The sequence below is a fragment of the Marmota flaviventris genome, chromosome 18 (assembly GCF_047511675.1).
Source record: "Marmota flaviventris isolate mMarFla1 chromosome 18, mMarFla1.hap1, whole genome shotgun sequence".
In the NCBI taxonomy this organism is placed as follows: Eukaryota; Metazoa; Chordata; class Mammalia; order Rodentia; family Sciuridae; genus Marmota; species Marmota flaviventris.
The window spans coordinates 37744546-37883466 of record NC_092515.1 but is presented as its reverse complement, the minus strand read 5'-3'; the positions used below and the strand labels follow the sequence as shown (position 1 = coordinate 37883466).

At 52.6% G+C, this 138921-nt stretch overlaps 5 protein-coding genes across 10 annotated transcripts in view; 2 read left to right on the top strand and 3 right to left on the bottom strand.

Moving 5' to 3' along the window:
• The window catches only part of Mmp15 (matrix metallopeptidase 15), a 19696-nt gene extending 7355 nt beyond the window's left edge, over positions 1 to 12341 (bottom strand). Inside the window, exons 1-3 of the mRNA XM_027939127.2 lie at positions 11639 to 12341; positions 1213 to 1361; positions 454 to 579 (exon numbers count right to left, since the gene is read on the bottom strand). Of these exons, the coding sequence (XP_027794928.2) occupies positions 454 to 579; positions 1213 to 1361; positions 11639 to 11800 (437 nt within the window). The 5' untranslated portion in view covers positions 11801 to 12341. The remainder of the gene's footprint in view (positions 1 to 453; positions 580 to 1212; positions 1362 to 11638) is intronic.
• Positions 12342 to 16500: 4159 nt separating this feature from the next.
• On the bottom strand, positions 16501 to 31084 carry Usb1 (U6 snRNA biogenesis phosphodiesterase 1). 3 transcript variants are annotated; one of them, XM_027939146.2, is made up of 7 exons: positions 30887 to 31084; positions 29625 to 29791; positions 25658 to 25841; positions 21225 to 21323; positions 19864 to 19969; positions 18573 to 18656; positions 16501 to 17539 (listed from the first exon to the last, which is right to left on the bottom strand). In XM_027939146.2, exons 1-7 carry the CDS (start codon positions 31006 to 31008, stop codon positions 17435 to 17437), a joined length of 867 nt encoding a protein of 288 aa, XP_027794947.2. In that variant the 5' UTR covers positions 31009 to 31084; the 3' UTR covers positions 16501 to 17434. The 3 variants fall into 3 exon arrangements, 2 of the variants coding, with proteins under 2 accessions (XP_027794947.2, XP_027794948.2); XM_027939147.2 differs by having other exon boundaries at positions 21270 to 21323; XR_003583305.2 differs by lacking the exon at positions 16501 to 17539 and having other exon boundaries at positions 18571 to 18656; positions 19663 to 19969.
• A 662-nt stretch (positions 31085 to 31746) lies between these two features.
• Positions 31747 to 39925, top strand: Znf319 (zinc finger protein 319). Of its 3 annotated transcripts, none has more exons than XM_027939132.2 (2): positions 31747 to 32022; positions 34145 to 39925. In XM_027939132.2, the coding sequence occupies exon 2, from the start codon at positions 34146 to 34148 to the stop codon at positions 35892 to 35894; it is 1749 nt and encodes a 582-aa protein (XP_027794933.2). In that variant the 5' UTR covers positions 31747 to 32022; position 34145; the 3' UTR covers positions 35895 to 39925. The 3 variants fall into 3 exon arrangements, with proteins under 3 accessions (XP_027794933.2, XP_027794931.2, XP_027794932.2); XM_027939130.2 differs by having other exon boundaries at positions 33893 to 39925; XM_027939131.3 differs by lacking the exon at positions 31747 to 32022 and adding an exon at positions 32327 to 32932 and having other exon boundaries at positions 33893 to 39925.
• A 4327-nt stretch (positions 39926 to 44252) lies between these two features.
• Positions 44253 to 50701, bottom strand: Spmip8 (sperm microtubule inner protein 8). 2 transcript variants are annotated; one of them, XM_027938979.2, is made up of 7 exons: positions 50479 to 50701; positions 47023 to 47084; positions 46571 to 46745; positions 46078 to 46154; positions 45805 to 45947; positions 45442 to 45474; positions 44253 to 44368 (listed from the first exon to the last, which is right to left on the bottom strand). In XM_027938979.2, the coding sequence occupies exons 1-7, from the start codon at positions 50699 to 50701 to the stop codon at positions 44338 to 44340; spliced, it is 744 nt and encodes a 247-aa protein (XP_027794780.2). In that variant the 3' UTR covers positions 44253 to 44337. The 2 variants fall into 2 exon arrangements, with proteins under 2 accessions (XP_027794780.2, XP_027794781.1); XM_027938980.2 differs by having other exon boundaries at positions 45805 to 45869; positions 46093 to 46154.
• Positions 50702 to 56838: 6137 nt separating this feature from the next.
• On the top strand, positions 56839 to 122934 carry Cngb1 (cyclic nucleotide gated channel subunit beta 1). Its single transcript, XM_071604196.1, has 33 exons — positions 56839 to 56904; positions 59209 to 59339; positions 61858 to 61915; positions 62191 to 62230; positions 63125 to 63239; positions 63328 to 63370; positions 64147 to 64192; positions 65546 to 65621; positions 65904 to 65943; positions 66327 to 66471; positions 67363 to 67438; positions 68939 to 69025; positions 70293 to 70421; positions 70716 to 70872; positions 73942 to 74101; positions 82311 to 82537; positions 86045 to 86201; positions 88807 to 88917; positions 91160 to 91317; positions 92344 to 92499; positions 93433 to 93641; positions 95820 to 95870; positions 96244 to 96330; positions 98669 to 98733; positions 99750 to 99872; positions 106028 to 106169; positions 106746 to 106905; positions 107843 to 107940; positions 108034 to 108117; positions 110694 to 110812; positions 111172 to 111318; positions 117032 to 117242; positions 120188 to 122934. The coding sequence occupies exons 2-33, from the start codon at positions 59217 to 59219 to the stop codon at positions 120479 to 120481; spliced, it is 3894 nt and encodes a 1297-aa protein (XP_071460297.1). The 5' UTR covers positions 56839 to 56904; positions 59209 to 59216; the 3' UTR covers positions 120482 to 122934.
• Positions 122935 to 138921: the final 15987 nt, after the last annotated feature.

The window sequence follows — 138921 nt, the reverse complement described above, 5'->3', positions numbered from 1 at the left end:
GGGAGGGGGAGGGGATCTGGCCACCTGATCGTGAACTCACTCTGGGGCTGGAGGTCTTGGGAGCTGTTCTTTCTTGGATGGAGCTGGGCAGGGGGCGTGGCTGAGCTACAACAGGAGTCCTTTGGGACTCTGCTCAGGAGTTCTGCAGGTGACTTGCTCTGCTCAAGACAGGTGCCTGGATTCCCACCCCCACCCCCACCCCGACTCCACTGGAGCCCCTTGTGGCCGCCTAAGACCAAGACTGCTAACAGTGGGAGGCAGGGAAGGGCAGAGAGGAAGTAGCTCCAGGGGTCCTGACCTTCTCTGGAGAGAGATCCTAGAATGCATGGCTGCTCTCCCCAGCGTGGGAGCCGCAGACCGTCTAGACGGCCCCCAGGGTGAGCTGCTGGGAAAGGAAGCCTGGGGCTCAGCGGGCGAGAGGGCTGGACGCTGCCCTGGGCAGCAGGACCTTACCTGAAGGTCAGGTGGTGGTTGTTCCATTTCCTCCCAGTGAGAGCGTAGCGCTTCCGCCGCCGCAGGTTGGCTTTCACTCGCACCCCAAACTGGTCTGGCACCCCACAACGGGGCCGCTTCATCCACCTGGGCCACAGGCGGGCAGGGTGAGCTCAGAACGTGCCTGTGTCGGCTCCGCCTCCTCCAGGCAGCCCACCCCCTTCCAGGCCCCTCCAGCCTCCCAACTGCTCCTAGGATGGAGGGGACAGGGGTGGGGACCCTCAGCTTTTATTTCCAGTGAAGTTGGGCAAAATGATCTTCTATTGGAAGGCGGAGTGTCCAGCAGTGACTCAATGAGGGCAAGTCCCTTTTTACCAGTGCACTCAGAACAGCTCTTAAGGCCACCTGTCCTCGGTATGTTATGTCCAGTGCTTCTCAAGGATGTGGCTTTGGGTCACCTGACCTCTTAGATTCAGAATAAGGCCCCACTAGGGCATTCTATCCAGGCCAGGGCTGTGTACTGCGCCTCCCCCTTCCCATGCCTGTGGCAGACATCACTAGTCAATCCCGAGACCCCCTCTGCCAAGTCTGGATTCCGCCTCGGAAGCTTTCTCAACACAGCTTCAGGCAGCCACTACAACCCGTCAGAATCGGCAGGGAAGACGGAATCGTTGGCAATTTTTTTCATCTAGACCACTCTTTTCTGGAATCTCCACATGCCAAGCCCTACGGAGAATAGGCCAGAGGCACCCGTGGGGTCTGGGAGGGCCAGAGACTCACGCCTTGGTCTCTTCATCCAGCACACCCGTCACAGGGATCCCGTAGAAGCGCTGCATCTCCGCAAGGGCGGAGGCCAGGATCTGGGCGGAGCGCATGGTGGACATGTGACGGCTAGGCTGGGGCAGGTAGCCATAGAGCCGCAGCCAGTTCTGCAAAGAAGTCACAATCCTGTCAGCCAGAGCTGGCCTGCGCCCTCCAAACACGCACAGTCTTCACCAGGCAGCTCTAACCCGTGCCCCCAGCCTCAGGCCCGCCATCCCTGCCCCCCCCCCCCCCCCCCCCCCCCCCCCCCCCGCCGCCTTCCTTGTCTATTCTCATTTAAGGAGAATGAAAGGCCTTTACAAGTCCTCTGCCTGGAACCCTAAATGACTTCTGAGCTCAGAGGAAAAGCCCATTCTTCAGGAGCTACAGGCCCTCACTACCTGACCCCACCCCCACCATTGACCCCAGGCTCCGCTGCAGGGCCTTTGCACTTGCTGTTCTTACTGCCTGGAATACCCCGCCATCTTGGTATGGCTTACATCCTCATTTCCTTCAGTTCTGTTCAACATGACCTGGTGGGAAAGGTGTTCTCTGGCAACGGTATGTAGAAAAGACCCGCTGACTGTCCCTGGCGCCCCACCTCCCTCTTACTGCCATCTGACAGGCCGTATACTTCACTTAGGGGATTACTGTCTGTCTGCCCTGGAGGACAAAGCATGTCTGTGAGGACAGCCTAGAGTAGCTGTCATTATTATTACACTGGTCCCTCCAGAGTGGACCCCTATCAATCCAGGTGACTGCTGGGGACCTCAGGGTTCAGAATCTGTTGAGGCCTCAACCTGTAGGAAAACCAGCTCCTCGGGATTGCCCGGAGCAACCCTGATCTCTTGGGAAGAGGACAGACAGCCTCAAGCAGCCTACCTGGGTCTAAGAATTGGGGACGAAGGCCTAAAGTCAGGATGTCCTCTGCCACAAACTTTTTCTTTTTTGGTAGTACTGGGGATTGAACCCAGGGACTATGTCCCCAGCCCTTTTTATTTTTTAATTTTGAGATGGTCCTGCTAAATTGCTGAGGCTGGTCTTGAACTTGAAAATCCTCCTTCCTAAACTTCCTAACCTGGGATTAGAGGCACACACCACTATGCTCTGCCTGCCATAAAGTACTTTCTCTGAGCCTCAGTTTCCTCATCTGCAAAATGAGGAAGAATGGGGTTATTGGGGTGAGATTTGAGGGAGGCGGCCTGGGAAAAGTGTCTGATACACAATGGGTGTGCTCAAGCCCTTTCGGAACTTGCTGGACAAATCTCATCCATCTGTCCATCCATCCATCCATCCACCTGGCCAAATGTTTGGAGCACCATCCCTAAGCCGGGAACCGTGCAGCAGGAGGCCCTAGGGGACAGGGCTGAAGTGTCCTACCCTCCAGGACTTATGGTCTCTGGGGAGATCCAGAGAACCCACAACGGAGGATTTTACACCCTGTGACATTTGCAGTCACAGCTGGAGGGCGGAAGCATAGGTAAGCCAGGCTGAGCCCTGAGGAAGGCGACCTCCCTGCCCCTCAGCAGAAGCCAGGGACTAAGGGGCCTCAGTCACATGCAAGGGCGTCCTGCTGGCCTTTCCTCACCCATGCTGAGGGCCACTCCTTGAGCAACTTGGAAGGCGAGGACTGTACACGTGAGGTGTCCAAGGCAGGCCAGGAGCTGGACGTGGTGGCTGCTGGGGACTGACACCTGTGCTGACTGGCTAGGGCCACACCCACACACCCGCCTGCAGTGCCTCCAGCTCCTTGGTGCTTGTGCCCTCAGTGCCCTGTGCCGTCGCCAGCCCAGCAGCACCTAGGCTGTGATGGGGGACGGCAGAGTGGCAGGCTGGCGTGCAGCTGGCACAGGTGGCCTCTCAGGACCCAGGGAGCAGGCACAGAGCAGGGACATGGAGGTATGGAGCAGAGAAACCATAGCAGGACAAAGCCCGGCCTGGCTGCTCCCGAGATGTGACTCTGCGTCTCCGTGATAAAAGGGGGTTGCTTTAGGGCCCCTATCATGGTTTCTACAGGGATGAAATAGAAAGTGCCCAATAAATAGACGTGATAGAAACTAGGGGGCCCGCCCGCTCCTCCCTGGGGCTGGCAGCCTTTTGCTCCTCCCAATAAAGCTAGAAGGGTGGGCTTCACAACACTGCCACCAGCCAGGCCTGACAGGCCCTGCCCAGGTGGCTCCGGCCCCTCCCCCTGTCACACACTGCCAGTGTCATGGCACTGCTGTGGCTTTTCCCAAGCATCGACTCTCCTCAAAACTCCCGTGGTGGTGGCGGCAGGGGACAGTGGGTCCACCCCCATTAGTGGATAGTTTTCCTGAAGATGCCAGGAGAGGCCCAGAAGGCGAGGCCACCGAGCTTGGCCAGCTCTGAGGGCACAAGGCACGAGCGGGAGGAGGGGGAGGGGGCTGGCTTCGGGTGAGGGCACCTCTACATTTCCTATTTGCATAAGGTAAAAATATCTCCAGGAGCGCAATCACAGGCCACCGAGGGGCTGATTAGCGGTGTCTGCAGAGCGACAGGAGTGGGGGGAGAGGGGAGGGCAGAGGAGCTGGCCTGTCTGCAGCAGAGAGTTCCAGAAACCAGCAGAGGGGTGGGGCAGAGGGGCCTCTGGTCCCAGGGCCAGCTCAGGGGTGTCAGGAAAGTTCCAAGGGTGGCTGTGGGCCCTCCCCCTCACAGACAGGCACCTTCGAGTACCCAGGGAATGGAGAACTGTCGTCTCCTTCAGTCAACCCTGAACCCTCAGCCTCCTGGTGACAAATGCCTCACAGCCACTGCTGTACTGACAAGCTAGAGGCCAAGAGCTGGTGGCACCCCTTGGGCAACAGGGACATAGGCAAAACTGTGGCCTTGGCACAGAGCAGCCAGGCGAGCCTCTGGGTGAGGAGGTGAAGCTGACGCTTGCCCGACTCTGGCCAACGTCCTCAGGCGGCCGAGTGCCGAGAGCCAGCAAACCAGCCAGGGGTCAGCAGACACCTCCTGCAAGGCTGTGGGTTTCTTTCCTGTCCCCAGTGCCCACGAGGGAGTTTCCTGCCACCCTACCCCCGCATCAAGTGTGACAAGCTCAGAAGGCGAGGACACAGTGGTGAGCAAACGGCTTGAGGAGAACCCAGGTTCGTGGCAGGTGCTGCTGCCTCCAGGTGAGGGAGCCCCGGCCTGGAGCCCCTGCAGCTCCTAGTGGTAACTAAAACTGTCCCCTCACAAGGTGACTCCTCTTCTTCGGCCTGGAGTCTCAGAGCAGGGGTGAGCAAGCACGTGAAGCTCTGTTCCTCATAGGCGTGTGGTACACACATGTAATCCCAGAGGCTCGGGAGGCAGAGACAGGAGGATCAGGGTCAAAACCAGCCTCAGCAACTTGGTGAAGGCCTTAAGCAACTCAGTGAGACCCTATTTCAAAATAAAAAGGAATGGGGATGTGGCTCAGTGGGTAAGTGCCTCTGGGTTCAACCCCTGGTACAAAAAAAGAAAAAAAAAGTGTTTCTCAGGTGGGAGAAACTGAGGCTCAGGGAGGTCAGTAAGAGGCAGAATGGGGGAAGGGTGTGATCGAGGGCTTGCTTCCCCCTCCATGAGGCTCCGAGGGAGGAGAGGGGGTTTCCGGGGCCTTGAGGGCCCCTCCCTTCTGCAGAACAGGGCGGGGCTGCTGCAGGAGACCCCAGGACCGTGGTTCCCTCCGCCATTTCTTTCTTGAGCTCCAGGTCCCATCCTATCAGTATTTATTGATGCTGCAGGTGAGTGGCTGGCTCCGGGCAAGATGACTAGGGGCCCAAGGAGTACGTGCCCAAGAGAAGCCATCATACAGCACCTGAGAGTCCAGCCTAGGCCAGGCAGCACAGTCTCATCACCCCACTGAATGCTCACAACCACCCCTGAAAAGTAAATGAACATGGAACCATTCCCATTATACACCCAGAAGGTCCAGAGAGGGCGGGTTGCCCGCACAGGGTCCTTCAGCAGATCTGGGCTAGGAGTGGGCCTGTGGGCAGAGCTATCAGAACAGGCTGTTTCTAAGTACCACCAGCAATCCCGACCTGTGCGGGGACACTGGGATCCGGGCCCTCTCAGCAGCAGTGCCCAGCACAGCATTGGGTAAGGGCCTCTAATCCTCCCCACACCCAACGTCCCTGGCTGGGTCTGGGCACCGAGCCACACGGCCCTCCCCCAGGACTGCTGAGACAATACAGGCAGGCCTGCAGGGAGGTTTGGCTGAGAAGGCACCAGATCAATATTGTGCAGTAAGTGGCCAGGGGATGGGGGCGGGGGCCAGAGCCTGTTTCTGCTGCCACAGAAGCTCCTCAGAGGCCCAGATCAGTGGAGCCAGCCAGCAGCCCCTCCCACAGGGCCCTTATCAGACCCCCGTGATAAAGACCATCCATCCTGGGCTCTGCTTCACCTCTCGCCCAAGTTCTCTCTGCAGTCAGACCTGGGCAGGCTCACCCAGCCAGGCACAAACGGAGTCTTGTCAGGGCCACCAGTGATGGATCCAGCCCCCAGACCTTCTGTGGCTTTGTGAGGTCCTAATCATGCCCATCTCCGCTACCCCATACTCCTGCCCCCGAGGGCTCTTGGGAGCAGGCCAAGGCTCTGTACTCCCAGCTGTGCCAGGGACTAAACTGGGCATCCAGAGCCCCTGCAAGGGCATGCACTCCAGGCCCACAGGCCTGCCCCATCCAGAGTCCACGCACCAGCTGGGTGACCCTGAGCAGGACCCAGATGTATCCAGTCTAATGCCAGAAAGGGCTTCAATGTCACCAAGCCCAGCCACTCCCTGAGGCCACAGTTGGGCCAAGGACTCATCCCGCCGCTCCCCTGCAGAGATGGGTAGCCCAGTCCATCTCAGGGCAGCAACAAGTGTTAGAGAGCTCTTCCATGGGCTGAGCAGAAATCAGCCCCCACCATGTCACCTCTGCCCCCTGGTCTTGACTGTTGTCCACAAAGTAGGCCTTGGAGTAACGGAACATGATCAAGGCAACTTCTCTGACCCTCAGTTCCCTACCCTGCAAGATGGGGTCATGCAGAACAAGCTTAAGAAAACAAATGACAACTAGCTCCAAAGTCATTAACGAAAGGGGGCTGGCTGGGTCATCCAGTCTTTGGTGTCTTGCTAGGTAACTTTAGGGGCAGCACTGTCCATATCTAAGAAATTCTGGGACACAGGTGCTTCTCTGGGCTTAAATCTGCCTCCTGCTATGGCTCTTTAAAGAGTTGCACATGGGGGGCTGGGACTCTGGGTGGCAGGGGACATCCAGCCTGGGAAGCAGGAAGGAGGCAGACTTCCGAGTTCCTGCCACTTCTTTACCCTCCAGCCCTCCAGCCCGCCCCCACACTCTTTAACCTGGAGGAAAAAACAAACCAGTCCTTTGGCCAGTGGGCGGGCAGGGGCAGGGTGAAAAGAGACCTCTGTTCCCTAGGAGTTTCAGGGTCGGCTGGGGGCCAGGCCTTGGGGCCTCACCTGGAACTCCCCCTGCAGGTGGTTACTAGATGGGGCTGCCGCAGGGCAGGGGCAGAAGGCTGATGGGTGGGGACTTGAGGCTCACACTGCTGGGGCAGTTCTGGCCCCACCCCTGAAACCTCCTTCCCACCTGGCTCAGGCCCAGCAGGCTCCTGCCAGGCGGAAGTTCCCCAGGATGGCACCTTGCGGGCTGATCTGCAGCCTTTAACCCAGCCGAGGCTGGGGTTTCAAGCCACACTGATCTGAGTTCAAATCTCAGCTTCTCAGTCTCTGGGTATAGAATTTGGGATACTCTCCCTCACACAGTGGGGAAATGGAGCACCAACTAAGAGTTGAAAAGACAGTGAAATGTACAAATGCTTACAGAGCACCCCTAGCCATGCCCAGGATACAGTATGTTGAAGGTGCTCAGAAATAGTACCTGAAGCCGGGCGCCGTGTCGCGCACCTTTAATCCCAAGGGTTTGGGAGGCTGAGGCAGGAGGATCTCAAATTCAAAGCCAGCCTCAGCAAAAGCAAGGTGCTAAGCAACTCAGCAAGACCCTGTCTCTAAATAAAATATTAAAAACGGCTGGGGATGGGACTCCGTGCTCCTGGATTCACTCCCCAGCATCAATCAATCAATCAATCAATCAAAATAACACCTTAGCCTCTCTGAGCCTCACATGTGGCCACTGCACACAGCATTCGGTGTTTGCACATAAATGCATTAAGGCTCTCCAGCAACTCCTTCAAGTAGGTACTACTGCTATTCCCATTTTATAGATGGTAACTGAGGCTCAAGACAGGTTCAATGGAGTTGCCCAATAGTAAATGCCACTTGCTTCTCACAGTCACTAGTTTTGCTACTATTTTTCAAGCACTTCCTATGTACCAGGTACTATGCTTGTAAGCACTTAGCTCGGAGCTGGGGCACCTTCACCCCTCCAGGATGGCTGTCACTCCTGGGGAAAAGGACAAGGTGGTACCCAGAACTGCAGGTGGGGCCTGGAGAGCTAAACCAGACCTGGCCTCCAGGTTTCACAGCTCCAGGGCTTGGCCATCATATGGCAGGAGGGTGTGGAGCTTCTCTCAGGACTGGCCAAGGGCAGGTCCTCATCCATCTATCCTGATGCCAGAGGTTGGGTTGGGTCTTCCTGCTCATTTTCTCCATGGGAATGGGATTTGGTAGGATTTTCCCTCTTTGTTTCTCTGATCCAAACCCTGCTCACACACCTCTGCCATTCATGCCTAGGTCTGCCGCCTCTCCAAAAGGGCCCAGCCCCATGGCTCCTGGTCTCCAGGAACGTTTTATCCTTCTGGGGACCCCTACAGGAGCCCTAGTTCTCAAGCCCTCAGTGGGGCTTATTCAGCCACAAGGCACCTCTGTCTGTCACAGGCCTGGAGTGTTCAGCTACCTTCAGGATCCCAGGTCCTCATGTTTATCTGTGGCTTCTCCCAGGACCCTTTTGTAATGAAGAAGGATCCAGGAGGAGCGTCCCCAAACTCTCCCTGTTTTTGCTGACTCAGGGAACACATCTCCATGCCCAAAGCAAAACTGGTCATGGGGCTTTGCTCCTGCTGAGTGCCCTAGAGTGTGAGCCACATGTATCAGGATGATATAGAAGGTGCCAACTTTGATCTGACCCAGGAAGCAGGGACATCCCACAGCGACCACCATAGCTAGACTGAGAAGCCAAACTGGGCAGAGGTGACAATGGCAGGGAACTGCTAGATCAAGCAACAACAGGGGTGTGGAGGGACAGCCAGAATCAAGTGGTAGGCAGGGAGCAATTCTTCTAGGCCTGTGGCATTGCCATTCTGAGCTGGCATCAATGATGGGGGCAGTGGGTGCTGGGCTTCTAGCGGAAGTCATCTTGGAGGGGGACCAGGTGTATTTCCCATCCACATCCAGGGATGTCTTGAAAGAGTCTGCAACCCTTTGTGATGTTGGTGTCCAGGAGTGGACAGGTCAAACACATTTATTGCTTAGAGGAGGGGACACACTAGCTGTTCTCTGCAAGGAGGCAGCTGATGGGCTATGCCCAAGGGCAGCCAAGCACAGGGACATGGCAAAGACTGGTTTGAAAGGCACAGCCCCAATCAGAGTCCCATCCATCACATCAATCAGAGTCCCATCCATCACATCAATCAGACCAGGGCTCTCTGGGACTGGAAAGAGCACACGGAGGGGGCCAGGTGCCAGCAGCTACTGTGGATTCCCAGAGACACGGCCCTGACTCGGACCCCTTTTTCCTGAGAGTAGACAGAGGGTCTCTATGGTTTCTGCTTCATTTAAAGAATATGGATATAAGGAGACTGGGGGGTGGGAGGCAATGAAATGTGAGTAGAGGTAGAAACCCAGGGCTGCGGCTGGCAGGTCCAAAGGAGAACTGGAGTTGACTCCATCCCTTTGCTCATCCCGCTTGGTGGCCAGGAAGGGACAGGAAAACACTCCTGGGTCTGTTCTGGGAAGATGGGTGTGTCCATGTTTATGTGGTGGCATCATACCTGTGAACTCTGGCAGCTGAGTCACCTGAAGTTGTGCCTGCGGGCTGGGACAGGCTGAGGGTGGGTCCAGGTGGGAGCTTCTCTGGCGACAACCAAAGGCAGGTAACTGCAGCCACGAAGAGCAGCATAGAGACCTGACAAGGGCCTGGAGTCTCTGTGCACTTGGCCCAAAGCTACAGCTAGCACCTCAGCCAGGTGGGGCTTCAGTGCACAATGGCTGGAGGCTGGGACCTGATGTCCAAGGGAGGGAGTTGGATAGGAGAGCTGCAGTGCTAGCTTCTCCAAGATAGCCTTTCTGGGTGGGCCCAGGCTGGCTGCAGGTGTCTGCTGGCTCCTCGCACAGGCCAGACTCCCTGAGTCAACTGGGGGAAACTTTTGAGACTTCCATCCTGGTTGGCTGAAAGGGAGGGGAGGGGTTGGCTTCGGCTCAGCTGCCACCGTCCTTGGAGATGGTCCTAGGGTCTGGAGCTGTGGACATTCTGGGGCAAGAACCAGAGCCCTTCTTCAAGGTAGGGAGGCTCTGGCCAGGGTGTAAGCCAGGCCCAGGAGTCTGAATAGACACGCTGGCTGCTAAGGCCACTGCCTCTTTGGGTCTGGATACCAGCTTACACCCCAAAGCCAGTTCTAGGAACTAGGACTATCCATTTTGTTATTGTTGTTGCTGGGGATCAAACTCAGGGCCCAGCCAAGTGCTCTACCCCTGAGCATCATCTCTATTCCCTTCATCTCTCTCTAGCCTTCTATTCACTGGCTTCCAACATTCAAGTCTTCCTAAACCTTCTAGGGTCCCTTCCAGACACAGCCCAGGAGTAGGGCCAATCAGAATTCCTAGCCAGTGACACCACAGGTTCAGGGTCATGGTCTGTGGCTTCAGTAATACCAGGGGTCTCTTCCCTGGAGATACTGAGCTGTGGATATATGGAACTGTGGGTATTCCTGCAGCAGAAAGGAAGTGGGGGTGATGGACTCACAGAAGCAAAGGAAAGAGTGTGAAGCCTCAGAAACCACAGGTCTCAGCTCCTGGCCGTCCAGGATGCTCATTCATAGTGCACAGCCTCCAAAATTCTAGCTTGGTCTCTTATCATCCTGTATGAGGATGCCATCCCTATGTGTATTATAAAGTCCTTAAGGGTGAATCTGACTTGAAATTCCTTGGTACTCTACTTTAATGGCAGGTGACACCCCCTCCCCACAACACAGTACCCAGATCACTGGCAATCCCCACTAGCAATAAGCCCTATAAGTTTCTGCCTGTGAGAATTGGTTTGTGGAAAGTAGGACTGGGCCAGGGCTTGGCTCCCTGAAGCATCCCCTGGCCTTGCCGGGAGGGAGGGCAGAGCAGGTGGGGAACTGGTTGGGAGGTGTAACTCGAGCCTGGGAGGAATTCCCTGCCCTTCCTCCAAGCTTTTATTAAAGTAGGGCGGGGAAGGGACAGGCTTCCATCGGAAAAATCTCCCGAGCAGGCTGGGGAGGTGGGGAAGCCGCTGAAGGCTGGGCGGGGGGAGCACGGTCCCGCTGCAAATAGAAACAGCGCACAGACGTTCTCTGGGCCGGCAGCCCGGGCAGCCCAAGGGCACCGAGGCCCGAGCCTACCCTGTCTGGCGACAGTTCCAGGGCAGTCCTCTCCCCACTCCTCTCATCATCTGTCCAGGATCTTAGAAGTCAGGAAAGAATCGACCCTTTTTGTTCTAAGACGACGGAGCTGTTGTTGGGGGACCCCTTGGAGCTGGAGTTGCTGACTGGACCCGGCTCTGCGCCGGGAGGCCGCGCCTGGTTACCCGCGGGACCAATCCAGAGAGTGGCCCTCGTGGGGACGTCAGACGGGCTTCCAGAAAAAAGAGGCGCGGAGTCTACCCTTTCCTACCAAGCCTCGGCGGCGTAAGGGTGCGGGTGGGAAGAAGGGCTGTGGAAACAGGGTCTCTGCCTGGGACTCCACCCGGGTGCGGAGAGGCTTCAGCGCAAGAGCGCTAGAAAGTCGCCAAAGCGCCTCTGCAACCTAAGTCTGCTGCCCGCGGTTCGCACCCCTCCCCCCTCCCCATCCTGGCCAGCTGGGCAACGCAAGGTGCCTGCCAGACCCGAGGCTACCTAAGCAGGAGCTCTGTCCAGCTCCGGCTCCGCCCCAGACACCCCCAGCAGCCCCCTCCCCACTTGTAAAGGGCGCGCCAGTCCGGCTCTCGAGGAATCGGCAGCCGGGGAGGGAAGGAAAAGGATGGGGGCGGCGGAAGCGGCTCCGGGACACAGGCTGGAGCGGAGCAGTGCCCTGGGAAGGCACAAGCTCTATGTCCTCCAGGGTTTGGGATGAGGGCGAGCTCGGGAGGAGCAGCCGGGCAGCTCCTCTTTCTTCCCGGACCCTTCTCCCCGTCAATCCCCAGCCGGATTGACGTCTCCGCTCTCCCACCTCCGGGTCCCCGGCTGCGGGCGTGGCTCCCCTCCCCATCCTCCAGCAATGGAGCAGGGCGGGGGTCCTTACCTCTGCGTGGATTTCTGCGTCCTCGGCGGCTGCGCCGCGGCCCAGGCAGCCCAGAAGCACCAGTAGCAGCAGCAGCAGCCGGGGCCGTGCAGCTGCCTCCCGACCGCCGAGGAGGCTGCCCGCGCCGCTCGGCCGTCCGGACGCGCTCTGGTCGCTGCCCATGCTCTCGGCTCCTAGTCTGGTCTGGAGCGCTGCACGCCGGGCTCCTTTGCTGGCGGGTGCCGGGTCCCCGTGCGCGGCTTGAAAACTTGCGACGCTCCCTGGCTCCGGCCCGGCGGGCGCGCGGCGGACTTCTGGCTCTAGGTCCTTGCTGGAGCCGCTCAGGTCCCCTCGGCAAATTCCCAAGCGCGAGGAGAAGCGGGCAGGGGCAGGTCCGGGCGCGCGGAGCCGGCCCGCGGGAGGGGGCCGGGCCGGAGCCGCGGGCCGCAGGGTCCCGCAGCGTCGGCGCCCAGCGCCCGGCTCCCGAGAGCAAGCGCAACTCCTGAGCCTTTGTCTGGCTCAGCGCTCCGGCCGCCCGGACCCGCCGCGCCCCCTGCGCTCCGAGCTCCCTCTGTCCATGCCCAAGGCCCGGCGCTGCCCAGAGCGCGCGCCTCCTGCCCGCGGCTCTGCTCACCGCTGCGCCCAACAGGGCCCGGGTCCCCAGGCAGTCCCGGGAGGAGCGCAGGGAACTGGCGCCCGACGTACCCGGCGAGTTCCGCGCGGCTCCCGGCGCTCCCAACCCTCCTCCCCGCGCGCTGCGGCCGCCGCCGCTCTTAAAGGGCCAGTACGCTCCCTGCGTGCGGTCCCTGGCGGGGGGCTGGGGCCAATACCCTAACCCTGGGCTTCCGAGTAGCAGGTGCCGGTAGTCAAGCCCCGGCAGGTGGGGCTATTCTTCCCAGATGGCGACAAACACCCCTAAGCTCGCCCTGCGTCACTCCATCCCAGGTTCTGAACGTGGGGGTGACCCCAGTTGGATCCTTTTAGAGGGCGCAAGGAAGGCGTGGTTTCCCTGAAAGGAGGAATGAAGATTCCTCCTCTCCTCGCCCTGGGTGGTTGAGAATGGGGAATACTGAGGCAGAGGTGGACGGGAAGGAGGGCTAGGAAGGGACCCAAGTGTCGTGTTTTGACTAAAATAAACGAATGCACAAAAACATTGAAACAACACAAAACTCTGGAAGTTTGTTGGCCAAGGCCCCTTTTCAAAGCGTCTTTTGGGCCCTTTAGTAACTTTCCTCAATCACAAAGTGAGGGGGGAGTTGGGCGCCTCCGGTGGGAGGGGTGGCACAGGGTTAGGAGCCCCGTGTCCCCATTTGCCCGCTGTTTGGATGTGGACAAATTATTTAGTCTTTCTGGGCCTTCATGTTTTTATCTGGAATGTGGGGCAAGGAGTTGGGGTGAAGATTAGGTGAGGGTTCTGGCTCCTGCTCATCACACATTAATTTCCAAACTGAAGCCAGGCACTTCTTGGCCACTATTATGTGCAAGTGAAATGCCCACTGAGGCTCTGGACCCGGGGTTGGGGGGGGCAACCTTCCCTCGGATCTTAATGTGCTAGATTTAAATGTATTCCAGGAGTGGTCTGAGATCAGTCCATGTGGGTGCTGGAGGCCAGAGCTAGGGACCCGGGATCGAAGGTCCCCTGAAGACTCTGCATAGGGACCTAGGACTGCCCTGACACAGGGCCCTGGCCAGGCAGGGCAGCGAGGTCAAGGAGGTCAGGAGGTGAGTGGGGCGGAGATCTCACCTCTCTGCAGACCAGGAAATAAGAGCTTCCCTTACCTGAGGGCGGTTTTCCTTAAAGTGGGCCCTTGGGGCTCCTTAGCCAGCTTGCCTCCCTGAAATTGGAGGCAGGGCGAGAGCCTTGGAAATGGCCTGTTAGAACCGACCTGCCAGTGAAGAAAAAGCAATGGTGGATGTTACCTGGCAGAGCTTCCTCCGAGGAAGGAAGTTCGAGTTTGGCAAATTCATTGATTGTCTTTAACTTCTCTGTAGGGATCCCTCATATGGGAAATGGGTTTCTAAATCTCCACTTTGAAATTTGCTTTGGGGAAATGTACAGTGGTTTTCAGAAATGGACATCAGGGTTGCCCCTGTTTAAATGAATGCATTGCAATCTTTCCCTGTGTTTATTCGCATTCAGCCAGTTTTTCTTTTTTAATAAAAGTGGGTTTATGGGACCACTGAATAAGAAAGGAGCCCAGAAGGTGAGCAGCATCTGTAGAGGCCTGCAGCTGGACAAGTCTAGAGGTTGTTTTCTCTTATGGGGATCCCTCTTGAAAGCGGCTTCCCCTGTGACCAGGGGTTCCCAATGATTAGTTCTGGCTCCTACAGGTACCGTGGGCAAGGCGACTAAGTTTCTGTCCTTTCTGGCCAGAACCTAAGATCATAAAGAGGACACAAGGAACTGAGAAGCATGAACAGCAGCCCTTGGTCAGCCAGCTTTAAATACCACAGCTTGCCAACATTGTTTCATCTCTATCCTGACCCCCCACCCCCAACTTTTTTTTTCTTCTTGGTCTTTTGAATCAAAGCCTGTTTACTGTGTTTCATAGCATAGTTTCATTTTGAGACCCTGATGTGGTGTCAGGGGTTGTATAGAAAGCTCTGGACTGAAAGCCAGGTCATGAGGTTCCTATCCCAGCCCAAATTTGCTGGATGATCTGGAACATGTTATTCCCCCCTGAGGATTTGTCTCCTCATGGTAAAGCTGGCCCAGCTCGTAGGAGAGGTCTGGTTCAGTGAAAGAAAGTTGCTCAGGCCCAGGACCCTTTCCCCACACAGCTCCCCAGCTGCAAGGGCCCCCTCAAGGTAGCGCACCAGGCCCACCTCAAAGGTGAGGCTGCCACTGAGGGAAAACCTGAATAAACCCTCTTGCATTTATCACCCATTTTAGCTGTCCTGTAGCTCAGCAGTACACTCACATTCACTTTGAGATAGGTAGATAACACTTCTGATATATGAGTCATGTGGTAAAGTTGGTTTTCAGCAATTTTGAGGTAGTTCAAATCAGCTAAAATCACTAACCCTTCACTTGGGCCTGGTCAGGTGTCCGATGGGTGCCCTTTTGACATCAGAGAGCTAAAAATACCATCTGCAGAGCATGCTAATGCTGCCATTTTCTGAAGAGTCATAGGACTCTTGGACTATGCCTGAGCAGAACTCAGATGACTTCACTTTTTCCTACTCTGATCACCCTTCCCCATGCCTCAGACCACCCTGCCTCTTTACCCCATGCATCCCTAAACCCTGTCCTGGGGAGGCAGATTTGAGACTTGGGACTCCTGCCTCTTCTCATTTGGCTGCCTGATGAATAAACTCTTTCTCTTTTGCAAAATTCACCGTTTTAGTGCTTGGCACAATTGAGGCAGGCAAAACAGGTCCGGTTGGGTTGCAAGGCAGTTCCTGGGACTCCTGGTGCCAAGACAAGGAATAAACAAGCAAGCCGAGGTAATTGCTCTTTCCCTTGGAAACAAAGCTGGGGTGGTCTGGAGAGGCGATGGAGAGGGCTGGGAGTGCCAGGTGGAAACCGGCCAATCAGGCCATGAGATGACCATTTCCCTGCCCTGTGGGAAACATCTGAGGACGCTGGGGCCAGATGTGTTGATTCAGTTCTCTCACTGGTGTGATAAAATCCTCATCAAGAGCATTTCTTCCTTGCAAGCCAGCAGCTTAGGACCTCAGCCTGTTCCAATCTTTCCTTCTTTCTCAAGAGTTCTCTCCCTGGTTTCTGGAGTACATCTCCTCTTATGGAAGAGCGTCAGCTGCTTCTGCACTGTCAGCGGGAGTAGAGCACTTTGCTCTGCTCTGGAGGCACATCTGATGTCTGGGTATCCGCCAAGCCCCTGCTGCCTGGCCTCCTCACGCCCAGCCTGGCCTGCCCACCCCTCCCCCCCAGCGCAACTTCTGCTTCCTTCCTCAATCGCCACCATCCATTCTCCATTGAAGAGCTGCTTATTGATCTTGGCCCATTCCTCAAAGTGGCTGCTCTCTAATTCCATCCTCTGCCGGACACTACAGGAGTTACATCCTCCCCAGGGAAGCAGCCAGTTTTGGGAAGTATGAAGTTGGGGCTAGGGATTCCTCTCCACGCACCTTGCCTGCTTTTTTCCCATTCTAAGCACCGGGGTCAGACTTTGACTGATTTGACACGTTGTTTGCAAGACAGAAAACATGACTGGCCCCCTCTCTCACCAGTGTGATCTCAAATGCAAGAAGAGGAAAGCGACTGACCAGTCAGGCAGGAGTCAGACCAGTGTGGTGGTTTCAGGGGAATAGGTACGCACGTGGCCTCCTGAGTGAGGATAGAGCGGTTTTGCCAGGGCACAGTGGCAGCCAGAGCAATGGGCCCCTCCCCCTGCACCTTTCCCTCAGGGCTGAGCAGGAGGCTTGTGGTGTGCAGTGCTACACCTGGGCCCTGCCAGAACAGGAGTTGACGTTAGGGCTGGGTCAGGCCATGATTTTTCATGCCCCCAAGCAAGTCACTTAACAAGTTCTTCCATAAAGCAACAATCATTCCTACCCTGGTTACTGTTCAGGGGATTATGGGAAAGAGTACATGAGAAGGTCCTAGGACACAATGAGTGTTACAGCAGTGTAAAGTCTAAACATCTGTGCTTCGACCCTTGAGGAACGGGAAAGGCGATCCCTTGCCACATGCCCAGCCCTGGCTACATGTGCTCCGGCAGCCTCCCGTGTGCGGGCCTGGCAAGGCTGGGCGACCCCACCCTCATTTTACTGAAACCTCGTTAGTGCCCCTTTAGCCCACCTTAGAAGTCATAAGAGACTCACAAGAGAGCCTCTAAATTGTGAAGCACACCTGGGGAGGCAGGGACAGAGAGTCACCTCTCACTCACCTTCTTGCAGTCCAAAACAAGACTGAAAAATTTTTAAAAATGCAATTTTTATTTGTTGAACATAATTTGAAACTATAACAAAAACATTTCTTCATCTATTACCAGAAACCCAGATAATAACTGGAGAGGGCTGGCCCTTCACCTTGGTGAGGGATTGAAAAAATAAAGGTCCTGTGCATCCCTGGTCCTCCCTCCGGGTTCCCTACAGAATGCCCAGGCACTGACAGGGGAAGTTGGGAAAGTTGGTGGGGAAGCCAGAGGTCACAGAGTGCTGGAGGCCGGGCTTTCAGCCATGGCTAGGCCAAAATGAAACATCTGCTCAAGTCTCCCCAGGCACCTGGCTGGGGGCGAGTGGGAGGAAAGAATGGAGAAAACTGATGCTGAACCACAAATTACCACCCTGTACCTTGGCCCCGAAATGGTCTCTGTTGGCACAGGAGGGGCTGGGATTAACAGAAAATAAATAAAAGTGACATACTTCAAGGAAGGAGGGTGACAGACTCTCGGAAGAATCCTATGTCCTTGCTTGACAGGGATAAGGCAGGGCATGATGATTTAAAAAAACCTGGTATGAGGCCAAGGGCATCAAAATACTAAACACAGAAGGGGGAGTGTCAGGGAGGGGGCTGTTCATTAGGGGGACTATGGGGGGGATTCCGGCTGAGTGTGGGTGGGCTCTCCTGGCAGCCCTCATTTTTCTTTTCTGCATAGCCACAGTGCAAGAATTAGGAAACCCAGGCTGCCCTCTACTGGTGACTCCTGGGAATGACCACAATACAGCTGCATCCAACCTGAAACCCCAAAGGACCAGGAGAAGCAGCCCCCAGGACAATCCAGGATGGCAACACCACTCAGTCCAGAGGCATGACTGGGCCTCTTAGAGGGAGGCTGGGAGTGTTCCCATGGACTATTCCTCTTCACGGCCTGGCCTGCAGAGGGGCCTGGACAAGTAAGGCTTCTGTGCTCACTTCAAAGGCAGGGAGAAGAACTTGTTCCCAGACTTGCAGCGCACCTGCTCGGTGAGCACGCGGAGCAGCATCTCAGAATCCTCAAACTCATCCAAGATTTCCTGCAGCCAGCAGCGGGACAGCACGGTCACATTAAGGGAAATCCCGGACCCAGAGGACATGGCAAACAAAAGCAGCCTTGTGAATTCCTTCAGAGGGTAGACAATGCTGAGGGGGAGGCAGCCGCACAGTCCCCGGCTCTGCAGGAGCTGTCTGGTCTAATCACCTCTGCAATTTTGTGCCATCCATCTACCACCCCAACTTATAGATGAGGACACAAAGCTCAAAGCTCTGGGTTTCAGAAACCAGGGGGACCAGGACTGGGACCCAGGTCTGCTAGAGTCAGAAGTCCGTGCTCTCTGTTTCTCCCAGCATGACCGAGGCAGAGCAGGGAGGCTACTCCATGATGGTCTGTGGGCTGCACAGAATCTGTTTGCCTTACAAAGTGTTTTTAAAAATCGACATCATTTTCCAATATTTGAAAACTGGGAGATACACATAAAAATCTGCATTTCTGGCTTCTCTTGAAAAACAGAAGTGCCAGCTAAGCAGCATAAGCCACATTCCCACATGGCCTGCCTCCCCACCGGGGGCAGAGCATCAGCTGCCGGTCACTGCTGCCCATGTACTGTTGGTTCTTCCCCAGGGGCACTAATGGGAGGGTAAAACATCTCACCTACTATCAAATTGTGCTAGGTTCTGGGGGCTGGGTGTTCCTTACACCTGGCACCCTCCACTCACTCCCAGTACAGGCCAAGCCCAAGCCTTGCAGGGAAAACCAGCAGCCTCCTCACAGCCTCCTGCAACACACATCCCTAGGGATCTTATTAAAATGCATTTCTGCTTTCCTAGGCAAGGGGTGGGATCAAAGCAATAGTATTTCTAATAAGCTTCCAGGTACTGCTGGTGCTGCTGGTCCACGGACCACACTTTGAGTTGCAAGGTAACGTTTGAGGGGTTTTTTTGTGTTTTTTTTTTTTGCCATTTCACTGGCTTCCCAGGCATACAGGTTTGGATGCTTAGTCCTTCCCCTCCCCAGTGTCCACCTTGTCCTTCCAGAGTTCAGCACTCTCTGCTCCTGCCCTGGGAATTTACCTGTAGTTCCTGCAGGCACTGTCCTTCTAGCTGGGGACGAGCATCGCCCACACACCAGGCCAGACTGATGTGGAATGAAGGGTCCTGTAGAGGAAAAGAGGGATGCAGGCTATCACCTGGATGCCACAGCAGGTCTGGGACAGAGCTGTCAGGATATTCTTGCTGGATCCCTGGCCTGTCTGAGAGATCTGACCCTTAGCGTTGATCCCAAGGACAGCAGAAAGATAAAATAGCCTGCAGTTGGTCTTATCCCCTTCCCCAAATTCACATATTGAAGACCTAACCCCACCATTTTGATGGCATTTGGAGAGGGGCCTATGGGAGTAATTAGGGCTAGATATGATCACGAGGAAGGGACTCTCATGATGGGGTGAGTGCCCTTGGCAGGAGAGACTCTGGGGATCTTGTGCACTCCCACTTCTCTCCTCCAGGAGGGGAGGGCACAGTGGAAGGAACTGGTCTATAAGCCAGAGTCCTTACCACAAACCAACCCGGCCAGCACCTGGATGTTGGATAACTAGCCTCTAGAAAGTGAGGAAACAAATTTCTGTTGTTTTAGACACCCAGTTTATGGTATTTTATTATGGCAGCTTGAGCTAAGACAATCCGTTCTGAGAGGCTTTCCTTTAAATATCATACAGAGAGTCATTAAATCTGGGGATATGGAAGAGAACCCAGGATCTGACTCTGTTTTCCGATCTAGAACATCCTAACAGATGCCATACTTTTCAGATGAGATGAACAAAATTCAAAACATCTAAAATTTTAAAGAAATAATACTTATTTCCATTCAAGTTCATTGTTAAATATTTCAGAATCAATGGGCCCTTTAAAGCCTTGACATTCCACCTGGACTCTTCAGTACCCCCAGAGAGCACGTGGCAGGTGCAGTAAAGTATGCAAAGCTACAACTATTCCCAGAGGGTCAATTTTGCTAAAAATTGTGGGAGATACTACTTCTTAAGAAATATAAAACAAACATGGAGACATTATGCAGTAGGAGACATACTGGACCATATTTAAAATATGGAGTTTTAAAAAACGTTAGACTTTGGATGGGCCGCATCTAGCTGCACCTCAGACCCCTCACCTCCCAGTGGCATGTGTCCTCTGTGGGCTGGCATCTGGGACACTCCATACAGCAAAGTCTGGAGGGCTCTTTAATTTGCCTCTGATGAAGGCTTCTTTAAGGATGGCTTTATTCCAGTTAGAGACGGGCCAGTGGAGAAGCAGCAGCCCGTTGAAGAGATAATAAGTATCTCCATTCTTTATCTCCAACCCTGTTCATTACCGGATAGAAAGTGGTGAGGTCGAATTCCTCCATGACTCTGTCAACCTCTGAAACCAGGTCCAGGCACTCGGCATGCCCTGAAGTGACCTCAAGCCCAACAAAGGTCCTAGGGAGAGGCAGATGCAAAGGAAACATGGGCATGAGATGCAGCCTCTGAGGGCACAGACCACCCAAGGAGGAGCGGGATGCACCAGGCAGGAAGCCTGGCCATAGGCTCACTCCACCTCCCTCCTGAGCTTCCAGGGCTGCTCCATAAGCCTCTCCTTCCTCCTCCTCCGTCTCTAAACCTTCTTTCCCCAGGTTCAACCCACATGGCTCCTGTTGCTACTGCTCTGCACTCTGCCCCCTGGGTCCACCTCTTCCCACAGTGCTCAGGCCGCTCTCCTGTGCAGAACCATGTAGTATGGTTAAAACCCTTCCTGACCCACACCTTCAGCCAGCCCCCATCCTGTTCTCAGGAAAACTTCTTAAAAAGGTGTTTGGTCTAGCTTCCCTGTCCCCTACTTCCTTGCCTCCTGTCTCCAAACCTTTGGCAGGAGTGCCTGCCAGTTGCTGATTGCTGATGACCTCCGTGTCACTAAAGCCAAGGATACTCCTCTGTTCTCACTTGTTCAGCGGTATGTGACGCTGCCAATTCCTCCCTCCTGGAAACCCAGTAGCTTAATAAATTTGTAGAGCACAGAATGAAGGAAGGAGTGAGCCCTTTCAGAGGTGCTGAGAGAGGGTGGCTCAGTGAGTGGAGGGGACATGGAGGCTCGCTCTGAAACCTTGGTAATGATAATTTCTTCTTATATTCATTTAATGCTTTTAAAATCCACTGGGCTCTTTTGAGCCTCACAACTGCCCAGCAATGGATGAATCAAGGGGAGGTGTGTGATGGTGTCACTGTGGGGATGCTGGTGTAGCACACAAAGGTCAGAGAGCAGAATGTGTGAGATAAAGGTTAAAACTAGGGATGCAGACGGGCAGGAGCAGGTTTTCTACCTTCACAGCTTTCTTCCCTATACGAGAAGGGCCCCATCTGCTCCACCTCTGGGACCCCTCCCGATGTTCCCCCAGTTATTTTTGTTTCATTTTTGTATCACTGAGGATTGAACCTGGGGCCTCATAGTTCAGGCAAGCGATCTATCACAGAGCTACATCCCAGCCCTTTTTACTTTTTGAGACAGGGTCTCGCTAAATTGCCCAGGCTGGCTTTGAACTTTGATCCTCCTGCCTCAGCCTCCTGAATGTCTGGCATTATAGGCATATGCCACCATGCCTGGCCTCCCAGTTCTTTTTCTTAATGAAAATTCAGATTTGGGAACAGCTTCCCTATAATCTGGCAGACTTGGTTAAAAATTTAACAAAAAGCACTCCACCAAAGATTCTTCTTCTGGTAGTGACTTGGGATCAGGGGGACACACCTGGTCTTCTCTTGATTGGTATAAATCTTTACACGGTTGGCAGTAAAGAAGAATCTGAAATTTAGAAGAAAAAAGATCATATTTCAGGAAGAATAAGAAAAAACAAACAGAAAAATAGTTTGATAAATAGCACTTGAGAAATAGAACTTTATACTTAATATTGTCACCTCATTATATAAATGGTAAACTGAACCCTAATTAGAGCTAGCAAGACCTTAACATCACCCTGTACAAGTATATGTAGTATCATTTAGATGCTAGCAAAAAATTTTTATTTTGATAAGAGCAGTTCATTCCAAACAATTTGAGACTATCTCAACTTTACTGATGGGAACTGAGAAAGTCTTAATCACCAGTGGGTGATAACAAATCATATGAGGGCCAAATTGTGCCTTGCAGGTTAAAACAAGGACAACACTGATTTAGTCTAAGCAATAACAAGAACACTTCCCATGTGCAAGGGCTGAGCTACGGGTTTGGGGCTTATCAGCTCACGGGATCCTCACATGAGCCTTTGAGGCAGGCACTATAATTATGCCCATTTTATAGACAGGGAAACTGAAGCTTTCGAGGCAGGATTTGAACCTCCGTCTGCCTGACAAAGCCCGTGCTCTCTCCTATGAGGCTCTAGGAAGAGTGGATGGGTCTCCAATGGTGTGAAAGGAGGCAGAAACAGGCCCCCACTGACCCCTCAGATGAGTGACATGGGGACCAGTCAGGTTCAGTCAGTTAGGTGCTGGCTGTGTCCTAAAGACACTGGTGATCGCAAAGGGACAGACTGGCTTCTTGCCCCTCGTGGACCAACTTGGCAAGTCCCATCATAGGAAAAGATAATTTCACAGCCTCCAGGCCAAAGGATTCATCCCAGTGAAAGGAATGAACATATCTGTGGCTGGACAGAGCCTCACAAACCTGTCCATGTGCATGAAATCAGCCAGCCAGCGCCCTGCCTCCCCGCTCAGTATCCCTTTTGGGGAAAATGTAAGGGATGACAGAACCACTAGTTCCTGGGAAAGCACAGATTTTGGAAAGAGTTCTGGAAGGTGTCGGATAAGTGTTCTGCCGTCGACACTGGATGTTGTGTCCAGCCACCGCCCCTTCAGCTGCAGGCACTGACCTAGGCCTGGCCTGTCAAAGCAGAGAGTGCCCTCAGTGGCAGCAACAGAATCCGGGGTGCACTGCTTGTTCTCAGTCATCTTGGACTCAACCTGACAATCAAGCTCAAAGAGGCCATGGCTGGCTGGGCCCCACTCAGGACACAGAGCAAGAAACACTGAGCCACGGGGCACATCAGATGCATTTCCTCAGAGGGAACCAATCCAGCAATCCAGGGGCAGTTATCTGGAGCTGTTTCCCAAGTAAACAAGGGAAAAACCCACCTATGTACTCCTTGGGTACCCCTCGGGTACTCTAGAAATAACTCTTGGGTGAAGTTTCCAGAGTCTTAGTGGGCACCTGCCTATCAAAGAACAAGTGGGTTCAAGGAGGCCCAGAACTGTGACTTCCCACCAGGGGCCTCGTTTTCTTTGTCTTGCACCCTGGGCAACTCTGCTGTTCCCGGACCTAGAACTTATTGACAAGCTGCCCTTGGTCAGGGAACAGTGTTCTAGCAGAGAAAGCTTCTTAAGTAGAAGGAGAAAGGGTTTTTTAACTCTTCACTCACAAAAGGGAGAGCATGAACACCAAGCCAAACCAGTCCAAGTCTTTTGTGACTTTTGCTGAAGTTATTTGAAAAGTGGGCTGTTGGGGGCAGGGGGGTGGCTCAGTGGCAAAGGGCTTGTCTAGCATGCCTGAAGCCCTCAGTTCTGTTCCTGACAAAAATAAAAACAAAAACAAAAACAAAAAAGTAAAGAAGAGCACTATGGGTTGGGTTTGTGGCTCAGAGGTAGAGCGCTTGCCTAGCATGTGTGAGGCACTGGGTTCGATCCTCAGCACCACATAAAATAAATAAAGATATTGTGTCCACTTATAACTAAAATATTAAAAAAAAAAAAAAAGAAGAAGAGGGCTATCTTACTAGGCAGGTCAGCCTGGAGATGCTAGTGTCCCCTCAGGTGCACAGAGCTGAGACAGTAAGAGCCAGGTGCCATCTAACATCTTCCGGTGACCTCCACTCCCTCATCATGAAGCTAGCGCTTCCTCTGAACTTTGTAGCTATACCAGCCTATAAATCCCCCTTTGTGTTAAGCCACTTTGGGTTGAGTTTCTGGTATCTGTGACCAAAACAGTCCTGATAGTATACATAAAGTTCAGTAAATTTGATATGGCAATAAAAAAGGAGGTGGGCTAGGCTTGGAGAACAGATGAGCTTCAGTCCTGATCTTCTAGATGACTGACTGGCTTGGAGTAAATCTTCCCCTCTAGCCCTCAGAAAGGGTTCAACTAGTTAGGTCGAACCTATTAGTTGGGCAAAGCCCTTCACTAGAATTTCTGGGCCTAGGGCTTCTTGAGCTGTGGGTATGGGCCTTGGCTAGGAGACTTCTATTTCTTTTTCACTCAGGGCCTTGTGCAAGCTACGCAAGCACTGTACCACTGGGCTACACCCCCAGCCCAGAGACTTCTATTTCTACCTGTCTCACACATCTACACAGTGGGTGTCTGTGGAACACCTCATTTGGAAAAAGCTCTGCAGATAAAAGCAGAGTCCCAGCCTTCAGTGGACCCACCGAACTCTAAGAGAGGTGTCCTCCAGGCTCCGCTCCCTCCTGAATGTCCAAGCACTCAGCAAGCATCTATTTAATGGCATGATTAACCAGAGCACCTGGAGAAGGCTGTGGGTTATTCAGAGAGAAGCTATAGTCCTGCTGGGGGGAACCTGGGCTCCAGAAGGGAAGAGGGACATGGGAATGAGTGGAGGTGAGGAGTAATGAGCTCTAGGCTGTAAACAATGCCAATTCCCAGATACTGACGATCTTGAGGACTGAGGAGTTCTGGGGCACATGCCATCTGGTAGAGAGAGCAGGAGGGTCCTTTTTTTTTGTACTGGGAATTGAACCCAGGGGCACTTTACCACTGACTATATCCCCACCCTGTTTTATTTCTTGAGGTCTGGCTAAGCTGCTTAGGGCCCTGCTAAATTGCCAAGACTGGCCTTGAACTTGTGATCCTCCTGGCTCTGCCTCCCAAATCATTGGTATCATAGGCATGTGCCACCTGCAAGAGCAGGGTTCTGATCTGCTCAAGTCTAGCAGGAAAGGCATTTCTGTAGGAGAATGGCATGAACTAGTTAAGGGGGGAAATGCCATAAGCCCATAGACAAAACCAGAAGTAGGGTTCAGTTCTGGCCCTTTACCAAGTGCCATGCTGAGGGGCAGGCAGGATTTCAGTCACCATAAGCTGCCTCTGAGGCAGACATCTTCCCATGACCTGTATGCAGATATGAGAAATTAAGAAATCTATATTGGTCACTGCTTCAGTTCTTGACACAGAGCTCCTAAACCCATATAAGTTCCTAAACAGTAAGGGTGCTGAGACCATCTTTCCTTCTATTATTTAGTGTTTGACAGGTTCCTTACACAGCGTTCCTAAATCCTTTGGAACTTTCTGCAACTCTTGCTGGACTCCTATAAGAGTGACAGTCACCTGGAAAGAGCAAGCCATGATTAGAAGCCCGGACTTTCAGCCCTACACCCCCATCCTTTGCGGAGGGGAGAGGAGCTAGAGTTAATAATGCCTTCATACTGAAACCTCCAGAAGAATCCCTAACGCCCAGGTTTGAAGAGTTCCTTCTGGTGAAGAATGCATGGTGCGCTGGAGACAAGCTCCTGAGCCTGGCACCATTTCAGACCTCACCCTATGTGTGTCTTCATCTGCCTGTTCATTTGGACCCCCTAAAATATCCTTTAAAGGATCCAAATTGATAATCTATTAAATGAACTGTTTTGAGTTCTGTGAGCTGTTTTAGCTAATGATCAAGCCTGAGGAGGGAGTCACAGAAACCTCTGAATTATAGCAAAATTGAAAAAGAGTTGTGGGTAACATGGGATCCAACATGAGAAGCTAGCATCTGAAGTGGAGGGCAGTCTCGTGGGACTGAGCCCCTAACCTGTGATGTGTGCACTAACTTTGGGTCATTACCATCAGAACTGAACTAAAATTTCACGATATCATGTGGCTACAGTTGTGTTAGAAATGTTGAGTGAGAGTGTAGAGAAAGAGAGCAAAGATTTCCTATATGGCATGTAAGAAACTAGAAGTATAAAGAATTTATAATGTGCCCAAGGTCACATGGGATGAGATGTACCTCAGGTGGCCCCAGGAGATGTTTCAATGTTCCTGTGTTCTATTCCTTTTGCTGGGATAATGAAACTCATACCTCCAACCTGCATAGCTCAGGAAAGGGGGAGAAGCCTTGGAGGGAACAGCCAGAGGCCCAGGGAAGCGCTCACCTCTGGAAGGAGGCCATGCGGTCTTTCAGAGCCTGCACGAAGGGGAGGATCCAGTGGTGACGCAGAACCACACTCTGAGACAGGCTGAGGTGGAAGGCCTCCATCCTCACCAGCCGGGGCACATAGGTCTGTGCGTGGGGTAGCAACAGATCAAGCAGCTCCAGAAACTCCTCCCTGGCTTCATCTGGAAGGAAGAGTGGAGCAGGTGGGCTGTTGTCTTAGCCAAGGTGTCAAGGCTGAGTGAAAAAGCCCAGAAGGCAGAGAGAAGCCCATATTACTCTGGGTTTGAGTCTGTATCTATAAAGCTTAATAAAATTTAACATGCATTTCTGGTTAAAGAAGTAATATGTGCTCACTGAAAAGAATTCAGGTAAACAAGATACACACAGGGAGGAGACTTCAGGTTTATAGTCCAGCATTAAAAAGCATGGAAGTTGCCGGGTGCAGTGCTGTACTCCTGTAATCTCAGCGGCTAGGGAGTCTGAGGCAGGAGGATTGTGAGTTCAAAGCCAGCCTCTACAACTTAGTGATGAACTAAGAAACTCAACAAGACCCTGTGTCTAAATAAAATACAAAAAAGGGCTCAGGATGTGCCTCAGTGGTTAAGTGTCCCTGAGTTCAATCCTCAGTACCAAAAAAAAAAAAAAAAAAGTTTGGAAGTTGTCACTTCATGCTAACAACAAGTAAAATGTTCAGCAAACTAAGAAAACAACAGCTCTTCTTAGATCTATAAGAAAAGTGAGTGACACACAGCTGAATACAGAGGCTCACAAATTATTGGACCAGACATACATGAGCTGAAACCTGTGTGAGAACAAGGGCTAGCGCAGGGAGGCCTAAATCGTAATAGAAAAATTGCTGGAGACTCAGGGTATACAAATCTGAAAGTTAAAAACTCTAAGAGGATGTGGGTTGTGGGACATACACATATGCACACTGCTTTCTGAGGGTTAGGATCTGGAACTCTACCAGGTTCTCCCAGAATTTTGGAGAAAAGTCATCTTGTGCTTCTGGCCCTTCTGGCACAAGGGGATAGAAAGAAACCATTTAGAAATTCTGTTTTTCTTAAAAGGTCTGCCCTTAGGTTTAACCAGAGCCTGACCTGCAGGTGTTTTAATAGAAGCCCTACTGACCTGGGGGAAGGGAAATAACTTCAAACTGGCTCTCGCCTTGCTGTCCACAGTCCAGAGGCACAGGCTCACTTAAATGACTGGGACCTGATCACAGGGCTGTAGAATGCTTCCCCTTCATGCCTCACCATGTTACTGAAGGCCTGTTTACCATGTCCCTGTTATGCAATACATCATATCCAGCTATGAAGAAAATATGATAAAACATAATAAAAGGCAAAAAATACAGTTTAAAGAGGTATCAGAACATACAGTTTTAAGTAGGTATCAGAACCCCTTAACAAATTAAAAAGACTAGAAATCATACATTGTCTGACTTTGGGCCACAATGGAATTAAACTAGAAACTGATAACAGAAAGACAACTGGAAAATTCCCAGATACTTAGAGACTAAACAACACACTTTTAAATAACACCTGTGTCAAAGAAGAAATCTCAGGAGAAATTTGCAGATTTTGTTTTTTTGAGACAGAGTCTCCTTAAGTTGCTGAGGCTGGCCTTGAACATGCAATCCTCTTGCCTAGGTCTACCACCAGTTGCTGGGATTATAGGCAGGTACCACCTACAAGTATTTTTAAGTAAATGAAAATGAAAACAACTCATCAGAACTTGTAGGATGCAGCAAAAGAGGTGCTTGGAAGAATACTTATATCACTAAAGGCACATATTAGAAGATCTAAAATCGATCCTCTAAACTTCCTCTTTAAGAATCTAGAAAAAGGTTGGCTGGGGATGTGGCTCAAGCAGTAGCGCGCTCGCCTGGTATGCGTGTGGCCCGGGTTCAATCCTCAGAACCACATACAAACAAAGATGTTGTGTCTGCTGAAAACTAAAAAATAAATATTAAAAAATTAAAAAAAAAAAGAATCTAGAAAAAGGGGCTGGGGATGTGGCTCAGTGAGAGGCACTGGGTTCGATTCTCAGCACCACATAAAAATTAAAAAAATAAAGAAATATTGTGTCCACCTAAAAATAAAAAATAAATCTAGAAAAGAACAAATTCTATTCCAAGTAAGCAGAAGAAAAGAAATAATACAAATCAGCAGAAATTGATGAAATTAAAAACAGGAAATTGAGGGCTGGGGATGTAGCTCAAGCGGTAGCGCGCTCGCCTGGCACGCGTGCGGCCCGGGTTCGATCCTCAGCACCACATACAAACAAAGATGTTGTGTCCGCTGAAAAAACTAAAAAATAAATATTAAAAATTCTCTCTCTCTCTCTCTCTTAAAACAAACAAACAAAAAAAAAACCCTGGAAATTGACAGAACTGGCAGGTATAGTTTGAATATGGGTCTTCCAAAGGTTTATATTGCTATATTGTTTATTAGTTATTAGAATTGATAAGATAAACTTCATTATGAGCTAGGGTTGAGGCTCAGTGGTACAGTGCTTGTCTTGCATGTTTGAGGCACTTGGTTCAATTCTCAGCACCATTTAAAAATATAATAAGCAAAATAAAGATATTTTTAAAAAGGTAGACTTCATTAAACTTAAGAACTTCTGCTTTGAAAAAGATATTAAGAGAATGAAAAGCTACAGACTAGGAAAAAATACATTTGCAAAAGATATGTCTGATTAAAAATACAGAAAAATATAGAAGAAACTCTTAAAATGAAACGTAAGAAGATAAACAATTTGATTATAAGGTAGGACAGAAATCTGATTCGCACCTCACCAAAGAAGCTATACAGATAGCAAAAAGCACCTGAAAAGATGTCCCACATCATATGTCACCAAGGAAATGCAACAATACAGCTGTTAAAATGGCTAAACTCCCGAATACTGACAATACCAAATGCTAACAAGGACACAGAGTACCAGGAACTCTGATTCATTACTGTTGGGAATGTAAAATGGCACAACCACTGCCAAGGACAGTTTGGTGGTTTCTTACACAACTAAACATAACCGCTACCACACAATCCAGCAACTGCCCTCCTTGGTGTTTACCCAAAGAAGTTGAAAACTTACGTCTACATGAAAGCCTATACACAGATGTCTATATTTTATTCATAACTGCCAAAACTTGGACGCAATCACAAGTATCCATCTTTAGTAGGTGAATGGATAAATAAATTATGGTACATCCAGACAATGGAATGTTATTTAGTACTAAAAAAAAAAAAAAGTGAACTGTCAAGCCATGACACACATGGAGGAACCCTCAATATGTATTACTAGGTGAAAGAAGCCAATCTGAAAAGGCTACCTACTAAATGATTCTGACTCCATGGCATTCCGGAAAGGGTAAAACTATGGAGATGGTTAAAAGATCAGTGGTTCACAGAAGCGAGGAAGCAGGGGAGGGATGGATAAGAGGAGAGGATTCTTAGGGCAGTGAATTATATGATTCTATAATGGTAGCACAAGTCTCCCCACAGAAGGTACAACACCAAGAGTGAACCCTAATACAAACTTTGGAGTCTGGGTGATGGTGATGTACCAATGTAGGCTCATCAACTGTGACAAGTGCACCATTCTTGGTGTGGGATGTTGTTGATAATGGGAGAAGGCTACACAAAATAATAAGAGCCACCACCTACTTGTGTATTGTACTAGGAACCTGACAGAAATTATCTAAGTTCATCTTCCAAAGATAGGTATTACTATTATCTCCTTTTTGGAGGTGAGAAAACTGAGATTTGAGAAGTCCAAAGGACACCCAGAGCAGTAGATAGTAGACGAAGTCTGACTCTGGGCATTTTTTTTTGCCTGCTATCCACTTATCAGGGCTGGGGTGGCACAGACAGGGTTCTGGTTTCTTCCTCTTAGTTGTGGCTAAATACATCAAGAGGCACCTATTGGTCTCAATTGTTTGCCTGTCATACATGACTCACATGGTAGGTAGACATGGGTGGCCCAATTGCCTCGCTCATGGGGAAAGGTGCGCACACGTCCCCCATGTTTTGCACTGTCATCCTCAGGCCTCTCCTCTGTGCTGGGGAACATGTTCAGTACACTGTCGGGCACTGGAAACCTCTGACTAGGATCAGGACTCTGGCCACTGCAGAAGAAAAAAGGAAACAAGTACATTTATCTTTTTAGCATTCTCTGCTTTTATACACCCAACAAAAGCTGTAACCCCTTATAAACATGATCTTGAGTGTGGTTTTCCAGGCAAGTACATGAGGTAGCTTCTAGAAAGTCACAAAGCTTTCTCCCAAGTATTTGCACTGGAGTCTCTCAACAAGTCTGGGAAGCAGACCTTAGAATGAAGCATGGTCCCCATGAGAAACACTCGGGCAGGCAGCAAGGTGTGGTTTAGATATCACATCCCTGGTTGGACAGGCCTGAGATGGAGCAGCATTTTCTAGCTCTGTGATCTTGGGCAAGTGATGTACCCTTTCTGAGATACATGTTTCCTCATGTGTTAACTGTATTTCTACCTGACAAAACTACTAGGCCATCAACAGTGATACTGCTTGTAAAGCACTCAGCAAAGATAGTTACTTAAGAACCTAGGGCCCACAAAAAAAAAAAAAAAAAACAACCCAGACTTTCAAGGCTTTTGTCCACTTAAGTTCCCAGTCTCCAGTTTGGCTCAGACTAGGTGCTCAATGAATATTTGTTGGATGAATTAAAAGGCTCTCCATATGTTGTGTGTGGGGAAGGCAGTGTATGTGGTTCTGGAGATCCTAGGGCACTTTACCATAAAGCTGCCTTCTCAGCCATCCCCTCTTAATTTTATTTTTAGACAGAGTCTAAGTTGCAGGAGGCCAGCCTCGAAATTGTGATCTTTTTGCCTCAGCCTCCCCGGGTCTCTGACATGTGCCACGGCACCCGGGTCTCCATAAGCTTAAGCAACTATTATCACTGCAATTGTGTTCAAATGAGGAAACAGACCTGGGACGGTGTGCTACCTTCCAGAACACAGAACCCGCCCGTCCCAGGTTGGACCCGAGCTGGCGTCCTGCCTCCCAACCTTGCCGGAGCCTGGTGGGGGTACTCTGGGGCTTTGTCCAGGGGTGCCCTTTGGATCCTCCTTTCCCGCTTTTCTTTCCCCGGGAACCGCCTCCCCTCCCCAGTCGACAGATGCTCGGGTCTAGCGGGGTTCTCAAGCAAATCCGCGCCTCGGCGAAAGAGACTTCTCGATCCTCACCGACGACAGTGCCCAGCCCCGGGCCTGGTCCGCCCCTCGGTCGCGGCCTCGATCTCAGCCTCAGCCTCGTCCTCATCTTCGGAGCCGCTGCTGCTGTAGCCCACCAGGGGTCCAGCGCTCATGGGGCCTTGTGCGACACCTTCACCGGGCAGGGCCACAGGCAACCTCAGCCCGCACCCCGCGTTCCGCTAAGCCGGAAGTGCTCCCGGGGGGGCGGGGTGAGGGTATCACCGCCTCGGGGCGGGGCCGGGCGGGGCCAGAAGGGGCGGGGCCAGAAGGGGCGGGACCCGCGGGACACTAGCGAGAACGGTGTCCGCGATCTGCACGCTGTCCGCATGCTGTTTGCCCGCTGGCTGCGCGTGGAGGGCTACCGGGCCTCCCGGAGCCTCCCCGCTCCATCCTTGGTGTGCCCGTTTCACAGGTCCCGGGGCCCCCTCCTCAAACCGGTTCAAAGTCCGAGCCCCGGGGCCGCTGCTCTCAGAGCTAAGCCGAGCGGTTTAGACGCGCGTCGGTTCCCGAAGATGAGAGGGTCCAGGCGGGCTCTCGCTGTCAGGTGCAGGAGTCGGGCGGGGGGCGGAACCGGCAGTTGTCTCCCCTGAGGCCGGGTTGGGTGGGCGCGAACTGAGCGCCCTCCCTTGGTCAGCCGAAGCGCGCCGGCCCGGCCTCGGTAGCCACAGTCTGGCGCACCCGGCGTGTCCGACCCGGCCAGGCCGCGGGGTCCCCGGCAGGGGGCGGCCTCGCTCCGCGCCGCCCGCTCCTCCCGCAGCAGCCGCCGCCGCCGCCGCCGCCGCCGCCGCCGCCGCCCCGGCTACCGCTCCTCCCCCAGCCCCGCCTCCTTGGCCCCCGCGCCGCCCGCTCGTCCGCCTGTCTCAGCAAGGCCATCGGTCCGTCCGCCCGCCCTCCCGGCGCTCCTCCGCCCCGGCCCCGCTAGCCTGGACGCGCGCGTAGCTTCCTCCGTTCCGGTCGCCGCAAGCCGGTTCCCCGCCCCCGGGCCGGCCGCCACCTCTACGCTAGGCCGGGGATTGGCAGCGCGCGTAGGCCGCGCCGCCGCTGATGGAGCTGGAATAAAGGGGCGGCCGAGAGAGCAGCTGGTCGCCGCTTGCCCCGCGCCTGGCCCCGCGGGCGGCCTGGAGCAGGTGAGCGGCGGGGCGCCCGGGGCTGCGTCTGGGGGCCACTCCCGCTGCCGCCGCACCCGTTCCCTAGTCGGCCGGGCCGCCCCCCACCCCCGCCCCTCCGACCCGACCCGGCGGCCTCCTGAGTTCCTGGGCGGCCCAGGCCCGGCCTCCAAGCACAGCCGCTTCCCGGGCCGGGCCTGCGTCCCTGGGGCCTTCCTGGGGCCCAGGCACCCGCTCTCGGGCGGCAGGGGCTCGGCCCTCCAGGCGAGGGCTGACAGGAGGCAGCCCAGCTGGGCCGGCGGGTAGGGCTGGGTGGGAGGTGATCTGCTTTCATTTCTTTTCCTAGGGAGGAGGAAGAACTGGGGTGGGGCGCAGGTGGGGGCCTCCCTTTGCCTCCCCTCCACTCCCCTCATCTCTCCTTCCTTTTGTGGAGTGATTAGATAGGTTTCCTGGCTGCACCTTCCGGGAGGAGGATCAGGGTGGGCAGTGGGATTGCGCCCCAGGGGCCCCGGGCTCTGGCAGCCATTTATGCCAGAAAAAGAAACAACCACCACACAGTTGGATTGATGCAGCCAGACCTCGAATGTGCTCAGAGCAGCCACCTTTCTCCTCTGCCTGCTTAGATTACCAAGTGGTACCTGCTTGTTCATGCAACCTGCTGCCTCCACCAAAAGCAGCAGCCCCTTTCCTTCCTCCCTTCCCAGAAGATGCTGAGGATGACAGCTTTTAGCTTCACTCTTATATTTCTTTGACAGAACAGTTAGAAGTTAGGCTGGCCTATGAGGACATACTTTACCCTTCCTCCTCTCAGGAGAAAACTTACAAACTTTTCAACTTCAGAGGCGGATGAGCTGGAAACCTGAAAGTGGGTTGCCTGTGACTCTAAAAATTCCTCCCGCTCTCTGGCATTATCATATGCTGCCACAAAGTGGTGAGTTAGAGATTTGCCTAGGCTGGGTGGGCTTTACCTTGCATTGATTACCCAGAATATTATAGCCCTGGAGCAAGGTAACAGGTTGTCTCCAGAAGGGAGATGGAGAGAGATGCTCTGTTGTTACATGGCTGAGACAGACCAGTGCAGTTTCTCACATTTTTCTGCAGGCATTGACAGCCAGCCAGAGAGATTCAGAGGATTTAGAACTTTTTTTTTTTTTGGTTTTGGTTTTGGTTTTCTGAAAGATGGCTAAAGTAAAGACATTCTGCTCTGTGGACAATGAGACTGGGTGGCTCTGGGAACCTAGCTCCTATCATCTGTGGGTTTAGGTCTCTGCCAGGCCATCCATCCTATTATGTGGCAAGAGGATAGGTATGTAGCCAGAGTGGAGGGCTTTTGGGATAGGTGAGGAGGGGTGTGAGCCAGTGCCACACAGGAGAGGGTTTTTGAGGTGGTCCTTGGTTCTATGTAGTTTTTCTAATGTTGTCTGCCAGAGGCCTTTTGCCATTGGGCTCTCAAACCTGGAAGGTGTGGCCTTTTTAGGTCAATAGACTGCTCCTTTGAGCAGTGGGGTCCTGGGTCAAAACTCAGGGTAGCAATGAGAATGGGCTTGCAGGCCTTAGGGAGGCCTCTGTATTGTGAACAGATCACCCCAGGCTCTCACCTGGAGACTCCTGACTGAAGAGAATTGGCAGGAAGCTGAGGAAACTCATGTAGGCTAGGATGACCTAGTTCAGGCATGGGTAGAGTAGAGGCAGCTGCCATCCCCTTTGCCTAGAGGAGCTGAACCTCCCGCAGACTACTTTGGTGGCAAGTGAAGGGAACTTCTCCCAATCCTGAGTGTCTCTCTTCCCAAATGTGGTTTATGTCCAGGGGCAAGTGCAGGCGGAACAGGGTGAGGACTGGGGAAGGGCTGCTCGTTTCTGCTCAAGCTCACAGTTTTTCTCTTCCCCACAGAACTGCTCACTGTGGAAGGCAGAGTTTCCCTGGCAGTGTTGGGACCCTGCCTTGAAGCACCCCCTGCCCTATAGACTCAGCCTTGTATTCTGTCTCCTCACTTGATGACTAGGGCCGTCTGACCAGTCCTCCTCCGTGCCTTGTCTGAGGTCCTTGTCCATCCTTGAGATTGGGCAACTTCTCTCTGAGTTGGGTCACCTTAAGCGGGAAACTGAAGCCATTAATCTCCAAACCCTGTTTCATCTTCCCAAGCATGTCGGAAAGCTGGCAGCAGCCGCCTCAGACACAGCCGCAGCAGCCCCAGCCACCCCAACCTCAGCACCATGCCGAGCCCCCACCGGCCCTGGCAGAGCATGCGCTGCCCCCTGGTACTGCTGAGAACCCCCTGGGCTGTGCGGTCTATGGCATCCTCCTGCAGCCAGACACGGGCCTGCAGCCTCCACAACATGCACCCCTGCAGGCAGCCGGGGAGTCAGGACCCAAATGCGGTGTGTGTGGTCACGACCTGGCACACCTGACTAGCCCTCATGAACACCAGTGCCTGGCGGGCCACGACCGCTCATTCCAGTGCACGCAGTGTCTCAAGATCTTCCACCAGGCCACTGACCTGCTGGAGCACCAGTGCGTGCAGGCCGAGCAGAAGCCTTTCGTCTGCGGAGTGTGCAAGATGGGCTTTTCCCTGCTCACCTCGCTGGCGCAGCACCACAGCGCGCACAGTGGCCTCGTGAAGTGTTCTATCTGTGAGAAGACCTATAAGCCAGCCGAGGCCGCAGAGCCTGCCACTGCTGCTGCCCCATCACTTCCGCCAGCTGCCCCGCCTCCGACTGTCGCCCCTGCGGAACAGGCTGATAAACCCTACAGCTGTCCCATCTGCCAGAAGCCCTTCAAGCACTTGTCGGAGCTCTCCAGGCATGAGCGGATCCACACAGGTGAGAAGCCGTACAAGTGCACGCTGTGTGACAAGAGTTTCAGCCAGTCGTCCCACCTGGTGCACCACAAGCGCACGCACAGCTCCGAGCGGCCCTACAAGTGCGCGGTCTGCGAGAAGACCTTCAAGCACCGCTCTCACCTGGTGCGCCACATGTACGCGCACTCCGGCGAGCACCACCTGTTCCGCTGTAATGTGTGCGAGCTGCACTTCAAGGAGTCCTCGGAGCTGCTGCAGCACCCCTGCACTCCAAGTGGCGAGCGGCCCTTCCGCTGCGGCGAGTGCCAGAAGGCCTTCAAACGGCCCTCAGACTTGAGGCAGCACGAGCGCACGCACAGTGCAGAGCGCCCCTTCAAGTGCGACCTGTGCCCCATGGGCTTCAAGCAGCAGTATGCGCTGATGCGGCACCGGCGTACGCACAAGACGGAGGAGCCCTTCAAGTGCGGGCTGTGTGAGAAGGGCTTCGGGCAGCCCAGCCATCTGCTCTACCACCAGCACGTGCACACCCTCGAGACTCTCTTCAAGTGCCCCATGTGCCAGAAGGGCTTCGACCAGTCGGCAGAGCTGCTACGGCACAAGTGCCTGCCCGGCGCAGCCGAGCGGCCCTTCAAGTGCCCTGTGTGCAACAAAGCCTACAAGAGGGCGTCGGCCCTGCAGAAGCACCAGCTGGCGCACTGCACCGCGGCCGAGAAGCCCCTGCGCTGCACCCTGTGTGAGCGCCGCTTCTTCTCCTCCTCCGAGTTTGTGCAGCACCGCTGCGACCCAGCCCGAGAGAAGCCGCTGAAGTGCCCAGACTGTGAGAAGCGCTTCAAATACGCGTCAGACCTGCAGCGGCACCGGCGGGTGCACACGGGCGAGAAGCCCTATAAGTGCCCCAACTGCGACAAGGCCTTCAAGCAGCGCGAGCATCTTAACAAGCACCAGGGTGTCCACGCCCGAGAGCAGCAGTTCAAGTGCGTGTGGTGTGGCGAGCGCTTCCTGGACGTGGCCCTGCTGCAGGAGCACAGTGCACAGCACAGTGCTGCCGCTGCAGCTGCCGAGGGCGCCTACCAGGTGGCCGCCTGCCTACCCTGAGGCCAGGCGATGGCTCCTAGGACCAGCCCAGCCTCGCCTCCTTATAGCTGCAGCCCACCAACCCCCCACCCAGCTCCATCTTCTTAGGCTCCGGGAGTGAGGACAAACAGTACTGGGCCAGTGGAGGGTGAGTGTACTCAGCACTCCTGTCACCAGCCTGGCCCTGGGGAGCCAGATCGCTGTGGCCAGTCCTGACTCCATAAACCTCTTTCCCGTTGCAGGGTTTGCTTTCTGAGGGCAGTAGTTTCCCTCATCTCCGGAGGACTGAAATTCCACTGGCAGTCACATGCTCTCTCTCTCTGTCCCAGGGATGGGTGTCTACCAACCCAATCTTTCCAAATCGTTTAGGCCACAAGATGGGTTCGGAAGGAGTAGGGTCATGGTAGGTCCTGGACCCCAGAGGTGGGCTGGGTATAAGGCATCCCCTCAAGTTGCTGTTTGTGACCTAGTTCTGGGGATCAGGATAGACTGAGCCTCAGCCTTCTGTCTGCCCCAGACTGGGGTGATGTGTCCCTCGGGTTTCTGACAGTCAAGTTGTAAAGGATAGGGGTCTTTGGGAAGCTCTGCCTGGAAAGTAATGGGCATGGCTAGAAAGGGGGAGAGGAGGAGTGGCCCATCGAGAGCTAGTCCTGTGGTTTTGAAAGCCCCCTCCCAACTTGCAGTGTGGTTCCTATTGGTGGTAGGGAACTGTATCCTTAGCCAGATGGAACTGCTGATGGGGGAGAGGAATGTAGGGCGAAGGGGATTGTAGGAGGAAGTAGGGTGAGGTTCATGATCCCCTAGCAGATGGAAACAAGTATCCTCTTCTCAAATTGTGAGAACCAAAATGTTCAGGGCTCAGGGGCATAGCCCCAGTGTGCTTGCCCCAGCCCTGCCTCAGGGCCAAGACCAGGTCCGGGTACCCAGGGGGGATGACCTCTGACTCCACGGTGCCCTCCTAGTCCATGGGAGTGCCATCCCTCCATTGTTTTGGCTGCTGGCCTGAACCCTAGGGATTTTATATTGTCAAAATGCCCTGGATAATATCCAGCTACTTAGAAAACTGCAGTATTCTTCTGTGGGTCCTCCTAGAGTACCCCAGGTCTCTGGCTGCCCTTAGGGCTCTTGGAGCAGAAAGTGCCCAGGGCATAGGGAGCAGGAGGAAACAGTGGGTTTAGGAACCCAGCAGGCAGTGTGCCTGACAGGAGGATGGGGTCAGCCAGGTTGCTGGTGGCCAGGGCCTGCTAAGGGGCCCAGAGGCCCTTTGTTACCAAAATAACCATTTTGAACCCAGCTTTGCCCCCTGCCCTCTTCCAGCCCCACCTCTCTTTGGTGTGGGTCTTGAAAAAGACTGATCAATGCACACACCAAGGGCCCAGAGGTGCAGGAAGACACCGCCTTGCCTCTCTCTTACCTTCTGAAGTCTGAACAGCCACATCTGCCTCCTCTGTCTGACTGGGTTCCCTCCTGTGCCTGCAGAGAGGGGCTGGTCCTTCCCCTCGGTGCTGGCTCTCAGTCACAATGCCTCAAAAGACCAGAACCCAGGCTTACAACAGTCCCAACCGCTATTTTTTTTCTTTTCATTTTGCTTTCTAAAAGCAATTTGTTATACTATTCATAACATTGTATAGTTTAATTTCATGTCATTTTCAATCTTATATATAAATGTGAAAATCTGGATTTTTAAAAAGGATGACTCCATTTTAGGTAGCCACTTTTGATGTTAATATATAGTGAACCCAATGTATGCTTTAGAAGTAAAGACATCGACTGTCACAGACCAAAGCTCTGTTTGTTCTGGTCATTTTTCCACAGGGAAATGATGGGACATGGAGAGACAGAGAAAGGCATGTGGGCCAGAGTGTCAGGTTGGGATCTGGGACACAGGGCTGGGTTTGAATCCTGAGCTTTGAATGTTCTGACTGTGTGGCTGTGGCCTTGGGCAAGTCACTTAACCTCTTTGAAGTTACCTAGTCTATTAAAAAAAAAAAAAAAGGAGGTTAACCTTTGCCTTGCTTGACTGTTGTGAAAAAGAAATGGAGTCTGGTGAGGCCCAGGTGGGTAAGCTGCCAAGGTCCTGACAGTATCAGCTGCAGGACACCTGAGTCCCTGGGGAATGGACCTTTCCCCTTTGACCTTGGATTAAAACTATAGCTCTGGAGGAGGGAGCTGGGCCATGAGGGATCAGCGCAGCTCACGGAAGGCCAGAAGCTGGGGTCTGGGCCTGGTAAGCAAGAGAGCTTGTCCAGCCCCTCCCTGGAGCAGCAGACCCTGCCAGCCAGGCCCACCTCAGAGGGCCTGACCCCACCCCACGCCCATTCACCCTGTACCATTATGCTCCCTCCGCATGCCCAGCTCAGCAGCCCTCTACCTCAGGGTCTGCACACCTTTCCCTGTACCCCACCCCCTACCACCAATGGCCCAGCTGCAGCTCAGGCTCTTTCCATTTCTCAGAGGCAAAGATGGGGCTGGGCAGAGGCGGGGAGAAAGCTAACAAGGGTACCCTGCTCTGGGTAGAGGGTAAGTGTAGAAGTTAAAAGGAGAAGGAGCTACCTATACTTCAAAGGATTAAAAGTCTGGAAGCTTAATAGGAAGCTTAGTGAAAGGCTGGGGCCCTGGATGTGACCCGGATCCTTTGTTCTTATTCCATGTGGCCCAGGGCACACCCCACCCTTAAGAAGCCGTGGGATTCCTTCTTGCTGCCTCTATCTCTCAGCAAGGGGATGACCACTGCCCTTTGCGTCTGTACCAGGCCCGAGTCCCAGCTTACTTTCTAGCTGTGTGACCTTAAGCAAAACCCATCTACCTGGGGAGCAGGATGGGCCTGAATATTCCCTTTATGCAGGCCTATGGGTTATTCAAAGCCACACAATGATGCAAGTGGCCTGGAATTGGGGGTGCTGTCACATGAACCTGGTTCCTGCACACTGGTGAATGACAGATATGGAGGCCCTGAACAACTGAAGCTTCTAGCTCTGGTCACTGATGCCTGGGACTCTGGCTTCAGCTGGCCAGGAAGCTGGGAACAATGGCCAGGACTGGTCCTGCTGCCCTGTCTGGCCAAAGGAGCAGGACAGCTCTTCACACCAGGCCCAGGGGGGCCAGCCTCTCAGCCCGCTCAGCTGTCTGAGGGATTGCAGTTACTAGGCTCCACCTTCCCATTTGTGCAGAGGCAGCGCCTCCATAGACGGCCTGCGCCTCTGGGCACTGACATACAAGTTATCTCTTGGTCTCCATTCCCATCCCACTGCCCCCATGTCTTCCTCCAGAGCAGGCCTTAGGTGAGACCATGGGCTGCTCAGGCCACAGAAATTCGCCCAAGGCCTCCCAGTCAGACTCTGGTGACAAGCTCCGCATTCAACCCTTAAGCAAGTGGTTTCTTTGTTCCTTGAAGGTCACGCCTCCAGGAAGAGCCTTGGCTGCTATTGATTTTCTCAAACCTACAAAGATTCCAGCCAGAATATCCTGCAAAGAAGGTGGGGGGGGGGGGGGCTGTGGAGTCTCCATCTTCACTACAGATGACTCCATCCCCTCCCTGGGTCTACACTCCTTCCTTTTTTAATCCACAAGCATTACTGAGCACCGCTGTTGGCCAGAGGGTGCAACAGGGCACTAAGCAAGAACTTCAGATGAGAGGGTTTGGAGTTTTCATGAATCAAAAAGTAGGGTCAAAAAATGTCAAAATTGCTGGGTGTGGTGGCACACACCTGTAATCCCAATGGCTAGGGAGGCTGAGGCAGCAGGATCTTGAGTTCAAAGCCAGCCTCAGCAACTTTGCAAGTCCCTAAACAACTTATTAAGACCCTGTCTGAAAATATAACATAAAAAGGGGCGGGATGTGGCTTAGTGGTTAAGCACCTCTGGGTTCAATCCCCCGTACCAAAAAATATCTAGTACAAAATATGCTATGCAAAAGTCCCCCCAACCCTCATTCCATCCTACCCTCAGCTGGAATCCTCACCTAGTTCCTAAACCTGTCCCAGAGCCAGCCCCAGCCCTGGGATGGGCTGTGATGTGTGTTGTACATGTTGTATTAAACACCACTGTTACTTTGTTGTAGTTATTTCATTTAATCCAGATCAGTATTCTTGCTCTGGGTGACTCCAAGCCCTAATCCCTCAGCCCCAGTTATAAAGATAAGAGGCAGGCAAGTCCACTGTGGGCCAGAGGGCATGAGTGAGTCCCCTGAACAGCTGCAGTGTTTGTTCTCATGGTCTTGGGGAAGGTTGACTTGTCAGAAAGAAAGTGTGAGCTTTGGGTAGGAAGAGGTCGGGAAAGCGTTTCTTGTGGAAGGATAGTTTTGAACCAAGTTTTGGAGGCAGACAGAACCTGGGTGTTTGGGACAGTGAAGAGGCAGGTGGGGTTTATTTTGGTATAAAAGGATCAGGGTATTGAATTGGGGTCAGTCCTGGAAGGCCTCGAGGCCAGGTCAGGGTGGCTGGACTCTCCTCAAGATTTTGTCTGTAATGAAAACTTCTGATTTTCTGATGTGATCCGCTTTATGAAGAACAAGGAACCCCAGAGGCTGAGAAGAGGAGGAGGATGGGAGACAGTGGCCATCAGCAGCCACCCAGAGCTAGCTTGCTTGCTTTCTGCTTGTTTTTTCTTTTGGAGACAGATTGGTCCTGGGATCAATCACTGGGTCCAGTAATTTTCCTGCTTCAGGGCTGGGGATGTGGCTCAAGCGGTAGCGCGCTTGCCTGGCATGCGTGCGGCCCGAGTTTGATCCTCAGCACCACATACAAAGATGTTGTGTCCGCCGAAAACTAAAAAATAAATATTAAAAAAAAAAAATAATAATCTAAAATATATGTAAGATGTGCATATATCAGAATATGTATAGTTTCCTACTTAGTTTTCTCCTACCTCTTTAAAAAAAATTTTTTTTCCTGCTTCAGCCTCCCAAATAGCTCCCAATAGGACATTAGGGGCACCACCATGCCCAGCTTCAGAGAGCTTTCTGATGAGACATACTGTCCTCCTTCTAAACCCTAGTCAGATGTCCCAGCCCCAGGAAGCCCCCTCTGACTTCCTGCCCACTCTTGGCTTCCCTCTCAGCAAGAAAGCAGTGGAATGTGGTGACCACAGGCGGGGGACCAGACAGGCTGGCTTCAATTCCCGTCTCTGCCAGTCACCACCTGTGTGATCTCGTGCCAGTCACTTAACCTCTCCAAGTCCATTTCATCAACTGTTGAATGGGGCCTGCAAAGCCCTTACTGTATTGCCTTCCACTTGAGAATAGGAAGTGGACACTTAATCAGGCTGTTTATGCTTTTCTACTCTCTAGTTCCTTTATTCTTAGGCACACTTTTTCTTAGGTTTATGATATCAGGATTAAGTGTACAACCGGTGGGCAAGAACCTGTAATCAAGTTTCTGGGCTGGGTTACTGTCCATGGCATTCTGGGCTGGAGGAACATGGTTTCTGGTTTGCACCAGCTGGGCCCACTGGTTTCTCCCATTGGATGGGAAGCATCCAGAGGCAGAGATGGCATCTTGTCTATGCCACCCCAGCACCCAGCACAGAGCTGGCCCAGGCAAAGGCCATAGGCATTTGCTGGGCCACATTTTGGGATGGACTTGCTCACCAGGAGTGAGGCCAGGAATAAAACCCAGTCACTTGATTCCCTTTTATATGTTTCAGCATGTTCCCTAGAGCTGACTAGTGTCCCTTGTCACCCAGGCCAAGACTCTAGTGTCTCTGCTGTGAGCCTTGGGCAAATCCATCTTTTCTCTGACATTTGGAGGGGATTCTGGTGCTGGGTGGCCCAGGAACCCCAGAGGGCTCTGTGAATGGATTCCTAAGGTTCAAGTCAGCATGTACTATCCTCTGAGCTTGTAGGAAAGGACTTCTGGATGAGTGGCAGGAGGCTGGGTACATCTTCAGCAGGCCCCTGAGGAAGAAGAGGCTCTGTGATGTCTTTACAATTTCCTGTCTGTTCCTCCCCAGGCTCCAGTCTCCTGCTCTGTTGTCAGCAGAGCCTATACTTTAGCATAGAAAGATGGCACCATGGTCCCTCATCTCAGCGTAAGGGCAATGACTGTCACCTCCACCCCTGAAAGAAATTAAAATCTGCCGCAGCCCGGCTGGCTGGGCAAAATAGCCGGGGGCGGGGGGAGGGGGGGGTGACGAAGAACTTGTGTAGATTGATACAGCAGGAGTAGGAGCCCTTTATTGTAGGACAACAGAGGTATTTATACATTCCACACAGCTTATCTTAATTAACATAAAATAGATACAGCAGTCAACCAATCAGGAATCTCCACACTTAACGGCTGGCTGGCGTTACTTCACAAACCCCTCCCTCTGGCAAAATGCCAGGCGCCATCCAGACTTGTTTACAGACTCTGACAAAAATCAGCCTCAGTTCTAAAAGGCAGGTTCCGCAGATCAAACCACACGCAACCCACCTTCTTATTTATTACCCAAAGATAAGCAGAAAGATCATGATTTTGGGAAATAATTTCTTCTATAAAAGTTGAGCACAAACTATATATGGACTGTGGGTTCGGCCCAAGACCGACTACCTGCTTGATCTGGGCCTCTTTTTTTCTATCTGGGAAACAGGCAGCATTGGTTTGGCTCACTCACTAGGGTGCTTGTGAGGCCCAGAGAAAAAACTAGTCCCGATGATAATGTGTTCTGAGTAGTATAACAAACGGTCCAAAAACGAGGGGCTAAAAAATTCTCCTTGAGCCCCTGGTCTTGCATGCAATAGGTACTCAGTAAATGTCAATGGGTAAAGGAGGAGAGGGTGTGAACCAGGGATTCCTAACCTTGTGGGCACTGGCTTTCCTGAGAATCAGATGAAAAGAATGAAACTTCCCATGGAAAATAAGCACTCAAATGCACACAGAATTTTGTGCTTGATTTTAGAGGGTGTGTGGATTCCTGAAGTCCCTGAGCCCAGGACCAGAATGGAGTTCCTAAGCTTGGTGGCTATTTGCCCCAGTCTGGACTGCTGGGTTTCTGTTCTCACGACTAAAAGGCTCAAGGGTCACTCCAGGTAAACTGGGCTAACTGGGCTGCACAAAATAACCACACAAGAGACACAAATACCTTTTTCTTTGGGGTCTCTGTGCGGCTCCGCTGACCTTAAGGGTCCGCAGAAAGAGAGAGAGAGAGAGAGAGCATGCACTGACCCCTTTTATTGAGGAGAAGCTATTCAAATGAGGCAAGGGATCAGGTTTCAGGGGGTTGAGTCTATCTTCATGATGTCCACTGTCAGCAGGTTGACTGACACCTGGGTAGGCCACACCCAAGGGCACAGTAAGAGAAGGGGACACACACAAGGCACTTCCATGGAAGATTCTATCCTAAACAGGGCAAGGAATTATATTACAAAGGAACAGGTGAGCATAGCTTCACCCATGGGGCTGTAGCAAGACACACCCATGCACGGGACACCAACCCTCAAACCCAAGAAGGGTGGGGAAAGCTCTGCCACATTTCTGCGACTGAGCGCCTCAGCACCCAGAGGGGAGTGTAACCCAGTCACGTGTAAGGTTGGTCTCCCACACTGGGCCTGATATTGCTGTCTGCCCACAGGTAGGGTGGGGTGGGGTTGGTGACGTGTCTGGAAGGTCCGGGCACTAGGCACAGTTGTGAGCTGCCCTGATTCCTGAGCCAGGCTGAGGAGCTGCTTCCCTAGCCCCTTGGAGCAGGGTGACCTTGTACTTGGGCTGCAACATCATGCCTTCCTTTTACAGGAGGGGCTTAGGGTTTGGAGGTTGCTGGGCAGGGAGGGCTAGTCCTACCTCCTTGAGGGTAGAATAGACAACTTTTTGCTTAGATGGTGTTTATTGGTGGAGCCTTGGGGAGCAGGGACTGTTCTCATGTCAGGCACCTCATCCAGGTTTATATTCCATGTTCTGTTGCTTCACAGGCAATGGATGCCATAGGCCTCGCCAGCCTCCCAGAGCCTGCCTCTATTTCAGGGAAGCCCTGGGTGCCAGAAAGCCCTCCATACACTGGTATGGTGAGCGCTTCAGAAAGAGGCACCAACAAATCTCTAACACCCTCCCTTTCTCCTTATGACTCAAATTCAGGATCTGAGGTGAAGGGGCTTGGGTGTAGGCTATGAGCAAGGAACAGGTGCATGAGGAAATTCCCAGGCCTGCCTGACTGGGCTGGAGGCTTAGACCTTGACATTCTTACCCAAGGTCACCCAACATCCCACTCCAGTTTCCCAGTGGTCCTATAGGAGTTGGCAGGGGACAGGAAGGTAAAGGTAAGATGTGGTCATCCTGTGGTCCTGACCCTTTCCCAGCCTTTGTAACAACCCCCTCCCAGACACACACACACACACACACACACACACACACATTTAGGGAGCATTAAATTTATTTCTAGCCAGGCTGAACTTCTGGGGGAGAGGAGTGGTGCCACCATATGCCCTCTGTCCCACTGGGGGACCTGAGGTGGCATATTTCATCAGTCTGGGGGTTGGCCTCCTTTTCATAGATTAATGCCAGGGAGTCAGGTAGTTGATGCGGCTGTGGAGAAAAACAGGGATGAAGTGGAGGTCTCCAGGGTGTTCTCAAGAAAAATCAGTCGGTTTTCCTCCAGGTCTTTCCCCAAAACCCACCTCCTTACCCTCAAGTCTCTGAAGAAAGTTTTCCCCCAGCCTCGGTGTGGCCCAAGAACTTTTAATAGCTCCCTATTTCCTTTAATTTTGGTTGTTCTTGGTTTTCAAATTTACCTCCCTCACCTCATTTGTATCTCCCAAGACCCTCAAATATGTACTGCTTCCCTAATTTTTCAGTCATTTAACAAACCTACACCTTTAGGCATCATACAGTAGTAAGAGCAGAACGTTTCCCCCTGTGTGTGCAGGGGAAGAATGCAGCCGTCTGGGTGCTATAAGGTAGGGATGCCCAGGCCATGACCAAATGGAGGGAATGTGAGCTGGTGGGAGAGGCAGAGGCTCAGGAAAGACTTCCAGGGGACTGGCCTTCAAAGAGTGAGGAAGGCTCTTCCAGACAGAGGAGGAAGGACCATCTAGGCTCATCTGATTCAGCACAAGAAAAGCTTTGAAGAGGTTTTGGTCGCGCCGGTGGGTTTGGGCACACCAAAGAGCCTGATATTGCTGAAGTGCACAAAGCAAGGCTGGAGATGGCCATATCCTGGAGATGGTAGAACAGCTCGCAGCAGCACTCCCGTTCTCATTCCCATCGCTGAGTCTCGGGGGGGGGGGGGGGGGGGGGACCCTGTTGGAGCACCCGCATCCTCCCTTCCGACTTGCCCGCATCCTAGAAGGTAGATTCTTGGCCCTTTCTTTCTGTTCAGTCCTCCCAGGTAACGCCCTCCTCTTTCCAACCTCTTCTGAGCCAATCCTGACAGCGTACGAGCTCCTTTCCACGCCCACCCCAGTCCCCAGGGAGCTGAGTTTTGACCAGGTGCGGATCTCTAGGGAGCCAAGCAGCTAGCGATCCCTCCTTCGCTGGGCCCAGAGGGTGGAGGGCTAGGAGATCTGGACGTGGGCGGAAACCCCCCCCCTCGCCCCCGCGGCCCTAGCTGCCGACCTGGGCGTGGCCGGCTGCGGGCAGGGGCGTGGCCATCCCCCTACCTGTATTTGGAGCCAAATCGCCGGAACGTGTTCCTGCGAAAGGACGCGGAGGGTGAGCCCCGGGTGCAGGGGGGCCCGCTCCCCGCCAGCAAATCGAAATAATCACGTTGCCCTTCGTCCCACTTAACGCCTCCACTCCAAAAGAGTGAAGCTGCCGGGGATGACAAGGTGCTCCGTTTGGTAGGAATTAGATATTTATTCATTTTGAAATTATGATTTTCATGTGCTGTATTCGAACCACTTAATACTTCCCAGGTCTCACATTTTCAAGCGCCATTGGGCCCTTGTGTGTACTAGGAAAGGGGCTAAGATCCCACCCTCCCTCCTCCGGGTGGAGGTCCCGGGGTTCGTAGCATCACTTACAGGGAGTCGAAAGGCAGGGGCTTCTGTCCATAGCGGTCTAGACTGGGGTTCTGGTTGAGGCAGTACTGGGGCGGGCCACAGGGATGGAGCGCTGGTAAACCCGGGAGGGACCTCGGGCACCCACCCAGCTCCCACAGCGTTCCCTACTGGAGATCTGAGCCCTGGGACTGTGAGAACTTGCGCTCCGTCCCCCCACCCCGTCCCCACTTTCCCTGTCCCTCATATCTCCTCTGCTTTAGCTGCACCCATCAGGATCCCCGGGGACCGGTCAGCGAGCATCTCCCTTACCCTCCAGTTCTGGGTCACATCCGGCTTCAAATACCGCACCGCGTAGCCGCTGAACCTCTCCACTGAGGAAAGAGCCCACTTTGGACACCCCGCCAGCTCCGACACGCCCCACCCTTCCTAAGCCCCGCCCATAGAGCAAGCCTCACCTCCACTGCCCAGCGCTGGACAGAAGTGGGTCTCTGGACCCGGCACCCCCAGTTCCAGAACCAGCTCATCATTCAGGCCCAGCCCGGTTTCTCCCCCTGGCCTGGCCCTGGCCCCCTGCTCCTTCCCCACGATGAGCGCGGCCTCTAAGTCCCTCAGCCGCTCTCTGTCCTGCTCTCTGTCGGTGCGTGTCCCAGCTGCTCCCCAGCTCCCTTATCCTGTCCCTGTGGTTGGCCACTTGCAGCCGGTGGTCCTCTCTCCCTGCCACAGCAATGACCCAAGTGCCCTACAATCTCCCCCAGCGTTAGGCGTCATCGGCAGCTGGGAGACTGACCCTTGTTGTTCAGGCAGGGCAGCTTGAATTCCCCAGCCGTGGACACAAAGTGGGACCAGTCCTCGATGGCACTGGTGAAGGAGGGCCAGTGGATCCGGTTGATGCCTGGTACGATGGGCAGCAGCTTTCCCTCACGGTACTTGCAGCAGAGCTTCTGGCCAGTGGGCGTGATGTCCTGCTAGGTTTTTTTTTTTTTGGGGGGGGGGGGTCAGGAGCACCGCAGTAGATGCTGGAACTTGGGGGGGGGTCTTCTTGGATCATCTCATAGCCCAGAGCTGACACTTGACCCATCTGACCCAGGGTGTGCTTGAGGTTGGAGACCCGGATTGGATGGTGGTGGAGGGGGTCCCAAACAGATAGCTGAGGATATGCTTAGGGAAGAGCCTAGAGGTGCTTGGGACTGGGTGCAGGCTTGTGCCTTTTGCAAACCCAGGGTTAGGGACAACACTCACCAGGCAATGCAGGGGTTGATTGGGGATCCCCAGGAGTGTGAAGTGGGCATTGTCAAACTCATCTGTTGAAAGAAGATAAAGGGAGAAGAGACTTCTCCTTCACTAGCAGTCCCAGGTTCATGCAAGAGAGGTTTGGCCCACACTGTGCTTTAATTAAAAAAAAAAAAAAAACTGGATGGATTTAAACATCTAAGACAAAATATTACTTCTATCTTCACCTCTTACAATATAATAAGCTCCCATATAGATAAAAGATTTCAGTGCAAAAAAAAAAATGAAACCATAGAAATACTAGAAGAAAATGTGGGCAAGTTCCTCTGAATTTGGGGCAGGAAAGGCCTCATTCTAACTACAAAGCCAGAACTTAAAGAAAAGATCAGCAACTTTGGATCAACAACTTGACTACATAAAAATAAACTTCTGCGTAGCAAAATAGAAAAGAAGCCGAAAGGCAAATGGAAATTTATTTTTTTACTAATTTTACAGACGAAAGGCAAAGAGTAGAAATCAAGCCAAAAAAAAAAAAAAAAGAAAAAAAGGGTAAAAAAGCATTCACATCCTATACACAAATATAAGAATTACAGATGAGCCCTAAACATGAAAAGATGCTGAGCCTCATCTATAATAAGATGAATGCATATCCAAATTACATGAAGATACCAACTTTTCCTTCTCAGACTGGGAATAATCCAAAACGTTAGTGCAGTAGGGCCTTTGGCATACGTTGCCAGAGGGAGTATACATTTATCGGAGCCTACAGAGAACAATTGTCATTTTCCATCAGAATCATAAAGACACACGTGCCTTTTGACTCCTAGTCCTACTTCTGAGAATTTATCCCCAGAAAGGCACAAGTGCAGACGTGAGAAGAGGGTAACCCACTTCAGTATTGTTTGTAATAGCAAATGATTGGAGATGATTCAAGGACTGTCAATAAACTACACTACACCCACACTGTGCAGCTACTAAAAGAAATCTGAGGGGCTGGGGCTGTGACTCAGAGGTAGCGCACTTGCCTGGCATCTGTGAGGCACTGGGTTTGATTCTTTAATTAAAGGTCTATCAGCAACTAAGAAAATATTAAAAAAAAAAAAGAAGAAGAAAAAAAATCTGAGGACATCCTCTAGACAAAACCTCCAAGGTACAAAAGAATAGTTACTGTATACAAATACCTGTTTAGAGCCTAAAGTTTAAGATTCTTGGAGGCAGAGAAGAAAATACATTCTGGTTATCATCTTAAACAAATTATCAAACTCAGCAGCATGAAAGCAGGATAACTGTATGCCTCCTGCAGCAACTCTAGGGGAAACATAGTGCCCATCATCTGTGGAAGATTCTGGCCAGCACTGTCTCATGTGGTTGATCAGGCCTCTAGGTCTAGCTACTGATCCACAGAAAATAGACAAGCCGGGTAAAGACACCATGAGGGAACAGCTGCTCAAATACCATCAGGCACTGTGTCCCACAACTGCTGGGGACTCTTTAAAAGTCAATATCACAGCGGGGGAATGAAAAACAGATAGATATCAGGCTGGGGTTGTGGCTCAGTGGTAGAGCGCTGGCCTCGTATGTGTGAGATCCTGGGTTCAATCCTCAGCACCACATAAAAATAAATAAACAAAATAAAGATATTATGCCCATGTATAACTAAAAAAAATTAAAAAAAAGAAAACAGATAGATAGTCTTATGCTAAGACTAAAAACATAAAAACCAACTGCAATGCACATTCCAGGTGGAAGCCCCTGTCTGGTTTTTTTTTTAAGTTATAAAGACACCTTTGGGGGGTAATTAGGGAAGTTTTAATGTGGACTGGTTATTAGATGTTATAGAATTATTATTAACTTTCCTGGGTATGATAACGATATTGTGTCATGTAGAAGGCTGTATCATTGGGAGTTGCTTGGTAGACTGTGTGTGTGTGTGTGTGTGTGTGTGTGTGTGTGTGTGTAGAGAGAGTGGGGAAATTCAAATATGGTAAAACATTGACTGATGCAGATAGAAGGTAATGAGTGCTCATAGTACTATTCTTTAAACTTTGAAAATGTTCATAACAAAAATTGGGGGAACAAAATAATGTACGTTTGTGCTAAGTGCATAGGAGCATGCCTGTACCAGCTACCTGGGAGACTGAGGCAGGAGGATGGTGGGAGCCCTGGAATTCAGAGCCAGCCTGGACAACAGAGTAAGATCCTGTCTCTTCAAAAAACAAACAAACAAACAAAGACAATAGAATGCATGTTTGTGTTTGCATTAGTAAACAGAAAGATACATTAGAACCCAAGAGTGGCCACCTGTAAGGGGGTCCCTCACTGTTGTAGCATTTTAAGTTTTAGGGCTGGGGAGTAGCTCAGTGGTAGAACCCTGTCCACCTTGCCCAAGGCCCTGGGTTCCATCCCCAGCACTGCATATGCTTATAATACAGAACTAAATCAGGGCTTTCCCTAAAGATCTAAATTCCTGGCTTCCCTTGGAAGCAGGAAATTAGGAGAACCCGTGATCTCTCTGACTCTCTGCACACAGCATAGTCAGTGGGAGTCTGGGAGCCAGAGCCCTTTGGATGGGACCCATGTGGGTGCTCTTCCTCACCAGAGGGGCTTCCCCCTGCTGCTCCCTTCAGGGGTGTTTTTCTCTTGGTTGCAGGGGTCAGGGTGGGTCTCCAGAGATTTTGGTGTAAGCTTGGACATCCTCACCCACCTGTCCCCCGAGCAGAGACCTCCATATCACCCTGGACCTCCCCCTTCCTCTGGCACCCATCCTGGCACCAGTCCTGCTGACCTATCTCCTGAATGCCCTCTCAGTCCCTGCAGGGTAGTTCTGTGGGCCCTTTTCCCCTGCAGGCCCGCCTGACCTTGCGTTCATGGGAGGTGTGAAGGCTCCGTCTCTCCCTTTCCCCGACACAGGGGTGGGCAGGCAGAAGTCATCCTTGTCTTGAGCGTTATCCTTCCAATCTCTGCCCAGTTCTGTCTTCATTAATAAGAGCCATGCGGGCACAGAGACTCTGTCCCTCACCATGCCCTGCCCCACCTCCACACTCTGCCAACAACAAGGCCATCACCAGATGCAGCCCCTCACCTAGCCCCTCCAGAACTGGGCGCTAAAATAAACGTTGTTCCCTTAAAACTTAGAGGACGTTCACAACGGACCTAGCAATCACGTTTGTTGAGCACATATTATGTGCCAGCTGTGGCTCTCCCTGCTTTTCCCGCCTCATCTCTTCCCAGCGTCAACAGCTCTGTGAGGCAGGCGGCCCTGGTCACCGTTTCCACTTCACAAATAAGGAAACCGAGGTCAGAGCTTAATGGAGGTTTCTGGACAGGGAGCAGCCGAGACTGGCCCTTTTAACCCTTTCATTTGCCACTTGTGACTTTCCCTCCAAGATTTCTTTCCTTGTCGACCTGCCCCTTCTGCAAAGTCCCCAGGGGGCCCAGTGCTGGTGGGAGGTGAGGCGGCCTGACCTTTGCGGCAGTAGGTGGTGGACTGGCAGTGCTCATCTGGGAGGCAGGCCTTGACGGAGTCCATGTCCATGCGGCGCAGGGTGGGCAGCGCCGGGTGGTAGAGCTGCTGCTTCACGCTGGCCAGCGGTTGGCGCTGCCGCGGTATCGGGAGCAAGATGGCTGGGGATGCATACACGTGGGCAGTACCATCGTCCCAGGGCACCACGTCGATGATGCGGGCCATAGCTGCGGAGCAAAGCGTATACATGAAGGGCTCCCCGGGGTTCATCCCAGGTAACGACCTTCCATGGGGGAACATCCTTAGCCTGGGCTGATTGTCTACTAGTCAAGGGTTTATTGAGCACTTACTCTGTGCCAGGTGATTTTTTAGGAGTTACACATGTGGTGGCAGGGACGCTCAACACACATACTCACACTCATGCACACATATGCACACATGTGTGCAGATACACACACAAGCTGCTCTAAGGGCTGTGAGGTCACTGTAGGGTGTATGTATGTCTGTCTGTCTGGGGAGGCTGGAGTTGGGGCATTCAAGCAATGGTCTAGAAGATGCGGTGTTTGAATTAAGTAGTGAACAGGAAAAGGTGAAGAAAGTGAGTTCAGAGTGTGATTCAGAATGCTGTATGGCTCTGGGTGACCAATCCTGAATCTCCTTATCTAAGGCATCTGGCATTTACCCCAGATTTTAGAGAGACATAGAACCAAAACATGAGGAGAGACATGACACATATGAACTAGAAAATCATTGCTGGCTACCAAGTGTCCCCCACCCCAAATAGCAGATATTTCCAGAAGCCCTTTTCAGTCATTTACACTTTAGTGAGAATTTGTTGACTTAGCTCAATTTCTCTTGGTGAGAGATGAGGTGGGAGCTAGGTGGGCCGGAGGAGAGGGGACGGTGGGCCATGGAGGGACAGGGAGGGCATGATGACACGGCATAGGAAGTTGCCTCGGGAAGGTGGGGAAGGGCAGGGAAGTGGAGCCCTTAGAGGAGGGCAGAGAGGGTACCCCACTTTTGACCCGCTGACAGCCACTACCTCATCTGCCGGGCACAGGCCTGAGTGCACAAGGTTTTAAGGACTCTCTGCTCTTCTGACCGTTCAGTGGGCAGGAGAGAAAGGGAGGCAGGCCAGGCCCGTGGACAGCAGAATAAAGACACTCTGTGCAGAGACAATGCCCACTCCAGCCTGATTGTGAGGACACTGCTCCTCGGCAACCGCAGGCTCTGAGAAGGGCCCACTGCCAGGGTCCCTATGTGTTGGGCACTTCCTTTCAGCCTTCCTGAAGGTTAGGTTTTCCCCAGCTTCAGCACAAGCCAGGCATCTTGGGAAATGTCCCTGGAGGCAGCCAGGCCAGGGCAGACCAAGGATGGCTGCTGAGCCCACCCCAGGCTGTGTGACCCTGGACTAGGTTCTGTCTCTCTCTGGGCCTCAAGGCTCCTGTCTGAATAGGCAAGCATCCTAGACTCTGCATTAGGGGCACCTGGGAGCTGGGAGGGCCCTCTCCTTCCTGCAAACTTTAGGAAGGTGCACTGCACTGTCTACCAGCCGCTGGCCTCAGGGTAGAGATTAGCTGTGGCCAGTATCCAGGGTCATTGTGGGGATCAGGGAGAGTGGTGGCCTCAGCAGGCTGGGGATTAGCAGGTGATACTCCATCCCCAGCTGCTTGCAGGAGTACAGGCTTCCTCCCTCCCAGGAAGGTCAGGCTGTGAGTGCCTGAGCCTAGCACCTTAAAGCTCTGGGACCAGGACCCCCTGAAGTGGCACCCTCTTTTTCCACAGAAAAGCCCTCTTCACCATGGCTGATTTTAGGACTGTCAGCAAGAGTCTCTGTGAGAGTCCAATGTAGATAAACTTCCTATTTTCATGTCACCCTGTTTACTTGGCCACTGGCCAAGAAGATTCCAGCACTCCAGGTGCCTTACTAGTTTTTCACAAATGTATCCAGTATAGTATTTTGTAGAAAAGTGCAAACAAGGCCTCTGGCCTTGAGCTGGGCTTCACAGAGATGTCTACATTTTTAAGATAAGTTACCAACTGGGCTCCATGGTAACAGCTGGTAGGGGGAGGAAAGAAAGGGGAGAAGCGGCTCTCCCTTTCTCAGGTGTGGTCCTTGAAGGGTTAACTTGCCCAAAACAATGAAAGAAAAAGCTGCTTTTATGTGAACTTCTGCAGACTGTGAACTACTGAGCCCCTCCCCTTACACGCTGGGTATAAAACTCTGAAACTCCTTGAACTCGGGGTTCAGGGGATTGATTGATTACAGCAAAAGCTGTGCCCTCTGAGCCTGGCTGCAGCCAAATAAAACTGTTTCCTGCTGTCTCTGGTGCCTGGCCTCCTTTGTCCCTACAACACCCCCAGGTGAGGGAAACAGGTAAGGCTGAACTACTTTGCATATATTTGAATACACTTTGCATATGCCTGCCCAGGTTCTGAACCTGATGGGTCCTAGGACCCCTGCTTAGATTTGTGTAGACTTTGGTTCACAGTTGCTCCAGCCTCATCGTTCAGGGAGACCCCAGAGCAGCATCCCCAAGTTCAAACTCCCAGAGTTTACTCCATTCACCACCATGACCCCCAATTTATTTTTAACAATTCTATAGTTATAAAAAAAGAAATTAAGAAAGTACATCAATATATAATTAAACCAGTAATAAGTTTATAAATTGAGACTCTCCTATAAGCACTACAGTTCAAGACATGGGCTACTACTCTGCAAAACAGTAAGCAGTTTCTTATGAAGTGAAACATCAATTTGCAGTGTGATGGGATCATATGGAAGACTCTGCCCTTAGGGATTGTCTCAGGAGAAGTGAATGTGTATATCCATGCCAATGTTTCATAGCAACATAATTTGTTAATAAAAATTTTTGGTGTAGTTGGACACAATGCCTTTATTTTATTTATTTATTTGTATGTGGTGCTGAGGATCAATCCCAGGGCCTCGAACATCCTAGGTGAGCTCTCTACCGCTGAGCCAAAACCCCAGCCCCAATAGCAACATAATTTATAGCCAAAAAGTAGACCTAAGCCTAGTATCTGCAGGTTCATGAGTTGATAGGCAAACCGTGGCGTGCCTATACCTGGAAAGTTCCGGGCACTAAAAAAAAAAAAAAGAAGTATACATCTCCAAGGTAGGTGAACCTCAAAAACAAGTGACATGAATGAAACCAGACTCAAAAGCCCCATATTTTCCCCCCTAGTACTGGAGACAGAACCCAGGGGCATTCGACCTCTGAGCTACATCCTTGATTCTTTTTATCTTTTCAGACAAGGTCTCACTAAATTGCTGAGGCTGGCCTTCAACTTGGGACCCTCTTGCCTCAGCCTCCGGGGTCCCTGAGATCACAGGCATGCTCCACACGTCCAACAAGCTTCACGTTTACATGATCCATTTACATCAAATGTGCAAAGTAAACACATAGACACAGAAAGCAGATTGGCGGCTGCCTGGGCTGGAGGGAGGAGTGGAAAGAGACTGTCAGCCAGGACCAGGGCTCTCATCAGAGCGATGGAAGTGTCCTAACTCCAGATGTTGGGGATAGTTGATAGTTTAATTTACTAAAAACCTTGGCTTGTATGCGTAACATGGAGGCATTTGATGGCATATAAAGTCTTCCTCAATACAATTGTTTAAAAAAGTAGCTGCCAGCATAAAAGAAAGCAAGAAAAGGGGGGGACACTGTGACTTTCTAGAAATTTCCACAGTCCTCTTCTCAATCATGACCCCCAATCCAAGAAGCAACTGTTCCCGTCTTGTAGTGTAACCGCTGCTTTTCTTTATGGTGATATTAGGTATATTTGCAGCCATAAGTACATCAGGTCATTCACCTCTTGAACTTTGCATACATGGACATTGGGGTGTCTACACACACACACACACACACACACATACACACTTCATTACCTACTGCACTTAACGAATCAGAAGTGGTTTTCTCCTCAAAACTCTTCCTCCTCACCTTCAGACCCAGGCTCTCATTTAAGGTAAAAGTTGCCAGGTGCCCAAGCTTAACCAACACCTCCTTCCCCTCCTCCTATCTTTATTGCCACCAGCCTAGTCCAAGCTCTGTCATCTGTCCCCATCAGGTCTGAGGCAAGAGTGACCATCACTGCTTACGCAGGCGACCACTCACCAGCCCAGGCGGGCGGAAGAGTTCCTGTTCCTGCAGAGTCCTGTTGGAGGTGCTGTGAGGAGGAGCAGCCTGGCATGTTTATGGGGGGAGGACAGGGGTCACCTTGAACTGTGCGCTGGGTTTGTCCTTGCCAACAGAAAGAACATTCTCCCACACCCCTGGCCTCGGGAGGGTGTTGCCTATCAGAAGTCTTGAAGCACCCCACATTGGAGGGGGGATACCAGGGGTCACCTAGTCACAGATTAGCTTGTCCCTCTTCAGGCTGGACTTCCTCAGCAGTTCCTGCTCCCGCGCCTGCCTACTACACAACAGCCACGCATATTCTGCCCAATTTGTGTTCAACACCACCACAGGGGCCGGGGTCTACATGTGTGTGCCCCCCAGAATCCCAATGCTGAAACCTAATCTCCATGCAACAGTGGGGCCTCCAGGAGGTGACTGGGCAGGGGGGCTACATCCTCGTGAAGGGGATGGGGCCCTCATAAAAGAGGCCAGAGAGAGCTTGCTCACCCCTCCTTTCAGGGGCTACATGGAAGGCACCATCTGTAGGGAGCAAACTCTTACCAGACACCAAATCTGCTGCCCCATGGGCCTCCAACCTCTGGAACAGGGAGCCATACTTCCTGTTGTTTATTAATTACCCAGCATAAGGGGTTCTGCTGAGCAGCTCCAATGAGCTCAGATATGGACTTCCACGGTCCATCAACCAAACCCTTCTATGGCCAAGAGGCCCTATGGGGTCTCACCCTGCCCACTTCCCATCCCCATCCTCCCCCACTCCTCTGTGCCCACTGGACTCCCTGCCCCCTTGGTGCCCTTTCTGCTCCTCAAGACTCATTCTGGCCTCGGGACTTTCCCCCGGCAGTGTCCTCTCTCTGGAGCACCGTCCATGTGATCTTTTCAGGGTAGAGACTTCTTGCTTTTCATTCTCAGCTCACACAGATCTGCTTCTTCCTAGAGGCCTCCTACCCAGGGCCCTCATGACACGTCTCTGTCCTGTCGGTTTCTTTGGTGGCTCTGGCATACTTGGCAATATTTCTTAATTTGTCCTTCCTCTCTGCCTCCTCCCCTGGAATGCAAGCTCTAGGAGGGCAGGCCCTAAGTCTGTCCTGCTCAACACACCCGGGGCTGCCCACTGCCCAGGGCAGGAAGAGCTCCCCAAACGTTGCACCTGGTCAAGTCCCTGCCTGCCCTTTGCTGAGCGTTCACCAACCCCATCTGCCACCCAGGTGCTGCCACCTCACTGAGCCCCTCTTCCCTTGGCCCCTGTTCCTTGCAGCCCTGGAGCCCCAGGTCTCTGTCTCCCCTCTGGGGTCCAGCTCAGTTCAGATCAGAGGCTGCCAGTGGTCCACCAGTCTTCGGATCCTGTGAGGGTTAGTTCCCAGTGTCATCTGGACTGGACTAGGGATGCTGAGAGAGTCGGTGAAGCCCACCTCTGGGTGTGTCTGTGAGGGTGTTTCAAAGAAGATTGGCATATGGGTGACCTAGGTGGAGGAGATGGGCCCTCAGGGCGGGGACACCATCCGATTGACGAGGGCCTGAATGGAACAGGGACGAGAAGGAATGGGTAAATTCTTTGGTCCTTCCTCCCTGCGTGGGCGTGTCTTCTCTTGCTGGGCCCTTGAACTGTGGGACTTGCACAAGCTGCCCTCCACGTCTCCCTGAGACTGAGGCCTCTGACTTTGGCCTCCCCAGTTCTGAGCCTTCATAATCTATTGACTCAGTTTCTCTGGAGAACCCCTACTAATGCAGATTTGATCTAAAGTCTCAGTCCTGGAACCCTGTCATTCTGGAAGATCTCAAGCTATTGAAGACAGCAGGAAAAAACAAACAAACAACAACAAAAAAAAAAACCCAACACTGTGAACCCTGGTATCGGGGCTGGGAAGCAGGGGTACACCTCCTGCTCCTGCTGACTGAGTTGACAAGTTCCTGTCACCCCGAGGAGTCTCCCAGAACCACACAGGACTCCAAACTGTTATTCTCCTAGCAGCCAGTCAGACTGTGGCTTGGCCAAGGTATGAGGGGAGCCAGGCCCTGGTACCTGGGCAGGTTCCCTGGCAACACATAGGGCCCCAAATTTAGACCCAGGTCCCTGCTGGACACTCGGGGATTGCTGTGGCTCCCTGGGCATCAATCATCTCTTTTCCACCCCTCCCCTCCCTTTGGCACCTGCTAATCCTTTGCACACGGCCCAGCCCCCGCCAGTTAATCCCCCAGGGCCTCAGAGGCCAGTCCACGAGTGGCAGCGAGAAGGTGATTCCTGGCTGGCAGTTGGCATCTGAGCAGGTAATTCAGGATGAGGTGGTGGCTCGGTGGGACCCCAAGGGTGTCTACATGCTCAGCTTCCAACAAGGCATTTAATCAGGACCAAAAAGACAAGGTTTCCCTCTCTCCACCTCTTCCTCCCTCTGCAGGGCTGAGACTTTAGCATGAGTCAGGATCTTTGGGGCAGCTTGGGAAAAGCAGATTTCTGGACCCTCCCCAGAGGGTTTGGAGGGACCTAGGAGTCTGGATTTTCAACAGCTTCCAAGAAGATACTGAAAATGCTGGTGATCCAATACCATGGTTCCCCGGGCTGCCACTCCCAGGTCCCTGTCTGGCCTGAGTCTCCCTCATAAAGTGGAGTCAGCAAGATGTGGCAGCAAGATGGGTGGGGGTGGGGCTGCCCACATTCCTTCCCATCCAGGAGGAACTGGCAGTGACTAGGGGAAGAAGAAAACTTCCCTAGGGCTTGGAGACAGCTTCCCCAGGCATTTCTAGAAGATTCATACCAAGTCACGGTCAGTTGTTGCTCACCAGGAAAGGACCTACAGGTCAGGCCTGTGGAAGAGGCCAACTCTTGGCATCTTCAGTGCCCCTGGGGCAGATGTCGGGCAGATGACAGGCAGCTGAAATTGGGCAGACTTGTATGCAAACTCAGCTTGGTCAATCTCGGTCACAACCTTTGACCCGTTTGTGCTTCATATGAAAATACTGATCTCGCTGTGTGGAGTGTCATGCGGCTGCCTGACCCCAAACGTGTGACATTGAGCTGTCCCGATCTGGGAAATCTCTGTATCCATGTGCCCCACCCAACAGGGACCCGGAAGACAAGAAGGGTCATGTCTGGCCCAAGTTCACCTGTTTGGAGGCTGATCTGACTCCTTACCCAGAGCTCCGTCCCCACCACAGCTTCTCATGGGAGAAGGTGGGCTGCTAAGACCAGAGCAGGGACAGAGGTCAGGGTGGTGTGGCCAAGGGCACTGGGGAGCTGAGCGCTGGGGCAGGGATCCTGGGGCCTGAGTCTACCCTTTCCAACATGGGGCTGGGGTCCTTGGCAGAGAAGGGCATGGCCTTGGGCAGGCTGGCATCCAACATGGCCTTGGAAGGGGCTGTCCAGGGCTAGGAGTTGGTGCGTTGACCTGTATGGTGGTGACCGGGCCAGGCTATCCTGCAGGGGTCTGGTCTCACGGTTCCATGTACTTCTCATTCACAGAAGACAGTGGACTGGAGGCTGAATTGTGTGAATACCAATCACCTTAAACCAAAAAGAAGGTCCAATGGGTGTTTTATCTTAAAAATTAAAAAATCATGAATATTGGTTAATGTTATCTTGAACAGATCAGATTTTCCATTCTTATGTTAATTACAAAGTATACTTTTATTTATTATGAGATTATGCAGTTATGCAGTACATTATATTCCATGATTGGCATCTTCACTAGATATCATAGAGTAGCCACGGGCAACATTTATGAAGCCCTGGGCCTGTGCCGGATCTCACTGTTTTGAGTATGTTGTACTTATTAATTCTTTTATCCTCACAATCTGCCCATGAGGTAGGTAACTATCTAGGTGCCTTTTTGTGTGTGTGTGATGCTGGGGATTGAACCCAGGGCCTTGTGCATGCGAGGCAAGCGCTCTACCAACTGGGTTATAGCCCTAGTCCTATGTGCCTTTTTTTTTTTTTTTTGTATCAAGGATTGAACCCAAGGATGCTTAGCCACTGAGCCACATCCCCAGCCCTCCCCCACCCACCCCTTTTTAAAAATTGTTAATTTTGAGACGGGGCCTTGCTAAGTTGCTTAGGGCCTTGCTAAATTGCTGAGGCTGGCTTTGAACTCGTGATCCTTCTGCCTCAGGCTCCCAAGACATCAGTGCACCCATTTTACAAGCAAGCCAAACTAAGGCTCAGAGAGTCTAACTGATCTTCTCATGGCTCAGCTCCCTGTGAGTCTTCTCTGGTGATTTCTAACTGATTTGCCTCTTCCTTTTTAATGGGTCCCTATATTCCAGTATTGAATGTCCCATAATTTACTCATATGTGCACTTCTTACAGATGAACACTTAGGTACTTTCCAATAACCAATCTTCTGATGGATATTTGGGTATTTTTCATCTTTTGCCGTAACACTATTGCAACCGGCCTCTTCCTACACAATTGTGTATGGCCTTGAGTCATTCTATAAAGTAAATATCTTGAGAAACAATTGCAGATTTTTTTTTTTTAATGATGAGCAGGAAAACAAATGGGTATCCCATAAAAGTGGCCCATAGATGCTGGCAGCAACTGTGCACACTCTGGGTTGGCCTAAGGACTGTCATTTACAGGTAGCAGGATGCTGGGCTGGGTCCAGAAGGTGCTGCCTCAGCCCCCCGGAACTCCTCAGAAGACTGAGATGGAGGAGGAGGAGGAGGAGGAAGAGGCAGAACTGGAGTCGGAGCTAGAGCTGGAACCGGAGGTAAAACCAGAGCCAGAGTCTCAAACAGCCGCTGAGGAGAGGGCCTCCCTGGGGAGAAGCAGAGGGTGGAGGAGGGCAGGCTTCCTTGTGCTCAGGGACTTCCTGGCATGGCCCACCTGCTCCCCAAGGACCTTCTACAACAGAAAAAGGTGAGATCAGAAGGAAACATGGCGGACACTCAGGCCCGAAGACTGTACAGTGCTTGCCTGAGGCTGTTTCTGTAGAAGGCCAGACAGTGACTAGTATAGGCTTTGTGGGTTATGCCATCTCTGTCACTCATCTCTGGTATTACAGTGTGAAAGCAGCTATGGAAAATGCTTCAACAAATGAGCATGGCTGTGTTCCAATAAAACTTTATTTAAAATCAAGCATTGGTTTGATATGACCCACGGACCATATTTTACCAACATCCTAGCGTCTAGAGCAGAGCCACTCCAAGTAGCCAGCCAATGAACTATTTGTTATTAGTCCAGGATGACATTAGGAACTTGATCCAGAATGTAGATCTACTGTGTAGCTAAGTACACTGCTGAGTTCAGTTGGTGTCTGTTTTGTAGTGAGGCCTTCTTGATTGAGAAGCAGGGAGTTAATACACATCCTGGTGCAACTGTTTAATCATCATGAACCAAGAACATTTTGCACACTGGCACTGGTTCATGTCCCACAGTTTGAGGGGAATTTCTCTAGAATTTTCCTTCAAGTGTATCTTGGAAGGAAAAGCTTGCCAGCTCTGCATCCCATCCATTCAGGAACCGGGTGACAAGTAATTTAGCAGCTCAATTAAATGGAATTGATTTAGCTTCTAATGGATGCTGGGCCTGTGCTCAGTGCTGAAGACATACAGATGGATAAGGCATTGCTTTGGGGGTCAGCAGACGAGTGCCTAGCCAGCTGATTCTGCCAGGAGATGGTTGGTGAGGCGATGTGGCCAGCCTCCGCATTGGCCTCAGCTCTGCCCCTCTGGCAGGGCCAAATAAATGTGTCAGACTGGAAATTACAGGAGTGCAGGAGAGAGTCACCTTTGGAGATTGGAAGCTGGTGGGGGATGGTTCCTAGACAGAGGCTGGGGCAGAATCTTAACTATTGGAGATGGAGAGATGGGTTGTTCCTGGTGGAGAAAGGCCCTTACTGCAGTAGTGAAGGGCATGTTTAGGAAACAGCTATAGGATTTGTATGTATGTATGTGTATACGTGTGTATGCATGTGTGTAGTGTGTCCTTGGTGTGATATCTGTGTGCACACATGTTTGCAACTTGGGCATGCATGCCATTGTCTGTGTGCATCTATATGTATGTGTACACACAGGTGCTCATGTATGTGCACATGTATTAGTGTATATATGGTTCCATGGGTGTGTGACATGCTACTGTGTATAAGCATGTTTCTGAGTATGGGAATGTATTCAAGTGTTTATTCACGTATGCACCTTTGGGTGTTTAAATACACATGCATTCACATATTTGCCTTTCTCTATGTATATACACATCCTCTGTGTGAACATGTATGTTCATGTATGTTACATGGTAAAATTGGTATATGTGCAAGTATACATGTATTTATGCATGTTTGTACTTCTATGCAAATATGAGCATATGCATATGCTTATTTATGCTACTGAGCATGTGTATACACATGCTCAAAGGACGTGCTCCTTTGTCTTTATATATGCAAATGTTATTTGTGTGCACACTCCCATGTCTGTATGTTTACACACTAGATTGATTGAGAAACAATCAATTTGTATCTGTGTGCCTGAGTGCATGTGTGTATATGCATGTGGTTGCATGTGCACGTGTGTGTATATTGGAGTATGCAGTGTACTTATGCACAAATGTATATGTGTATAGATTCTGTTCGTACATGTGTTCATGTGTGTATTCACTGACCTTGTACGTGTATGTTTATGTGTTACTAGATTATGAGTGGGTGCACACATTCATATCTGTGTATCTGTACATATACAAAATCCATGTAAGTGTGTGTGCATATTTGTGTGTGTATGTACGTGTGTGCTTGTCTATGTGTATATACAGGTGATGCAGTAGCAGGAGGTGTGGCTGCAGAGGTAGGTGAGAGGCAGATGGCAGAGGCTGGACTCCACCCAGCTGCTAGAGAGGAATGGAAAATTGAGGTCAGAGGAGGGAGGGCCCTGGCTGGGATGAGGGGTCGTCTTCTGACTCTCCTTTCCCCTCAGCCTGTCCCCAGCCTTCATGACTTCACTGCATCTCCCTCTTCTCAGGCCACTGAAGTGGGGCAGCTTCTGGGGGGGATGATAGGACGAGGCTGGAAGGCCGGGAGGCCACCATCAAGGGGGTGTGAGGCCCTCGCCCTGGGGGAGCCCCCCGCCGAGGCCAGGAGGAAGGGAGCATCTGAGGCCACAAGAACTTATAGAGATGATCGTAGAATAGAGTTGTTCAGTCCTTTGGGGGTGGGGGGTCCCTTGTGGGTGATCCAGAGGAAGCTCCTGTTTGAACCAGGCAGGTCTCAGGGCTTACGTGGTCCTGTTTGAACCCTCCAGCCCCTGGAAGAACCAGCTGATGAGGAGGAAGTGACTGCGGCTGACTCAGGTCTTCAGGGTGAGTGCTGGAAGCTCGGTCAGCGGGCAGGGAAGCTGAGATCTCCCCTCAGAGCTGTGGTAGCCCATTTCACTGATGAAGAAACTGAGGCCTAGAGAGGCTCAGGGTGGGTTCCTGGAGAATTTTTAGGCCTTTTGATCCTTAGGATTTTCCCTTGTCCCCTGCCTTTGACTTGATCTTCCCAACAGAGTAGAAATGGCCCTCTCTGGGGGCCCAGATTTAAAGTCTGGGGACTCTTCCAGAGACCCAGAATGATGCCCCTCCTCTGCCCACAGCCCTCCAGGCCCAGGCTGCGGAGTTTCCTGACGTGAACAGGTACTGCACCCCCATCACCTCTCCCTGGGGCTGGGACCGCCACTCCCTCCAGGGAGCCACGGGGGGTGGGCAGGGGGGACAGGCATTTGGTCTGTAGTCATTCTGAGCCATTAGGTGGAGGGTCTCCTGGGCCAGATGGTCATTGTGACCAAGAGAGATGGAGGGGGAGAGCTGTAGTAATGGGTACCCTCTTTGAGGGGGCCAGATGTATCTCAGGGGTGGGGTAATTTTACCCTAGAGCCAAAGTCTTATTCTCCCAGTGAAGCCAGAAATCTAGACTTGTCCCTTGTGGGTGATCCAGAGGCAGCTCCTGTTTGAACCAGGCAGGTCTCAGGGCTTACGTGGTCCTGTTTGAACCCTCCAGCCCCTGGAAGAGCCAGCTGATGAGGAGGAAGTGACTGTGGCTGACTCGGGCCTTCAGGGATGTGGGGGGAAGAGGCTGGCCCTACCGTTCTGAGCAGCCTGAGAGTGGGCTCCAAAGGCACTGGGCATAGTGGGCCCATTTTCTTTTCCTTTTTTTTTGGGGGGGGGTTACCAGGGACTGAACTCAGGGGCATTTGACCACTGTGCCACATCCCCAGCCCTATTTTGTATTTTATTTAGAGACAGGGTCTCACTGAGTGGCTTAGTGCCTCACTTTTGCTGAGCCTGGCTTTGAACTCACGATCCTCCTGCCTCAGCCTCCCGAGCTGCTGGGATTACAGGTGTGCGCCACCAGGCCCAGCATGGGCCCACTTTTTAGAGAGAAACAAGAGGCTCAGGAGGAAGGTGATATGCCTGAAGTCTCACGGTGCAGACTGGGTTTGATTCAAGCCAAGTCCCTTGGGATACTATGAACTGTCACTGGACCCTGGGGTGGGTGTTGAGGGTGGCTGGTGTCTCTGTCCCCCACAGTCCCAGCGGTTGGGTGCTGACTTGGCTCAGGAAAGGCATGGAGAAGGTGGTACCACAGCCCGTCTGCAACGGCAGGGCAGCCCACACGGCCGCCGGCACGGAGGCCCCAGCTCAGGTAGTGCTGGGGCTGGCGGTGGAGGAGGGCCCGCTGGGGGCAGCCTGGCCTGGGTCCCCTGCCATGTTTCCCTGTCTGTCCCCGGCAGGCCGGAGCACAGATCCTTGGGCACCATGGCACAGGGAACACAGGTAAGATCAAGAGGCGGGACGGCTCTTCAGGGTTGAGAGGCTGTTGGGATGGCCTTGGCCTCTGGGGAGAGGCCACCTGGGCCAGGGCTTCTCATTGACTGGGCCTGGGCTCTGGCCTGAATGCAAGAGGTCCCTTGGTGCCTGCTTGAGGCTGACCCAGGGCTCTGGGCACGTCCCTCGCCATTGCCCATCTTTCTCTCTCCTTCCTTCTCTTTCTTCCTCCCTCTCTTCCCATTGATTTTATGATTTGTTTTGATTTTGGGTACCAGGGATTGAACCCAGGGGCACTCCACCCCTGAGCCCCATCCCCAGCCCCATTTTGCATTTTATTTAGAGACAGGGTCTCACTGAGTTGCTTAGCGCCTCGCTTCCCTAGTGGCTGGGATTACAGATGTGCGCCACCACATCTGGCCTGATTTTATGTTTTATTTAAAATTTGTGGATGCATTTAAATCTTTAAAATTGGATTTATTTTTAAACTATACATACAAATTCAAGGTCTGTGCATACGAATGAGGTGTCCTGTGCTGTTCCAATGCATGTGCACGTCGTGTAATCGGGTGAAGCCTCTCTGTCCCCTCTGGCACTTGTCATTCCTTCCTTGTGGCAGTGAAAGGGTCCTGGACCCCTTTTCTAGCTTTTCGAGGTGGGCGGTCACTGTCTGCTCGCCCTGCTGCACCCCAGACCTGCGTCCTCCAGCCAGCTGCCGCGTGGCCCTCACAGAGCCGCCTCCCGGTGCCTCCCTCCCTGCCTGTCTCTGTTTTCTGACCCCGCAGGGTCTGCAGGTGGATCCAGTGAGTTCCCAGGGGCCCAGGATATCAGGTAAGTCCCTGTCGCGGTCACTGGAAGCAGGGCTTGAACAGCCCTGGGAGACACTGGGGTCCTCGGTTGTTCAGCCTCATGTTGGCAACAGCGTTGGACTTCTCAGAGCTGATGGGTGTGGGCGGGGCGGCTGCCTCATCCCGGATGGCTGCAGGACAGGTGAGCCCAAGGCGCCCAGGAGGGGTCCTGATCAGGTCCAACCCCTTCTAACTGCAGGCCCATTGTGGCAAAGGTCTCTGGCGTTTTACCAAAAAGCTAGAAATATAGATTTTTATGTACCATCTGTAATTGTTGGATATTGCCAACTAACTGAGATGCTTTCAGGACTCTGTGGGTTCCCCAATGTGAGCCTGAAACTTCCAGTTTTTGATTTTTCCTGTAATTTCAGAGTCATACACTCAACTCCAGTCACCCTTCACTCATTCCTTCCCTAGACTGCAGGCCCATGGAGGGCAGGGGCTTTTGTCCTGGTCACTGCAGAGCCCTGGTGCCCAGCATGGTACCTGGCATTGACTGCGGACTCGGCACCCAGGGGACACATAACCAGATGAATGAGTGGACGTAGAGGACGTACCAGGCTTTTCTTCATGTTGTTTCCCCTTTTCCTCTCCTCCCTCTTCTTCTCTGTCCTCCTCTTCCTCCTCCTCCTCCTTCTTCCTCTTCTTCTTTGTGGAAGAGTAGGACTTATTGAAGTGAGAAGAAACAAGACAGAGCTCTCACAGGGGACCTGATAGTAGGTTCCCAGTCAGGGAGCTAGTCTAGGGGTTCATGAGCTAGGTAGGGCCACTGGTCACTATCTATGCTGAACAGATATTGGAAAAGTGCCCAGATTGTGAGCTTTCTTTAGGGCCTGGAGCTTCCCTCAGGAGGTGGGGGCTTCTGGAGTCCAGATAGATTTGGACCCAATATTTGCCCCTGGATAATTGCTGCATAATTGACGTAAAATAAAAACGCAGGACCCCTTTAAAATGATGAATAATTTTCAGTTTATGGCAATAGTGCATTAAACATAATAAAACTTCTAAGTATGGGGTCCCGTGTTTACACAGTCACACTCCCGTGAAGCCACTCCTGTCCATGCCAGCCACGGAGCCCCACCCCCAGGCTGCATCCAGGCATCTCCTACTCCTCCCCTGCTGCCCAAGAGCCCAAAGCTGGGTCAGGGGCAGAGCCGGGTCCAGCCTTGGATCTAAAGTTGAGGTTGGCAGCTTCCCCACCACCATGGGGCCCTTTGAGAGCACCCAGTACAAGGTCCCACTGCCCAGGGCCAGGAAGAGCTGGTGGGCAGTCAGGAGAGTGTGCCTGGCTCCTTCCCTTAGGTCACCTGTGTGTCTGACCATTGGCCCTCCTTAGGCCCAGCCCATGGCTGCTCAGGTGGCTGGAGCAGAATCTGGAGAAAATGCTACCTCAACCCCCAACACCGGCTAAGGTGAGTGGACGGTAGGAGGGACCTCAGCTGGCCACCTGGGAGAATTTGGGAGCCCAAGGGGTGGGGACTGACTATTCCAGCAGTTTCTCCCCCAGGGGTCCAAGAGGGGTGAACCTCACCTGGGATCATCCTAAATGGGGAGGAGTCACTGCTCAGGGTGCCATGGGGGGACTTGGGGGCATGATAGAGCCCTCTGCCCTGGCCTCAGGTCAGGGACAGCTGGCTAGGATGGGGCATGTGCAGAGCTTTTACCAATGTCTTTGCTCCCCACCTGCCGTCCAGGGCTTGACTTCTGAGCCTGCAGATGCTGTCCTGGGCCCAGGTACAGAGAGGGGGCCTGGGAGGGGCTGCTTGGGTGGTTATGGGCTGGGCTGGGGGAACCCCGGGGAATCTCAGGGGAGACCCTTGGTCTTCATCTGGGTCAGTGAGCAATTCCGGCCTTTCTGGGAGTGGATTGTTGTGGGAGGGCACTGGAGCTAGTCCAAGCTGGGGAGCCTAAGGCTTGGGGCAGGTCTCATTCATTTTGTGAGACCTTGGAAAGTCCCTCCCTCTCCCTGCTCTTTTCGATGCTAGAGTTGTTTGGAGTGGTCCCAAGGGTCTCCCTGCCTGGTCACGTTAGTGCTTTGGATCTGACCCCCTGAGGCCTGGAGGGACCAGGTGGAGCCTTGCTGTGAGCTCTTCAGCCCCTGCTCTCCCTCTGCTCAGAGCCTCCAGAACCCCCGCTGGAGACGGAGCCCACGCCACAGGACCCCGAGAGCTCCTGTGTGACCAGTCTCGAGGAGGAGCCAGCTCCAGAGCCCCAGTCCAGCCTCCAGACCTCCTCCCTGCCACCACCTGCGGACTCTGCCGGGTGAGCCCTCCTAAATGTCTTCTCCCCACCTCGGGGAACACGGTCAGTGCCTGGCCCCAGCCCAACACCCCACCTTCACAAAACTAGCACGTTGAATTATGGAATTAACACATGCACCAGGGAGAAAATTCAACGGACTCTCCAAGTCCCTCCCAGGGCAACCCCGGGTTCTTGCCTTCCCCAGGTACACCCTTCCCCAGGTGAGGACACTGTTCCTTAAACTACACACCTAGCAAGGGTGATCTATAGGCAGGAATCTGCATGTTGCTTTTTCACTTAAAAATGCATCTTGGAGGTGGGTTTGTGCACAGAGCTGCATTTCGTTCTTCCACTAGCCGTGTAGTGCTCCATCAGGTGGACGCGGCAGCTTTGATTTAACCACGCGGTGGACGTTGAGTTTGTTTCCACCCTTGTGCTGCAGTCAGAGCCTCTCCCGGCCTCCTGGGGCTCCTGCCCAAGTAAATCTGTAGAATAAATCGTGAAAATGGAACTGGGCTAAGGGTGACATACAGTCAAAACCGGGTTGGATGGTGGCCTGGGATGTACGGAGCTGGTGGTGGAGGGCTTTTCTAGCATGTGCATGGTCCTGGCTTCAGCCCCCAGGTACCAAAACAACAACAAATCCGGATTAGAGCTGCCAAATGCGAGCACCCTGGCAGAGTGAGAGGCCCGGGGGTGGGGTGGGGGTGGGGAGCCCGGGCTGCCTACTAGGACCCAAGCAGTAGGCAGAGCCCACCCAAGGGATGGGGAGGGGAGGAAGGAATTGTTCTTTAGAGCTGGCTGGGCTCTGAGGCCTGCTGTTGACCTGTGGAGGGAGTTGGCCGTGGCCTAGTCTCCCGGGGATCGGGGTGGGGGGCTCTCCCGCTGGAACACAGCCCGCTCTGCCCGCAGGTTGCTAGCGTGGCTCCTACACAGGCTGGAGAAGGCCCTGCCGCAGCCGGTGCTCCCTGGGAACAGCCGGGAGCAGGTCAGTGCTGGGCCTGGGCAGTGGGTCCTGGCCAGTGGGGGGATGGGGATCTTGGGAGCTCAGGGAAGGATGGGGTGATTGGCCTGATCCCTGGAGGGTGGGGACACCTACCGTGAGAACCCAGGCCCTGCAGCCTGCCTGTCTGAAGCCCATGTTCACTTTACCCAGGCCCTTTGCGGCTCTGTGGCCACCAGCTGAGACGTGCTGGCCCAGCCCACTGCCAGGGCCTCACAGTCCTTTGGGAACATGTGGGGAGTAGAGAGGGTGTAGGACTCAGAGGTGGCACCTCCTGGGAGCAGCAAGGAAAGCGTCCCAGTAGAGGTGACCTCCAGGTATGCTCCAAGGCCCAGTGACAAGAGGCCTGGAATGTCCTGAGAAGAAGTGGGGGTTCACAGGAAACCAGCAGGCCCCGTGTGCAAAACTGACAACCTAGGACACCAACGTGGGGGGTGGGGGGGAGCAAGGCCTCTGTCACTGTGTCTTTCCTTCCCCAAGATCCTGGGACCTGGTCTTTCTTTTTTGGGGGACAATTGGACATTTTCATAGAAGCTCTTGGAGCTGGGAGTGGAAGCCTAACCTCAGTCCTGGCTGTGTGAGTGCGGCCATGGCCCTCTCAGAGCCCCATTGTCCCACCAGAGCAAGGAGCGGACAGTGGCTCACTCCCCAGGGGTGTGAGAAGGCAGGAAAGAATTCTGTGAGCAAAGGCATGTAGGCCCAGGAGAGAGGAAGGCCTGGCCGGTTTCTGGGCCTCTGGGTCACTCAAGGACCCAGCCTGGCTCCTCCAAGCGGAGACCTTTGTTGTGGCTGTCTGGGGACACCCTCCCCACCTGCCTCACTGAGCCAAGACTGAACCTCAAACCCCTCTCCCAATTCCCTCATGGTCTGTGGGCACAGCAGGGTCCTCTATGGGCCACCTGAGGCCTACAGAGGCGAGCCAAGGTCACACGTGGCTGGAGTTCCAATTCCATATCCAGGCGCTTGTGGCTTCCAGGCACACATCCTGCCCTCTCCAAGGCTGCTTCCTGTGCGGAGGGAAGTGGGCAGGAAACAGGCTACCCACACCTCAGGTCTGCAGAGGAAGTGCGACAACCCTGTTTTCCAAGACACACGGGCTGGGTGGCAATTAGCGGATGAAGATGTCCTCACAGGGTCACAGGGCCCTGGGGAGGAGGCTGGGGAAGTTGGTTCCCCTGGTGAGAGGCCTTGGAGGAGCAGGGAGCTTGGAGGGGACCCTCCTGGGAGGGTGGGAGGAGGATCTGACACAGAGGCCAGCGGGTGGGGGGTTCCAGGTGAGCCCACCCTAGCAAAGGTGGTGAGGGGGGCCCAGGAAGTGGCCCTGGTGGGAGAGGGCTGGAGCAGGGTGGCTCTGAGGCAGGAGAGCCCAGGCAGGGAAGAGTGGAGCAAGTCCCAGGAAAAGCCCTGCCGGCTCCTGCAGGCACCACCCAACTTGGTTTTAACTGTATGTCACCCTTAGCCCTGACCCCCCTTTTCTCCCCACAGGAGCCTGGCTCCCCGCAGACGCGTGACGCGCAGACCAGTAAGTGCTGCATTTCTGGGTTCTCGTGCACCTCCCAGGAGGGTGGCTTGGTATCCTAGGGTCTGAGTGGGGGGTTTAACTGGGGCCTCCTGACCTGGAGCCCAGAGAGACCCCTGCTCTGCAGGCGCCATCTCCGTTCAGCGGGTCCAGGTAGCCGGAGCCTGGCAGTGGCTGGAGGCCCCCAGGGCCTGGCTCCTGGCTTCTGTCCAGAGAAAACAGTCCCAAAGTCAAACCAGATGGGCCCTCTTCCTGCTGGCACACGGCTCTCCTCAGGTGGGGAGAGGGAGAGCGGCGGGTGTCCCTGAGGGAACCAGATCCCATCGGCTGGACCACCCTTGGGCAGGAAGGCTGTCCCTCACCTGCAGCTGGGGTGAGAAGATGTGGGTGCCTTTTAATCCCAGCCCCAAGCCAGGACTGGGCAACAGAGATTGCGGTCCCTCTGGGTGTGCTGGGGCAGAATCTGCTCTTGTTTTGCTTCCTGGCCTCTGGCCACGCAGCCATTCACTCATTCACTAAGTAAGTGATGGTGGACAGCCCCTTTCTGTCCTGGACGTGGGCTCTCTGACCCTAGGTCAGGCTCTCCCAGGGACACTTCCGCTGTGCTGTAATGCTGTGTCCAACCCCAGGGTGAGCTCTCTGAAGCTGGGGGTGACCACTGTGGCTTGGGACACAGACAAATGGCTGACTGCAGGGCTTGGGTCTGGTGGACGAGCCAGGAGAGGCGTTAGGGTTCATGGTGGCCGTGACAGCAACCCAAGGAGCAGCAGAGCCCAGCAGCAGGACGGGCCCAGTCTCTCATGGAGCTCACGGTCTCCCTGAGCATGAAGTGAAGGGACCTCTGTGGCTGTCGGGGCAGGTGGGGGACAAGAGCTTGGAGAACTCAAGACAGCTGCCCAGGGTCACAGAGCAGATATGGTGGGAGTAGTAACCGGACTCTGGCTTGACAGCAGCTGCTCAGTCAGGCAAAGTTAAAGGGACCCACACTGTCCCCTGGGGCGCTGGAGCCTGGTCCCCTCTTGTCTTCCTCTGGCTCCTCTGGAAGGATTCAGGATTCTCAGCCCACTGTAGGCAGGGCCTCCTGCAGTTCCCGGAATGGGCAGGAAGCACCAGGCCTAACAATGGGGACAGACACATGCAGGGGCCTGGAGCCTGGGCAGGTCCTCCTCCTGGGGCCGCCATAACAAACAACAGGTAATTACAATCCAGGGGGCTTAAGGCAGCAGTTCAAAAGCCAGAAGTCCAGAATCAAGGCATTGCAGGGTGGGTTTCTTCTGAGGCTCTGAGAGAGACATTGTCCCCTCCTCTTCCTGGCCTCAGGGGCTGCAGGCCACACCTGGGCTCCTTGGCTTCCAGCTGACCCCCCAACCCTGCGTGAGTGTCCACGTGGACTCGCTCTGTGTCTCTGCGTGTCAGACGTCCTTCCGCTTTCCTTTGCAAGGGTGTCAGGTACTGGATTTAGGGGCCTCCCTAAATCCAGGATGATCGCCTCTTGAGATCCTTAATCAGGTCTGCGGAGACCCTGTTTCCCAATAAGGTCACATTCACAGGTAATAGGATTAGAACTTGAACTTATCATTTTGGGGGGACACTAGGAGCCCTCTACATGGGGAAGGAGCTTCCTCTCCTCCCTGCTCTGTCCCCAGCTTTCCCTTCCATCCGTCCGACCGTCTGTCCGTCCATCCGTCTGTGCCCTCTGTCTGCCCCCAGCTGCCTGCCCTACTGACTCCTCCTTTGTTTCAGGGGTGGCGGCTGGAGGCCTCTGAGACAAGGGAGAAGGGGATCTGGGAGAGCACAGATGGACAGACGGATGGATGGATGGAAGGGAAGAAGGACACCCCGAAGAGAAGACGTTCAGGGGGTGGAGGGCGGGAGGTGGCCATCGACCCCTCCCCACCGGGTCAGTGAGCCGCTGGCCCTCCCCCACGCCCCCAGGCAGGGCAAGGAGAGCCAGAGGCGGCCCCACCAGCTCCCCAGCCGCCTCCTCTCAGGACACCTGGCAAGGGAGCGGGACCCAGGCCAACACAAGGGGAAGGTCGGCCAGGGGCAGCCTGAGAGATTCAGGCTAGACAGCAGGGGGACTTCCTCAGTGGGAGGCGATGGAAAGTACCTCTGAGAAGACCCTTGCACAGCCCCGTGTGGCACTGGCTCTGTCTGAACCCCCTGGGACATACTTTTCTCAGAAGTGGTTTCCTAAGGCCTGGCCACTTTGTCTCTCTGGACCGGCCGGGGGACAGTGACATTGAAATCAACATTAAACATGCCTGACGAACACCTCAACCCTGTGGTGGCTGATGTTATTGCCTAGGGTCAGGCTGCAGCACAGTGGTTAGATTTTAAAAGTGGGTGGGCCGAGAGGGCTGTGGCCTGCGGGTCTTGGGGTGCAGGAGGAATCAGCTAGGGGTCCTGGGGTCCCAGGTGACCCATAGATGTCTTTGTTTGGGCCAACAGTGATTTGAAAAATTAGAATCAGTTGCCAGCGTTTACTATTCAGGTGACTTTATGTAGAATGTCTGGCTTCCCTGCCACCCTGGGAGACTCTGGGTAGGTGGCAGCTGTCCCTTCTTGTATCCTCCTTTTGAGACCCCCAATGGCTCACACTAACAGTGAGGAGAGGGCCACCCCAGGAGAGGGAATAAAGGGAGGAAAAGCTAGAGGTACGAGGGGGAGGCTGCGTGGGTCCCCCGGGGTGGGGGGTGACATCCCGCCGTCTGTAGCCCACAGTCCTTCATGGTTAAGCAGGATAGTTGAGCCTCATTTTAGGTGAGCTTGATTGTAGGCAGTGGGGAGCCATTGAGTGTGGTTGAGCAGAGGAGTGACTTCCCAGAGATTACTCTGGGGCTGAGCAAGCAACTAGTGGCTTCGGAGCAACTGGGGGCAACTCTGAAAAGTGTCCCACCCTCAGACCCCATGACTAGAATAGTGGCCTCAGAATCTGCCTTTTCAGGACACACCCCCACCCATGATTCTGGTGATGAGGGACGGCTGCAAGCCTACTTTTAGGAATTTCCTGTGAGTGAAAGGTCAGTGCTTTGGGGCCAGAGTGGAGAGGTGGGCTGGACTAGGGAGAGGCCGAGGGAGCGGGGACCATGGCCCTGGCTCTGCCAGTGACCTGGGGTCCCGGTGGGGGCTTGCCCCGGATCCCATGCACCTGGCCTCCTGGACCCTGGACGCAGGAGCACTTTCTTGGGTGGGGCTGCTGGCCTTCCTGGCCTGGGCCAGAGCCCCATGTGCAGGTCCTGAGGGTGGAGAGGTCACCGGCAATGAGGTGGGGTGCCCAGAGGGAATCCAGGGGTGCCCAGAGGGAATCCAGGGGCAAAGCTTTACCGCAGAGAGGGCAGCCCGGGCTCCTGGGTGGGGCCCTGGGAGGTGGGGAGAGCCTGCAGGGAGGGGCACACGCTCCTATCCCTTCCCTTCCTGGCCGGTGGCCGTGGGCACCACCTTCTTAGAGTTGTCACATCGTTGGCTGTAAACTAGGGACAGTCTGGGGCAGGCCTTAAAGGAAAGAGGGAACGCCAGGGAACGCTCCCTCCTACAGCACCAGCCAGGTGGAGACGGGTGCTTCCAAGACAGGTGGCCAGGGCCCCGCTGAGGCTCTCCGGGTGCATATTTCCCACCTGGGATGGCGTGCTCGGGATGCAGGCATCAGGGGACCTGACTCTGCCTCTAACTTCCTGTGTGACCTTGGACAAGTAGGCCAGCCTCTCTGAGCTGGCTGTTTGGGCTATAAAATGGGGAGAGTTCTGTTCTCTTTGGGGCGCTGTGACAGCTAACAAGCTCTTAGGCAGGGGGTACAGTGCTCAGGCAGGAACCTGTCCCCCAGGGGACTCCTGGAGCACAAAGTCTAGGAGCTACTGCAGAAACGGGTTGTGCAGGGTGCGTGCAGGGTGCGTGCGGGGGCTTCCCTGGGGACACACAGGTGCTTTCTCTGTTTGATGGGGATAATACCTGTACCCGGAAGCTGGGAGTCCCAGCCCTGCAAAGCACCCCATAAAAGAAAGTGATAATTTTTGTTTCAGTTTGCTCATCTGTAAGATGGGGAATCAAATACAAAAGAGAGGAAATAAAATAGGAATCATTCTTCCACCTCAAGAGGTTGTGTGAGCACTAATGGAATGAACCCAGGTCCTCTTTGAACATAGGCCTGACCCCCGGGAGTACTCAGGAATGCCGCTGCTGTTACTATTACTGTTATTGTTGTTGTTTGCTGAACCATGAGCAATAACTTCCAAAATCACAGGATAAGACTTGGAGCCAGCTTTCATTTAAAGTCACCATTACTAATTCACGCTCTGCTTGAGGGCCACCAAGACCCCTGGAACTTTTTCAGAACACCTGATATCCAGGGAGTCTCCCCCCTTTCTCCTAGACACCTACCTGGGGTGGGGTTCCTGACGAGCCTCCCCTGTACCCACTTCTGCCAACCTCACCGCATTCGGGAATCTGAATGCATGAAGAAATGTTTAAAATGACAGATTCCTGCAATTCTCTGCCCCTCAGCAAAGTTGAATTCCCGTGGGGAGGGAGTTTCTAGACCCAGGAGGAAGAGGAGGGATCAAGTGCTGGACATCCAGAGGGCCAGTGGTGGGCAGGCTCACTCTGCATCCCTGGGGACCGTCTGGGCTGCCCTGCAGACGGACCCCACACCTACGTCTTTTGGGCATCACACACAACGCTCGGTTGGAAGTATTCTTTCTGCAAAGAAACCAAGCTGATCAGCCATTGTCAAAGCTCTGTCTCAAGAGAAAAAAGGGGGGAGGATGAAGGGTGCCTGGCCAACGGTCAGGCTTCAACCTGTCGCTTGAGCACGGAAGTGGTGAAACCAGTCCCACCGGCCACAGCGCATTTCCCTGGACTCGTTCAGGAGCTGAGGTGCTACTGGAGATGGCCAGGCTCCTGCCTGGGCTCCCTGACACTCCCGGGTCCCCTGCAGGAGTCTCACAGGTGGCTTCTCCTGTGTCCCCTGCAGTTGGCATCCTCGCCACGCAGCGACAGGAGCCCGACCTCATCCTAGAAGACGTTGACTCTCACTGGGAGGATGCCCAGCAGGACTGCAGCTCCAGCCCCCAGGAGATGGAGGGGCTCCCAGCTCATGGGAAAGAGAACAAGGCCGTGGTGGAGATGCCCAGGTGGGAGCCCGAGAAGTCCCCGGAAAGAGCCAGTGTAGGCATGCGTGCGGAATCCCCAGGTCCAAGAGGGCACAGAGCCCAGCCCAGCCCGGCCCGCACCCCATAGGTCACACCCGGTTCTTTATTTTTGGGTACTGGAAGTTGAACCCAGGGGTGCTCTACCTCTGAGCCACAACCCCACACCTTTTCATTTTTTATTTGAGACAAGGTCTTGCTAAGTTGCTGAGGCTGACCTTGAAATTGCAATCCTCTTGCCTCAGTCCCCAAGTCACTGGGATTGCAGGCATAAACCATGTTCTGATGCCCATTCCAGACACAGTCTGGGCATATCCATGCTCTCATCACCCCCTCTATTCTTTTTTGTGGGGGGTGGGGCTGAAAGGAAATCTAGCCCATGTAACCTGTCAGCATCTTGCTGCATTCATCCAGTAACACCTTGAGGGCCTTCCTCAGTCAGTAGGTGGAAATCATCCTTATCGTTTTTACAGCTCTGTAGGGTTCCATCCTTGGGTATATATGATCCATTTAACCTGCCCACCACTGATGGACGTTTATGTTGTGTGTTGTCCGCTTTCTGTTGCTCTAACAACATGCCTGAGATAATCCACTTAGGTAGAGAGAGAAGGTTTATGTGGGGGCTCGAGATTTCGGAGGTTTCTGTCTACGGTTGGTTGGTCCCCTCATCGTGGCAGGAGTGTGTAGTGGACCAAAAGCCTTCGCTTCATGGCAGAGAAGAAAGAGGGAGAAAGAGGAAGGGGCTGGCGGTCCCACTGTCCCCTTCAAAGGCATGTCCCCAGAGATCTAAAGACTTCTCACTAGGTCCTATCTTTTAAAGGTTCCACCTTCCAATTGGGCCACTCTGGGGACCAAGCCTTTAGCATGGGCCTTTGAGGGATCCAAGTGCAGCCAACACCTTTGTAGGTGTGCGCCTCTTTGACCCTCATGGGCACCGCCACAGGAGGGTTTCCAGAGGGAGCTCCTGGGCCACCTAACAGTGCCTGGTACACAGCAGGCACTAAATAAATGGACCAATTGAAGGGATGAATGCATGCATGGACTGTCCCCCGCCCCCAACGGTCCCATGTTGTCTCGACACCTTCTAAGGCTGCCCGAGAGTCTCCTCTGTTGTCCACTCGAGGTCGAATCCTCATCTGCATCTACACAGATTTCAACCAAAGGACTCAGTCCAAGTAAACGTTTACGGATGGAGTGAGAAAGGAGCGCTGGGAGGGGCGGGGCTCGACAGCAGTGGGGACGGACAGAGGGGCGATGGCTGGGGGAGTGGACACTGGAGCAGGGGAGGAGCAGGAAGGTGAGCTACAGGGGAAGTCGGTCATGGAGGAGATGCCCCGGGAGTGAGCGGGGAGACAGGAGGGGTCCCAGGACCAGATTAGAGGGCAGGGAGATGACCAAGAGCTGAGAAGCACCCACCCGTGAGGGGAGAGGGTGACGCCCTCCTTCCTGAGCTGTCCCTCTGACCTTGGCCGGGCTTTGCCATCAGAAGTGTCACTGTGCATCATTAGCAAAGTGACCTGGGGAGGTGGCCTCCCAGCTCCATGGCTGTGCGGTGGGGACTGCCAGCAGGTCCCTGCAGAGGGTGCACAGGGCCAGCTGCGAGATGGGCGTGATGGGGCCTCACTGGAAGAGTGCCCTGCTGGTGGTTACTGGGGCTCTTGTTGCCACAGAGGGTCACTTTTAGTCCCAGTCAGGAAACCGTTAAACCAAGAGGCCAGCACAGGATTTCGGAGCTGGATGCTGGGGGGTCCTCAGCTCCTGGTCCACCTTGGCTCAGTTCGCACACCATCCTTCCAACTTTGGCCAGAAGCCACCCAAACTCTACTTGCTTACCTCCAATGACAGGGGGCTCATTACCTCTTCAAGGCGGTCTACTCATCCGCAGGCGTCTCTGACTTGTGAACTTCACAAACACTGAGCCTGCTTCTCTAATTCTGTGTTCTGGGTCTCTGCCACCGTTACCCCACCCCCACAAGGTGAAGACCATGGTGCCATCGAACTTGGTGGCTACAGACTGCTGTGTTCCCTGCCTTCAACCTGCCTCTAGGAAGAGTGCATAGCTCCGGACGGCTCCCCAGCTATACCTGTGCGCCTAACAGACAGGTCCCAAAGTCCCTTTAAGGCCATTGCTCTTGAGCCAAAATGACCCTTAAAGGCCAGTGATAAACTGCTTTCCACGTGCCCATGCTCTAGCGGTACACATGTTCTCAGAACACGGTACACACAGACGCCCAGGCCGGGCAGTCCACGCACCTACATGTACAGGAATGCACGCGCAGCCCACTCGCACGCACATGTGCCCAAATGCCCACCCAGAGTTTTAAACTCAGGGAACTTTTGAGCCCCAGACCCAGGGAGGGACCAGATGTTGTGGTGACAGAGCAAGTGATCCCAGACCAGAGCCAGAGCCAGCAGAGCGGGGCTGTTGCTGTCTGGGGAAGGATGCTCTTGGCCACTCTGCAGAGGCACAGGTTACTGATGACGCCAGGGCCCTGGTAACGCAGATGGTTACCTAGCAACCCCATCTCTGCAGGCAACAGCTCAGCTTTTCCTAGCAACTGTGGCCTTTTGGTCCCCACATGGCTTCCCTGGGGACGTGTCTGTAGAGTTCCCTGCACATCCCCTCGGTCTGATCAGAGGCAGGAGGACTGGTGGCTCAGCTGCCATTCGAGCCGCTCTGGCTTGGACGCTGGACTCCTGGCTGGGCCAGGGCTCTCCAGGCTCCACGCATGCTCCAACCCCGGGCTCGGGGTGAAGGGCACAGCCTCCAGTGGAACCGCGCCATGGGCACCCGTGCCGGCAAAGACCGAGAGACCCAAGTAGGTGGCTGCTTGTGCCCGAGGGCCCCCCTCCCTCCTTCCTTGGTGGCTGGGATTTCAGGGGAAGAGCATGCTGCAGGTGACATGAGGACCCTGTGTTGGGGACACAGCCTGCTGGGGTGGTTGAGGGAGGAGCAGAGTGGCAAGCCCTTGTGAGCTGGCTGCCGCTAGCTGGGACCTGAGAGGCCTTCTGAGAAGCCCACCTTGGCCAATCTCGGTTCCTTTGCTCGGAGGTCCCTGAGGCCTGAGAACTCTCTGGAAGTTATTAGGATGTTGCTTCTGGGCTGGGAAAGTGGGAACCTTGGCAGGTACCGGGCACACTATTGAATAGGGACGGTGTGACTTGGGTACATGGACCACCCCCAACAGCCCTTGGTGATATGGGCACAGACACCATTGGGCACATTGGTTCGTGGTCACGGAGGCTGTCTGTTCAAAACATTTCCCAGTCCATGTGGGTGACGTCATGGCCCTGCCGACCACCACCTCCTTGGGATGAATGATAGCAATGACAAGAATAGTAATAGAAATAGCTGTCATTCGACTGGTAATATTTTTCCACGCTAGACCGAGCTGAGACAGTCAGAATGGCAGATTCTATCACTAATCCCAATTCACAGGTGGGGGAATGAGGCTCAGAGATGGTGCCCTCCATGCCCAGGGCTGGCCCACCAGGAAGCCCAGAGCTGGTGTTCTGTCCCCAGTTGGCTCCAGAGTGAACACAGAGCCTTGTACTTTGGGCCAAGGAAAACCGCTTTCTGTGTTTAGAGGTGAAAGATCCAGAAAAATCCCAAGAACCGCTCTGACAGTCTCTTTTCCACGAGGTCCTCACGGGCCCTTCTGACCTCTTTCAAGTAAGTCAGGCTGCACAGGCCAGGCGAGTCCTGCCCATTGGACAGATGAGCAGACAGAGGCAGCCCCAGGGCTTCCAGGTGACTCGCCCAAGGCCAGACAGAGATTTTCTGGCCTGATAGTGGAAAGAATAGGACCTCAGGATGCCTCTGGCTGGGACAGGGGTGGCCCATATCCAGGGCCTTTCAGAGAAGGGTCCTGTATCTGTTTGGGTCGGTAGCTCACCAGCCGTGCAAGGCCATGGTTTGTGTAGTAGACGTGGTGCCCACAGTACTCTCAGGGATCCGTGAGAACGTTTCTTGTTTTTCCTGTTTTCTGCAGGGCTGAGGCTCCAACCCAGTGCTTCCTGGGTGTCCGTTCTCCCTCTGAGCAATACAGCAGCCCTGAGAACGTTTTAATTTCTTTTAAAATCAGATTCCACCCCCACACAAGGGCCTTGAGATAGCAGAAAGATGGTGCAAGATAAAATATTAACATACTAATCTCATACGATCACAGTCATAAAACCACAGTTTTTAATAGAGTTTTTGGGGATAAGGGGCTGAAAGCTGATGTGCTCAGGACCTGTCGAAGCCATGACATGGCCTGCTCTTATGACTTGAATCTCTAGCAAAAAATCAGTTTATGCCGGGCAAGGTGGGGAGCCTTACCCTGATAGTTGAGATCCTTGCAATGGAAATGTCTACACAGAGAAGGAAAATAAAGTGAGTTGGGTGTTTGTGCCATTCAAATCCTGGGTCTACTCCTTCATATCACATGGGGCCATATTGCTGCTCAGAGGTGGGCAGCAGGACTGAGTGGCAAGCACCTGGCTTTGGGGGCAGAGACACCTGTGTCTTTTCCAGGCTCCCCCCCACCTTACAGGCTGTGTGACCCTGGACCAGCCATCGAACCTCTCTGAGCCTCAATGCTCTGAACTGGAATAGTCTTAGCCACAGCCCTGGTCTCCCGGGATCGTTGGCATGAAGAGTTGGGAGACACTGTGTTCGGAGCACCTGGCACAGGGCCTGGCCCGTGGCCCACAGGGGCTGTTGTGGCACTGTGACCTTGGGCTGATTCCTGCTCCCAGGTGGCTGGATTCAAACCCACTCAGCCACACTCCTTTCCCCACCTCCTCAGCCCCCTTGAGAGGGCTGAGATGAGGCCCCCTGGGTAGAGGAAGGTGAACCCAGGTTTTCTGGGTGGCAGACACCCCAGAGCAACTTAAATAAGCCTCTTGGTGACAGGGACCAAGGGCTGGGACAGGGCTATTCAGAAGCGCAACTATTTCTAACTACAAAAATCACATTAGCCCCTGGTTCTAAGTCAGCCTGTAACCCAGAGGTCATACTTAGACTTCTAAGGGCCTGGTTTTGCCTGGAGAAAGGCTCTTTTTAAAATATCTACATATCAATATTCAAATTAATCTGAATTAATTATTGGCATCTATATATCAGGAAACTCCACCTTCAAAATATATAGCTCAGGCTTCTCTTGAAAATGGCAAGATCCATTCCCAATAGCGTGGGGTCGCCGTCTGCAGATAGATATGGGTCTCCCACTTGCCACAGTTCTCCCTGCCCCACGCTGCTCTCTGACCCCGTCACTCATGTGTGCCTGCTACCTGGGTCAGTGACCACTGAGAGCTGTGACAGTGACAGTGTGGGACATCTCCTCTCTCCATCCTCTGTGCTTTTCTTGCCACATGCCGTCCTGGCTTCCTGTTCCTGGTTTTTAAGTCCTCATTCTTGAGCCCAGCTTGCAGGCCACCTGCTCCGGGAAGCCCTCCCACAGCAGAGGTGTGGCTTGTCCTGTGTCTCAGAGTGATGGTCAGCAGGACACTGCCCTGGGAACCTGATGAGGACAGGCCTGGTCTTGACCATTCTGTCCCAAACCCCTGGCCCAGAGCTTCGGCCCCAGCAGGGCTTGGGAACTGGTGAGCGCTCCTAACCCCATCCTCCCCGCCCCCAGCCCCAGTGTCCGGCTGGATAGCTCTTGGCTGGTGCAGTCCATTGTGGATCCGAGCAGAGGAAGCGGGAAGCAGCCCCCAAAGGCCTCATTCCAGGTACGGAGAACCCTGAGGCCTGGGCAGGGTGCAGGGGAGAGAGTGGAGGGCCCCACTCAGGTGTCAGGAAGGACCTTGGCCATGGGTGGGGTCGGATGGAGCTGGGCTCAAATTCCCACCTGGTTCACCTTGCTATGCGGCCTCTGTGGCCACCTGCGTAAAACGTCTCCTGGGATTGTAGGAGGATCCGAAAGTGCTCGTACCCTCTGCAAGGTGCCGTCCGGGGTGGGGCTTCTGGTGGGGTCTGCTTTGGTTGATTTGTGCCCAGACGAACAGGATGCGTGGGGGGGGGGGCTCCTCTCGGCACACGTGGCAAGTCCCCGAGTCAGGGCCTGGGGCTTCCTGTGTACTGTGGACTCCTCAGGTTCTAGCCACCTGTCTGGATGCCCCAGGAGACGGGCCAGCAGGGCCTGCCTGCCTGGGCAGGGCAAGAGTAGAATGGGGGGCCGTGAGGACCCCTGAAGATGTCCTGAGCGGGCTGTTCAGACAGAGGCCGGGAGCGGGGTGGTCCCAGCACTGCCCTCACTGTATCTTTGCAGGGGCTGCAGGAGGAGGCGGTGGCCGCCAGCTCAGCAGGTAGGTGGTGGTGGAGGTGACTGTGTGGAATGTCGGGGTCCTTTCAGGCTGGGGGGGTCTCTCCTCCTGTCCCTCCACCTCCTTCCAAGTTGTTGCCCCACGGTCCCCCTTCAGCAAAGCCCATCCCGCGAGTCTTGGGCCACATTGTCATGGCCAGATGACGTCTTTCAAAGGTCCTAGGGGAGTGGCAGGGAGGATCAGGGCTCCAGGCCTGGCTACCGAAGCCCTAGCCTCCACCCTCCGCCCCTGCCACTGCCTCTCAGGGGAGTGTAGCTGTGGGTCCCACCCAGCCAGGGTTCAGCTCAGACACCACATAATGTAAGTGAGGGACAGTGGGGCCGGACGGAGCCTGCAAATGATGATCCCAGACCTGGGTCTCAGGGCTTGTCCCCACTGCTGAGTTCGTAGGGTGGGGCCGGCACCTGTGCTTTGCTTGTATTTTACACCCACCCCCACTCCTGAGAGCTTCAAGAATGGTGGGTTGAGAGTCCAGGGGGCGGAGCAGCAGCCAGGCCATCTCACCCAGACAGACAGACAGACAGACGTGGAGCCCCGGCCCACGCGCCTCCCGTTCCTCCAGCTACCTGCACTGCAGGCGCCCAGCGATGCAGACAGACCCCTGGACAGATGATACCATGAGGCTGCCCCAAGGTCAAGGCCCAAACCTGCCCCTCTCGCCTCTCCCCCTTCCTGGCTGCGTGATCCAAAGCCAGTTCTGCGACCTCTCACAGTCCTGGTTCCTAAATCCAGAAAAATGGAGCAATCATAGTTCCCACCTCCAAGGCTGTTGGGCAGAACAGGGGACGCGATGGATCGAAGGTGCCCAGCATCACGGCTGGTGCCATGGGAAGAGTCGGAAGTGGAGAGGACAATTGATGCTTGTGTCCCAGCCACCAGCCATGGAGATGATTCTGGGCCGGGGTCCTGACCCTGGGCGTCCCAGCTTGCCCCTCAGCTGGCCTTTACAAAGTGTTCTCTGTGAACTTTCATGTTCATCTGTGGGAGACCCACCAAGTCCAGGCCTTATGCTGGGCCTCCAATGAGTCAGGACCAACCGGCACAGCGGGGCGGGTTCTGCCCCTGCTCCGCGTGCTGGAGCCACACTCGGGAAGCGCTGAGGCACGGCCATTTGTCCGTTTATACTCAAAAGTTTGCATGCAGGTCCAGCAGCTGTGTGTCACCTGGGAGCTGCTGAGGCATGCAGAGCCCCAGGAACCGCCCAGACCAGCCAAGTCAGAAATTGACCGTGTAACAAGGTCCTCTGGCGATGGCTCTGCGTGTTAGCGTTTGAAAGGGGAATGGCCTTGAGCCCTGGTTCTCAGACTTGACTGCACATTTGAATCCTGGGGAGATTTTAAAACTCCCAGTGCCAGGCCTCATCTTGACCATCAAGTCAGGTCCTGGGGATGACAGGCCCCGGCTGATCCCACTATGCAGCTCGGTTTGGGCCCCAGGAAAGGGGACTGCCCCTGGTTGGAAGTGACACTGCTCTGCCTCCAGGGTTTCTTTGGCCTGGGCGATTCTGGGCTGAGGATATTTTCCATCCAGGACTCGGTGGTTCTAAGCGCCTGAGCCTGTGAGTCCTGCGTCGCGGGATTCTGACTTTCCTTGGGTCTGAGATGGGTCATGCTGCTGCAGGTGGTCAGTGGAGAGCGTGAAAAGTCAGGAGGCGCTGGGGCTGCTGGGTGGACCGGCCACATGCCTGGATGACCCTTTCGATGTTGAACTTTAGGGATAAGAGTGAGGGGTGCTTCAGACCGGGGACAGAACTGCTGCAAATGCAGATGGGCACCAAGTTGCTCCATGTCGGTGCTGAGAGAGGAGCCCCACTTACTGCCTCCCTGTTCTGCTCCCCATTGCAGTCCCCAGGGTCACACCTCTGCCCGTGACCTTCGGACTCCAGCACCATGGCCAAGCCAGGCCAGGACATGGAGCTGAATCGCCTGGTCCAGGAGCAGCCACCTGACCAGGGGGCCCCCAGGCTTGCACCCCCAAACCTGGCAGAGCACCTTCCCAATGTGCCCAGCTACCGCCCGCCCATCACCCGCATCCCTGTCCTCGTCACCCGGAGAACGGCCCTGTCCAATTCCAGCTTCGCCAAGGAGACCAGGAGCTCCATTCGTCGCCTAGGTAGCGCGAGCTCGCCACCCAGCGCGCTTCAGCCTGCGGCAGGTGCAGCGGGTGCGGCGGGTGCATGGCTTGGGCTCTCTTCCTGCAGGGCGCTGTGGCCAGGGTGTGGGACCACGCATTGTGCTCAGGGAAAGCCACTTTCTCTTCCTCTGCTAAGCCAGGCCTTCCTCCTGCTTTGTGGTGGCAACATGAAAGGGTTTCTTTCCTCTCCTTCTCCCCAGGCCTAAATTCTGCATTTAGCAATTGTTTCTTTGGGTTACACGTTGCTTTCTGCAGACAATTGGGTTTTTAAAAAATATAGAGAGAGGTAGTCATTTGCACTCTAGTCTAAACAATGCCCTTTCTCGGATCTCTGGGCCATGAAGCTTGGCCAAGGAGCCAGTCCTTTTGGGGGTGACGGCATTAAAAGAAGAAAACTAATAGAAGAGTAAATTCAGATCCACTGCAGATAGAATCTACTGATGGTGAAGTTTGCTGGCTGGGCTTTCTGAGGACTATTAATATCTGCTCAGCAAATTCCACTTCAGGAAAGAAGGAGCTGCCAGGTGCAGGCCGGCCGGCCAGGAGGAGGCCATCCTGAGGGGCCAGCGCAGAGGGAGGGCCTGTCTGGATCCCTTTAATTGTCACAAGGTCCTCATAGTGGCTTCCAGGCTACGGCTGCTCACTGGCTGATGAAAGTACTCAGGGACATACTGGCACCTCTGGACTGATCCCTGTCACTTTCTGCCTTAGCTGAAGCCAGACCTGCCGACTCTCCTTTTGACGTTTGCTATTTTGGGTTGACACGGTGCAAAGCTGCCTCTGAGATCAGGCCAGGTGGTGGGTCTCACTGAGCCCTTCACGAGGACACTGACTCCTCTCTCCCCTTCCTGGCTCTCGATGGGCTCAGAGTTGGGGTGAGGTGGCACGCTGATCATCCCCACCGTGGGTCTGTGCCCTGGTGGGCAGACCCTAACTCTCCCACTCCAGGGGTCCCCCAACTCCCTCTCCCCTGGATCGCCCCGTACCTGTTGTCCTATTCTGGGCCAGCTCTCCTTTTATATGCGTCTTATTTTCTTTAATTGGATTCTCTTCTCAATTTAATTCATTTTACTGAAACTTTTCAAATGGAAAACCAGCACTGCTTGCCATTAAGAGAAATAACCCCAAACACCCGGAAAACAAATCAGTGCTGAGAGCTATGGATGGGGTGGCGGCAGGCTGGGGGCCGTGCTGTGCCCTTAGCTGAAAGGGGCCTCGGCTGTGTCATAGGGGCGTTAGTGAAGGCCACCGAAGCACTAACCTGACTTCCCCTCTGTGGATTCAGGATCTAGAGGGAGTGGATCGGGAGTCATGTTCCCATTCTGTGTTCTCCTTTGCCTGATCTGTACATTGGAAATCATCCTCTGTCCTCCTGGGTCCCTGGGAATCCCCATGGAAATGTCCCCAGTGACAGCGGGTGGATCTGACAAAGGTACAAGACGTGTTGACTTTAGATGCGACAGATAAGGAAATGAGAAGATAGAGCAAGACGCATGGTTTCAGTGAGGCCACTGGTGCCTTCCGAGCTGGGTTCGAATCCTGCTCTTTGTGCCTTGGTCTCTTATGCACAAAGTGGGGACCAGGATAACAACTACCTTACAGCACAGATGGAAGGGCTGGGAGCGTCCACAGAGCTGGGTGTAGTAGCCCGTGTGCCTGGAGTCCCAGCTGCTCAGGAGGCTGAGGCAGGAGGATCGATTGAGCCCAGGAGTTCAAGGTCAGCCTGGCCAACATAGTGAGACCCCATGTCAAAACAACAATGAAAAAAGTTGATATATATAAAATACTTAGAATTTGGCAAAAGAAATATTGGCCGGCATATAGGAAGTACTTAACAGTAAATATTATTCTCTAACCAATTTAGTAATGTAATATTTTTTCTTTATATTTCTTTAAAAAACTTTTTTTAGTTGTAGATGGGCACAATACCTTTATTTGATTGATTTTTTTTTTGTGTGTGTGTGGTGCTGAGGATCGAATAACCCAGGGCCTCACACGTGCTAGGCAAGTGCTCTACCACAGCCCCAGCCCCAGCCCTATATTTCTAATAATTCTTAGTCTATAAATGGACATGATATAAACCGATGCATTGCTATTTTGAGCTTCTGCTCTACTGAGCTGGTAGGAAATGAAACCTCAGTTGTAGGAGTTTTCTCCCCACCACCCCAGGGGCATCAAGGATGCAGGGTCCCACCCAGGACAAGGCAGGGTGGGCATCAGCCCCTCCAGCTCTGTGGAGCCCCCTTGCTATGGACGCTGAACTTGTGGGCTGCCTGCTGCCCTCCCAGGTCCCTAAGCATGTTCCAGAGGTTTCATGATTGGCGGTCCCCTGTCCCCTCTCCTCCTCCCCCAGCTCACCCTTCCAGGCCACCGAGCAATTGGGCGAGGGCCTCCCACTCCTGATCTCCTCCCGCCCAGAGGCTGGGGAATCTCCTGTTGGTTGGTAAAGTGTCTCCTTTACATTTAAGCAACGTCTCCATTCACGTTCATCCTCTTCCTCCGAGAGATTAGGACTCGTTCTTTAAAAAATGCCAAGAGACCTTGATGCCTCCTTAGATTCCTCCATGAGACTAAGTATAAGCAACTCCACAAAGTGCCAGCCTTCCCCACGATGGCCATTATCACACCCAGGGCCGGGTGACGCTCAGTGGTGATGCCCTGGCTCCCAAACCCACCTCCCCAAATCTTAGATCCAATTATTTCAATAGCTCCCCTCCCCTACCTTGCTGGGGCCCAGGCCTGGGCCTAGCTGCTACTGCGGGTCCCCCCAGGTGTTGGCGGAGGGGGCGAGGGGAGCAGGGACACTGCTCAGACCCCGGCATCCTCTGAGCTTGGGCTTGGGCAGAGCTGTCCCCACAGTCCCTGAGGTGGGTGATGGAGCCAGAGGCAGGAGCACACCTGGTGTCCCCAGGGAGGACCTGGTGACACACTTCTCAGTGGTCTGGAGATCGGGTTCTGGTGGCTCCTGGCTTGTATGAAAATAGGAAACGCCAGAGCAGGTGCCCAGATGGGGGATGGCACCCACTAGAAAGACAGTCTGTGGACGGACACCTCTGAAGGTCTGTGTCCCCTGGCTTCCCCCGTAGGCCTGAATGGCATTGTCACCCTACCTTGAGAGAGAAACTGAGGCTCAGAGAAGGGAAGCGGCGGACCTGCAGTGCTAGGACAGGCCTGGGACTTCCCCTGAGGGCCCTCTCTGAACCCTGTCACACACCCCCCCACCGTGAATGCTCCCTCTGGGCTCAGGGGAGCCAGTCAGGTCTTGGAGGGGTCTCTATGGCATGTGGCTTCTTTCGTGGCTCCTGGTTGGTGGCTGGCCTGGCTGTGGTGCATCTCAGGCATGGCGTCCCGCACCCCTGCATGGGGCAGGTGAGGCTGCCAGGCTCCCTCCAGACATGGCTCCGCGGCTTCCTTCAGGCACGTGGCCAGGCCCCCCGCCACCCCGGCTTCTCTCCCTGACTCCCTTCCTTTCTCCCTTTCCCCAAGTGCCTGCCACGAAGGAGCACCCGGAGGTGCAGGTGGAAGACACCGAGGCGGACGGCCGCCCCCTCATCGTGGAGGAGACGCCACCGGAGCAGCTGCCACCTTCGCCTGCCAAATCCGACACCCTCACGGTCCCCGGCTCGGCCCCAGGGGCCCACAGGTTACCTTTTATGCTTCTCTTGGGCTTCTCTGAGCACGGCCCCCTGTCCATGTGGCAGATGAGGAGACTGAGGCCAGACAGGGGACACGTCACACTGAGTTGGCCTCAGCGCTGGGACCATGACACCCTCTCCTGGTTCTCCTAATTCCTGGCTCAGGGCTTTTTATAGGGGCTCTCACGGGAGGCCCTGCCCCAAATGCCCTCAGCCAGGAGAGGAGGGCAGTAGTATAATAAATAATCACAACATACGATGAATGTGACAAGCTCATTTACACTTCCTTTTTATTTTATTTTTTGAAAGGATGTGGTTCAGTTGGACTTACATATGATTATAAACTACCAGTCCTTTTCTCCCCCTCTTCAACAAAAGTTTAAATGTGGAATACCGTTTACTGTACGCACATCACGATACAGCGGCTCTGTAGAATTTTCCATCTCACACAACCGAACCCTATACATTGATTGACACTTGCTCGTTCCTCCCCCACCCCAGCTGGGAAGGGTCAGCCTCCTGTCTGTGAGCTCGAGGACTTCAGTAGGCACCTGGGGTCAGTGGAGTTGGTAGTATTTGTTCTTCTGCGACTGTTCCGTGCACTGGGCCTGGAGCCGTGTCTTGTGGTGACTGTATTGTAGCACGAGAGGGCTGGGGCGGTGGCTCAGCCGGAGAGTGCTTGCCTGATCCTCAGCACCACATAAAAATAAATAAATAAAGATATCGGGTATCGTAGCACACGATAGTCTCCCTCTCAAGACTGAATGCTGACCTGCCGTGTGTGTGTGTGTGTGTGTGTGTGTGTGTGTACTACGCTCTGTTCACCCACGGTGGACATTTAGCTTATTTCCACCTCTTGGCTATTGTGAAAGCAGGAGGCTGGCAAGACACCATTTGAGTGCCACATGATGTCGCATCTGTAGGTGAGGGCCTTGGCCCCGCCCCTAGTGTCCTGCCCAGCCTGTGACTGGCCCTTGGTGGGAACCTTGGCTGACCAAAGGCAAAGCCAGAAGGAGGCTCCCCCAGTTCGACAGCTGGAGAGAGGGTGGTGGGGACCGGACCAGAGATTCCAGTTTCCCTCAGGGTGGCAGGGTACTAGCTGCGGGTCCTCATCTGGTGAGTTCCCCTGGTGGATTCCATTTTTGATTGAGCCCCACAGAACTGAGCACCCTGCTAGAGGGTCATCAAGGGCGTTCCTCGGAAGTCCAGGTCCAAGGGCTTCTTTTCTAGAACTTGGTCACACCATTTTGCTTCTACGGTGTCACAGCTAAGGGCCGTAGTCTGTGTTTGGTAAGTTGCTGCTACAACTGAGCTCAGCAAGCTGCTCACACCTTCACGGTGGGGTGGGCCCAGCTGCATGTGTGGACACGCTGTACCCATTTTTGGCCCAGCACACTCGGGTTCAAGTGCTGAGTGCTCAGATTTGTGTCACCCGTTGTTCTGACACTCGTCTTGATGGGATACCACAGGCTTGCTGTGCTGATGCTCATATCCATGTCCCTAGACGCTTGGTTTCACACACTGACACCGTCTCCATGTGCTGACACTGTATTCTGTGTTTCATAGGATAATACAAGTCCTTAAGAAACGACCCTTCTTCTCCACCAGCACTTAAGTCGTTAACCCATAAAACGTCGTTCCTAGTGGTGGACACTGGCCTGGGCAGGTCCTCCAGAATTATCTTATGCTTCGACATCAACTCATTCTACTTTATGCAGAGCAGGACTTTTTCTCTAATTCTGGGGATGGCTTCCTTGCCGATGTTAAGAAATTTCTCTGCATCGCTTTTCTTCTCTTCCCAGGTTTTGGGGTAACCCAGCCAACCAAATCATTCTCACTGTTGAGACAAAGAGTGGGAAAATCCAGGGAATTCACCCCTAAAATGCCAACATCAAATAGTATCAAAGGCACCTCTCCTACCACGTCAGATCACCCAGGCTCCAACCTGGGGACCCCAGGCCAGGGGCAGGCTGGGCAGGAATCTTCTCGTCCCTGAGATCCAGGTGGTTTTCAGGCTTAGACGCCATCAACCAAGATGCAAAAAGCCCCCAAATGCAGCATTCTATGGCAGAGTTTAATTTTCTGAATGACAGGGGACCCCTGGATAATTTAGTCTTCATTTATTCAGCTAGGGAACCTATAATCCAGGAGCGGATGGGATTTGCCCAAGGTCACACCGTGAAAGGGTTGGCACAGAGGAGGGGAGACTTCGAACTGGAGTCAGGAGGGGAAGGATGTCCCAGTTGAGACCTGGCTGAGTGTCAAGTACCCCATGTAGTCGGGGAGATTTAGCCCTATTTTACAGAAAGGGGAAATGGAAAAAGCTCAAAGAGTTTAAGTCATTAGCCAAGGTCACGCCCTGGCCTGAGGCAGGGCTGGGTGCAAATTCAAGTTTGCCTGATACCAAGTCAGTGAGCAGGTGGGAAGACGGAAGTCCGAGGCGGGCAGTGTCCCTCTCTTTTCTTTTGTGTCTCCCTCCAGCGAAATGAGGACCCTTTGGCAGAACCACCCTTCCCCCATCCTCTACCTAGGAACCGGCTCCAGGTGGTCCTCAGGGTCAAAGTCATTTCTCTGCCCTCCCTAAAGGCGCCTTGTGTGTCTGTATCCTTTCAGGAAGAAACTGCCCTCTCACGATGATGATGAGGCCGAAGAACTCAAGGCGCTGTCACCAGCCGAGTCCCCAGTAGTGGCCTGGTCAGACCCCACCACCCCACAGGAAGCCGAGTGAGTGGGGCCATCCTCGGGTGTCATGGTGCTGGGGGTCTGGGTGGGGTGGGCCGATGAGGAGGTGGAGGGGTGTGCGTGTTTTTAGAGGACGGCTGCTCCGGGGGACTGTATTTCTTCCAGGGGCTTCCGAGCAGTCCATCGGCTGGTCTCCTGCGCTGGCTGCTCCTGGCTGGCCCAGGAGTTCTGCCAACTCCGCAGGATAGACTGCAACTCTGGGTCCAGCTCTGGGAACAGCCAGCAGTGCTCAGAGACAGGGGGTGGTGACTGACCCCAAAAGGGTCAGCAGGAACAGTGGGGACACGGGATCTCCACTGGGTCCCATCTTGGGAAGCTTGTCAAAAACTACAGATCCCCGGGCCCATCCAGTTCTACTGGATCAAAGCCTCAGACCACAGCCCTGGGGAGGTTGCACCCGCTCCCTGGCGATTCTGCTGCCCCTTGTATGCAAAACAGGGTTAGAAAGGTCGGCTGGGCCTGGGATCTCTGGCATCTAATTATCCCAAGGCTGGGTCAATGGGGGGGGGGGGGTGTTTCTGAAGGATCTGAGGGACCTGGTGCATGTTGGGTACCCCAGCCATGGGCATTTGGCCCCAGTCCCTGTCATGCTCTCCAGCCATGAGCCTCTTGAGACAGGAGATGCCAGGCTTGCCTTCCTCCTTCTGGTCTTTTTTGTTTTTATATTCATAATTTTATGCAATTTGTGCTTAACAGAGTTACAGGAAATTCATAAAAAATGAAGAAGCAGGAAAAACCCTAAACCTCACCCCTAGGCCAGTTGCCAATTTTAGCACACATTTAATACAGTAGGGTAGGTTAGGATGAGGACCGAGCCTCAGATAATATGGCATAAGTCAGGTATGATAATAAAAATTACCCTTAGCTGGGCACAGTGGCTACTTGGGAGGCTGGGGCAGGAGACTGCAAGTTTGAGACCAGCCTCAGAGACTTAGCAAGACCCTGTCTCTCAAAATAAAAATAGGGACTGGGGATGTAGCTTAGTGGTAGAGCATTTGCCTAGCATGCAAAAAGGCCTAGGTTCAATCCCCAGCACTGCACATACATTCAAAAATTATCTTTGAAATCTTATGAGGAGGTCAACATAGACACCCATGTATTAGTTAGGCTTAGTCGCTGTAACAAATATCCCTAAAAGTTCAATGACTGAAGGGACAAGAAGATATCTCATATGTCATAGTTATGGCACAAGTTGCATGTTTCTGGTCAGTGGAAGGCTCTGCTCCACAGGATCATTTAGGTACCCAGGTTATAGTGGCTCTGCCACTTTTTCCATGTGGCTTCCAAGATCCCACTGGTCAAAACTGTAGGCCTTTCTTCAGCAAAGAGCTCTGGAGTCTCATGTCACATATCTACTCATGTTCCAATGGTGACAGCTTCCCACACATACCTGGAAGTGAAGTCCCAGGATGGGTGGCTCTATTCCAGCCACTACTCACCACAGGGGAGAGCAGATGCCAGGAAGCAGCTCCCGTGTCTGCCGTACCTGCATGCCACCTCTCATCAGGCCCATTCCTTGGTTCAGCCCAAGAGAAGTAGTTGACTTGAGTTTCTGTACCTTGACACATATATACATATCACATCTGCAAATCCTACTGGTACAGTCCGCTCAGCAAGCTGATCACAGTGTGGACACTCAGAGGGGAGCCCGCTCATGTGACCTGTGCCAGCTCACGCAGGGCAGATGCCCCATGCTGTTGGAAAGTGGGCAGCCTTCATCCTCTCTCTCTACCGCTCTCTTTCACTGTCAGTGCATGAACTCTAAGTCCTGTAAGTTAAAGAGGGCTAACACATGTCTCCAGTGCCTTTTCCACTTATGTCCTATGTCCCCAAACATAGCCCCTGCTCCCCTCTCTGTTCTACCGCAGGCACAAATCTCATGGGAACCTTGAGCTGGGTCTAAATCCCTGATTCTGCTGAACTCTGGGCTGACTTCCAAGAGTTTCTCCCCAAACTACAAATGGAATGAAAGTTTATTTTAGGAACTGTGCCTGCATCAGAGGCACCAGGGTACATTCTCTGACCCTGGGGCCAGCGCACCTGCACATGATCCCTGCTGCATTTCCTCCTGGGAGAAAGTGGACAGGGTCGAATTTCTAGTGTTGGGGAAAGGGGGCAGGATGTGCCTCCTCCTGGCTCTGACGGAAGGTGAGCCCCAGACGCTGTCCAGCTCTGGCTGGACACTGGGGTCCTTTCCTGCTCAGCCTGTGTACTGTTCCCACAGTGGCCAGGACCGTGCGGCCTCCACCGCCAGCCAGAACAGCGCCATCATCAACGACCGGCTGCAGGAGCTGGTGAAGCTCTTCAAGGAGCGGACGGAGAAGGTGAAGGAGAAGCTCATCGACCCCGATGTCACCTCCGACGAGGAGAGCCCCAAGCCCTGTGAGTGGGGGCTGCAGGTGGTCCACCTGGCCAGAGAAGGATGGGGTCCCCAAAGTCCCTGCCAACTAAGGTGAGGGTGGCCCAGGGCAAGTCTGGAGTGCACAGGAGAAGCCCAGATCCCTGTGCTGTGGACTTGGGGCCCTGTGAATATGGGTTCTCTATCTGGGAGGGGACAAAGATCAAGGTTATGAGCAACAACCTTGCTCACGAGTGTAACTGCGGACCCTCTGCCCCCTTCCCGTTGGCAGGTGGGGTCCTGCGTGGGGCTGTCTCGTGCCACACTCAGAGAGTGTCCCAGATGGTCTTATTGTTCAGATTCATCAGAGCCTCGAAAGTTCTTAAGGGGCCACCTGAACATTTTCCTTTCTTTCAAGGATTTAGGGGGAAATAAGAACCATGCTTTCTTGTCAGGAAGGTTTTCTAGATCTTTCCAGAGAAGGGCTTTGGAACTCAAGGTGCCCACCATGGATTCACCAGACCCTGACTTCATAGTCCTAAAGCTAGAAACATGGCCACATTGAGCCTGTAAGCAACAAGCCCTCGTCACCCAGAGCAGCAGGTAGCTGCCAGGCAGGAGGCCAGGTCCCAGTCAGTGTCCCTGGCAGGGACAGAGGGGCCAGGATTCCCACTCTGAGAAGCCTGAGCAACATCTCCTGATTTCTCTGGGCCCTTTCGCACTCCGACCCGACAGTGAGGGCCTTGGGTACAAACCCCTGCCCATCAGAGGGCAGCCAGGGGTCCAAACACAGGCGTGCAAGGCTGAGCTGAAATGGTCAATGTGCCCAGGAGGACCTCACAGGGGACAGCTCCTTTGAAGCAGTTCCATGCTGTAGTGGATAAGAGTCTCGGGGGGCAGCCTGGCTGCTGCTGCAGAGGGAGCCCAGGGGGGCACTTCTGGGGAGCCCCCTGGATTCCACACACAGAGCTTGCAGCAGGCAGTGGGGTGGACCCTCAGTTCTGGTTCCAGGGTCTGCGGTTGGGACCCTTCTCAGGGCTGGACAGGTGGTCACCCATGTCATCCCTCAGCCCCAGCCAAGAAAGCCCCAGAGCCAGCCCCAGCCTCGAAGCCCCCGGAAGTGGAGCAGGTGGAGGAGGAGCACTATTGTGACATGCTCTGCTGCAAGTTCAGACGGCGCCCCTGGAAGAAGTACAAGTTCCCCCAGAGCATCGATCCGCTGACCAGTGAGTTGCCACCATCCAGTGGGAGAGGGTGGGAGAGGGAGCGGCCGGAGAGAGTCAGGTGAGGTGAGAGGCAGGTGGGAGGCCACGTCGTCCCAGGTTTGTGACCCATTTTCCAAATGATTCCACACTTCCTCACCTGGTTCTTAAACAACAACAAAAGTCGCTGGAATAGGAACGCAAGGTCACACCCATTTTAGAGATGGAGAAACTAAGGCACAGAGAAACCATCCAGCCTAAATACACAGTGAGTTAGTACAGGCCCAGGACTCCTGGCTCTTGGCCAAGTCTTTCTGCTGTGGCTGCACCGAGACGGGGAAGGGTTCTTCCACATTGAAGGTGACTCCTCTCTCATCCCTTTAAGCGCATTCCATAGTCCTCGGGAGCGATGCCACTGCCTATGTGCACAGCACTTTACAGTTTACAAAGGCCCTCCCTCCCCCTCTTATCTGACATTCTCCTGTGACTTTGAGATGAGCAGGGCAAGTACCAGAGAGTGACTTTCTCAAGGTCACAAAGGAAATTTTTTAGGGGGCAAGACTCGAATCCTGGTGTCCCCTGGGCTTCTAAGATGACTAGGAGACCTACACTGTCCATCCATCCATCCACCCCCCTGTCTGTCCCTCCATCCGTCCAACCTCCGTGCATGACTTATTAAGGCAGGAATTACCAGTTAGAAAATTTTTCAAAAAGAATGAAAGCCAAATGCTTTTCTAGTTAGGTGTCTACTATCTAATAATGTCCCTGTAACCCCTCCTCAGTGTCCCTTCATTAGGGCCTGGGGGTGATCTGTCCTTAAAGCACAGGAAGTTTTACCCATGCACAGTGACAGGAGCACCAGGTGCAGGCCCCTGGGAAGCTGGAAGCCCACCTGGCCCCACGGAGGAGGGTCCTGGGTTCCAGCTGGGTCTAGCTGCCCGCCCTCCCTCCCTGCAGACCTGATGTACATCCTGTGGCTCTTCTTCGTGGTGCTGGCCTGGAACTGGAACTGCTGGCTGATCCCCGTGCGCTGGGCCTTCCCCTACCAGACGCCGGGCAACGTCCACCTGTGGCTGCTGATGGACTACCTGTGCGACCTCATCTACCTCCTGGACATCGTCGTGTTCCAGATCCGCCTGCAGTTCGTCCGAGGGGGTGACATCATCGTGAGTCACAGGCCGTGGGAGAGGGGGATGGGGGCTGAGTCCCCCAGTCAGAGCCTTCAGGGGACTGACCCCTGATGCTGCGGTAGACAATAAAATAAGGGAATAAGATAAGCTCAGGTGCAGCTGCCTGTGTGTGTTCAACAACACAGTCGCTGACTTTGCACACTTGGGTAGGTTCAGAGGACGCACATCCGATATTGTTCATGGGCAAAGTAGATCCTGGACCACCCACTGGAATTAAGGATGGAGCAGTAGCCCAGGGAATGGCCTTTAGGTCAGGCACACTGTTCAAATCCTAGCTGAATGGCCTGAGCCTCAGTTTCCTTATCTGTTAAATGGGGTTGGTAATGGTTCCCACCTGGTGGCATTACCTGTGCAGATTGATTGAGAGGACGCAGGGTGCTCAGCTTGATAACTGCTGGAAACCAGCATTGGGGCGGTGGCTCCTGGGACTCCTGCAGAGAGCATTCTGGTGCTCTGCCACTTGGACCAGTTTGAGACCCTGTTCTAAGCCACCTCCTGCTTGGAGGAAACCAAGTCCCTGATTGTGAGTTACCAAAACCAAGTGTCAGCTGGCATGGTGGTGCACTCCTGTAAGCCCAGCAACACAGGAGGCTGAGGCAGGAGGATTGCAAGTTCAGAGACAGCCTCGGCGACTTAGCAAGACCCTGTCTCAACATAAAAAAAAATAAAAAAAGAGCTGGATCCGGTGGTGCACATCTGTAATCCCAGAAACTCAGAGGACTGAGGCAGGAGGGTCCTAAGTTTGAGGCCCCTCAGCAATTTAGCTGAGCATCTGGGCAGATACTTGTCAAAGGAATAAATACACATGTCCAACAAGTGTATGAGCAAAATGTTCAACCTCATTAGCAGTTAGGAAAATTCAAACCAAAACTATATTGGGATTTCATCTCACACCGGTCAGAATGGCAGCCGTCAAGAATGCAATAGTAATAAGGACTGGCAAAGGTGTGGAGAAAAAGGAATGCTATTAGACTGTTGGTGGGACTGCAAATCAGTACAGCTATGGACATCAGTGTGGAGGTTCCCCAAAAGACTAGGAATGGAACCACCATACGACCCGGCTATACCACTTTTTGGTTTTTGTCCCAAAGAATTAGAGTCATCTTACTAGAGTGACACATGCCTGCCCACGGTTCACCACAGCTGAACAATGGAACCAGCCTAGGTGCCCATCAACCGAAGAGTGGATAAAGAAAATGTGGTGTATACACACAAGGGAGTTTTATTCAGCTATAAAGAAAATTGAAATTATGGTAGTTGCAGGAAAATGAATGGAACTAGAGCCCATGATGTGGAGCGAAATCAGCCAAACTCAGAAGGTCCAGGGTCGCATGTCTTCTCTCAAACGTGGAAGCTAGAGAGGGAAAAGGAGGGTATCTCATGAGCAGGAGCTCAGTAGAATATAGAAAAGGAAGGGGGGGTGCCGAGAGGGAGGGGGACGCGCTGGGGACTGGTATTGGCCAAATGAGATTGTTACATTGTGAGCATGTAAGACTATGTGACAGCAAACCTCACCACTATGCATAAGTATCATGCACCAATAAAGAACGTGCAAAAAAATAGTAAAGGGCCCCGGAAGCAGCTCAGTGGTAGAACATCCCTGGGTTCAATCCCCAGCACCAAAAGAAAAAAACAAAAAAAGTAAAGAGGACTAGGGATTAGCTCAGGGGCAGAGCAACCCTGGTGCAACCCCACTACCCACCCCCAAAGCAGGTGACATAGTCCCCTATCTCCTCATGCAAGTCACTTCCTAAGATTCCCCACGGGGGGGGGGGGGAGGGATGGGGTGCGGTGGAGTGGGAGCACCTTCCCGGCAGGCCACGGGCCCTGGGTTCCACCCAGAACAGCAGAGAAACAACTCCCACCGGCAGCCCCTGCTCCCCTGCGTGTGAACACGTTGAAGTTTTGCCTTTAAAACAAATTAAGGGGAAGAGAATTCCCAGGCCAGCCTCCCGGCAGGTCTGATCGGCCCCTGCCACTCAGTAAAAGCCGCAGGTCGTGGGGGAAGAGCAGGCTGCGGAGGGAAAGCTCCATGACTGCCTATTTCAGGCGGCTGCTCTGGGAGGAGGGGACTCTGGAGGAACCCCCTTTGCCTGCGCAGGTCAGGGCCCGAGCTCTCACCCACTTCACCGTCACTGTCCCATTTTCCTTCAGGTGGACAAAAAGGAGATGCGAAACAACTACCTGAAGTCCCGCCGATTTAAGGTGCGTGCAGCTGGCCAGCTGTGGTGCTCGCGGGGCCTCGCAGGCCTGGTGCTCTGGGGATGTGGCTGCCACTATCTCCCATGGAGTGTCCTCCAGGCCACTCAGGCTGGGTGGTGCTCAGAGGCCACCTTGCAACGGGTCAGCCCCTACCACTGGTTCCCAGTAGCCCTCGGGGCCATGGTCATGGTAAGAGACCTGCCTGGTGCTTCCACTGAGGCCGAAGCCCAGGGACGGTTGGTGGGATATCTCCTACCCTCCGTCTGACGCCCTCCTGGGGTTCTGACCTCATCTTTCCACAGTAGAGGCCCCGCCCTTTCCCTTCACTCCCCTGCCCCCCCTTCACCGTGCACCGTGGGGGCCATTGGGATTGCAGATGGACCTGCTGTGCCTCCTGCCCTTGGATTTCCTCTACTTGAAGTTGGGCATGAACCCCCTCCTCCGCTTGCCCCGCTGCTTAAAGGTAAGACCCGCAGCCGCCCTTCCCCTGTGCCTAATTAGCACCTCTGTGCTCTGCACTGAGACACTGCCACCTTAATGTCCCCCTAAGTTTCCCCCAAGAGCCTGGGAAGGGGGAGGTGTCCTCGCAGGTGGCCCAGGGGACAGGCATCTACTCCTCCCATGTCTTAATGGAAAGTGACCCCAGCTGCTCTAGGTTCTGTGGCACTGCTGCTAGGTGTTGATCCAGGGGCTTACCAGGCCCTGGTTCCTCAACCCTGGATGTGGGTGCTGTGCTGACAGCCTCAGAGAGCCTAAGGAACCTGCCCAAGGGCACACAGGATGGAGCAGAGCCAGGGCTGGAGTAGGCAGTCTGTCCCCTCTGACCGTTAAAGAGATGGTCCAGAGTGGGGTTCTGCTTTATGATGGGCTCTACCTAAAAGGCAGGGAGACTGGCACTTGGAGCTGCTGGGTGATGTGCCCAAGGTCACAGGAGAAGAAGTGCCAGGATGGATGTGAAGGCCCCGCCTACCACCTGTTTGTCATTGGTTGGTGCTCAACGTCAGTCCAGTTGTTCATCCTGCCACTCACTGGGTAGAGGCAGGGTCCCTGATACTGGAGACCTGGCAACTGTCCTTTAATGTGGCTAGGGTAGACAGACACTCAGGGCTCCTGGGATTCCCCCAAATAAATTTTTCCAGCCAACCACTTAAATTCCTCTCTCTCCCTACATGATGCCTGGTGCCTTTTTAGGGGGGATTTACACAAAAGTGAAATGCGATAACATCAATAACCCAGAGAAAAAGGGCAGAGAACACTATGAGACCGAGCCCAGGAGCTGCCTCTGAGCTTCCTGGCTGCCAAGGGGAAGAGGGAAACTGTACTTGGCACCATTCTTATCTGACTCGTACCAGCCTCCCGGGGGCTGCAGAGGTTGCTTTAGAGCTCGTCGTTGGCGTGAGGAAGGTTGGGTCCACAGGCCAAGACTACCCCAGATGTGGAAGTGAGGTCCCTGCCTTTGTTCATGAGGTAGCCCCCGTGAGCATGCGTAACTCCCAGGCCTAACATTTAGCATGACTCGGAGGGGGCATCCGTTTGAACCTGGGGGGAGGGCTCCAAGCCCATGGCTCTTCTCTATCCAATTCAAACTCTGGATGGAAATGGGAATGGGCCCCTGCATGCTGGCTGGCTGCCCTTTAGGAATTCTTCATAGATACGATTTTCAAATATCCAAAAACTGCAGGTGTTCAAAGATCCAGACGGATGTAGCCCAACAGAAGGAGCCGGCAGCTTGGAGTCTGATCTGAGTTCAAACGTTGGCTCGGGGCTGGGGCTGGGGCTGGGGCTGGGGCTGGGGCTGGGGCTGGGGCTGGGGCGCAGTGGTAGGGCACTTGCCCAGCTTGTGAGGCCCTGGGTGGATCCTCAGCACCACATGAAAAGATAAATAAGTAAAATAAAGGTATTGTGTCCATCTACAACTAAAAAAAAAACAAAAAACAAAAAATTTTGACTCTCACTTCCCAGCATGGGCTTTGGACACATTATTGGACTTCACTGAGTGACAACTTTCTGTCAAAGGAGAATTATAAGGCTGGGGGTGTGGCTTAGAGCTAGAGTGCTTTCTTAGCATGTGTCAGGCGCTGGTCTCCGTCCCTCTCATCAAGGAAGGAAGGAAGGAAGGAAGGGAGGGAGGGAGGTAGTTATATAAGGTACTGATCATATAACAGGAGTTCCATAAAGGAGTCGTGGAGCACATCTGTAATCCCAATGACGTGGGAGGCTGAGACAGGAGGATTAGAATGTGAGGCCAGCCTGGCACCTTCGCGAAACCCTGTCTCAAAACATAAAAAGGGCTCGGGATGTAGCTCAGTGGTGGAGGGCCCCTGGGCTCAGTCCACAGGAACCCCCTGCAAAAAAAAAGTGGTTATTGTTATACTTTTATTACTATAAATAAGTCTTTGAAGGAACTAAGGAAGAAGTGTTAGGAATGATTTTTTTAAAAATAAGATTCTTTCCTTTAAAAGTCAACATTTAAAAGCGTCCCTAACCTGGAGTGCATGGACCCTTGAAAGTCTCACGGTGGGGTTCAGAAGGTCTGGGAGTCCCCGTTAATTAACTATATGCCACTGTGAAACCAGGACCATGCGTGATTCCCAAGGGAAGGGGCCAGGGCTGCCATTGATTCCTAGTGGGGTTTCTGGCCCCACCAGGCCCAGGACGAGGGCCCTCTGGTTTGGGACATTCACTGTCCAGCCCCTTCCCCAGGAGGAAGGGCTCAGTCCTGGGGCCGCGGGCAGCGGAGAGCTGAGGGCAGTGTGGCCCCTGCAGAGTGGCTGCCCCTGACACCTGCTCCTTGCTTCCAGTACATGGCCTTCTTTGAGTTCAACAACCGCCTGGAAGCCATCCTCAGCAAGGCCTACGTGTACAGGTGGGGCCGCGCACGCACACGCACACGCACATGCACACGTGTGGACACACAACAAAGACGCATGCCACACACACCACACACCCCCACACCATACACACACACCACACATGCATGCACGCACACACATGTGTGCACACACCACACACGCACGCGCACACACACGTGTGCACATACCACAAACACACACCTACACACATGTGCACACACACACATACCACACATGCACACACACCACACACACACCACCCACTCCCCCCCACACGCACACACACACCACACACTGCACACACGCACACTCCACACACACACTCCTCACACACACACACACACACACACACACACACCCCGAGACAGAGCACTCTCACCACGACCGTCACCTCCCCTGTCCCACCCTGACCTCCCGGCCTCAGCACACAGGAAGCGGGGCCTCTTCCTGGCCTCTTCCTGGCCCAGCCTCCTCCTCTCTGAAGGGATGTTTATGTTTAGAGTCAGGAATGTCCTATTTCCTCCCATTGTGACTTGGGACGAGGGTCCACACAGGTGGGGGGGGGCACAAGGTCACCAGCCACGCTGGGAAACAAGGCTCCTTGCACCTCTTCAGACCTCTCAGCCTCATGGTCACCTCTCTGCAGTCACCTGTCCCCTCCAGGCCCTCCCCACAGCCACGTGTCTCCTCTGTCCCCTCTGCTCCCCCAGAACTCATCAGCAGGTAGCTCTTCCTGCTTGGACCAATCCCAGACTCAGGTCTTGACAAGGTTCCCATCAAGGGCCACCATTCCTAACTGCCACTGCCTCGAAAGAGTACCCCACAGGGCCAGTATGGCCACCAGCTGTTCCCACTGGCAGGGCGTCCACCCACGGCTGGGCCACACGTTCCAATGGGGGAAGTTGTAAAGTGGGCTTCCCAGGAGGAGAGGTGTGCCCCCTCGCTGCCCCTGGGGTGACAAGAGGCCACCAGCACGCTGTCACCTGGGGTCACGCTCTCTCTCACCCTGGGTGGTGTCCCGCCCGGGCAGGGTCATCAGGACCACAGCCTACCTGCTCTACAGCCTGCACCTGAACTCCTGCCTCTACTACTGGGCGTCGGCCTATCAGGGAATTGGCTCCACCCACTGGGTGTACGATGGCGTGGGAAACAGGTGAGCCGGCCTCCTCCGGGTGACATTCTCCTTCTTTGTCATTCAGAGCATACAGGCTCCTAGAAAGGAGTCTCCCTGCCACTGTTTTGCTAAGGAATGGCTCTCCTAAGACGAGGTTCAGGGGCCATGTCCCCTGTCTTCCTGAGCCAGTTTCCCGAGCACCTGCTGTAGGCTGGCACAGGTACAGATGGGAACGAGACCTGCAGGAAGGGTCCTTTCAGCTTCCCAAAGCCCAGGAGGGCAGGCGAGCACACCGTCCATCTACCCCTCACCCCCCATGGCCCACTGGGAACGAGGCCACAAAACACTTCCCAACACAGCTTCCCCGGGGTCACCAGCCACCGAGGAGCTTGTGGACAGGGGCAACTGGCTTGCCATTCCCAAATTATACCATGGGAGGGTGGCGACGGTGTTTATGTGCCGTGTGACAGTGCAGGGAACCTTTGTCCTCTGGCCTGATGGTTTCCTCATCTCAAATTCTTGCAAGGGGAATAGCCAAGGGTGCAAAAATGTTAATTATTTGAATTAATAAAAACTAATAAACTTCTTTAGCATGGTCTCAGGGTTATAGAAAGGTCCCTGGGGAAGTCCAGAGTTCCCATACATGGACTGCCTCATTTTCTTCCTTCTTTTCTCCCCCACGATGCAGGGGATGAAGCCAGGGGCTGGTGCATGCCAGGCAAGCGCTCCCCTGGGCCTCTCATGATGCGAAAAGCTCACAGTCCAGCCCTCCACACTGGGTCCCCCTCTGGGCACCTGCTTCCAACTCTAGAGTTCGCCCCTTCTGAGACTCACAGTTGTTTTTTTTTTTTAATTAGAGCGTTGTAGTTATAAGTAGAGGTTGGGTTCCTTTTGACAAACTCATATGTGCGTGGAATTTGATTGACCGTGTTTCAGTCTCTGCTCCCCTTTCCCTCCTCTCCTCCTTCCCCCTCCTCCTTGCTCAACTGGCCCCATTTTATTTATTTATTTTCAATTGGTGCTTTCTACATATACAGAAAGGTGAAGCTCCCTGTGGTACATTTATGTATGCATTTAACGTGATTCTGTTAGATTCACCATATTTCTTCCCATTTCCCGTCCCTCTTTCCTCCCTCAGTCTCCTGCTCCACCCACCTTCCCTCTGTCTTCACGCTGTCCTGTCCTCCCACCCACCCCTACCTTCTTTCCCTAATTTTGCTCAAGCTTCCACATATAGGAGAAAAAAACATTTGACCCTTCATTGTCTGAGTCCGGCTTATTTCACTTGGCACGATGTTCTCCCTTTTCATTCATTTACCAGCAAATGCCATGATTGTATTCTTCTTTATGGCTGAGTAAAACTCTGTTGTGAGTATCTACATTCTCTTAATCCGTTCATCTGTTGGTGGGTATCTGGATTGATTTCATGCTTAGGCTATTGTAAAGTGTGCCGCTACAAACATTGGAGTGGCTGTATTGCTATCATATACTGATTTTAGATCTTTTGGATAAATACTGGGGATCAGGATAGCTGGGCTGTATGGTGGTTCCGTTCCTAGTTATTTGAGGAATCTCCATACTGCTTTCCTGAGTGATGGTACTAGTTTGAGATCCCACCAACACTGTATGAGTGTACCCTTTCCCCCACATTCTTGCCAGCATGCATTATTATTCGTATTCTTGATAATTGCCATTTTGACTGGAGTGAGATGAAATCTTAGTGGAGTTTTGATTTGCATTTCCCTGATTGCTAGAGATGTTGAACTTTTTTTTTTCATGTATTTGTTGACCATTTGTGTTTTCTCTTCTGGGAAATGTCTCTTTAGTTCTCTTCCCCATTGATTGATTGGGTGATTTGCATGTTTGTGTATTTCTGGGTTATATTTTTTTGAGTTCTTTACATGTTCTGGATATTAACTCCCTGTTGGAGGAGCAGCTGGCAAAGATCTTCTCCCCTCCTGCAGCTCTCTCTCCACACTCTTGTTTCCTTTGCTGTATGGAAGCTTTTTAATTTGACGGCATCCTCCTTATTGATTCTTGGTTTTATTTCTTTGAGCTTCAGGGGTCTTGCTGAGGAAGTCAGTGCCTGTCCCAGTGCATTGGACTATTGAGCCGATGCTTTCTTTTAGCACTTGCAAAGTTTGGGTCTAATTCCAAAGTCTGTAGCCCATTGGGTTAGGGATTTAATTTCATTCTACATACGGGATATTCAGTTTTCCCAGCACCATTTGTTAAAAAGGCTGTCTTTTCTCCAACATATATTTTGACACCTTTGTCAAATATCGTGGCTGTGAGCATATGGGTTGGTCTTTGTGTCTCTCTTTCTATTCCATTGGTCTTCATTCTGTTTTGATGCCAGTACCATGCTGTTTTTGTTACCACAGCTCTGTAGTGTGATTTTAGATCAGGTATTGTGAGGCCTCTAGGATCAATCCCTCTTCTTGCTCAGGATTGCCTTGGCTGCCAGGCGTGATGGTGCCCGCCTGTAATCCCAGCAGCTGGGGAGGCTTAGGCAGGAGGATTGCAAGTTCAAAACCAGCCTCAGCAACTCAGTGAGACCCTGTCTCTAAATAAAATACAAAATAGGGCTGGGGATGTGGCTCAGTGGTCAAGTGCCCCTGAGTTCAATCCCAGGTACCCCCACCCCCCGCCCAAAAAAAAAAATAGAATTGCCTTAGCTATTCTGGGCCTCCTGTTCTTACAAATAAATTTTATTTGTTCTGTGAAAAATGTCATTGGTATTTTAATGGGGGTTGCATGGAATCTGAATATTACTTTTGGTAGCATGGCTGTTTTGATAATATTACGAACATGGGAGGTCTTTCCATCTTCTAAGGTCTTCTTCAATTTTTTTCTTCAGTGTTCTATAATTTTCATTGTAGAGATCTTGCACCTCCTTGATTAGATTAATGGCCAACCCTTTTTTTGTTGTTGTTATTGTGAATATGATGGCTTTCCTGATTTCTTTCTCAGCAGAATCACTGTTGGAGTATAGGAAAGCTATTGATTTATGAATGTTGATCTTGTATCCTGCTATTTTGCTAAATTCATCTATCAGTTCCAGAAGTCTTTTGGTAAGGTTTTGGGGTCTTCTAGGCATAGAATCATGTCATCAGCAGATAGAGATAATTTGACTTCTTCTTTTCCTGTTTTTATCCCTTTAATCTCCTCCTCTTGCCTGGTTGCTCCGGCTAAAGTTCCGAGAACCATATTGAATAGAAGTGGAGAGAGTGGACATCTTTCTCTCATTTCTGATCATAGAGGAAATGCTTCCAGGTTTTCTCCCTTCAGTGTGACGTTGGTTTGGGGTTTATAATGTAGAGGTAAGTTCCTTCCAGCCCTAGTTTCTCCTGTGTTTTTAACATGAACAGGTGCTGGATTTTATCAAAAGTCTTTTCTGAATCTATTGAGATGCTCATAAGATCCTTGGTCATTATTCCATTTACTGAAGAATTATATTCATTGATTCGTTTATGTTGAACCAACCTTGCATCCCTGGGATGAAACTCACCTGATCATTATGCATTACCTTTTTGAAGTATTTTTGAATGTAGTTTGCTAACATTTCATTAAGGATTTTTGCATTTATGTTTGTCAGGGATATCAATCTGTAGTTTTCTTTCCCGGATGTGTCTTTGTCTGGTTTTGGTATCAGGATTATACTGGCTTCAAAGAATATATTTGGAATGTTTCCTCCCTTTCAATTTCATGGAATAATTTGAGAAAGACTGGTGTTAGTTCTTCTTTAAAGGTCTGGTAGAAATCAGCTGAGAATCCATCTGGTCTTGGGCTTTTCTTTGTTGGAAGACTTTTAAGTGCTGTTTCAATTTCATTTGACTTGACATTGGTCTGTCTAGGTTTTCTACATCTTCCTGGTTTGATCTGGGCAGGTCATATGTGTGTAGAAATTTGTCAACATGAGACTCAGTTTTCTTATCTACAAAATGACCGTAGTATCACCTTCAGGATTCTGGAGAGGAATAATAAGCCAGTGCAGGTAAGATATACAGCCTGGGCCTGGACACTGGTCAGTGTCCCCTTCCTAGCTATAGCTATTTTTCTGGGGAAGCCAACATGCCAGTAAAGGGGTCCATAACCTTGGGTCAGTGTTTCTACCCTCCTGGAAATGGAAGCTAAATCTTGAGAATACGTTAATTTCACTCCAGGGGAGTTTCCTTCAATCCCAGAGGGCTCACGTCCCACTGAGCTAAGAACCCACCTCTCTGGCGCTGGCAGCCTTGGGAAGGGATGGAAAGCAGGAAGGGCACCCAAGTTCCTACATGTGCTGGTCCTTCACCCTGTCCAGGGCTCTCCTGCTCTGGTTCTGCCCAGCCTGGGCACAGAGGGAGGGTCCCACAGACCCACTAGCAGGGAAGACATGAGGACTTTGTCCCTAAGATGTGATGTGCCAATTAAGGTTCCTCTAACTGGGAGAAAGCCGGAGCTCTGTGGACACTGTCCTCTCTGTTGGTGGCCCAGCTACCTGAACACCCAGGTCTCCCCCAGCCTGGTTGGTCCCCAGGGTTGAGGGCTGCTCAGTCACTAAAGGTGCTCCACAGCCCTCTCGTGGCCAGAACAGGTATGACAGGGGCGTGACCAGGCAGGCTTCCTGGTGCTGCCCTGGACGTCCAGGCCACAGGTGAAAATGAGATTCAGAAAGGCCAGGGCAGCTAGTCAGAGGCAGAGCCCCCACCTCACTCCCGCAACCTCTGCGCCCTCCTCCCAGCACTCAGTGCCCGTTTCTTGCTGTCCCTGCTGGAGGGGAACCTCCCGAGGACCCAGGCCAGGCTGTCCCTGCCCCCCCTGCAGGCCCGTGGCAGGCACTGGCCGCATGAAAGTCTTAACCACTGATTGGCTGAGGACCCACCTGCGCCAGGCACTCTTCTGACACCTCATTTCCTTCTCATAGTGGCCTGTGAAGGATGTCCCCTTGCCACCGCCATTTTATGGAGGAGACTAAACCTTGGAGAAATCTTTAAAATCTGCAAGTTCTGTAGCTGGAAAGTGGCTCTGAGCCCAGGTGGCCTGGCCCCGGAGCCCATGTTGCAGCTGCAGGGCTGCAGGCAGAGCTGGTCAGCAGAGCCCAGGGAGGCCCTGGACAGCTGGCCCCACGGCCCATCTCCAGGCTCGGCGGGCCTCCTTCGTGGCTGACTGCAGGGCGGCTCAGCCTGAGGGTACAGACCGGTGGGTGATCTCTTGCTGCTTTGTGATAACCAGACAAGCTCAGGGCATCTTCTGTGCCTTTTATCTCACAGGAGGATCCTGTCACCCACACCTCCCTTCCTGACATGCCGTGGGCCTCTGTCAGGGGTTACCTGATGATGGATGGTTGACAGCCAGACAGATGGCACCCTGGTTCTAGTCCCTGTTCTGGGACTGCCAAGAGGGTGCTCCCTTTCCCTTTGGGGGCCTCAGGTTCACTCTGGAAAATGGGTGGGGTAGGGGAGGGTCAGAAAAGTTGTCATGGAGACATAGTTGCTCTATGAACCAGCAGGAGCTTGGCCCCAGGACCCCTGAGGATGCCAGAATCCAAGGACGCTCAGGTGCCCTCTACGAGATAGTGCAGTGCTGGCATGTCCCCCTGGCGCATCCCCCTGTGTTCTTTAAATCGTCTCTAGATGACTGATCACACCTCACACAAGTGCTCTACAGTGGTACGCAGTGTTGTTTAGAGAATAACAATGAGGAACGAAGTCTGTACGCGTCCGACCTGCAGGTTTTCTCTGATTATCTCCCATCTGAGGCGGGTTGCGTCTGCAGATGTAAACCTGCAGCTCCCGAGGGCGACCCTGTCTCCCCACCTGGTTGTCCACCTGCTTCCTGGAAATCAGCCTGACAGGGGTTGACAAAGGACAAGAGTGTGGAGACTGAAGGGACATCGAAGGAGGCTGAAGGACTGCAGTCACCGGGGCTGTCCTTCCTCCCGACAGCCTTTCCTAGATACCTTGCAGCCTCAGTCTCCATTCTGTACAGGGGCATGACAACATGTCCCTGCAAGGAAGGGACAGAGCCACAGCCAACCCAGACAGCACCCATGAACCTGCTTTGGAAACCAGAATGTCCCCTGCCTGGGCGGGAGGCGAGTTTCCCTCGTGTGCACGGTGACATCTTTCAGAAATATCTGGACGGGGCTGCCCAAGGCCAGCAGGGTGGGTCCTGTGGTGACCAAAGGCCTTTTTCTCTTCTCCCTCCAGTTACGTTCGCTGTTACTACTGGGCCGTGAAGACCCTCATCACCATCGGGGGGCTGCCCGACCCCCAGACCCTCTTTGAAATTGTCTTCCAGCTCCTCAATTATTTCACGGGGGTCTTCGCTTTCTCCGTGATGATTGGACAGGTAGCCGGGGCCCCAGCCTGCAGTCCCCCCCACACCTGCAGACCCCTCCCCCCACTGCTTCCAGAAGCCTTGTTCTCCCTGTGTGTTGCCTTGGGACTGAGCCTGAGAAAGAGCCCCGGGCTGTGGGGTCCCTCCCTCTCTGAGGTCCTTCCCACTTGAAATGCCCGTCGGGTGTCTGGGGGAGCCCGTCGCAGGGTTTTCTGGAAAGGCGGGGGACTTACTTGGCCTGTGCCCTGTGAGAGAAACTGCTGGTGTCTCCACCTGCGGGGGAAGTATTCATACTCTAGTTAGTGCTGGAGGTGACCATCGGGGTCCTCAAAACCACTCCGAGGAACAGCACACAGTAGGTTCCTCTTCCTCTAGCAAGGGCTTGGCCCACAGCACGAGGGTCCATGCTGTAGCAGAATCAGCCCAGACCAGTGAGCTTCCAGGGACCCAAGGCCAGCGCAGTGGGCAGCAGCCCCTCACCCTGCCCATGTCCACGCGGAGGCAGGACTCCCTCCCGCCCCCTGTCTGTGAGAAGCGACCCCTCCCCACCACCCTGCAGCTCACTGACTCCCCTGCCCTCTCCCCCAGATGAGAGACGTGGTGGGGGCGGCCACGGCGGGACAGACCTACTACCGCAGCTGCATGGACAGCACCGTGAAGTACATGAACTTCTACAGGATCCCCAGGTCCGTGCAGAACCGGGTCAAGACCTGGTACGAGTACACCTGGCACTCGCAAGGCATGCTGGGTAAGATGGGCCTGCCCCGGGTACCAGCTCCCCACCCAACCCCTGCCACCTGGTGCCGGGCTTCTCAGATGCTGCCCTCGTCCCGTGTCCCAAACGCTGCCCTCGCCCTGGTCTCCAGCTGGGCCTCTCTTGGCTGCGATGTTGAGAGAGGGGCCTCCTGAGGCCTCTGGGTACCTCCAGCTGGGACCTGGGACCCCCCAAAACCCGAGGGTCTTGTCTTCTGGCACCGGTGTCTCCTCACCTCACTCCCCAGCAGGCGCAGCCCCATCAAAGGTTCAGCACAGTTTAAATCAGGAAAGAGGAAGCCCCTCCTCCGCCTCCTCCCTCTTTGCTCTCCTCTCTTTCCTCCCCTGGGTGCGCACAGCAGACCTGGCCCCTGCTCTCCTGGGGCAGGCGGCTCTGGGCCACCCAGCCTGGGAGGGATCCTGCCTCTGTGCCCTGTCTGCACAGCCCTGGCAAAGCCTCTGCCCTTTCCTGATCACAGCAGCGGACCCTCTTGGGTTACTGGGACAACTGAATAAAATACTCTTTGTACAAAATTCTGTGAATACCTGGTACCTGGTCATCGCTTGCTCCTGTTCTTCTAGGGTGACTGGGAAAGCAGCTCACACACCATTGCAGTCAAGGGCGTGACAGGTCCTATAGCACAGGGACACAGAATCTGGGGGTGGGGGGTGATGTTCAGGGGAAGCTTCCTGAAGGAGATGACGTTAGTGCTGGGTTTTAAAGGGTCAGTAGGAGTTCATTAGGGAACCGCATTCCTGGCACAGGTGTTGGTAAAGGCCTGGAGGCCACAGGAGATGCTTTCAGGGTCTTTCAAGAATGGTTTGCGCTTCAGGGGAAGGTGGGCTGCGTGAGCCAGAGCAGGGGTCTCGGCCAGGGCCTGCGTGGGGCGGGGCTGGCCTCGCCTCTGACCCTTGCCAGGTCTTGTTCACAGATGAGTCAGAGCTGATGGTGCAGCTTCCAGACAAGATGCGGCTGGACCTCGCCATCGACGTGAACTACGACATCGTCAGCAAGGTGGCGCTCTTCCAGGTACCCCGCCAGTGCCCTTTCCCTGGGGCCTCTGGAGGGACCCAAGCCCAAGACCTCCGCTCAGTGGGCCTCCTTTCCCCCTTCCTTGGGCAGGGCTGTGACCGGCAGATGATCTTTGACATGCTGAAGAGGCTGCGCTCTGTCGTGTACCTGCCCAACGACTACGTGTGCAAGAAGGTGAGCGGCCGGGGCCTGCACAGCCGCCCGCCCTCCCGGGCACCGGCTGGAGTGCCTTCCTGATGGCCCAGAGACGTTTGCAAGCCCCCAGCCACTTTAGCCCTGTGCACTAGAGCCCCAGCTGACCTGGGATCAGTGTACCCGGCCCCAGGCAGTGGACGTGCACCGAGGTGCCCCAGGATTTGCAAAGCGTTCCCATCCCTCCCCCCGCCTGAGACCAGGGGCGCAGGATGAGGATTCCCGCCTTGTAGAAGAGGGAATCGAGGGGCCTCACCATGCAGATGGAACTGCTTCCAATGCCTCCGTCTTTCTATCAGGAAAATGGGAGGGAAGAGGGGTGGGCCCTGGCTGGAGGCTGCAGGCTGGTGCCCTTGTGAGGTTTAGTGGGTTTTTTCCTTAATCTTTTTCTTTCCCCCAAGTTGAATTGGTCTCTAGCCTTCAAAAATTGGAAGGTTTCAGATAAAAGTCTGGATGGGTGGCTGACTGGGCCCCATGCTCCCAGACAGCTGGAAGGAAGGAGGCTGTCCCCAACGGGCATCACGTCATGCCCTCTCCTGAGGCCAGGCCCCCCCACTCCACACTCCCCCCCCAGCCCACCTTTACTACCTTCTTCACGTCACCCACCCGAGCCCAGAAAACACATGGGTTTGAACCCTGAACTTGACAGTGCCCAGTGCCCCCTCTGTTCCCTGTCTTTGGCATTTAAGGTGACACCAAGGTCAACTGGGGAGGGGACAGTACCCAGGGTTAGTCCTCTCGCTCAGAGCTGGTGACGAAGCTGGGAATGTGTTCGGGGTGAAAATGTTGCCTGTAAGATCTGGGAGCCCTCAGCCCCAGAAGGTGCCCAACGAGGTAGCATCCTGGACAGCAGTGAAGTCTCTGGAAGCAGAGAGCTGGGGCACAGGAAGGAAAAACTGCTGCAGGAGGCCGAGGTTCAAAGTTCCCGGGAGGGATCTGGGAACAATCAAGTGATGTCCCTGACATTGGAGCCCTGTCCTCGCGGTGCAGCTGAGCCAGCGTCCGCCCTTCCTGCTCGGCTCCTGGGCGACGAGGGGCCATTGGTAGTGCCTCCGTATGGGGGTGGGCTGGGAGGGGAAATATGAGCCCATGGCTTGGCACTGTGCCTGGCACAGAGCAATGACAATTGCGTGGCTGTTATCTGCCTGGGGACCGCAGTTGGCAGTAGGTGAGAGGACGGCAGCAGGTGTTGGGAGTCGGCAGTTCCCAGCCCCGTGAGTGGCGCCCTCTGCTGGCGGTTTTGCTCGGCGACACTCTCCAGGGGCGGCCTTCCCGAGAGGGGGAGCTTGGTGACCCTCACACTTTGGCCGCGTGACAGACTGAACGTGGAAACAGGAAGGCCCACTACCTCCCCCTTTCTCGAAGAGGGTCGCGGTGTGAGAAGCACAGGAAACATTTGGTGAACAAACCTAAAGTGTCACGGGTTCCTGTCCTTGGCCTCTCCCCATTTCAAATATGCCAGGCATGACAGACAGGTGGCAGGCCTCTTTTGCTGGCTTCTTGATGGCCTTCTTCTCTGTGTCCCTTCATATCACCTCTCCTCTATGCCTGTCTGTGTCCAGTTTCTCTTTTTTTGGGGGGTGGGGCAGGTACTGGGAATTGAACTCAAGGCCGCTTAACCACTGGGCCGCATCCCCAGCCCTTTTTACTTTTTATTTTGAGACAGGGTCTCCCTCAGTTGCTTAGGACCTTTTAGTTGCTGAGGCTGGCCTCAAGCTTGAGATCCTCCTGCCTCAGCCTCCTGAGTCACTGGGATTACAGGCGTGCGCCACCGTGCCCGGCCCCAGTTTCCCTTTGTGTAAGGATGCCAGTCAGATTGGATTGGGCACCCAGCACCCACCCGACTCCAGTACAGCCTCATCTTAATTGAATTACACCTATGGGGAGCCTATTGCCAGATACGGTCACACTTTAAACTACTGGAGATTACAATTGGGACAGATAATGGGGGCGGAGTGGGGAATTCCACCCATAACAACCATGAAAACCACGAACTCTGGAACCAGCTGGATCCAGTCCTGGCTCTGCCTCGTCCTTGCTTTATGACCTTGAGAAAAGCTCAGTCCTGTCTCCAAGGGTGCGGAGCCTTCTGAAGGTACAAGTGCGCGGGGCACTCAGACCAGGGCTGGCACCGCAAAGCGTCATGGACCCGCGGGGCTTGGTGGTTCCTGAGTTAGCAAACTCCTGGTAGGTGCTGGGCCTGGACAGTCATTCACAGCCTGGGCCACTGTCCTGGTCACTGTCCCATGTGCCACACCCCCATTGCCGGGTAGAGCTGGGAATTGCAGGAGACCCTTACGCTAGCACCTGGCACGTGGCTGGTTTCTCTCTCCTGCGACATGCTGACCCTCCCCTCGTGAGGCCATCAGTCGGGCAGGCAGGGCGCGCTGGCCTCCCCGGTCCACAGATGAGGAGTCTGAGGCCCCCGTGGGACGTGATTGGCCCCACGGGCTCAGTCTTGGTGCCTCCTCCCTGGGCCACCAGCCTCGGAGCCCAGCCCTCGCCTCTTCCCTGCTTGCTCTGAGGGGGACAGAAGGACTCTCCGCGGTCTGTTTCAGGGGGAGATCGGCCGGGAGATGTACATCATCCAGGCGGGGCAGGTGCAGGTTCTGGGGGGCCCTGACGGGAAGTCTGTGCTGGTGACACTGAAAGCTGGATCCGTGTTTGGAGAGATAAGGTCAGGAGGGAGCTGGGCGAGTGGGAGGCTCTGGGCAAAGGCTGGGGCAGGGGCCGCGGTGGATCTTGGGAGACTGGGTGGGCACAGCACGGGCACCTGCTGGCATTTGCACGCTGAGTCTGGGCTCTCAAGTCTGTGGGGTCACCGTTGTGCTCCACGCAGAGGGGGATGCACTGTTGATCGTGACCACAGCCACGATCCTGGGCGGGAAGGTGCGCACCTCTGGTCCCAGCCACCTGCGAGGCTTGAGCCCAGGGGTGCAAGACCATCCTGGGCCATAGCAAGACCCCATCTCAAGAAACAGAACCCCAGACTCCCCCAGCCTCGGAAGGCTCTCACCTCCTCCCCTCTCCACCCAGTCTGCTGGCCATCGGGGGCGGGAATCGGCGCACAGCCAACGTGGTGGCCCACGGCTTCACCAACCTCTTCATTTTGGATAAGAAGGACTTGAACGAAATTTTGGTGCATTATCCTGAATCTCAGAAGTTGCTCCGGAAGAAGGCCAGGTACACAATTTACTTGTTTGGTTTTGTTTTTCATTAACCTAACCACGGTACCTTTACCAAAATCAGGACATTTAACATGGAAACAACACCCTTATCTACCTGGGACCCATTTCAGATCTTGCTAATCATCCCAGGGGCATCTCTTTCAGCTTGTCTTGGCTTCTGTTCCTTCCTGGATCAGACCCAGGGTCACATGTCACATGGGGTCGCCACGTGTCCTTTGTCTCCTTGGATCTGGAACCACTGGTCAGCTGGCTTCTCTCTTTACTGAATTTGATTGCTTGGAATTGCACTGTCCTAGGTCTGGGTTCCCCCGACGTCTTCTTGTGATGACCCTCAGGTTCAGATCTAGGGCAGGAGTGACCCTGTGTCTGTCTCAGTGAGCTCATCACGGACTTGCGGAGCTGGTCTGATGGTTTTTAATTCAATCTCGTGGTTCAGTTCTGCACTATAGTTAGTGTTTTTCTCTTTATAATTAATAAGTAACTACAGGGCAGTGACTTGAGGACCATTCAGGTGTCCCACTCCCCTTAGAACTTTTTATTTTTGGTACCAGGCATTGAACTCAGGGGTGCTTAACCACTGAGCCACATCCCCAGCCCTTTTAATATTGTATTTAGAGACAGGGTCTCGCTGAGTGGCTCAGGGCCTGGCTAAGTAGCTGAGGCTGGCTTTGAACTCGCGATCCTCCTGCCTCAGCCTCCCGAGCCACTGGGATTCCAGGCGTGCACCACCATGCCCAGCTGATAGAACTTTCATCTCTTACCTTTAGCATCTGCTGGCTGTTCCTTGCTAAATTTCCCAAAATCCACATTTTACAAAACTGTATGCCCAGACAAGCGTCCCCTACTGCCACCCACCCCTGGGGGTGGCCAGCCTCACTGGTTTCTGCATTTCATTCCAGGTAGGCAGATCCACGGCTGTGTTCTCATTTTCCCTTCCCTGTTGCTCAGAGGCAGCAAACCATAGATTCTTTTTGCACCTGGCTTTTCCCCCTTGACAAAATATCCTGGGAGCTGCTTTCTCGGTGCACGGACGGCTTCCTTGTCCCCTTCAGCGGTTTGCACGACATTCCTGTGAGTGTGCACTGAGGGTATTTCCAGCGTTTTGCAACCCGTGACCTTGTGCACCTGTATTTTGTATTATTGGAAAATAGGTCATTTATAAATTTTTTATTTTTATTTTTTAGCAAAGCAGGGCTTTGCTTTCAGATCCTTAAGATTGGGCTTCAAACTGAGCGGCAGAGGCAGTACGCGGTGGTAGAAAGCCCAGAATAGACTTGGGAGTCCGATGAGGCTCAACTCCCTTCCATGTGAGTTACTGGCTGTGTTTCTTTAGGAAAGTTGCTAAACTTTTCTGGTCTCAGTTTTTGCCTCTGTAAAATAAAGGTGACCACCCCTGACTTTGCCGTTGTGAAGATTCAATAAACCAGGGGGCAAGAGCATCTCTGTGGGGTGCCTGGCAGGTGCTCGCTTCATGATGATAATCCTCGGGTTCCCCTTTTTACCCATTGAATTCTCCCTCAAGTTTTTCATTTGGAAAAAAACATCGAGGAACAGCACAGAGAGGTCAGAGGAAGGGAACAAGTCACCAACAACCATTCATCCAGCACAGAGTTCTAGGCCCTGGGGACACAGCAGGGATCAAAGCTCACATTCTACTCAGGGTGACTGACAATGGAAAAATGGGTGTTCTGGGAGGTGTCAGCTGTGGTAGGGGCCATGAGAAAATAAAGGCCATGTGCAGAGACAGAGGAGATGGAAGGGGCTATTTGAGACAAGCTGGGCCGGGGACACGAGTCTCAGGAGGTGGCATTTCAACCAAGACTTTCACAGAGGGAAGAGGGGGAGCTGGGAGTGTTTTCCGCAGGGTAAAACATTCCAGGCTGGAGGAATGGCATGTGCAAAGGCCCTGAGGTGGAGCAACCTCCGTGTGTGGGCAGAGAAACAGCAGGAAAATGGGTGTCGCTTGATGTGGGACCAGAGAAATGGAGGGAAAGAGATTGTGTGGGGCCTTGTAGGCAATGACTTGGCAATGGCTTTGGCTTTTACTCTGAGGAAGACAGGAGCTGTGGCATGTGGTAGAGCCAAGCCGCCCACCTCACGGCAGCCTGGACGCAGACAGACAGCTTACATACGGCAGAGTTGCTTGATGTGACAGGTGTTTACAGGATTCCTTTGGCAGCTTCAAGGTGAGAGGAGGCAGGGCTGCTACTGAAGCATCACATGCATCTGGCGCCGAGGCCCCTGGGGAAGGGAGCTGCCTGTAACTCAGCATATCTGGCTGCTCTCAGGAAGCCCACCTGGGCCCTGCCATGGGCCAGTGTACTAGAACTTTCCTGACCTGATCTGCCCACTGTCCCTGTCACAGCAGGTGTACAAACCAGCTCCTCCTCTCCTGGGGGCAGGAAGTGGAGGAGATCCTCATTCTCACCATTTCCACTCTACATTCTCCACTCACTCATTTCCTGGGTACCCCAAGATTGGCGCTCACGGGCTTCAGTCAGGACATGCCCAGAGTGACCAAAAACTTGGGTCACTCAAAATGCATGTTCCCAGCTGAAGTCAGATGAGGGGACCCTCTGCCTCCCTGTTGGCGCTCAGCCCTGTTACAAAACACCTGGGATGAGCAACCCGTGAGGAGCAAGGACTTATTTTGGCTCATGGTTTCAGAGGGTCCAGCCCGTGGTCCCCTGGCCGGGTGGCTTTGGGCCTGTGCTGAGGCAGAACACTGTGGCCGTGTGGTAGAGCCAAGCTGCCCACCTCACGGCAGCCTGGTCGCAGACAGACAGGCAGACAGAGAGAGAAAGGGCAAAGGCTCCCCTGCCTCTTCAAGGCCACACCCCCAATAACCTAACTTCCTTCCCCTAGGCCCCACCTCCTCAGGGTTCCACCACCTCCCATAGCTCTGCAGGCTGATGACCAGGCCTTGAGCACATGGGCCTTCGGGGAACATTTGAGATCTGTGGTCATTTCAGGGCCACATTTTTCAAATTGTGTTTGTGCTCTTCGTTGGTGACTTTGCTGTTTAAAATGGTCCCCTAGCACAGGGCCAAAGTGCCACTGCTGTGTTCCCAAGCACAGGAAGGCTGCCGTGCGCCTGCACAGAAAGTAGGTGTGATGAGCTTCGCTCAGGCCTGAGCCCGGCACCGCTGGCTGTGGTCAGCACTGATGAGGCCAATGTCATTCGTAAGGGAGGCCATGGACTGGCGGTTGACAACGCTGTGGTGAGAGGTTCCGGGGCCTCACCTGTGTTTTCTGGGAGCTTTGGTTTCGTATTTGCTGATTCAGGGTCTGCAGACACCTTACTGAACAGGATTCTCGCAAATCGTGCAATTCAACTGTCCACGTCTGAAACTGCCTTCAGGGCCCCTGCTCTGTCTCCCTGTCCCTCCCCCCGCAGAGGAACATGTCTCAGGGGCACAGTTGGCTCCCTGTCCCTCTGGAGGGGAAGGTGAGCTATTGGCAATCAGGAGGGCCCTCGCCAGGGCCGTGAAGGGTCCCTGTTCCCTACAGTGTCCCCAAGACCCTCCGGGACTGTGGGGTGGCAGAGGAAGGGAGAGGGATGAGACCAGGGCATCCCAATCCCTCAGAGTGGCTGTCCCCTGCCTTGGGACAGGCCAGCTTGGAGAACTGGGAGATGACTCTGCCCATCAAAGGAGAGACTGTCTGAGACCCACAGACACCTGAGTTGACGAGGTCCACTCAGGGGATTCTGTCTAAGACCCCCACTTCACAGATGGGGACCCGAGGCCCTAAGGAAGTGGGGCGCCCACAGTCCCGGCCTGGCCACTCCAAGTCAGGGGCTGAAAGGTGTGCTTGGGGCCCCTTTCCCAGGGCAGTACCTCGCCCTAATGAACGGGAAGCTCATCCACCGATGATGAGGACAGATGTCCTCACTCTGGCCAGCACAGTGTTTTGGAACAGGGCCAGCCGCTAGCGATCGGCAAAAGTCCTATGGAGAGCGCCTTTGTGTCCTTCCTGTGGACTGCCGAGCCATGAACTATGGACCCAATAACCCAGGTGACGGTGCCAGGCCGGTCTCTAAGAGGCCCTGATGAATCGCCATGTTGGTGCCCTCCGGGGGAGCCCAGTGAGAACATGCAAATCTTGGGCAAATAATATCAACACCCACAATTTAGACCCACGGCCTCTGATTAGAGGAGCAGCCGGGAATGGCCTCATTTTTAAACAAACAAGTTACAACGGAATGCTGATGAGTACGCTTGCCGGCTGGTCATCTAGATGGCAGGCGACGTCCATTTGTTCCTGAGCTAAACCACTCAGCACATACTCAGGGCAGGAAAAATGTCTTGTAAAAGGCGGGGGCTGTGTTTGATGGAAAATTCTATCCTCACTTAGAGAAACAGGGTGGCACGGGGCACTAGATCCGGACTGGGATTCTGCCTCTGCCACTTCCGAGCAACCTTGGACATGTGCTCCCCCCACGGTGGGTTTGAATTCTAGCTCTGTGGCTTCCTGGCTGTGTGGCCTTGGGAAAGTTACTCACCCACTCGGAACATCTGCATCCTCCTTTGGAGATGAGAGTCTGGGGATGGCTTATCTGGACCTGTCATCAAGGTGACAGCCAGGGCCAGGTTGCATTTCAAGTCTTCATGGGGGGAGGACCTGATTCCAAGGTCACATGGTCGTTAGCTGAGTTCAGATCCTTGGGGCTGCAGGAAGGGGTGCTTCTGTGCCTAGCTAGCTATTGGCCAGCAGGGTCCCCAAATGTGGCTTCATCAGAGCCAGTGGGGGAGTCTCTTTGCAAGACCAAGATCCCAGTCTTGGGTGGCTCCGGCAGATGAGGTTGTGGATCTTGTAAGAGCTGCATGTCTCCCTGGTCCTGCCGGGCGGGGATCCCACAGAGGGGTGAGCACCAGGAAGGGGGGCTGGGGCCCCCAGAGTGCTGTGACGGGGAGCACAGGGCCCAGCCCCTAGGCACTCAGGCCCCCAGGGTCTGTTTCCTGTTGCTGTGAGAATCCCCGGGCTGGGGGCGGGGCTTGGGCCTGGGTCCCAGATCTGCCCTCAGCACTGCCAAGAAGAAAAGCAATACCTGGTGGGGGGGGGGCACGGGATACAGAAAGGAGGTGTGTTTGGCTCCCAGTCTATAGGTCAAGGGCAGGGGCTCAGTGCTGGCTATGGGCTTGGCTCTGTGAGGACCCCACAGCAGATGCCATCATGATGGGAGGAGGTTGGAGAAAGACCTCACAGTAGGACAGGAAGCCAGAGAGAGAGGAGGGCAGCCAGGCTCCCCCTTGTATGACAACCCTCTGGGACCCGTGACATTGTTCCTTCAGTGACCTCATTACTATACACCAGGCACCCCCTCTTCAAGGTTCCACCACCTCCCAACTCTCCCAAATGAGAGCCCAACATGTGGTTCCTTGGGGGACACACTCAAACCATATCCACACCTTACCACTGTCCTTTAGTGAGTCCTGTGTGACCAAAGATGAGTTACTTAACCTCTCTGAGCTCCAGCGTCCATAAGGACCTCTACATCCAGAAGACCCACCTCATGGTGGATGTTCTGATCCTTCAAGGAGGTCTGGGCATACACACCGAGCCCTGTGCTTGGCTCAGAAAAGGCGCCCCCAAGCCATCAGCCACCCCCCCCACCAGCACAGAGCTCTGACCCAGAGGGACTGCAAGGAGGAGGTGCCGCTCCCGCCCCAGGGTGCTCCTGATGTGAGCAGGCGGCTCTCTTTCAGGCGCATGCTGAGGAACAACAACAAGCCCAAGGAGGAGAAGAGCGTGCTCATCCTGCCCCCGCGGGCGGGGACCCCGAAGCTCTTCAACGCGGCCCTCGCTGCAGCAGGGAAGATGGGCGGCAAGGGCGGCAAGCTCGCCCACCTCCGAGCCCGCCTCAAGGAGCTGGCCGCGCTGGAGGCCGCCGCGAGGCAGCAGCAGCTGCTGGAGCAGGTGAGGCCCTTGGGACCCAGACGCCCTGTCTGTTTCCGGTTTGTGCCAGGGAGGCCGGGGGACCTCTGAGAGTGGCACTCACTTGGTATTAGGGACCCCTACGCACAGATTCTTTCCATCAGGCAGGACTCATTGGGTGGCCAGGGACAGGCGGCAAGTTCCAATTAGCTGAGGGAATCGGGGAGGCAAGTCATAGACAAGTTCAGGTAAAGCTGGATCCAGGAGCCCAAATGGGGCCAAGAGGATCTCACTACAAACCTTCTGTCGCGACGGTTTTCTTCGGTGAGGCTCCACTTCCAGGCAGGCCCCTAAGATCCCATCCTCCTGGTGTCCCCACTCCACCAGAGAATACCTCTTCCCCAGAGATCCAAGCAAAAGTCCCGGGACTCACTGTCCCTGGCCAGAACTGGCCCACACGACAATTTGGGAGCCATCTGGTGCAGCCAGTGGAGCGTGGTACTCGGGAGGGACCCAGGCCACATGCCCAGCCCTGGGCAGAGAGTGGCAGGATGGGGTGGGGATGTTCCCTAACGGGAAGCCCCGGTGCTGTCACGGAGGTGGAAGAGAGCATCTGGACAGGGAATGTCCCTCCCCGGGGTCAGGGAGAACTTCACACTGTGTCTGTGACCCATTAAAAGATCTGACAGGAGCACTCCCACAGACAGGCACAGCGTGGGGCCCCCACCCCCATAAAGCTGAAGGGAATATTAAAATTAGTTCTGGGATTTTTTTTTTTCTGTGACTAAAGCCAAGAATGCCAATTAGAATAATTACGTTAATTATGTCTGTTCATGACCGTCCCTTAGGGAGGCTGCCAGGGAAGGAGGTGGCCGGGGCAGGCGAGCACTCAGTGGTGGGGCTCTCTGGGGGTACAGACAGCAGGACACACGACAGGGTTCAAGGGAGCCCGGTGAATTCCACCTCCACCCAGGCTGGTGTCAGAGTCCAGGGGACCCATCCAGGGGTCACTGATGGCAGGAGTGTGGTGAGTCTGGGGTTCTGAGATAGCCTCTAGACACAGCCACCAATGGCCACAGATTGAAGAAAGATGCGATTGCTGAGCTCGGCAATCACCAAGGTCAAGGTTGAGCTCGGCAATCACCAAGGTCAAGGCGGAGCCCGGGCTGGGGTCATGAGCGCTGGCTGCTGTATGGGGCTGAGCGGACATGGACTCCCAGAGTGCGCTCAGTGCAGAGGAAGGCTTCAGCTGCAATGGATTCGTTGCTCCTAAGTGTCATCTCGTCACTGAGATGTAAATTAAATTTGCATGAGGGTTCTAATAAAAGGCATTTCTTCTGCAATTTAGAACAACCAGGGCAGAATGGCAGAGCACGAGGAGCTGTTAGAAGTGCAGAGATGCAGGTCGCAGGTCGAAATCCCAGCTCTGTCACCTGCTAGTTCCATGGCCCTAGGGACCCTGAGCTTTCTGCAACCCAGATTCCTCATCGTTGCCCCGTGGGGTCGTGAGAGCAAGCAGGCCACTTTGGAGACCATTTATAAGAGCATTTTGAACACGGAAAAGCACTTCACTAGGCTTCCTGTGATTCCCCTGGCTCTGATCAAAGCATGTGCTTCAGACGTCCCCTCTGAGCACCGTGCCCTGGAAGGGTGTTGTCCGAGTTTCGGGTGGACAGGGGAGGACAGAACAGGTGCACCAAGATGGAGGGAGCAGCAGGTCCCTGGAGCTGCCTGGTGTTCTAGGAGCACCCTGTCCCCTGGCTCACTGTTCCCTTCCTTTAAAACCCTACGACTTGGGCGAACTTCAGGGGTCCCTGTTCCTCACAGCATGCCGGTCGCTCTCCCTTTCAACTTACAACCACTGCCTCAAGTGGGTCTCAGGCACCTGAGGACCATCTGGCCTCATCCTCTGGGGGCGGCTCCTGGTCCAGTTTCCTTCCATGTAGAAATGGGTCAGGCAGCAGGCAGGCCCACAGGCAGCCACGGGGCTTCAGTTTGGTTTTTAGTTTTGTTTTAGCCCAATTCCCTAGCTGGGAGCAGTGGCCCGTGCCTATAATCCCAGCAATCAGGAGGCTGAGGCAGGAGGATCACAAGTTCAAGGCCAGTCTCTGCAACTTAGCAAGGCCCAAGAGGACTTAATGAGACCATGTCTCAAAACAAAACAAAAAAAAACCCACCAGGATGGCCAGTGCAGTGGCACACACCTGTAATCCCAGAGGCTCAGGAGGCAGAGACAGGAGGATGGCAAGTTCAAAGCCAGCCCCAGCAAAAGGGAGGCACTAAGCAACTCAGTGAGACCCTGTCTCTAAATAAAATACAAAACAGGGCTGAGGATGTGCCCCTGAGTTTAATCTGTGGTACCCAAAAAATAAAAAATAAAATGGGCTGGGGATGTGGCTCATCCTTGGTGAGCATCCTGGGGCTCAATCCCCAGTACAAAATAAATAAATAAACCCAATTTGCTGTTGCTACACAGGCCATGGCCAATGTCGACAGGAGGAAGCACAGGCTAGGAGGAGGTGTCTGCCCTGTCCAGGAGTATGGGGTCAGCTCAGCCTAATGCCAATGGCATCCAGCCCCATCCTCCCCTGATCCAACCCTTGGGCTCCTGCGGCTCCTGCCCTCATCAGCCTCTACCCTGCCAGCTCAGGGGTTTTCTGTCTCCCCACGATCATCCACACCTGGGAGTGGGCGGGGCAGCTCGGGTCACCTCCCTCAATAGTTGCAGAGGTTTCCTGCTCTGCAACCCAGGATGTTCCAGAACCTTCCATGAAATCCAGCTGGGACTTTCTGTCCTTAAACTTACACATAGCATATTCTGCTGTTTCTAAATAACCTCGATAAGCTGCCCTGACCGAGCAGACGTCAGCCGGGGGCACCCACCGTCCTGCTCTTTGGGCCCGAGAAGACAGAAACTAGGAGGTACCCAGACTCCTCCAGACCCCCTGGGCGTTTGTTTCTCACCGATCATCCTTTTTGAATTTCAGGCCAAGAACTCGCAAGAAGCCACAGGAGAGGGGGGCGAGGCAGGCTCTGCCGCCCAGGACCAGCCCCCGGCCCCCTCGGCCCCCTCGGCCCCCCCTGGCCAGCCTGCGCCCCAGGAGCCCCCGGCCGCGCGCTCTGCGTCGCCTGCTTCCCCCAGGAAGCCCGAGGCAGGCGGGGAGGGAGTGGATGGGCGGGAGGAGCACTCGGTGCGGATCATTATGAGCCCTGGCCCGGATCCAGGCGAGCAGTCTCTGTCCATAGAAATGCCCGAGGAGAAGAAGGAGGCGGTGGAGTGAGTGAGGGTCGCCCGCGCCCCGTCTGGCAGGTGCACCCGCCTGCCCGCTGCGCCCTGTGCAGCGCCCGGTGAGTCCGAGGACGCCTGCCCGCTTTAGTGGCCTCAGTCGAGCCAACCTTCCCGTTCCTACGATGCCTCCTGATGGACTTGGTCTTGAAATCAGCAAATTTCCATCAAATGTCGGTGTCCCCAAGCTCCCACAGTCCCGGAACCCCGCTGTGGTTTATATTTTAAAAGAACAAATTCACTTTCCGCTTTTAAAATTCATCTGCAGGTAATGAGGCTCTGGAAGCTTTTGGAGAAGTCAGGTCTGGGAGTGGGAGGACTTCTCCGCAGGGATTCGTCCCCTTTATGTCCCCTTTATGTCAAGGGTAAGAAACAATGGTGGGGGCAGCCTGCTGCCCTTGGTGATCCTGGTCAGAACCGGGAATGCTGTTTTCCTTGGCTAGGCAGTTAAGGGACACGCAGCTTATCAGGCTGCCCTGCATGTTCCCCGGACTACATTCAATTGCCTGTCTGACGCCATTATGTCAGAGCAGATAAGAGGGAAATGACTTGGTGGAAATGGACTTAGCGTTCCCAGGTAAAGGGCAGCCCTGTGGGAGCATTCTCAGCCTGTCACCCTGAAAAGCCCCATTTCTCACCAGCAGGGATCAGGCTGTCACTTGCCTTAGACACCCTTGCTGTAGAAATGGTGGCAGCGACTTGGATTAATCCTCAAAAATGTAATCTCACAGCTGCTGACACCACTTAAATCCCTGAAGTCTCTCCAGATCATGTCATGTTTATATGATTAAAAAAAAAAAAAGCAGAAAGGGTTATTCAGTCCATGAATATTTATCAAGAGGATTTTATTTGCATACCGAATGGCTCTTGGGGGAGCCCATGACTAAAAACAAAATCTGGTATTGAACCATTTGTTTCCACCACCAGCAACCGTGAACCCGAAGGGCCTGAATTCCAGTAGGTTCTTCCCATTTTATATCAAATGACAGGACATGGGGAGCCCCTGAAGGGACTTCCCGAAGGCTCCAAACTGTAGTATTTGTCCTTTGGCTACAAACAACACTGTGACATTTTTAAACAATTTGGGAGTTCCCAGGTGGGTCCAAGCATTTCCAAATCCCAGAGTGATGAACAGATTTATCTCATTGATGTCATGTCATGTGATCTGGCAATCATTCCACTGAACGCCATTTCACGACATTGAATGTAATGATGATCAGCATTATTCTTCTCCTTTTAAAGGGTTTTAGTCATTTGTTTTAGTAGGTTAAAAACATTCACATGGGGCTGGAGACATAGCTCAGATGGTAGAGTGCTTGCCTTGAATGCACAAGGCCCTGGGTGCAATCCCCAGCACACACACACACACACAAAAAAAAAAAAAATTCACATGGGTACAAAAGGATACTCAGGAAAAATGATTGATCCTATCCCTGGCTCCCAGCCTCCCTGGAGCCCTCTTTGGGAGTAATCACTGTTGTCAGCTCCCTGTGTATCCTCTCAGAGATATTTTATGCTTATGCAAGTAACTATGTATATTCATAATGTGCAATCTGATTGTCACGTACAGGGGCTGCCGGTGAGCTCGGTGGTGGGAGACTTACCTGGCATGAGCAAGGCTCTAGGTTTCACCCCAGCACTGGAAAAAATCTTGTATGGACCTAATTTCACTGGCAGAGTCTTTTTAAATGGGGAAGGTCTGGGAGTTTAGGAGGATTTCTTCCCTTACCCTCATTTATCATTCCCATATTCGCACCACATCTTCTAAGACCCAAGCACAGAGAATGCTTCCACTCTTAGCAAGTTATTTCTGATCTTCACAGAAGGTAAACATATTGCTCTTCTGTAGACGGCAAAATGTTTCAATGGCACCTTCAGTGTGAATCCTGTTTTATAAGGAATCTTTTGTATGTGAATGTTCTTCTTTCTTTAGTTGTCAATCCTTGACCATGTACTGCTTATTATGTAAAACAAGAGATTCTTACCGTTCTCAAGAATTGCCCTGGAAAGAAATTGATTTTGAAGTGAGATGAACAGTGCCTTAATTACTTCACTGAGCTATCTTAAATCAAATTCAACACTTTCCCAAAACCTGGATATTCGGTCAATTGAGTTCAAGACGGGCATTATTCTCCAAATTGAATTGGACTGTTGGTTGCTGAGATATGAACGGGACAGCTCAGAAACAGTGTCATTGTACAACCGAGGAATTCTAGGACCTTTATCTGCGAATGTTGAATCTCTGTGCATTTTGAATGTCTCAATATTTCCTGCATTTTGGTAGAAAATGAATAGCAAGTTATTTTTTTCAACTACATAAATATTTTAAACCAAACCAAGAAACTGTTTAAAATTTCATAATCAAAATGTGTTCAGCTATCAGGAATATTATAATCTGTTTCCTTAGTAAACATGAATACTTCACATACACACTTGGGCTTTCAGATTACAGCGCATTTTAATTAAAGTATTTAGACAAATGTTCTTGGCCCTTGGATTCATTTTAAAAGCCGGCTGTGTGTGACAGCACCTCCGTGAGCGGTACTAAGTGAATCTCCTGGCTCAGGCGCCCTTGCTCATCTCCCACTGACATCTTTGGAGCCATAATCCATTCTTTATTTTGTCTCTGGGGTGTTGTCCTTATCAAACCCTCACGGCCCCTGGAATTCTAAGAGCCTCGAATGGACGGCCTTTTTATGTCTGGTCTCAGCAAACCAACTGTTCACAATTTCCCCAGCCAGTCTGTTCCATGACACAGTGTGCTCCTGAACACGGGCTGTGGATTCAGACCGTCTGGCTTCCAATTCCAGCTTGACTCTGAACCCCGATGATGTCATCTATGAGGTGAGGATAACACACTGTATCACACAGGACCACTGTGATGATCCGATCCAGAGGGCACTGCCAAGTCTGAATGGGCATGAGGAATAAAACCAAAGAGACACCCGCTTACTCTGCTGCAGAGGACACTGGAAGCCACCCCCGCCCCAGGTCTCTCTCTCCTCTAAATTCTGCTTCTGAATTATACACACAGAATGGGACTGATCTCCTCTTTCTTGAAATTTTACAAGAGTTTGTACAAAGGGCTGGGCATGTGTTAATTATAACACTATAAATCACGGTTTTCCCTACCAACGTTAACGGTTTAACTCACTCTCACATGAAACAGAGGCTAACACACTCCCTACAAGGCTTCCTCTCCTGGGACGCTAGGCATGTGACTTGTGCATTCACACAAGGCCCATGTCAGAAGGACTCTGTGTTGGAAATTAATAATTTTTGAACAAGTCTTGCATTTTTATTTGCACTGGGCCCACAGAATGACACAGCCTGTCATGGCTAGATAAGGAAGCCACCTGGTATCTGAAAAGGCCCGTGGGAGAGGGAGGCAGGGGTGTCTTTTCTGCCTCCAGCTCCTGCCTCCCTTCCCTTCCCCTTGGGAAGATTTCCTTTGGGTCACGGGTGGACCTCAGCTAGATTCTGTTTGCTAAGAATTCAACTCTTGACAGCGATTGCCACCTAACTCCTTGCTATCAGGGCACTGGTTTAGCTTTGGGCAACAACACAGCCACCCTCAGGAGACGAAGCCCTGTCCAAGCCAGTCCCTGTCACTGTCTCTTTCCCCTGACACCTGCCTCCCCAGCCTTGTCCATAGTGGAAGGATGATAGGAAGGATATTAAAGGAAAGACCCCCATTACCACTATCCTCCTTTCCTCCTGCTCATGATACGGATGCAAGAATATGTTTGGAGCTGCAGCAACCATCTTGTGACCCAAGAGTCAAACATCAGAGAGATGCAGATCTTGACATGTTTGAGTGGCCCAACCCACCCTGAGAGACTTAGCCCCAGACCACTTGCCATAGGAGATGATGGTCTATATTTATTATTGAAGCCATTCTCCCATCCTGATGTGAGGGATAAATGAAGAAGGAAAGAAAGAAAACAGGAACAGAGACGTCACAAACCTGACACCCTGGCCTGGCTGGACATGAGTTCCTACTGCTCAGATTCTTATTACCAGCTATGTCCCTGGCCTCCCTGGCCCTCCTGGCCTGTCCTCAGCCTCACCCTGATGACGCACACACTGCCTTGAGCTTTAGTCTGTTGGTTTCTGTTGCTCGCAATGAAGGAAACCTAAGCAAGGACTTGTGGGAGTTTCCTGATTATTTAAAACCCAAGATCTCTGCCACCTACTCTGGGTGTGACTTTTAGTCTAGCACAGGCACTTGGTTTCTGTTTAGAAACTATTTAAAAACAAGTCTGGGTTTCTAAATGCAAACATCAAGAAGAGCTCCTCAGAGAAGGCAACAGAGAATAGAGGAAGCGGGTTTGATCAAGACCCAGGTCACATACCTCTCTGTGGATGGACAGTCCACTGGGAGAGACTGTTCCAACCTGTCAGCAAACTTGAGCATGAAAGATATTTCCCAAGAACTTCTCCCAGCCCCTTCCCTGTGTTAAAGGCAGAAGGCTTGGAGCAGAACCCACCTCATTAAGGATCCTTTAGAATGATCCCGCCCCCTTGCCGTCTTTCACATCCTTAAGTGCTAAGAACAGAGGTGACTGTGCTTTGGGGCTGCGGAGAGCTTTCCCACTCATTAGTTCTGCCCAACATTCTGCGGCAAAGTGATCAGGAAGAAAATGATAAGATCCACGATATTGATGAGGAAATTCTAACTTGATAGGCAAAAGGATCGGTTCTTAAGGAATCAGCACCTTGGCTAGAGGCACAAATAGCCAAAAGAAATGTCCTCCGCTGGCCACGGTCCTGTTTCTGCAGACTCATCTAAACTAAATGATTTTCATTCACTCGGTAAATATTTTTAAATTTTCTTCCTTTGTGCCAGGCACTGTTCTGCTTGCTTTCTGGACCTAAGACATTCCAACTCCATTTTTATTCTTTGGAACTGGGTCCTGAACCCAGAGTCTGACGCATGCTTAAGCCCAAGATCTACTGAGCTACATACAGTCCCAGCCCTTCCATCTCAATTGGGAGAAATAAAGCAATCCTCCCAGGGTGTTGTAAGAAGATTCAATGGATTTTAAATAAACCATTACCAGGGCTGGGGATGTGGCTCAAGCGGTAGCGCGCTCGCCTGGCATGCGTGCGGCGCTGGGTTCGATCCTCAGCACCACATACAAATAAAATAAAGATGTTGTGTCCGCTGAAAACTAAAAAATAAAATAAATATTAAAAAATTCTCTCTCTCTCTCTTTAAAAAAAAATAAACTATTACCAAAAAATGTATGGGTGTTGTTAGTTAAGATTTCCTGGATTCGATATGCTAAGCAGTCTTTCTTCACCATCCCCGAAATGAAGGGAAAAGGGCACAATCGCGCTGCTTATGTTATTCCTTCACTGGGCAAGAGCTGTTGGCATCTCCATGGGTCTTCCCGGGTCACCGCCATACTTTGCCAGATTTAGGAAATAAAAATACAGGTTAGATTTCAGATAAACACCAAAAAATTGTCATATATCCAAAATCGAAATGCAGCTGGGTGTGTTTTATCAAGATGGAGACTCACGTCTGCCCCTTCACCGAAGGGAAAGAGGGTGGTGGGAGTCCTGCAGCCTCCCTCCTGAGCAGTCAGGATAGTCTCCGGAGGAGGGCAAGAGCCCCCTCCACTGGGCCGTCTGGGTTCGGTGTTCAACACTTACCTTAATTAATTTTGTCCTGGATGTGCACACCAGGTGTTCTGGATCTGATCTTACTAATTACCTTAAGTATTAATTAGCTTAAGTAAGTATGTACACATTGTCCCACCCCCGCCCTCCCTCCTCCGGGCTGGGGAATGTTGTAGGTGGACATTAGGAGAAGAACAAGGAAAAATAATAATAATAACATTTTTCTGCTTTTAAAGCAAAAGGAGGTGGACTCCCTTTCCCTTCCTGAAAGGGTCTCTCTTGAAGCATAATGGGCGGGACCCTAACTCCAGCCTTTTGAGGTGTGAATAGTTTTTCCTACTGGGAATGTAGCAGGTGCTCCCCTAGCACCTGGGAAGCTCTGGGTTTCCTCCCCAGGACCCACCCCCCCAACCCCAAACAAGCAAAAGACACCACTGATTAAATAAAGTCTCTCTAGGTGCCAGATAGAGAGCCCCAGGTGTCTCCCAAGCCACTTAAGGCCTTAAAGGTCTGGGACTTCCTCCTTTGGTGTGTAAATACTCCTCCCTGGAGTCTTGCAGGCACAGTGGGGTGAAACCTAGACCTCTGCCTAGCCTTGTGTCCCTCTCTGGGAGGGAAGAGGACTTTATTATCCTTTGAGATAAAAGCAATTAACTAGACAAATGGCTATCAAGGTATGTGAAGAGTGTCAGAAGACCTCTGCCTTCACTTTGCCAACTATCTGAAACCAAGTGGTGCCTTGATTGTTTTTTTTTTTTTTTTTTTTTTTGGTAACAGGAATTGAACCCAGGGGCACTTAACCACAGAGCCACATCCCCAGCCCTTTTTATTTTTATTTTTTAAATTTTTGAGACAAGGTCTTGCTAAGTTACTTAGGACCTCAATAAGTTGCTGAGGCTGGTTTTGAACTTGCAATCCTCCTGCCTCTGAGCTGCTGGGAGTGTTTCCATCTTTAAAGAAAAACTGGGATGTTTGGAAAAATAATTCAGATAAGACTGAAAACTTCCATGCGTAAATTTAAAATAAATAATCAGTTTTAAAATTAGATTGATGGGATCGAGGGCGTAACTCAGTGGTAGAGTGCTTGCCTAGCATGCATGAGGTCTGTGGGTTTGATCCCCAGCAACACATACACTTGTAAAATAGAATAAGATATACTTGTAAAATAAAATAAAACCAGATTGATCACGGGCTGGGGATGTAGCTCAGGGGTACAGCACATGCACAATGCCTGGGGTTCAGTCCCAGCACTGAGTGGCAGGTGGGAGACATAAAAATAGATTGACCTCAATTCAATCAACAACAAACTGGATGACTTTTGGCAAATTCGTCATAAATAACACTCACCAGGGGAGAAAACTGCCAGGAAGAGTTACGAGCCACAAAAGTTTGCACCAAGGAATAATACTTGGCTTTCTCTCAGCATTGAAATTTACTGGAAAGGACAGCGCAGAGGCTGTAGGTAGGCCCTTCACCTGTAACTACGGTGACTACAGAGAAGACATTTTGAGGGCTAGAGAAGGAGCCTGAAACTTTGAATGATTCAGACTTGAAATATCCATTGCAATTCAGAATAATCCTTCCAGGTATGAGTAGTGCCTCCGAGAACAACCAACAGAATAAGGCTTGTTGAATCACAGAATGAGACTTGCTTAGAGGGAAATCTTAGGGCACCTGCCCAGTTCTAAAGAACAGGGCCCCAGCAATATCTGCATGAGATTGCTATGAGAACTAGGAATCGTTCTCCTATTAATCTGTCAGCAGGTGATATGACACTATGTGGCACAACCAGCACTCAGGTCTCTACAAGCCTGAGAACTTGGAGTTGTTCTACTTAGTAAGCTGCTTTTTTTTTTTTTTAATATTTTTATACCCAGCAGAAAATTCCTACAGGAGAAGTCATTAATTTTTAGGACAATCTAATAAAAAGAGGATGTGGTCAGCTACAGAGACTCGAGGCATTTCTTTAATGTTTTGTTTCAGTATAAGCTTTGCTTTCTGCCGAGAGCTTGTTGAAATCTCTCCATGGGTTAGTAATGTTTGGCTATTACTATATTGTCATCAGTGTATTTTTTTGTGGGGGGTGTTAATTGCTCTTTGTTTGCTTTTGCAGTGCTGGGATCAAACCCAGGCCTTGAGCATGCTCCTGTGCCACATCCCCAGCCTTTCACTGAATTCTGACCTTTTACTGGATGTTGCTCAAATTTGATCTGAATGAGCGATGGGTTGAATGCACCTTCCAAAACTCATGTGGCAATTAATAACTGCTCTAATAGTGTTGAGAGCTAGGACCTTTCAGAGGTAATTAGGTCACCAGGGCTCTGACTTCATGAATGGATCTGTGTTGTTATCTCAGGAGCAGGTTAGGCTCTTGAGACTGGACATGCTGTCACAGCAATTTCGGCCCCCTCTTGACAGCTGTGTCTCCTGTGTGCTCCTGGCCGTGCAATGCCTTCTGTCATGTTATGATGCAGCAAGAAGGCCCTTGCCCGAGGTGGCCCTTCAATCATGGATTTCTTCCAGAATTGTAACTTATAAATTTCTTCTCTTTGAAAACTAACCAGCCTGTGGCATTTTGTTATAGCAACACAAAATGAATGAAGACAGTATGTGACCAGGATGTCTCTCTCCTCTTTGTCTTCTGGTCCTCGTCCTTGCACTTGGCCAGGTTGATCCAGACTCTTTCCCCTTTCCATGGTGTTCCCTTTCTTATTATGTTATACCATTTTAGATTTTGATGATTATGGAAATGAGGTACTCATGTACCTATACTCTAGTTTTGCTTCTTTTGAGAACTACATTTGTGTACCTCCCCCAGGCACTGAAGGAAGTGAGTTTTTCTTTCCTTTTCATGCTGGGGATCAACCAGGGCTTTGCCTGTGCTGGGCAAGAACTACACCCCCAGCCCAAGAAGTATGTTTTTGTTTGAGGATTTTGTTTTCCTTCTTTCATTTGGGACCTAGCTTGACATTTAATGATTACAGAAGTCCTTTATTCACATTGTGGAATGCAGTTCTGTGAATATGGTGCAGGGGGGTCCTATTGTCTTATTACTTTGGGATCGCTAGTCTTCATAATACCTTGAAATTTATTCTATACAATGGTTATGGGATTTTTCAAGTATACTGTCTGCCCAGGCACAAGGCGCACACCTGTAATCCCAGCAGCTTGAGAAGCTGAGGCAGGAGGATGGCGAGTTCAAGCCAGCCTCAGCAACTTAGCGAGGCACTTAGCAACTCAGCGAGACCCTGTCTCTAATAAAATACAAAAAGAGGGTTGAGGATACGCTCAGTGGTTAAGCACCCCTGGGTTCAATCCCCAGTACCGAAAAGAAAAGAAAAAAGAAAAAGAATATTGTCTATCATGCAGCCGGGGTAGCCCATAATTCTGCTTATTTACATTATGAGACTTCTGATTCTTCTGCTGAAATAGAATTTTACCAATAACATAAAATTTGCTGGCAGAATCAACTATTAACACATCCAGATTCTATGTCTTTGACTAAGTAAAGCAAAATATTTTCAATGAAGAATTTTCTTTTTTCCTTCTCAAACAACTCTATTATTGCAAGGCTTTGTCTCCAGGCAGAATCTAGAAAAAAAAATATTGTGTTTACGTATCTATACATTGATTTAAGGGACGGGTAGCAGTGTAGCCGACAGGAGCAAAAAAATGGGGGAAAAAACAAAAACAAGAGAACTTGCCCATCCTATGAGACATGTCATTTAAGCAAAAGAAAGTATTTCTACTGAATTAAATAATTCAGTGCTCTGCTTCAATATGACTTTCCTTATTACTGACAAAACCGCAAATGAAATACTAGGTACATCCAGGAGATGCACAAAGCTCATAAAGCAGAAGTGCTTGGACAACCAGGATAAGAAGCGACATTTTTCAGGCTGAGCCTTTGTCGGGGTGATATCAGCTCATTGAGTTGGCAGGTCCATTAATCAAGGGACACTTATTTACATCAGGCAGGCTGGAAAGACAGGCCTGCGTGGCTGAGTGTTCATTACGGGGAAAAATAACTCCTACAAAACGCTCTATGCAAAGCACACTTATCAACCAAGAAGAAGCCAATGGCCTTGACATCGGCAGACAGACAGAATTTCCAAACCGAATTTCAGAACCAAGTCGGGGAGTCCGGAGAATAAAACCACATTTGCATCTCAATGGGTGTGAACACAGAGGGTCATTTTTCACGTGAACCTGATATGTTTTAAACCTTGAGCCAGGAGATTAATTGCCAAGTCTTTTCCTGTCTGGGTTTTATTATGAAGCTGAGGATTGTGTTCTGGGCTGCAGGACCTTCTGCCTGTGCTGAGGTGACCTATCTGAGCAGTGTTAGGATTTATATTTTTTTATTTATTTAAAGTTTCTTTTTTAGGTCTGCATGTTTGAAGTGGGGGTGGGAGCATGTGCCTAGATGCCAGAGGCCAGGGCTTTGATGAAAGAAAGAAAGGAAGGAAGGAAGGAAGGAAGGAAGGAAGGAAGGAAGGAAGGAAGGAAGGAAGGAAGGCAGGCAGGCAGGCACAGCTAGTGAGCTTGCAGGTTGAGGCCCATGATGTATGTTGAACAGCAGGTAAAATATACCAGCCAGGCAAAGCCTGCCTCCGGACCCACCACCCATGACTAGCTGTGTTCTCTTATGTTGTCGGTGTCTGATTCACCTGTGCCCCTTCCTTCAGGGGTCCCCCCAAACCTCTCTCTTGGGTCCCAACTTCTTTCCTTTTCTCTTTTGCAATTTCTTCCTTTTCAAGCAGTTTTAGGTGATGGATTTGCCAGGAAGAGAGCCACCTGGAAGTCCTGTGTCTTGGAGATCCTCTTTTTCCTTTCGTTTCTATGTAAACATTCTTAACAGTACCAGGGGTCTTCGTTTTTTGGTTTGGAAAATCTGGCGTCACAGTGAAAGAGTCTGTGTTTCTGGGGCCCTGCAATAATAAGTACTGCCATTGGGGGTGTCAATAAATACTGGGATTCTATCAGATCCCAATGAGATGGGATATAGAAGAACAGATTTTATAAGGTGATACCCATACAGATATAGTTTATTATTTATGAATGTAACCAAGGAATCTCACTTTAGAGATGGTTGAGACATAGGGCTGGTTTGCCTCATCTCCATTGAAGGACCCTTCTTTATCTGAGTGTCTCTATTAAGTACCTACCTTTTAAAACGTCTGCCCATAGAGGGTCTCAGGATATGGCCTTGGGGACAGATTATAACAAATCCTCAGTGTAGTCCTCCTTCAGTAAATGATGAATTTTTAAAAATTGTTTATTTGTTCAATTGGTTGTTTGAGTCTCATTTTGGGCAGCTAGAAAATAATGTAGAAAACAAAGATTGACACTGATAAAAAATTTTTAGCTCAGTAAGCTTTCATGAAGCTTACGCCCAAGCATGTGCAGACGCTAATATTTTGTCATTATTTTTTTCTGCTTTTTAAAGATCATTTAAAATATTTTCTCTAGTGTGAATTGGTCATATCTGTTTTTGTTTTGTTTTTGTGATACTGGGGATTGAACCTAGGGGCACTCTACCATTGAGCCCCATCCCCACCCATTTTTATTTTTTATTTTGAGACGGGGTCTCACTAAGTTACTGAGGCTGGTCTGAACCTGCAATCCTGCCTCAGCCTCCAGAGTCGCTGGTATTACAGGTGCACGCCACCACATCTAACTCACCTGGATTTTTAATGTTCCTTATTACACTCTAATGTAGGTAAAGAAAGACTTTGAAAACTATCTTTGTACTCTTGATTAGATACTTAATATGTGATTTCAGTGAGTCATTAGCATCCACTTCCATAGATTCTTCAAAAGTACATCTCCTGGGCTGGGGGTGTAGCTCAGTGGTAGAATAGGTGCTTAGCGTAAGAGTTCAATCCTCGTTACAAACAAACTAACAAACAAACAAATAAATAAATAAAATTTCCTCTCAAGGAAACTATTTAATTAATTAAAGCATCAGGCAGTAAATGGATAAGTAGAGATTGTTTTTTGCCTTTTTCCTGTTGGGGTTTTCCTGTTGTCTACTTCATACCTGTTCCGAGGCTAATTCATTATCTCAGCATCAGGATAAAGTGCTGCCTCCTGGATTAACTTCACATTGGCAGTTTTGACCCAATTTCTGGCTGCCTCATCATGTAACTGAGCTGGGGCTTCTTCCCTCCCTTGCCCACCCCCATGTCCCACCTCCTCCTCCTCCATCTCCTCCTCCTCGCTGTCTCTTGCCAGTTGGCCACTAGGTGGCGCTAAGGCCCGGGTTTTCACCCAGCTGTTTCTGGACCCAGGGGAACTGGAAGACACCTTCGAAGCTCATCCAGGCAGAACTTTTGTAACAAAAGAAGAAACAGTGAAAATAAGTAAATTGTCAGAGTCCCATAGATCTTTCTCCTTCTTTGTGTGTGTGTGCTGGAGATCGAACCCACGGCTTCCCACTATGCAGGCACTCCACTACTGAGCCATGTCTCCACCCCTTTTTAAATTTTTTGAGACAGAGTCTCCCTGAAGAGCCTGGAACTTGTGCCTCCTACCTCAGCCTCCCAAGTTTCGGGCCTGTGCTACTGCACTGGACTAATCCCTGCCTCCTCCCCTCAACCTCTTTACCTGTTTTCATAGCTTCCAATGTGACCTTATTACTAGGAAGGAGCAAAGGTCAAAGAGTGACACAGACTGGTTTTTGCAAAAGGCACTTTGGCACCTGCAGGGCGCCATTCATTCCTTCCTTTGCTCAAGAAGCAGTTATCCAATATTTACCTTCTGCTTGGCATAACGCTGGACCCTGAGGATAAAAACAGGTGAAATGAGGGCCCTAGGAGCTTTCTTTCCCTTAGAAAATAAAGAAATGCAAAAACAAAACAAAGAACCCCACCCAAATCTAAGATGGAGGGATCACAGCACACTCCGGTCACTTAGGGGAATTTGTGATCAGCACCAGAGGGATCTTCATTTCTGGACTGGGGATTGAACCCAGGTCCTCGCACACACTAGGCGAGGCAGAGCCACACTCCCAGCCCTTGCGTGGCATGCAGAGGGAATATTTCAGTGAGGTTTTGTTGGAGGATGAAGGCCACATAGGCTCTTGCAGGCTGGGAAACAGGAGGCAGGGTGTTCCAGGCCCAGTGTCCCCAGAAGGCTGGCCAGGTGACACGGTGTGCTGGAGAATAGCTAGGAAGGCTGATGACCAAAGGGCATGGGGCACTGGGCCAGGTGGCATTCCGGGGGGAGGAGGGAATGAACGGTGAAGGATTCCTTGCAGGTGTCTGCTGAGGAATTTGTACTTTACCCTGAAGGCCATGGGGCAGCCCAGGAAGCAGGAGAGCTCGGGGAATGGCCTGGACAGAGCTGCTTTTCGGAAAGAGAACCCTGGCAGCCTTATGGAGGTCCAGAGATGAGGACGAGGACGCATCTGGATTGGAGGCTCCAGTCTCAGGGCAGAGTGAGGTGATGACCTGGTTCTGTGGGGGGGGGCGGCTGGAGAGAGGTTCAGGCGGCAGGACTGACAGGCTCGGGTGAGAAACAGGGATTGGGCTTGCAGCGGAAATCCTTGGAGAACTGTAAGAACTCTGGAGCATGAATTACTTATAAGGCAGTGAAGAGATTAAATTTTAATTAAATGCACATCTTCCTTGGATTAAATGTTTGAAAGTATTTTTTTTAAATGCCATTTAAAAGCAATTCCACATGGAAGTGCAAAAATGCCTCTTCCTCAAAGGGATCATCGACCAACTCCCTTCCAGCCCCGCCCCATCCGGTGCTGCCTGTTAGGGAGAAATAGACTCTCCCTTGTCCCCCGGGTGGCCCTCCACGTTTGACACTTGCCACTGATGTTTCCATTTTCATTATCCTCATTCTTTACTCCTCAGAGGCCTCCTCCTCTGGCTGTGGACACTGATGAGGGCTGAGGACATTATTTCTCTCTGCGTCCAGTGTCACAAGGAACAGCCTGACATGGCCTTCCTGGTGGACTGCTGTTGGCTGCCTCTGTAGCTAGCGAAGGGGAGTGGCTCTGGGAGCAGAAGGCTGTCACCTGCCCTGGACCAGAGACTGTGTCTTTGGGAGAATGTCCCAGTCCAGACCCTTCCTACCTTCTTTGGGTGCTGCTGACACCTACTTATAATTACTGCAAATATCACTCAGGAGCCCAGATGAAAAGTTCTGTGAACCAAATCATATTTCCAATATGTCCAGAGGGCTGTAATTAGCTTGGGACAAAATGTTGGAAGCTCTTGGTAAATTTCTTTGTGTAGATTTCCAGGCTTGAAGTTTTCTGTAAGATGCGAGGATGGCTCCCCTTTCTCGAGGGCTTACCCTGGGCCCCGCGTGGGGCCTCCCCTGCCAGGACAGCTCAGTGGGCTCCCTGGTTTGGCTCCACAGGGCGCCTCCAGAGCCACACAATGACAGCTCATAGGACACGCTGGGGACTGCATGCGGGTGGCCCTCATCACAGATGAGAGACCTGTACCTCGGGTGAGGCTCCGTTTCTGAATTCACGCATGAATAAGAAAAGCAGTTGATCTAGGTGGGGTGGTAAGGAAGGCCTCTCCGGGGAGGTGACTCCTCAGATGACACCTAAAGCTGGGAAACAGCCATTCAATGAGGGACAGCCCGGCGCTCCCAGGCAGAGGCAGCAGCCAGTCAACCCCCACATCCTTGTGGTCACAAGGCGCTCTCGGCCCTCCTGTCAGAGCCATTGTGTCCTGATCATCCCTGAGACAGTTCTGGCTACTTGGCTCATCCACCTTGCGGCCACCTGCAATGTTTCCTTGGGAACTTCCAGGCGGGCCATCTGTCCTGGTCAATTCTATCTGATGGATGAGACTCACAGATTGCCTCGGTTTGCGCAGTGATGGGACCAGAGGGAAGGACGTTGAGGCAGAAGGTTGACAGAGGTGTGGAGTGGACGGGTGCCATTTTGTTTCACCGAGATGGCCAGGTTCCTGGGCTCCTGGCTGCTCTCCCACCCTTTCCTTGGAGGGAATGAAGAGCACTTCATCTGCCGCTCTTGGTTTGTTGGGGGGGGTGGGGGGGTTGGGTTTGTGTTTTGAAATGAAGCCAACAGTTTGGGTTTCACCCCCTGCACAGTTGCCCCCACCATACCGTGGCATCACTTGGGGGTGTGGGAGGAGATTTGTCTGAGGGAAGTTCCTAAGGCCAACGTAGACAGCCTAATGGTGGGGTCTGGCAGCTCAGAGGGCTGGAGCTCTGAGACCTGAATAGAAAGAGTCATAATTAGTGTTTCCTTAAGTGACACTCTTTTTTGCTCTTCTTGCTTTTTTGGGCAGGGGGGTGGGAGGCGAGGTGTCGGGAGTTGAACTCAGGGCCTTGCACCTGGGGAGGCAAGTGCCCAACCCCCGAGCGACAGCCCCAGCTCTCGGCTTTAGGCTTGGAGCTAATGTCACTCATGTCATCTCATGCTCCAACCAAATCCTTGCAGGAGGGAGGGAGCACAGCTCAGCTCAGCCCTTTCTTAAATTTGGAAGCGGAAGCAGGAATGAATATTCAAACACAGAACTCGCATTAGACAAGTATCTATTTTTGGTGTGTGGAAAACAAGTGTTTTCATGTAGACATTTCTGGAAAGGCTTTGTGTCTCTTTTTTGGGATCAGGTCGAATATAATATCTTTGCTGCCCACCAGAGTATGCAACCTTCGGGAAATCTAACTCTGACTTCCCCGGATAGAAACTGTTCCAGTATTATCCGAGATAAGGAGGTGGATATGGTCCTATATATAATTTTAAGTCAGGAAGAGTATCAAGGAAAAATATAATTTTATGGACCTTCTTTGGTCATAAAGCTGAATAAAGTGTCTTTGACTATTTTTCTACACATTTGTCTTGGTATGCATGGTAATCAAATTCGTTATGAGAATTCAACTATGTATTTTCATTTAAATTTGTTAAAGAACAAGAAGGTTTTAAAGCGGGGCAGGGTGTAGAGTAAAGTTGTGGTGGCGCACGCCTGTAATCCCAGCAACTCAGGAGGCTGAGGCAGGAGGATGGCAAGTTGGAGGCCAGCCTCAGCAACTTAGTGAGACCCTGTCTCAAAATAAAAATAAAAAGGACTGTGGGTGTAGCACAGAGATGGAGCACTTGCCTAGCAAGGCCCTGGGTTCCATCTCTAGCCCAGGGTGGGGTAGGGGACACACTTGTGAATTAGCGAGCTAAAGAAAGTAAATGACCCTTAATCACACACCTGGAGCAGAACACCAGCACAAGACATGGCTGGCTGCCGGGCTGTGCCCTTTGATTTTCTATGAATAGTTCACGATCCTTACATTAGATGGCTTGTCGCTATTCCTGAAATGTGGCAGGAAGGAGAAGATAAAAGACAAACAAAAAGCAGAAATTAAACAAAACTAAAGTTGGCTTCGGCTGCTCTTGGGTTCCAGGGAAGGGCCAGCTCCGCCCGAGGGCACAGTCCTCTGCACTTGGACGCACTTACTGAGGGCCTTGGGGTCCTGCCATGAGGCTCCGAGGACGATGGGAGAGAAATTTCTTGGCTCATTGAGTATCAGGAAGTTTGACGAGAGGAAGGAGGTTTGAGGGGTTCTTGGGAGACTTGGGAGAATTAGAAATGGGAGAAGAGTCCAGGAAGGCCAGACGAGTTGGAGGACCTGGCCGAGGGTCAGACTGGGCTTTCCTGAGGGGAGCGTGCGACTTAGGGGTGGTGATTCCTGACGGGTCAGTTCACTCTCTCCTGGGGAGGATGGCGGAGCCCGAACGTGTGCTTCCTTTCTGGGGACCCACAGAAAGACACACGGCACACGGGCACAGCGTTGGCAGGTGGCATTTGGGGTATGTCATCGTTGTGAGCGGTACTAACACAATCTGTCTGGTTCATTACTATCAGGATAATGCTGGCCAAGAAAATGAGCTGGTAGGTGTTCCCTCGTCTGTTTTCTGAGCGTGTGAAGATCTGGTCTTATATCTTTAAACACTGGAGAGAATTCACTAATGAAACTGCCAGGGCCTGGGGTTTTGCTTTATGGAAGAATTTCCACTATACATTCCATTTCTTCTAGTACCTCTACTACTCTATGGTCTTTCTGTTTCTTCTTGGGTGAGCTTGAGTAGTTTGTAGCTTTAAGGAATGGGTCCATTTCATTTGACTTGTGTGCACAGAATTGGTTGTAATAATCCCTTATTATTCTTCCATTGCCTGTGCAGTCTGATTACATTGCTTTCCCTTTTAATACCTCATTTCTATCTTCACTCGTTTGTCAGTTCTGGCTACAGGATTATCAGTTTCATTGATCTTTAAAAAGAATCAACTTTTTCCCAGCAGCCGGGGAGGCTGAGGCAGGAGGATCCCAAGTTCAAAGCCAGCCTTAGGAATTGAGTGAGACCCTAAACAACTTCAAGAGACTCTGCCTTTAAATAAAATATTTAAAGGGGCTGGAGCTCAGTGGTTAAGCATCCCTGGATTCAATCCCCGGTATCAAAAGAAAAAAAAGAAAATTACTAGAATATACTAGTAGTTTTAGTGCTACTTAAAAATATTTCTAGTCATTCTCTATAAAGACTATTCTACAGGGTTTTGGGGAGGCAGCTGAGCGGTAGAGTGCTTTCCTGTCGTGCATGAGGCCCTGAGTTTGATCCCCATCACTGTAAAAATAATAAATAATAATATAATAAAATAAAAGAGTGGGCTGGGACTGTAGCTCAGTGGCAGAGCGCTTGCTTAGCATGCTTGAGACACTGGGTTCGATATTCAACACCACATAAAAATAAACAAATAAAATAAAGGCATTCTGTCCATCCACAACTACAAAAAATATTTAAAATAAATAAATAAATAAAAGACTATTCTACAAAGAATTCTTTTAATTGCTGCAGGAATTAAAGCATACATATGTGACTTGAGATAGTTTGCTTTCAACTATCGCTCTACCATTTTAGGTGGAGGGTAGAATCTTCACCATGTGGCTTCCTTACTCTCCCCCTGTTGGGGCTCATTAGAGTTTATGGAACAATAATGACACCTAAAGTAAATGTGCTTTGAAGGCCGGGGTTTGGCTCGGTGGTAGAGCATTTGGCCAACAGGCAGGAAGCCCTGGGTTTGATCCCCAGCACTAAAGAAAAAAAAAAACGTGCTTTGAAGTAAGCTTGGATGCATCACGCCTCTATCCCTTCCTGAGCCAAAATGAAATGATTGTCAGATTTACAAAGTAAAACCCCCGAAGGATAATGTAAGAGGAAACAACAGCTAATCAAATGTGTCAAGGAGCTGGGTGTGGTGGCGCGCAGCAAGTGTAATCCCAGCACTCAGGAGGCTGAGGCAGGAGCATTGCAAGTTCAAATCCTGCCTCAGCAACTTAGTGAGGCTGTAAGCAACCTAGTGAGACCCTGTCTTGAAATAAAAAATGGAAGGGGTTGGAGATGTGGCTCAGTGGGTTAAGCCTCCTTGGATTTAATCCTGGTACTAAAAAAAGAGAGAAAGAAAGAAAGAAAAGAAAACAAAAGTTATCAGGGGTCAGGGTTTGGGAACACCTGGAGCAGAGGTGGGGGCTGTTGAGGCGTCCCCCCAGGATGGAGGGATTGAGTGCTGCTCTCTCTCCACAGCGAGGCCTCTGGCCTCCTCCCCTGCTTGGGTCCCAGAACACCAGCAGCCAGGGCTGCACCCAGGGCTGAGTAGGAGATCTCACATTCACTTCTGGGCAAACACCAGCCCAGGAGAAAAGGTGGGGGTTTGGGGAGGGGGGGACATAAAAATCAGTAGGTGAACGGTGGCGCACGCCTGTAATCCCAACAGCTCAGGAGGCAGAGGCAGGAAGATCCCAAGTTCAAAGCCAGCCCCAGCC

Coding starts and splice junctions, on each gene's coding strand:
- Znf319 (XM_027939132.2), top strand. CDS start 34,146: ATGTCGGAAAGCTGGCAGCAGCCGCCTCAGACACAGCCGCAGCAGCCC.
- Usb1 (XM_027939146.2), bottom strand. CDS start 31,008: ATGAGCGCTGGACCCCTGGTGGGCTACAGCAGCAGCGGCTCCGAAGAT. Junction 21,324..25,657: donor CGCATGGCCTCCTTCCAGAG/GTGAGCGCTTCC, acceptor TCTAAATTTCAG/ATTCTTCTTTACTGCCAACC. Junction 18,657..19,863: donor ACCTCACCACTTTCTATCCG/GTAATGAACAGG, acceptor TTTCCTCTACAG/GACCCTTCATTCCACATCAG.
- Spmip8 (XM_027938979.2), bottom strand. CDS start 50,701: ATGGCCCGCATCATCGACGTGGTGCCCTGGGACGATGGTACTGCCCAC. Junction 45,948..46,077: donor GGAGGGTAAGGGAGATGCTC/GCTGACCGGTCC, acceptor GATCTCCAGTAG/GGAACGCTGTGGGAGCTGGG. Junction 45,475..45,804: donor CCCCTGCCTTTCGACTCCCT/GTAAGTGATGCT, acceptor GTCCTTTCGCAG/GAACACGTTCCGGCGATTTG.
- Cngb1 (XM_071604196.1), top strand. CDS start 59,217: ATGCTGGGCTGGGTCCAGAAGGTGCTGCCTCAGCCCCCCGGAACTCCT. Junction 74,102..82,310: donor GCCGTGGTGGAGATGCCCAG/GTGGGAGCCCGA, acceptor TTCGGACTCCAG/CACCATGGCCAAGCCAGGCC. Junction 88,918..91,159: donor ACCACCCCACAGGAAGCCGA/GTGAGTGGGGCC, acceptor CTGTTCCCACAG/TGGCCAGGACCGTGCGGCCT.